The sequence below is a fragment of the Ovis aries genome, chromosome 9 (assembly GCF_016772045.2).
Source record: "Ovis aries strain OAR_USU_Benz2616 breed Rambouillet chromosome 9, ARS-UI_Ramb_v3.0, whole genome shotgun sequence".
Classification (NCBI taxonomy): Eukaryota; Metazoa; Chordata; class Mammalia; order Artiodactyla; family Bovidae; genus Ovis; species Ovis aries.
This window is the reverse complement of record NC_056062.1, coordinates 36,119,905-36,264,083: the sequence shown is the minus strand read 5'-3', so window position 1 is coordinate 36,264,083 and position 144,179 is coordinate 36,119,905. Positions and strand designations below refer to the sequence as shown.

General features: G+C 44.8%; 1 protein-coding gene across 13 annotated transcripts; it reads right to left on the bottom strand.

Moving 5' to 3' along the window:
* Positions 1-27,641: 27,641 nt before the first annotated feature.
* LYN (LYN proto-oncogene, Src family tyrosine kinase) lies at positions 27,642-136,922 on the bottom strand. Of its 13 annotated transcripts, none has more exons than XM_060419898.1 (15): positions 136,673-136,922; positions 135,172-135,338; positions 131,071-131,212; positions 76,666-76,802; positions 73,037-73,082; positions 71,792-71,897; positions 69,544-69,642; positions 69,318-69,421; positions 68,811-68,960; positions 67,258-67,410; positions 57,599-57,781; positions 55,248-55,324; positions 36,484-36,637; positions 34,507-34,638; positions 27,642-31,308 (listed from the first exon to the last, which is right to left on the bottom strand). In XM_060419898.1, the coding sequence occupies exons 4-15, from the start codon at positions 76,795-76,797 to the stop codon at positions 31,106-31,108; spliced, it is 1,539 nt and encodes a 512-aa protein (XP_060275881.1). In that variant the 5' UTR covers positions 76,798-76,802; positions 131,071-131,212; positions 135,172-135,338; positions 136,673-136,922; the 3' UTR covers positions 27,642-31,105.
* Positions 136,923-144,179: the final 7,257 nt, after the last annotated feature.

Genomic DNA, 144,179 nt, shown 5'->3' with positions numbered 1-144,179 from the left:
ACTCCAGGACTATTGCCTGGAAAATCCCATGGACAGAGGAGCCTGGTAGGCTGCAGTCCATGGGGTCACAAAGAGTCAGACACAACTGAGCGACTTCACTTCACTTCGCACATCTGTATAGGACTACTGGAAAAACCATAGCTTTGACTATACGGACCTTTGTTGGCAAAGTGATGTCTCTACATTTTAATACACTCTTAAACATTCAAAAATGGCTACTTAAAAGTAAAATCCCTACTGGGCCTTCAAATATTAGTAACAAAATAATAGTAGTTTACATAGTGGTATCGATATCAATGAGTCTGGGTTGTAGGCCAGCTTGTATGGATTAGGGAGGCAGAGTGTTAGTCCCTCAGTCATGTCCAGCTCTTTGGGATATGGACTGCAGCCTGCCAGGCTCCTCTGTTCATGGAATTCTCCAGGCAAGAATACTAGGGTAGCCATTCCCTTTCTCCAGGGGATCTTTCCCGCCCAAGGATCAAACTTGAGTCTCCCACATTGTAAGCAGATTATTTACCATTTGAGCCACAAATTTAGCCCAAGGCAGAGGAAGGTTGAAAATGGGAGGCTCTCCAGTCCTTACCACATTCCCATTAGATTCACAGCTACTTTGTTTTAAACATGCAGCTAAACCAGAGACAACAGCTATGCATTGCTAGGTCAGATTTTTCTACTTGATGCTCCTAAAGTATGTATTAAATAGGTTCAGGATCTGGGATGTAAGGTAAACAGGCAAGAGAGGAGAAATTCTCGGCTGTGCTGTCAAATCTGTTTCAAACTTAATCACCTGGATATGCAGGCTTAATAAAATACTTCTTGGAGCCTCAATTTTCATGTGCAAAATGAAGGTACTTGTGTCTATCTCAAGGTCACACTGGGGGTTCCTTTGTCTCTCTGGGAGACATTTTCTAACAAAATCAAGATTGGTCTGCTAAGTGCATAGATTTCTCCCTCGGCGACCTCGATTCCCACAGGGTGTGGTGCACTGCTGACCAATGGTGTTAGGTGAGATTACTTACAGGGGCATTTGAGCCCAGCACCTGGCTTTCCTAACCGCTTCCTCCTTCACCAAACTAGTGAGTACACAGGTCCAACTCTAAAGCAGAACGTGGCAAAGCCAAAGTTTAACCTTTAGAGACTAAGAAGAACTAATTCTCATTCTAGGTATACTACTTTCACTTTCATAAGTTCTAGACTTCTAGAACAAGGGAACTTGATCTTTTTGTATGTTTTGTCCTATAAAGTGCTTTTTTTTTTTAACCTAAAACCCACCCACACCAAAAGGTATTGTTAATATTGAAATCTTCAGAACTTCTCTTATAAATATAAGTATATGTGATTTTAAGCTAGTCAATATTTTTTCTTTAGCCATGTAAAATTTATCTCTTTAAAAAATATGTGTGTGAGAATACTAAACATTGCTGTCTGTATATTCTGATATTAACTGATTATCTGATATGTGATTGGCAAATTCTCCCATTCTGTAGGTTGCCTCTTCATGTCAATTCATTTTGAGTAAATTTTTGTATATGGTATAAGGTGATTTTTGTAGATGGCTTCATTCTTTTGCCCCATGGAAAAGAAATGCAAAAAAGCCAAATGGCTGTCTGGGGAGGCCTTACAAATAGCTGTGAAAAGAAAAGTGAAAAGCAAAGGAGAAAAGGAAAGATATATAAGCATCTGAATGCAGAGTTCCAAAGAATAGCAAGAAGAGATAAGAAAGCCTTCCTCAGCGATCAATGCAAGAAATAGAGGAAAACAACAGAATGGGGAAGACTAGAGATCTCTTCAAGAAAATTAGAGATACCAAGGGAACATTTCATGCAAAGATGGGCTTGATAAAGGACAGAAATGGTATGGATCTAACAGAAGCAGAAGATATTAAGAAGAGGTGGCAAGAATACACAGAAGAACTGTACAGAAAAGATCTTCATGACCAAGATGATCACGATGGTATAATGACTCACCTAGAGCCAGACATCCTGAAATGTGAAGTCAAGTGGGCCTTAGAAAGCATCACTATGAACAAAGCTAGTGGAGGTGATGGAATTCCAGTTGAGCTATTTCAAATCCTGAAGATGATGCTGTGAAAGTGCTGCACTCAATACGCCAGCAAATTTGGAAAACTCAGCAGTGGCCACAGGACTGGAAAAGGTCAGTTTTCATTTCAATCCCAAAGAAAGACAATGCCAAAGAATGCTCAAACTACCGCACAATTGCACTCATCTCACATGCTAGTAAAGTAATGCTCAAAATTCTCCAAGCCAGGCTTCAGCAATACGTGAACCGTGAACTTCCAGATGTTTAAGCTCCGTGAAATTCCAGATGTTCAAGCTGGTTTTAGAAAAGGCAGAGGAACCAGAGATCAAATTGCCAACATCCTCTGGATCGTGGAAAAAGCAAAGAGAGTTCCAGAAAAACATCTATTTCTGCTTTATTGACTATGCCAAAGCCTTTGACTGTGTGGATCTCAATAAAGTGTGGAAAATTCTTCAAGAGATGGGAATACAGACCACCTGACCTGCCTCTTGAGAAACCTATATGCAGGTCAGGAAGCAACAGTTAGAACTGGACATGGAACAACAGACTGGTTCCAAATAGGAAAAGGAGTACGTCAAGGCTGTATATTGTCACCCTGCTTATTTAATTTATATGCAGATTACATCATGAGAAATGCTGGGCTGGAAGAAGCACAAGCTGGAATCAAGATTGCCGAGAGAAATATCAATAACCTCAGATATGCAGATGACACCACCCTTATGGCAGAAAGTGAAGAGGAACTAAAAAGCCTCTTGATGAAAGTGAAAGAGGAGAGTGAAAAAGTTGGCTTAAAGCTCAACATTCAGAAAACGAAGATGATGGCATCTCGTCCCATCACTTCATGAGAAATAGATGGGAAAACAGTGGAAACAGTGTCAGACTTTATTTTTGGGGGCTCCAAAATCACTGCAGATGGTGATTGCAGCCATGAAATTAAAAGACACGTACTCCTTGGAAGAAAAGTTATGACCAACCTAGATAGCATATTGAAAAGCAGAGACATTACTTTGCCAACAAAGGTCCATTTAGTCAAGGGTATGGTTTTTCCGGTAGTCATGTATGGATGTGAGAGTTGGACTGTGAAGAAAGCTGAGCGCTGAAGAATTGATGCTTCTGAACTGTGGTGTTGGAGAAGACTCCTGAGAGTCCACTGGACTGCAAGGAGATCCAACCCGTCCATTCTAAAGGAGATCAGCCCTGAGTGTTCATTGGAAGGAATGATGCTAAAGCTGAAACTCCAATACTTTGGCCACCTCATGCGGAGAGTTGACTCATTGGAAAAGACTCTGATGCTGGGAGGGATTGGGGGCAGGAGAAGAAGGGGATGACAGAGGATGAGATGGCTGGATGGCATCACCGACTCGATGGACATGAGTTTGGGTGAACGGGAGTTCAGGACAGGGAGGCCTGGCATGCTGCCATTCATGAGGTCACAAAGAGTTGGACATGACTGAGTGACTGAACTGAACTCATTCTTTTGCAGTATATCTCTGTATTTCTCACAACACCATTGGCTGGAAGAGACTTCTTTTCCCCAGTTGCTTGGTCTTGGCATCTTTGTTGTTCAGTCTAAGTCATCCAAATCTTTTCGACCGTATGGACTACAGCACTTCTTGTCCATAGGGTTTCCCTGTCCTTCACTATCTCCCAGAGTTTGCTCAAACTCTTTTCTATTGAGTTGGTGATGCCATCCAATTGTCTCATCCCCTTCTCCTGCCCTCAATATTTCCCAGCTTCAGGTTTTTTTCCAATGAGTTGGCTTTTTGCATCAGGTGGCCAAACTATTGGAGCTTCAGTTTCAGCATCAGCCTTTCCAATGAATATTCAGGATTGCTTTCCTTTAGGATTGACTGGCTTGATCTCCTTGCAGTTCAAGGGACTCTCAGGAGTCTTCTTCAGCACCGCAATTCAAAAGCATCAGTTGGCATCCTTACTGAAGACCACTTGACCTTCAGTCAAGGCTGAAGCATCCTTGTGTTGCAGGAATAAATCCCACTTGGTCATGGTATATAATCCTTTTATCATGCTGTTGAATTTGACTTGCTAGTATTTTGTTGAGGATTGCCTCAGTGTATTCATCAGAGATAATGGTGTGAGTTTTTTTAACTGAGGGCTTCCTTGGTGGCTCAGGAGGAAAGAATCCACCTGCAATGCAGGAGGCTGCCTGAAATGTAGGAGACGTGGGTTCTGGCTGGGAAAGATTCCCTGGAGGAGAGCATGGGAACCCACTCCAGTATTCTTGTCTGGGAAATCCCATGGACACAGGAGCCTGGCGGGCTACAGTCCACAGGGTCCCCAGAGTTGGACACGATTTAGTGACTAAACCAAACCACCATGATTGACATATAGCATTATATTAGTTTCAGGTGTACCATGTAATGATTTGATATTTGTATATAATCAGTAGTTTTCTTGTAGAGTTTGGTTTTAGTATTGGAATAATGCTGCCCTCACAGAATGAATTTTGAATTATTCCCACCTCTTCAGTTTTTTGTAAGAGTCTGAAGAAGATTGTTGTTAGTTTTTCTTCAAATGTTTGGTAGAATTCCCCAGTGAAGCTGTCTGATCATGGACTTTTCTTTGTTGTTCTTTGTTAAAGATACTTCAGTGTCCTTACTAGTTCAAATTTTTTATTTGTTCACGATTCAGTGTTAAGAGGTTCTGTATTGCTAGGAATTTATCTATTTCTTCTCGGTTATCACATTTGTTAACATATAAGCATTTATAGTATTCTCTTATAATCCTTATTTCTGTGGCATTAGTTGTAAGGTCTTACATTTCAATTCTGATTTTAGTTAGTTTTTTCCTAGTTAATCTAGCTAAGAATTTGTCATTTTTATCTTTTCAAAAATTCAGCTCTTAGTTTTATGAATTTCTCTGTTATTTCCCTATTCTCTGTTTTATCTCTGCTCTAATCTTTATTATTTTCTTCCTTCTGCTAACTCTGAGTTTAGTTTGCTCTTTTTTTAGTTCTTTGAGATATAAAATTAGATTATTTATTTTTCAAGAGTGTATTGTTTAATTTCCACATATTTGTGAATATTCCAATTTTTCCTTTGCTATTGAGCCCTAGTTTCATTCCATTGCAGTCATTTGGTATGTTCATTTCTTTCCTCAAATTTAGAAAAAAAATTTTTTTTTTTGCTATTATTTCTTCAAGTAAGCTCTCTGCATACCCCACCCCTTCTCCTTCTGGAGTGTCTATAATTATTACATTGATCTGCCTGATGGTGTCCCAGAACCCCCAAACTGTTTCACTTTTCCATTCTTTATCCTTTCTGCTCCTCTGACTTAATAATTTCAAATGATCATCTTCAGGTCATTTGCTGATTCTTCCTTCTGCTTGATTAAGTCTGCCACTAAATCCTCCTATTGAATTTGTTGATTCAGTTATTGTATTCTTCAGCTCTAGAATTTTTTTAAATATAATTTCTATCTCTTTGTTGATATTCTCATTTTGTTCATCCACTATTTTCCTGATTTTCTTTAGTTGTCTATCTGTGCTCTCTTTTAGCACATTGAGCACCTTTAAAGTGGTTATTTGGATTCTGTGTCTGTAATTCATAGATCTCTTGTTTCTTTAGGGTTGGTTTCTGGAAATTTATTTTGATCAGTTGATTGAGCTGTGTTTGTTCCCCCCGCCTCCCCCCCCCCCCCCCCCCCCCACCCCCCACCCCCGTTTTCTTTTTTTCCTTGTAAGCCATGTGATCCTTTGTTAAAATTTGGGCATGTGAAAAATGGCCATCCCTTCCAGTCTGTTGTTTATTCACCAATTTGTGCCTGACTCTTGCGACCCCATGGGCTGGACTGTAGCTTCAGGCTCCTCTGTCCATGGAATTCTTCAGGCAAGAATACCAGAGTGGGTAGCCATTTCCTTCTCCAGGGGATCTTCCTGACTCGGGTTGAACTCGCGTCTCCCAAGTCGGTAGGCAGATTCTTTACCAATGAGCCACTAGGGAAGCCCAGTCTGTAGGGGAAGTCTAGTCTGTAGGGGAAGTCATCTTGGTTGGAGATTTGGGAACCTCTCATACCTTTTCTGGGGGGTACGTCTCTCTGGGCTTGTGTGTATGATTTACTAGAGACAGAGACTTGCCTGTTTCCTTGTCAGGAGCCTGTAATCTCTTACTCCCTCTGGTGTCTGTCTGTGGTACTGCATTCTCTGTGGTTTCAGTTCAGTTCAGTTCAGTCGCTCATTCGTGTCTGACTCTTTGCGACCCTATGAACTGCAGCACGCCAGGCTTCCCTGTCCATCACCAACTCTGGCAGCTTACTCAAACTCATGTCCATTGAATCGGTGATGCCATCCAGCCATCTCATCCTCTGTCGTCCCTTTCTCCTCCCACCTTCAATCTTTCCCAGCATCAGGGTCTTTTCAAATGAGTCAGTTCTTCGCATCAGGTGGCCAAAGTATAACTCCAACTGAACATGCCTTTGTTCTCAATGGCCTCGAGTCCGGCAACCACACACAATATACTGCTTTCCCATCAGTGCCCTGAGTTCCAGAGACTGAAATTAGTCCCTTAGGCAGACCCCCCAAAAGCCAGGACTTTGGACTCATGTTCCACTCTATTTTCCCTTCCAAGAGAGAAGCTGGGAGCTTTCTTCTGGTCTCTGTCCTGGACGGGGGTGTGGGTGGGACCAGGGCAGGCAAAGCGCAAGGAGCTTCCTTACCTACTGTGACCCTTCTTGGCTTTGTGCTCTCCTCATGCTGCAGCCTGTTGCCTGGTTCCTGGAGGTGTCACAAAGATGCTGTGGTCTGTGTATCACTGTTAGGTTGGTGTCTGTGTTAGGAGAAGGTCTGGGGCTTCCTATTCCTCTATCTCGCTGACATCACTCTAATGAATCTTTTTGAAATATAATCAAATATAAATAAAAATAACCTCTTAATATCCTTAAATATCCAGTAGTATTCAAGTTTCTTTAAGTATTTTTATTGTTTATTTATTTGAATAAGGATCTGATTGATGTCTCTCAAATTTCTTTTAATCTAGTGGTTCCTCTTCCATCTAAGAAATTGTTTAGGTACAGACAAGCCTCGTTTTGAGCAGTAGCATGGGATCAGACAAAGTAAACATGCAAGCTGAAAACTTGCAAAATGGTCTTAATAATCAACAGGAAAAATTATGGTTGTTCTGTTACCTATAAAGTTTTACAAAAAATTAAGTCTTTGCTTTCAGTTACAAATGTAAAGGAAAATATAAAATGGTAGAACTGATATTCAGTTTGTGTGTGCTGTGCTAAGTCGCTTCAGTTGTGTCTGACTGTTTGCAACCCTGTGGACTGACGCCCACCAGGCTCCCCTGTCCATGGGATTTTCCAGGCAGGAATACTGGAGTGGGTTGCCATGCCCTCCTTCAGGGGATCGTCCTGACCCAATGATCAAACCCATGTCTCATATCTCCTGCATTGGCAGTCCAGTTCTTTACTACTACTAGTGCCACCTGGGAAGCCTGATATTTAGTGTACTATCACCTAAAACATTAGTAATATTAAGAAAAAATTCTATGCCTTTGTTAAAAAAAAAAAAGAACAAAAACCAAAAACCCAAGCTCATCAATAGTAGTATGAACAGTGCTTGCTTTCTCATTCCATAACTTAAGGCATTTTTTTTTTTTCCTATGCCTTGGTGAGCTGTCATATTTCTGACTTTGGTCATGAAGTATTTCTAGTTTCTTTTTAACGTATAGCTTTTTAATGGTATTCCCCCTCTAGGACATCATCACCCTTTTCATCACAGCCACGCTCGTCCTTCACCTCAGTAAGTCTGTCTTCACTGAATCCCTTTGGCTGTGCTTCTGAGTCTCTCAACATTGCCCTGTCAACAGGCCCAGGGTCCACTGTTCGCTCCACAACCCTGTTTACGTTTGATTCAGACTTCATATCCATCATTCTCATATTGCTTCTTCGCTGTTCTTCTGTCTTTATGCGCCAATTTCCTGTTCTTAAGTCTCCATTTTTGTAAAACAGCACGTGGGTTTATGGCTCCATGCTTTGTTGTCTCTGCTGCCTCTGTGAGGACTGAATAACATGAGCCATCACCAGACTTGGAGAGAAGTGATGTTGTTATGTGTGTGTTGATGATTTGTAGACTGAAGTGCTTGCCACAGAGTTTATCTTCTCTGCAGCTTCTCTCACAGTTGATGTACTGTGGTAACTGATACAGGAGCTACATCAGTGGGGGCCTAGTGGTGCAGGCCTCTACTGTGATAACCGTGGTAAAGCTCATGCTTATCAGAACCTGGCAAAGCAAAGACCACCCACATTTGTCTTGGAATTATCTCTGATTTCTCAGGGGCAATTGTCTATTTTGATTTTTTCCTTTGAAGCTATGGGGAATCTTTGGTTTCTTTTATTTGTAGTTAAGAATCGTAATTAAACTTTTCTTTCTGGTACTGGCGGGGGGAGACCTGTTTCTCTAATAGGCTCTTCTTTACCATTTGAAGGATTTTCAAGGCCTGGAAGTCCCTGTAAGGTACACGTATAGGCAGCCAGCTGCTAGACTGGGGACCCTCACAACAGACACCACTTAAATGAAGAGCAACACTTGGTCACGTTTGGTGCTTTTATCTCTTCCCAGGGGTTAGTCAGGTTATAGACAGGTACAATCTCCCTCTTGTCCTTAGTGAGGCAGAAGCTTGTGGGGCAGGCTGACAGGTATAGGTGTTTCAACAACACACTTTCAGTTAGAAATTAAGCCCCCTGTTGGTAGCCTTCTTCAAATCCTGCATCCAGGGGTGCATCAGCTCCTCCCTAGCCAGAGCCCCAGGAAGGGCAGTTCCCACCACCAGCCCTACCAGAAACATATTCTAGGGCATGCCTCCTCCATTCTGTCTCTTCTCATACATTCTGAATCCTAGAAAGCTGTTGAACTCAAAAGTCTGTCCCATTCTCTTTCTTGTTAGCGATTTAATCCTTTGTTTTCCTCTACGATAGTTTCAGTGAGGTCTCTAAACAGAGGTGAGGCAACTTCCTTGGCTCAGTCTGCACTCCTGAGCTGATGTCTAGCTGATTCTTACCCGTCCGGGACACATCTCCTTAGGAAGAACAGTGGAGTAGTGTAGTAAGGAGAGTAGGTGCTCCTAGCCAGGCTGTCTGTGCTCACAATTCAACTCTGCTCTTTTCTAGCTGAAACTTTGAGTTATTTATCCTCTTGTATCTTGCTTTTCTCATCCAGGGTTTCCCTGGTGGCTCAGATGGTAAAACTAAATCTGCCTGCAATGCAGGAGACCCAGGTTCGATCTTTGGATTAGGAAGATCCCCTGGAGAAGGGGATGGCACCCCACTCCAGTATTCTTGCCTGGAGAATCCCCTGTGGACAGAGAAGCCTGGCAGGCTCCATTCCATGGGGTCACAAAGAGACAGACATGACTGAACAACTAACACTTTCACTTTCTCATCAATAAAATAAGAAAATCCCTCATGGAATTGTTTGAAAATGAAGTGAGTTAATATTTTTAATGTACTTAGGACAGTGGTTAGCACAGAATAAGAACTATTTAAGTATTTGAAAATGAATAGCTTTGAATTACAAGAGATGAAAAATGAATCTGAAAATGTGGCCCCTTTAATTTCTTGTCTCCACATTTAGAACAGAGTTCCCTGAATACAAGGAGGCTTAAGAAAAATTTTTTTTCCTGCTTAAAAATCACTTAGGTTCAGTGGTGACTGCTTTTGCAGTTAAGTAGGGACCGGGGAGCCTGGTGGGCTGCTGTCTATGGGGTCACACAAAGTCGGACACAACTGAAGTGACTTAGCAGTAGCAGCAGCAGTAGGCAGTTCATAAGAAGTAAATGTGTAAGTCTGAAGGACTAAGTGTATCCCTGACAGGACACACAGGCATCAGAGTAGCAACTGAAATGAATTCACCATACAAACAACTAACAGGGAGGAGACACAGCCTGACAAAGGAAGCTCAAAGACAGGATTCCAAACATCTGTTTGCTTCTATTTTTGGTAATCATTGCATCCTCACAATACTTCAGCCAAAGCTCGAGGAAAGCAAAAACACTACCTATTGAAAGCCCAACAAAAAGACCACAATGAAATATTCAGCAAAAGATCAAGTTCTAACAAAACTGCAATTAAAAAAAAAAAAGAACTGTGGACATTGTTTTCCTATGAGCATTCAACAGGTGTTTTCAATCATTTATCATTTGTTCACTTATGATTGAGCACATTTGTACATTATCAAGTCTCAGATGTTTTCATTTCTAAAAGCGTCAACACTGAGCTGGAATCTTTTCCAAATACGAATCCCATTAAACTTTGGTTTAAAGAAAATGATGGAAAACCCACGAGAACAAGAAGTAAATTGTCTCAAAAAAAAAAAAAGTAAATTGTCTCTTTAAAATAGGAAGGAGAAATAAACAAGTTATACTACGAACAGGAAGCCTCATTGATCCCAATTCTTGTTGGGATCCCAAAACTTGTTGATCCCAAAACTTGTTGCTGCCATGTCAGAAAATAATGTTGACAAACATATGTTCCTTAAAGATTCTTTCTTTTATTTTTCCTTTGTAACTGCAAACTTACATAAAAGCTGTAAGAACAGTACAAAGAATATGTTGTCACCCATTTGGATAAAGATGATAACATGACACCATCATTCAAATATTTCCCTATGTGTATTTCAGCCCTGCCCCCTGACAACCACAGTGCGGCCACCAAAATTAGACCAAGGATGCTCACCTTGGTCTAATCCTCATGACTCATTCAAGTTCTGTCAGCAGTCCTAACTCAGTATCAGGCTGAGTCAGGCATCGCACTGCATTAAAGTTCTGTTTTGCCTGATTTAGCCCACCCATTCCTCAGTCTTCCTTTGACCTTCATGACCTTGGCACTTTGGAGGGTTACAGGCATTGTAATTTGGATACCTGCCTTACCTGCTCAGGCTGCAGCCCCACTCTGGGCTCGCTCCTGCAATCTTGCCCTTCTCCGCTGAGCCCTTCCCTCTCGGGCGATGTCCTGGGCTGGGCTGAGCGGCTGGTCCTACCACCTCCCCCCGCTGGGTGCTGACACCCTGCAATGAGGCCACTGCCCTCCCACTCCCTCTGGGGGTGATCACACCCATGCTGAGATGCTCAGGGAGAGAGGGATAAAGGATAAAGGGGAAATAAAAGAAAAGGAAGAGGCCTCTAACAGTCTAGAGAAATACGTTTTCGTGTTGGTCTAACCGTGAACTGTAGCAGGTAAAACTTTGATCCAGTCGATGATCTGAAGTCATCTTAAGCAGAATCACAGATTTTAAACAAAATGTCTTTCCATTTATGTCATGAATCTCAGAGGAATATTTTGAGGGGTTAGGAAGTGGTCATACTTAACTATGATTATTTAAAAAATGCATACAGAGAATTCATGTGGTCTTAAACATTTATGTATGTACCCCAGAATGATATTCAATCTCTTTTGCCCACACTGAAAAATGAAATCAGTAAATTATTATCTAAAACATTTAAAGTAGTTAGAGGTTATTATGAAATGTGGGTTTATGTTCTGCAGTGATATGTTAGAGTTCTCCAGAGAAATAGAATCAATAATATATATGTATATATGTTGTATGAAATTTATTGAAATGTATGAAATTTATTATAAGTCATCTCACGTGATTATGAAAGTGAAGTGTTAGTCGCACAATCATGTCTGACTTTTTGCAACCCCAAACGACTCTTTGACGTCTGTGATGATTAATTTTATATGTCAGCTTGACTAGGGCATGAGATACCCAGGTATTTGACCAAACATTTTTCTGGGGGTTTCTGTGAAGTGTTTTTGGATGAGATTAATATTTAAATCTGCAGACAGTAAAGCAAGTTGCCCTCCCTAACATGAGCAGGCTTCAGCCAATCAGCTGAAGGCCTGAGCCTGAACATGGCTTTATTCTGCCTTCAGCCTTGAGCTGAAACACTGGCTCTTCCTGGTCTCTAGCCTGTTGGCCTTCAGACTAAAGTTATTCCATAAATTTCCCTGGCTCCTAGGCCTTTGCACTCAGTCTAGACCTAAACCGTCAGTGCTCCTGATCTCTTGCTTGTTGCCTTGTCCTGTAGGTCTGCCCACATCCATAGGGGCTTTCCTGGTGGCTCAGGTGGTAAAGAATGTGGCCGCAATGCAGGAGACCTGGGTTCAATCCCTGGGTTGGGAAGATCCCCTGGGGAAATGTATGGCTACCCACTCCACTATTCTTATCTGGAGAATCCCATGGACAGAGGCGCCTGGTGGGCTACAGTCCATGGGGTTGCAAAGAGTCAGACACGACTTAGTGAATAAACAAAAACAGAAATTTAATCCTCTAGTTTCCAAAGCTTTTTTATTATTCACTCTCAGGGGAATTCTTCTAATATGCGCTATGCTGTTCCCTGCGGTATTAAATAGGGTGTACCGATTATCTAGGCTTTATCTGCTAGAGGGCCATCTGAACCTCAGGTGCTAGAAAACTGTCTGTCCTCAAGGGCCGTGGCACCATGAGGGGCTCTTGAGTTCACTTAAGGAGCTGCTGCTCTAGTTGTTCTCCTTCTCTTCCAGGAAAGCTTCTCAAGGCTCTCTTTCCCAGTGGCATCATGCTTACTAGAAAAGTTATCTTTTGGAAAGAGTGAGCAAGGTGCCAGAAGGCTGAGTGGAAATGGACTGGAACGCAGCTAGGTCCCTGCTTGGTCCTGTAGCCACGCGATTGCATCACTTGCCCTTCTGAGGCTCCAGGAGCCTGTGCGAGGTGCTTGTTGTTTGTTGTTCAGTCGTGTCTGACTCTTTGTGACCCCATGGACTGTGGCTTGCCAGGCTCCTCTGTCCATGGTATTTGCCAGGCAAGAGTACTGGAGTGGGTTGCCATTTCCTATTCCAGGGGATCTTCCTGACCCAGGAATCGAACTTGAGTCTCCTGCATTGGCAGGCTGATTCTTTACTGCTGAGCCACCTAGGAAGCCCAGTATAAGGTGATACACACCCAATGAACTCCAGAGAGAGTGCCCCTAGCCCCCATCCAGGTCTGGCTATAATGCCTTTCTCAAATTCTGTGTTATCCTATGGTGAGCTCTTCTTTAACAAAGAGCTTTTTTCCTTTCTTAGGAGCTTCAGATTGCTGGACATCTGTGGATGGACTTCAGTGAATTAACTTTGAAATTACAGACAGAATTTTGCTTGGGCTTATGCCTGACCCTTCTGGAAAGAAGATCCAACAGTGTCATCAGATTCTCAGAAGGAATGAGATGGGCTGAGATATTACTCCTAAGATGGGCTGGGATCTTACTCCTAAGAAGAGGAAGTGATGAAGCGAGGTCGTTAGTCTTCTGAACAGGTTTGGTCTGAGCTGAGCAGGTATAAGCAAACTGATGAGTAAATTGCCAGAGTAACGTTTGTGGATTGAGGCCCCAAGGCACCCAGGTGTGCACATGGAACTCAAATTACAGAGCTGTCTATACAAGGTCCTGGTTTCCTTCACTTACATATCATAGACATCATTTTATTTTTGTTTATAGATCTGTTCTAATATTTTAAAAATAATTACATAGGATTCCACTGTATGGCTATACTGCAATTTATCTAGCACCTCATGGATAGATATTTATGATTATTTTTCTTGTTATTTTTGGTCATAAACAGTGCTACCCTGCAGATCTTTGTACATATGATTTTGCACAACATATAACAGTATCTTTTTGCTCATTCCCTTCCAGCACAGGATATTGTGATTATCTTTTGGACATTTTCCTGAATGAAAGGTGAAACCTATGTCTTTTACTTGGTATTTATTCTCTGGAAGGTGTTCATTTATTTATGGATTATCTGTGTTTCTTCTTCCATGAAAGGTATGTTCACATGTTCACATTTGCCCCCTAAATACAATCTTTCTAGAGCATGAAGTGTTACAAGTGAGAAGCCAGAGTGCTAGAGGCACAGCTTCCATTTCACCAATGGATGTGTGATTTGACCCTGCTCCAGGACAAATTGTCCATGTCTCTGTTCTCTCTTTGCAATGATTTTTTGCTGGATCTGTTAAGGTCAGCTGGAAATCTGATAGAAAAGTTAACTGCCAGAAGACTAACATTGCCCTGATGCACTGACTAAAGATTTATTAATACCCGAAGTGATATTCCAGGAAATAATATGAACAGAGCAGATTAAGAGGTCAAAACTTCTATAACATGACCCCAACTTAAGTTGACTATGAACCTACTTAAGGAAGTGCTCATAGCAATCATCATAGTTTTTTTTTTTTAAGTAAAGAATGCTTTGTTGTAACCATAGATCTCATTATTATCTATAGAAAAATAATTTAATGTCCTGTAGTGAAAACTATTATAAAACTTCAAACGGGTTGTGATTTTTAAATGCAAACTTTGAGTTTTATTCCTTGAATAATCTCCCTGCAGGTTTTTGGAAGTTAGTCTATTTCTTTTAATGTGTGCTTGATCCTTTATGAGCTTATTAGGAATTTGGCTCCATAAGAGGTGAAGGGCTGAGCTCTGTGTTGAAGGCAAGCCTTGGTAAATCATATGTTTGTCTGTAAATTTCAACATGGTTATGATAAAATCACGGTTTCAACTCAATACATATTTGTTTTATTATCTGCAAAGCTAGATGTTTCACCTAACTCAGATTTTGGGAATAAAGGTCAGAATAAACTAGATTGTGGATGGGTGCCAGAGGTAGAGGGGGTCAGGGAAGTACTAAAGAGGATGAGAACAGGTGAAGGGACATTCCAGGAACAAGGACCAGCTCGCAGCTGAGAAAGAGCATGGCATGGTAAAGGGGCTGAGAGAAGTCAGGTGTGGATGAAATACCTAGGCTGGGTTCATGTGAGGAGAGACACAGGACTGGTGATGTAAGAAGGGTTGGGTCATACTTTACCCTATGCTAAGGAATGTAGCATTTATTTTCCAGCAAAGGGGAGAACATCGGAGTGTTTGGTCAGACGCGTAAGATGAGGGGACCTGCTATTAAGAGTGCACTGCAGGGAGGGGGAAGCCTGGAGGCTGACGGGTGATTGAAAGGGTCCAGTAGAGGCACGAATGCAGCTTGAACTAAAATAGAGGGACTGAGGATAGAGGAAGCTCTATCACTATGAGAGGTTCAGAGGAAAATGCTACTGCAGTTGTGAGTAGGCCGAATAGGAGGAAGGGTAAAGAAAGAGCGAGGCAGGATCTCGAGTGGTGAACGGCTGACAGAGCGTTACAGAGAATTCTGAAGAAGGGTTTGTAGGGCTGGATCTGACATGTTTGAAGTGGCCGTGTGCCTTCCATGTGTAGAAACTGATAAATAGCTGGACAATGTGGATCTAAAGATTAGGAGAGGAATCTTGGGTGGGGAGGTGGACCTGGGAACCTCTGCATAAAGATGATAATCACAACCATAGTCATAGGTGAGATGGCCCAGGGAGTGTGAGACCGATGAGCTGAGCTGGACGGAGCCCTGAGCAGACAGATCCTGAAAGGGAGGGAACCCGTAAGTGGGATCAAGAAAACCAGCAGACCAGACTGAGGGGGACGCGAAAACAATATTTCAAGAATGAGGGAGGTGTTGATTGGTTCTGATTAGACACAAGTCAAGTGAGTCCATTAGATTTAGCAAAAATTGATAAAGGACAGTTTCACAAAGGCGATGGGAATGTGAGGTAGATTACAGAGGAGAGAGAGAATGGAGACCCTCGAGCACAGACAAATCTGAAAAGTTAGGCTCTAAAGGAGATAAAATAGACAAACAGCAAGAGTGCAGCAGCGTGTAGTCGAGAGTGGACCTTTGTGTTTCTCAGATGAACTTACAGGATGTTTAAAGGTTTCTGGGAAGGAAGCAGTAGAGAGGTGAGAGCTGAACACACAGGACGAGGCAATGATGGTGACATCATCACGGCGGGGGCGGGGGAGATGGTGGAAACTAATACAAAGTTCTATGTTAATTATATCTCAATAAAAATACTTTTGGAATAAGATCAGCAATTTCAATTAAGCTTTGCATTTCATCAACAGAAAGACTTTAAAATCCTGCCTTCAGGGCTTCCCTAGTGGTCCAATGATTAAGAATCTACCAACATCAGTTCAGTTCAGTCGCTCAGTAGTGTCCAACTCTTTTCAGCCCCATGAATCGCAGCACGCCAGGCCTCCCTGTTCATCACCATCTCCTGGAGTTCACTAAGACTCACGTCCATCGAGTCCGTGATGCCATCCAGCCATCTCATCATCGGATGTCCCCTTCTCCTCCTGCCCCCAATCCCTCCTAGCATCAGAGTCTCTTCCAATGAGTCAACTCTTCTCATGAGGTGGCCAAAGTACTGGAGTTTCAGCTTTAGCATCATTCCTTCCAAAGAAATCCCAGGGTTGATCTCCTTCAGAATGGACTGGTTGGATCTCCTTGCAGTCCAAGGGACTCTCAAGAGTCTTCTCCAACACCACAGTTCAAACGCATCAATTCTTTGGCGCTCAGCCTTCTTCAACAGTCAATGGACTGTTTGGATCTCCTTGTAGTCCAAGGGACTCTCAAGAGTCTTCTCCAACACCACAGTTCAAACGCATCAATTCTTCAGTGCTCAACCTTCTTCACAGTCCAACTCTCACATCCATACACGATCACAGGAAAAACCATAGCCTTGACTAGACGGACCTTAGTCGGCAAAGTAATGTCTCTGCTTTTGAATATACTATCTAGGTTGGTCATAACTTTTCTTCCAAGGAGTAAGTGTCTTTTAATTTCATGGCTGCAATCACCATCTGCAGTGATTTTGGAGCCAAAAAAATTAAAGTCTGACACTGTTTCCACTGTTTCCCCAACTATTTCCCATGAAGTGATGGGACCAGATGCCATGATCTTCGTTTTCTGAATGTTGAGCTTTAAGCCAACTTTTTCACTCTCCTCTTTCACTTTCATCAAGAGGCTTTTGAGTTCCTCTTCACTTTCTGCCATAAGGGTGGTATCATCTGCATATCTGAGGTTATTGATATTTCTCCCAGCAATCTTGATTCCAGCTTGTGTTTCTTCCAGCCCAGCGTTTCTCATGATGTACTCTGCATAGAAGTTAAATAAGCAAGGTGACAATATACAGCCTTGACGTACTCCTTTTCCTATTTGGAACCAGTCTGTTGTTCCATGTCTAGTTCTAACTGTTGCTTCCTGACCTGCATACAGATTTCTCAAGAGGCAGGTTAGGTGGTCTGGTATTCCCATCTCCAACATATCCTGGTTCAATCCCTAATCCAGGAAGATTCCACGTGCCTCGAGGCAGCTAAGTCCCACAACTGCTGAGCCTGTGCTCTAGAGCCCGGGAGCCACCACAGTGAGAAACCTGTGCAGTGCAACTAGAGAGTACCCCCTGCTTGCCTTGCCAACTAGAGATCACTTGCTCAGCAATGGAGAACATAAATAAATAAATAAATAAAAATAGAATCCTGCCTTCATACACCATATGCCTTGTCTTTATACAGAAAAAGATATATATCCAGCCACAAACATCCGTGTGAGGAAGAAGAAATAGTTATTGACAAATTCTGTTAGAAGAATAAATGGGCTTTTATATTTATAGCGGTGGCAAAGGAAATAACACCTAAAGATACCACAGTTTAAAATGGAAAGCTAACCTCTCTGCTGAGCAAGGAAAATAGCTCTCTGGCTGTTTTTTTTTTTTTTAATTGAAGTATAGTTGATTTACATCCATAATTTCTGCTCTACAGCAAAGTGATTCATTTATATACGTTCTTTTTCACCTATAGATAATAATACTGCAGTGGACACTTTAAAACCTGTTAAGAGGGTAGATCTCATGTAGGGTCTTTTTTTACTATAATTAATATTACCATGTGATAGACCAAGAAATCTACAAACGAAAGGGAAGATGTGCAACAGAAAAAGATTCTGATTGTTACATCCAGTCAGCGTGAAAGGAAGCCAGAGCGCATGATGAGCCTCTCACAGCAGCAGGTGAGTCATGACCGTGCCTACATGCAAGCCTGCACAAATGGCAGAGCTGAAAGAGCACAGGGCTTAGTACTGGGAGGGATGGGCCTCACTTCTGTTCTTCCTTCTTGCTGGTCCTTGAGCAAGTAGTTTGACCTCTCTGGGACTCGGATGCCAATTATATAAAAGTTGAGGCTAAGTGAGATCTCAGCTTTGAACTCTACAATTCTATGATTATATTAAAGAGAAATCATTTTTTCCTGATCGTAAACAAATGTGATGCGAACTTCCTCCCATGGCTAATTACAAGAGGACTTTCTATTGCTGTAATTCTGACTAAAGATCTGAGAATACTGGCATTGATGTGCTTGGAGAAGTGCCAGGATTTTTGTTTTAAAGTGGCTACAGCAAAGAATCTAGTATCATTCAATAAAACAAGTTTTTGTTGTGGTTGTTGTTGTTAGAACGGAGTTTTAGTAAATAAGAGACGCTAACTTATTTTTCATGTTTAAATAAATGCACATAATTGGGTGCTAAGTTGCTTCAATTGTGCCCAACTCTGTGAGATCCCATGGACTGTAGCCCACCAGGCTCCTCTGTCCATGGAATTCTTCAGGCAAGAATACTGGGGTGGGTTTCATCTCTTACTCCAGGGGATCTTCCAACTCAGGGACCGAACCCATGTCTCCTGTCTCCTGCATTGGCGGGCAGATTCTTTACCATGTTGCCATGTGGGAAGCCCTAAATAAATGTATGCAGTACTGAAAATCCCAGGAGATGCACAAACTTTCCCCATGTAATTAATGAAACCTCTCCCTTTTACCCCCTCAAAATATCCCAGTTTGGATGCTAAGACGGAAGGGCACCCTACTATTAGTAGGTTCTTTTCTACTTTGCTTAATTCCAAACCCCTTCAAAGATATCCTTCATCTGGTTCTCAAGCGGCTTCAGATGGGCGTTATGAGAATCAATGGCAGCCAGAAGAGTGGGTTCCCCTTTCTTTTTCATTTCCTAGCTGCGGGGTTATTAAGAGCATATTTCCAGCGATCCAACACGCTGATGCGGTTTCTGCTCTGACAGGTAAAGAGCTCAGACGTTGTCATTCCCTCCTGTGATGAGAAAAGCTGACCAACGGAGAATCAGAGGATTTCCCTGTACTCATCTTAGAACTACAGCCACAGGGCACCCTCCCCCTGAACCCCACACTGAATCTGGAGGGTCTATCACAACCAGAAAAGTCCCTGGAGCAGAAACTGGGGATCCCAAACTGGCAGAAAGATTTAAACCAGCCCTCAGGACCCTCTCTGCCCTCCCTCCCAACCCTGCTTCCTGGAGAACGTCCCTTCCATTCTCCACAATGTTCCAGAACTCACAGCCCAATATATCTTTATGTGTTTTTATTAATTCCAGGGACTCAAGATTGGCATGAAATTTATTACAGCAAATTTAAAGCATTGCACAATTTCATTGCAACTTTGAAGACATTCCCTAGGGATTTTTTTTTTTTTACTTGAAAATTTAATCAAACAACCCCTTGGTCATGAATCTGCCTGGCCAGTTGATGGGGAGTTGTGTTCACACCTGCAGTGACGTGTACTCCAGACTCGATTCAATTACAAATCTCGGTGATCTCAACTCACCTACAAATGGCACTGAATGGGCAGCTCTGCTTGCTCTCTATAATTACAGTGACGTATCCAGTTCTGCAAATCAGTGAACAGCTCCTGAAATTGCTATATAGCAAAATGGTGCAGAATTACATGAAAACTGAAATCCTACTTCGTTCAGTCAACAGGGAAAGGCTTGTATCATCTCTGATTTTCATTTGTTTTTTAATCAACTTATAATGGCTGTAAATGGATGTTTCTCAGAGAAAATTTGACTAAGCTCACTGTCAACTACAAATGTGCACTCACCATAGGCACTTGCCTCTACAAGGCTGAAATCATGAACTACTGCAGCTGCTGACTTTCAACACCTCCTGATAGGAGCTCAGGGTGGAGCAGAAATGAGGAACGCTGTGCTAGGGTAGAGGGGAGAAGGGAAATACTGGCAGAACAGGTCTTCAGGTAGTTTGGTATTTTCAGGAGCCGATTTTATGAGCCCAATTCTTATATCTCCTCGGGTCTAGAAAAGCACTAAAACCCTCCATGGAGACCACTGCTCCTTGTGACTAGCAGAAAGTTTCTGGGAAAATTTGTGCTTGATTGCATGTACTCTCCCATCACCAAAATCACACACATACTGACCTTCCCCCACTGTCTCTTTGGAGCGGTCTCTTACAGCTATCTGAGGTGCTGTCTCCCGGGCTGCAGTCCTCATTTTGCCCCCAATAAAACTTAACTCACAGTTCTCACATTGTGCATTTTTTAAAGTTGACGTCACGGCCCCATTTACTATTGGGAGTTGCGGGGCGGGGGATGTTTCTGTTGAAACCTCACTCTCTCTGGAGAACACAGACCACTGCAATCTCTCTTCCTCCCTGAGGACCCAGCATCCTTCAAGAGACCATCTTATCACAGCCAAAGACTACTCTTTCCAAGCACCCCGGAGACACCAGCCTGCTCCTCTTTGAGCTCCAGCTAGTCCTTCTGTATCTGTTGGAGATGATGGTGGCAGCTGTGCCTCTTGGTGCTTCGTCCTAGAAAAGCTGCCTCTCCTCGGCCTCCCTGGGGCTTTCCCATCCTTTCGAAGTCCCAAGACTGATGCTAAGAGATCCTTGTATGTGCTTAGTTACTCAGTTGTGTCTGACTCTTTGCAACCCCATGGACTGCAGCCCACCAGGCTCCTCTGTCCATGGGATTCTCCAGGCGAGAATACTGGAGTGGGTTGCCGTGCCCTCCGATCTTCCAGACCCTGGGATCAAACCCCGGTCTCCTGCATTGCAGGCAGTTTCCTTAGCTTCTGAGCCATCAGGGAAGCCTTTATATCTGTACATATATGTGTATATATATATATATATTCTTTCTCAGGTTCTTTTCCGTTATGGAAGATGACTTCCTAACCAACGGATACACATCTTACAGACATAATCTCTCCAGGGGTCTATCTTAACATGCTTTGGTGGTTAGAAGACTACGAAGGGTGTCAATCAGATTAACAACTGAAGTGATTTTTTCCATCTATTCCATATGCCAAGTATATAGGAAAATATGGGGGAGGGGAATAAATTTTTGCCATTTATATTCTAGGCAATCTGCTACTTTGATTATTTGCAATTGAAATGTGCCAGTTATTTCAGCTGTGTTTCTTTTTTAATGACATATTTTGAAAAAACATTCAGGTTTATAACCAATATATGTTAATTAATAATTTCAATTTTTTCCCTTGAGATGTTTTAGACCATAATTGACCTCATTTTTCCTCTTTCAGTCTTTATTCTTAATAAAAGTATAACTTTATGAATAATAATCTGATATTAATAAAAGCATGGACTTATTAAACAAGGGAATTTTATGTAAGTGTTAGGGTAAAGTTAAATAACACAATATTAATATATAGCTTTATGGTTTCTAGAACAGACACTTGGAATTGAGAGATCTCAATTCTGCTATCTTAGAAGGCTTAAGTTATTTCGTAACTTTTTAAAGTGGCTCTTACTGACTTTTTCATCACTTTGTATTTCTGATAAGATCCTTTCATACACATTATTATTGGACTGAATATTTTAAATATTTAAAATATTTTATAAACAAAGATTCTAGGCCGAGCTTGTAAGTGAAACCAAGTCATTGCAATTAATGGTTCAAGTCATTTGGTATTAAAAGCACTTTTGGGGAAGGTGGGAGAAAGTGCTTCCATTTCATTTTCTTTCAGTTTTGTATTCGGATGTAAGGTAAGGTATAGCTGATGAAGCAACCAGACCACCTCCGGTTCACTTATGTGACAGAACACTAGATGGCACTGTCTTCCTCAGGATTGATCAGAATTCTTTTTCAGTCCATTTGTCAGGGATATGTTTCTTTTGTGTTTTCCAGAAATCGGATAAAAATATTCCCTTCACTTTGTTCTTAATGAAGTGTTAACTTTGTGAATAAGCATCTACACTTGAGACAAAGCGGACTGTTTGAATAATGTAACTGAGTAAATGCCGGGTTGGTAGCTCTTTATGGCTTCTGGGAACCAAGACTCCTGGAACTGGTTTACTTTTCCATTGCTGTTGACTCTAATGAACTTTAGAACAGTTTCAGGTTTACATAAGCATCTCAGAGCTAGTACAGGGGGCTGTCATGCACTTTGCCTCCAGGTCCCCATTATTGCTCCCTTACTTTAGTGAGGCACACTTGTTACAGCCGATGAAGTGATGTTAACTTACTATTAGCTGAGGTCCAGACCTCATCCAGTTTCCTTAGTTGTTACCTCATGTCCTTTTCCCATCCCAGGATCCCCTCCAGATGACTGCTGGACATGTTGTCACCCTGTCCCCTCGAGCTCCTCGTGATGGTTGCCAGGTTACTGACTTGGTGAGCATCTGGTGCTCCTTTGGTTATGGATTTAGGGGAGGAAGACCACAGAGGTGCCAGGCCGCCTCCTCACCTAGTGTCAGGGTGCACAGTGTGCTCAGGCATGTCCGACTCTGAGACCCCATGGACTATGGCCCACCAGACCCACGGGATTTCCCAGGCAAGAATATTGGAGTGGGTTGCCATTTCCTTTTCCAGGGTGCACACTATTTAAAACATTAATTTATTTTTAACTGGAGGATAATCGCTTTACAATATTGTATTGATTCCTGCCATACATCAACATAAGTCAGCCACAGGTACACGTATAACCCTCCCCCTTGAACCTCTTTCCCACCTCCCAACCCATCCCACCCCTCTAGGTTGTCACAGAACACTGCTCCCCATGTCATTCAGCAAATTCCCACCTGCTATCTATTGGACATATGGTGATGTATATTCTTCTGTGCTGCTTTCCCAATTCATAAGTGTCCACAAGTCACACTATCGATGTGATCAATCACTGTGTCCATTGACCTTCCTCTCCCAGCTGAGGGGTGCTTGTCAGGCTTCCTGTCTCCCCACTGTCAACGTGCCTTTCCCCTCCTTTTCTACACTTTTCTCCTTGGAAGGAAGTCACTTTGCACAGTGAGAACTTGAGGAGGTGGGTGTGATGATTCACCTCTTGGAAAGTGAAGTATCTATTATATTAATCATCTGGAATTCTTCTGTAATGGAAAAATTTCTCTTCTCCACCATTTATTCACTAGTTTATTTATTTATAACAGTGTAGACTCATGAATATTTATTTTACCCTCTGGGTTATAACTCAATACTACTTTATTTATTTTGTTACTCACATTTTTCCAGCTTTGGCCCTTGGGGGATCTTTCAGTTGGCTTATGTGTACCTTTGACATACCTCCATCAATGTATTTTTTTTTCTTTTTAAGCAGTTCAGTCTACAAATGGGATTTCACACCATTATTCTGTGAGCATGACTTTTCCATTACTAGAGTAATATGTTAATAATGAAAACTGAAAGATAGATGAAAATAGAAAGAAAAAGAAACAGTCCACTTTGTTTAAAAAGTCTTCGTTACTTTGTCAATCTTTGTTACTATTCATGTATTCTCTGAAAGTGTTTCTTTTTTCATTATTATTCTGCATACTTTTTTCTTACATTTCCTCTTTAAAAAATAGGTTTACTCATTCTTTGTAAATAATTTCATATCCTGATCATTTCTATTTAACAATACATCTTGGATGCTTTTCCCATGTTATTACATATATTTTACTTGAAATGTCCTCCATCGAATTAACCTTTCCTTTAGAGTTGAATTGGCTCATAAGTCTCTTCAGTGTGCAATTCTGGATGCAGAACCGACCTTTAACACATAGGGACTGAATAAACTATCTCTCAAAATTATCTGTTTCAACGTTTTAGAATTATAGTGATGAAATGCGTACATTTGAGCCTACAAGTTCTTTAAGCACTTTCTCCTTATTTCACGTATTTAAGATTGCTAGGAGTTGAGCTAGGTCCAAGGAGAGCAGCCATGTTTTTGAAGCCCTTGATTCATGTTTGGATTTTACAAAATTGGGCAAGCTGTATGAGGGCAGCCTAGGAAAAGGAAGGGGAAGATGTTGTCCAGACTACGCAGGTAAGCCAGGGATCAACAGCCAAGAAGCTAAGCAAAATGAGCTGCTTAGTAAGAAACAGGCTTTTCATAGAAATGATGTCTAATTCAGAGCCTGGGTGCTGACCTTCTCAGCACAAATTCTTACTCCTTTACTGAGAAATTATGCAACTGACTCAATTCCACATAGTTCAAGAAAATACAGGAAGAGATGACTCCACATCCTGGGTGGTACTAGTCACCTTATCCCCTCAGGAGCTCTCCTAAGTGGGCAGAACAGTGAGAACTTGGATTTTTCCCTAAGATCTCTGCTTAATCACACCACCATGCTATCCGAAATATTCATTAAACAGTTAACACAAGTGACTGAAAACAGAAAACACCAGAGGCTAGACTCTCAGACATTTAACCAGAGGTTGTGCATTAGAGGAATGAAATTCAATTTCTGTCATTTTTTGTTTTAAAATGATTTTTCTCTCCCAGGAGCGAGTTCAGCCCTCATTTTGTATTATGTGGCATAGTAACACAGAATTTCTTTCTCAGGTTTCACATTCAGAGGTTAAACCTCACGCACATCGTCTGTGTGTCTGGCGGGGAATCCTCACTGCCCCACTCAGCCTCAATTCTCCCGTGAGGAGCTCACAGAGTTTTCACTTCATCTTGTCTCAGCTTTGTCCTTGGGAAGCTGGGGGTTCCTATTTTCTCATCCACAGCTCTTGTTCCAGAAATTTGTGTATGTGTGAATTCTCTTCTCAGAGGACTTCCTTGTTATACTATTGATTGATAAGAAGAAAAATATTTATTTTTTATTTGATTCTCTGGAGTTGAGGGTTTTCATCTGATTTTTAAGTTTTTCACACTCTCCTTTTCTTTATTTCCTATTGCAGACTGAGCAGCTCTCTGGAATATGATTGGGATATTTTTAAAGCTGTTGACAGATGGGGAGCTGTTGTTCAGAGAGCTAAGTGACAAATAACTGTGGATGTGCGTGTGTGGCGGGGGGCATTCATGTCGGGGTGTCCTTAGAACGAAGTGCATTCCAACCAGCCAGCACCCGGCACGCTCCCTGGCACAAGCAAGTGATCCACACCTACCTGTTGACTGAGTAAATGGACGAATAGCTGGTATTGTATTGTGATAGGATTCCCGAGCTTGAGATCTTGTGGTTGTTGTTCAGTCACTCAGTCGTGTCCAGCTCTTTGTGACCCCATGGACTGCAGCACGCCAGGCTTCCCTGTCCTTCACTACCTCCTGGAGTTTGCTCATGTCCATTGAGTCGATGATGCCATCCAACCATCTTGTCTTCTGTCACCTCCTTCTCCTCTCTTGGAGCCAAGGGTGGTCCCAGAGGGGGATCCCAAGAAGGGAAGATGATGCTCTGTCCCAGAACCAGAAACTCAGGGGTGGGCCAGGAACCTGTGATGAAGAGGCAATTCCGAGGCCTCTGAGACTGAGAGTCATGCCCTAACTCTACAGTCTGGGGGCTCCGTCCTTTGATGTCCACCCCCCACTTTGCTGCCCTCCTCCCCCCTCGCTTCAGCCTCTCTCTGGAACCCCCTGCAGCCTTCTCTTCTGCTGCCAGCATCCTGTCCCTCCTCTAAGCCAATCCTGAAGGTCACTTCTTCACAAAGCCTTTTTGCTGTTTGTCCAGATCTGTCTTTGTCACCAGACCCACCACCTCTCCACAGAAAGACCCTCTTCACCTTTCCCCCCCTTATAATCGTTTTCCTACACTTGCTTGATCATCACTGCCCTTGTCGCCTTAAAGCCGGCCACCTGAAACTGAATTCAGTGACGCACTGTAATGAATGACCACTAGTAACTACGGAATAAGGTTCTTTCAAACTAAATACCTTGACAAGAAATTAGGAGTGATGATCCACTTTGGGGAAGAAGTGCCTTACAAAGAAGGATTTAAATCCTCTGACAGGGCAAGTGTCTTAACATCTGTCACCTGCATCCCCTTGCTCACATCAGAGTGAATTCCAGAGCAGTTAGATTTGGGAGTCCACCATCAGTGATCAGAATTGAACGGAACGCCCCCTTGTGGTCTTTTGTGAAAGAGCATCTCCTTTTGTTTGTGGTCTTTGCCTGCTACTGCACCCATTATCTATTTCAGCAACCACAGTTCACTGGCATCTTTGTGGTCACTAAAACCACCAGACATTTCTTCCCATTTGAACTTCGAAGTCCCAGGCCTCCCTGAAGTGCATTTGATCAGAGAGTGTTTTAATGACTATGTTGCTTCAGAGCTTCCCTGGTGGCTCAGACAGTAAAGAATCCACCTGCCAAAATAGGAGACCGGGGTTTGATCCCTGGGTTGGGAAGACCCCTCGGAGGAGGAAACAGCAACCCACTCCAGTATTCTTGCCTGAGAATTCCATGGACAGAGGAGCCTGGTGGGCTATAGTTCATGTGGCCACAAAAGGTTGGACATGACTGAGCAATTAATACACACACGCGTTGTTTCAAAGAGATGCATAAATATTGTGCATCTTGCAACATAGCTGCATTAAATAAGTTTTGAGTAACCACAACCCCCATGTTGGTCAATTTGAACTGGACATTTCTCTAACACTAAGGCTATCGCCTTAGTCACGGACGTCCAAAATACCCTAAACCACGCATATTTAAAGAACTCATTTGGTGGTAAAACTTGATCTGAAGCTATGTATAGGCTATATTCACTCCACTTCCTATGAACTCAGGCATTTTTCCTACAGAAATGTTTTATTTGTTTAGTGGTTTCTTCCCCAGTGTTCACTGAGAGAAATCCACCAAATATTAAGTATATTTATTGTATTAAGGGAAGTCGCTCAGTCGTGTCCGATTCTTTGCGACCCCATGGACAGTAGCCAACCAGGCTCCTCCATCCATGGGATTTTCCAGGCAAGAAAACTGGAGTGCGTTGCCATTTCTTCTTCCAATTTATTGTATAAGCCTTTCAAGTAAAGACAAAAAAGCAAACCTTAAATCAGAAACACATCTGACCCTGAGGTTAGCAGATGAGGGCTTAAGAACTTGTCTGAGCCCCAGCATAAAGTGTAATTTAAAAATGCACGGATTTTTTTGTTTTGTGACATGGTATTGACTTTCAGTGCTGTAAATAAAGCCACCTTTGATTCTAGAAGTTCTATATTAACAGGGCACAATGACCAATCCAGATTATATCTGAAAAATCTTATCAGTGGCCTAGAGATGGAGGCCCAAGCCTGCCCCTATCATTTCCAGATTTAAGGGAAACATTCGCGTTCACTTGGTGACCATCTTGAGGACCCTGTGACATTTTTGGCACTTGCTCCTACTCCAAGTATTTATATTCATAAGAATACAGGAAATTAAACTGGAAGGCTTCCCTCTTACACATCTCTCAGATTAGGACTTTCTGGGATAAATTTTCATCAGTTTAATACAACCTCAATGTCATGAAATGGAGTACAAATGTTATCAAAGCAACTCATTCAAAAGCATAGTTTCCATAAGTTGTCTTTTTAAAAAGAGTGAATGGTGAGCTAAATACTTGCATGACTTTTCTCCCCAAATTAAAATTTTTAGAAGAAATTTTTCTCACATCTGTCTGGACTTCAAGTGGGGCATCTTATACCTGCTTAGAACATCTAGCCGAGTCACGAAGACGCCACTGTAAAGAAATTTCACTTGTTTTATTTTGCAAGAAAATACGAAGAGAAACCACTCTATTCCTTTTGTGGCCCTGAATGCAACTGATTCCTCAGCCGTGAATAAGCGATCCCAATGTCCAGGTATTCCAGAGTGACTGTGTGAGCTCACGGCGATCTTTTTTTTAAAGTGTCAAAGCACTGAATGGAGAGAACGGTGGGTGTATGGGTATCTTTGTGTACCTATAGTCATTATTGCCATCAGGAAGAAAGGCAAGGCACCCCCAGTTCATCAGAAAACCTCATGTAGTCACAGCACAGAGATAGAGAACTGATGTCTCATTCAACCAGCAGAAGTAGAAATGCAGGTACAGAATCGGGGAAAAGGTGGGTGATGTGAGAGGATCTCTGATGGGAATTAAGCGTGGGCATGGAGAGAGGCTTTAAAATCAGAAGGGTGGGGGGCTGACCCATAGGATGAGCAACTGTTTTAATTCAGTTGAATTTATTAGATGCTGGTGCTTCGCGTCCTTTTCGCTGCAGCTTCCTCGGCTATAGTTGGTTTGAGCAAAAGGAAAGCCTTCAGCACAGGCAAGATGAGAAACGAGCTCACAGTTAACTTCAGTGCCCTCGACCTGCCACATTGTGTAAACAAATATGGCCCCTCCTCTAATGAACCCTCTTCTGCGCTCCTGGGTGTGGTGTGTCCCCTAAAGGCAGACCCAGACATGCTTCACTGGCGGGATTCTGACAGCACCCCGAGAAGGCTTCTGGCGGGCCTATGGAAGCACCGAGTGTCCCCTCCTCCCAGGGACACATGTCAGGGCTACGAGCTCTGCTTTAGGTTCAGTGAGCTTCCCGTTTGTAAGAAAGGAAAAAGCCACACTTCCTCCTCCGTCTTCCTCCTCTACTGCAGCCACCTTTGGGAAGGCAAGCCATCTAGGGAAAGAGAAGGTCTTCTTTTGAGCAGATCACTTTGCAGTACAGGTCAAAGCTGGGGCTGGCTCTTGAACCTGGGCATGCACTATGCTCACCTTAGATTCCTGGGAAGCTTTTAAGTTCACTGACACCCCTGTATCTCCCCCACCCAGTGGAGAACAACAGAGTCGGGCTCTCGGGGGTGGAAGTGGGGTGGCCATTCTGTTTTTCAAATTCTCAATAATGACCTGGGACATGAAGATGTAACCAGCCTGCACGTCTCTGTGGACCCCGAGATTAAACAAGTACCTGCCCAGGCCCTGGTTCTGCCAGTCAGGAGCCCTAAGAGTGCGTGTTGTCTGCCGAGCACCACCTAGTTGGATGTCGAGAACAAGCGAGGAAGCCCAGGCGACAGCAGAGACGCTGAAGGCAAAGGAATTCAGACTTGACCTGGAGGTGGGGTGAAGGGTGGGGGGACAGTTGAATGTAAAACTGCCAGAGGAAGCAGAGTGGAGAAAAACGAGGTAAAGGTGAATTTGATCATTTCCTAGAGATGTTGTTTTGCTTTGGGGATTCCTTATGCTCTTTCTTGATGCTGGATCACGTGTGAGCTTCTGAAATGGAGTGTGAACAGGTGTGTGTATGTAAAAAAATGCAGCGTGGTGAGTCACGTCACCAGCTCTGCAGACATTAGATGGTGATAACAGTTCACCTTTGTGAAGGTGGCTCTTGTGAGTTGAGAATTTTAGAATACTTACAATGGACCTTTAAAAAACATTATATGGGAAAGGAAGTTCAAGGTTAGGGGAAAGCAGAATATTTCATCCTTTTCTCCAAGCACCCAACACCTAGGCAACACATATAAAGTGAAATTGTAATGGTGCTTGGTAGATAAGCCCGGTTTCCCTGCTGGCTCAGTGGTAAAGAATCCGCCTGCCAGTGCAGGAGACACAGGAGATGTGGGTTTGATCTCTGGGTTGGGACAATCCCCTGCAGGAGGAAACGGCAACCCAGTCCAGTATTCCTGCCTGGAGAATCCCATGGACAGAGGAGGCTGGTGGGCTGTAGTCCATGAGGTTGCACAGAGTCAGATAGGACTGAGCTACTGAGCACACACACATATACTTTACTAAGCCTATTTGAAAACAAATCCTGTTGGGCCCCCCGACAGGGATGATGGGTGTCCAGGCCACCAACTCCTCAGTTCTCCAATCTGAAAACACTCAAAAGATGGAGGCAGAACTTGTACACATTTTTCAAACGATGTAATCAATGGAATCACCTCCCAACCCCCACTCCCCCACCAACTGGTACCCATTTTTATATTGACAGTTGGAAATGTTAAACATCAGTGAGAAACTTGAGATGTTACTGACCCAGGTGTATTAAAATAAGATCAAAAATAGAAATATTAGGTATATACACAAACAGCATAGGTGAAATGTGATATGACATAGCCTTTTCCATTCAAGCTACAGTAGAAAAATTTAATAAACAAAACCTCTATCTAATTGCTCCAGTGATTCAGAAAAGCCTCCTCACTCATTTAGTTTCCAGCATAGCCTCATATAAATAGACTCACACAGACCACACAAAATTTAGAAAAGATTGCTGAATCACAAAAATAGCCCCTGAACACGGCATTTTTACTTCCTAGAGTACAACTAAAATGAATACTTGATCAATAAAATAATGTTCAGAATCATTTGAAGCAGTAAAGAAAGCTCTGATGTTTTGTAAGGCCCTAGAAGTTCCGCAGAGATTAGAATCATCTTGTTCATCCAAACTACAAGGTCCAAAGAAGTCTGGATAGAGGAAATTGTGGAATTGAAAAGCTGGACTGTTAAAAAACATTCCTTCTATTGGGAGAGCAGTTCCTGAAGCTCCCTTCCAGGGGAGCTGGGCAAACCTGGGTGGCTGGGGAATCCGCGTGGCTTAACACAGTGGCCCTGCCTGCTTGCTGACGACCCTTTCAAGGAAAGAGATTCCTCTGCCCAGCTGGGGTTCTGAGTGATCTCCACGGAAGGAAGTGCTGACCCGTCCAGATTTCAGGGGGTGGGAGGTCACAGAAATCTGGGAAGGACATGGAAGCATCTGACTTCACCTGAAAAATCTAACAGGTTGGATTAGTAGATTTTTTTTTTTTTTTTTTTAACAAATTAGCTCAAGCACAGAGAACATACAAGGAAGTGCAATGAAGACAGCTGGTTATTTCAGTTGTGCTCCTGTCTGTGATCTACTGAGATGGCCTCCAAACCTCTGAGTCACATGCCCCCTTGTAAACAAGAGGCCGATGTGGGTGCACTTTGGTGGGATAGGTGTTTTCTTCTCAGAAACCTATGTCCGGGTGTTGGACTCGCAGAGCCAGTGTGCCTGCTGGGTGCAGGCTGGTGGACATATCGCCCTTGAGAGGAGACTCCTTTCCCATGGAAGAAGTCCTTCCTGAGTTTTAGCCCTGTGTGAAGGAAGCAAGGACAGCCGGGGAAGCCAGCCCAGGAAATAACTAGTGACCGGGGATTGTTGTTTTTCCCTTTGGAGGGAGGCGGCGGTCCCGTGCACGGCTTGAGTCCTCGGCACTAAGGCTGCTGCTGGTACTGGCCCTCGGTGGCCGTGTAGAAGTCGTCCAGCACGCTCTGTAGGTAGTCGAACGTCGGCCTCTCCTCTGCCTTTTCCTTCCAGCACATCTTCATGATGTCATAGAGCTCATCCGGGCAGTTCTCCATGCGGGGCATCCTGTAGCCCTGCGACAGGGCGGTCATCACGTCTGCGTTAGTTCTCCCTGGAGGTGAAAAACCCACAGGTACTGTTTAGAAGCCTGACCGAGGGTCACGTGATGCAGTGGTACCCACCTCCTTCATCCCTGGTTGGAGCGAGTGTCGGAGGATGCTGTGGGCTGAACTGTGTTCCCACAGTCCCCGCTCTCCTGGAAATTCCTATACTGAAGACCTAGCCCCCAGGACCTCAGAATGGAACTGCGTTTAGACATAAGGCCTGTAAAGAGGTGACCAAGCCTTTAGGGTGGGCCTAAGCCCCATTTGACTGGTATCTTTATAAGAAGAGGTGATTAGAACACGGGGATGCCAGAGAGAAGACAGATGGAGATGTTGTCTCAAGGGCCGAGGATGAGCCTTGGAGAAAGCAATCCCGTCAACACCTTGATCTTGGACCCCTACCCTGAAGAACTGCGAGAAAACACATTTCTGTTGTATAAGCGATTCAGTTTGTGGTATTTTGTTACAGCAGCTCTCAAAACTAGTAGAGGGGCTAAGGACATTTCTGTAAGCAACGTAATCCTATAAAGGAGGGCAGTACGAAGAGGCTCTAGGCAGCATTCAGCTGCCAAAGTAAAAACCAGTGAACGTGATAAGCAGAGACAGAGCGAGTTCTCTTTAACGACAAAAGGATGTTGGACCTGACAGATCTTGTGAATAAACAAGCCCAATTCTAACATTTCATCTCACTGTCTTTTGCACTATTTTTTTCCCCCAGCTTCTAATGGTAATTAATTAAAAAAAAAAAAAACCATCATTTTCTCACCTATTATCTCCCAATACTTTTTCAAAATCAGCTTTTCATTGCAAGTTTACTTAAAGAAGTCAGGATCCTTAAGTGAGCTAGACCAACTGTTTCATTTCCACTCCTCAAATTGTCCTCAGGACAAGAAGAGGCAGAGCTCGGCAGGCTCTGGGGAGGGAACCAGCGTGCCTGCGTGCTACGTCACTTCAGTTGTGTCCGACTCTTTGAGACTCCATGGACTGTAGCCCACCAGGCTCCTCTGTCCATGGGATTCTCCAGAATACTGGAGTGGGTTGCCATTTCCTTCTCCATGGGATCTTTCTGACTTAGGGATCCATCCTGTGTCTCTTAAACATCTCCTGCACTGGCAGATGAATTCTTTATAACTAGCTCCACCTGGAAGCCCAGGGCACCCACTATTCCTGCCGGGCTCTGCAGGATTGCTGACTGTGGAGGATGGCTTTTACTCTAATCACTTGTCTCAGGTTAGCTCAGACACTGAACTGTCCGTCTTTGACACTGAGAAGAGCTTTAAGGGGAAAAAAAAGGTCATTTTAATAGTATTTTTCTCCATCATTAAAATGGGATAATAAAACATGCTAATTCAGCCATTTTAGCAGCCTTCCCTGGTGGCTCAGTGGTAAAGAATCCGCCTGCAGTACAGGAGACCTGGGTTTGATGCCTTGGTTGGGAAGATCCCCTGGAGAAGGGGATGGCAACCCACTCCGGTATTTTTGCCTGGAGTACCCACGGACAGAGGAGCCTGGCGGGCTACCGTCCATGGGGTCGCAAAGAGTTGGACACGACTGAATGAATAAGCAACAACAACAACAGCAGGGGCTGGAGGTGGGTAGGTGGGTCGGGGAGTTAGGGTCTAATGGGTACAGTATCAATTTGGGAAGATGAAGACGTTCTGGAAATGAATGATGGTGATAAGTCCAGTGGGTGAGGGCAAGGTGGCCAGGATTCCATAGGAGGCAGTGATGCGGCTCTGGGCCAAAATCTCCTTCTCTGAGCCCCAGAGCCTTGTCCACAGATCACTGTGGAGCATGCAATACCTACCACACAACACTTGTAAGGTTGTATGTTTATTGATCAGGTGTCATATATAGGCAAAGTATATAATCTTTCTCTATAGGTTGCAGATTATAGATAGATATCTGGGCTGATTCAGAAATACCGTCCCCATTTTGCGGTGGTTTTATTCATTAACTTCGGTGTCTAGAGCAGAGCAGCCACCAGAATATGAAATCTGGCACCGGAGGGTTTCACGGGACCGTCAGCCCACTGTGTAGGCCCCACCCAAAGGCTTCCCCCTCCCGCCAGCCCTCTAGGCCCAACAGCAGCAAAGGTGACTAGGAGCCTAGAGGCCACATCACTGCTCCGCCCCAAAGTCTCCCATCTCTTGCAAAGTCAGAGGTGAAGCCCCTGGGCAGCCTCTGAGGCTCACATCCGCTCCACGTCATCCCCACACCTCCTGCCCCTGCTCGGGACCGGTGCTCTGGCTGTTTCCCCCATGGGACACCCAGCCCCGGACAGCCCCTGGGGCTCTCTGCCAAGGCACTGAGTCCCTGCTGCTACTGGATCGCTTTTAGAACCTGCACCCCACCCCCTCACCCCAATCCCTAAACCATCACACCCTCCCCCAACAGCATACTTCCCATCCTACATACGGTCCTTATTATCAGTGATTATTACAAATGATTGTAATTAATACTCAACCATTAGCTCTCAAGGGAGGAGCTGGGACTGCTCCATCCAGCACCTTGGGAATGCTTAGCACCCTCAGATTTTTGAATGAGGGAATGATTTAAACATTAAAGGTTTACTTTTAAACTGGCCATATCCATTGATTTTGTGAAAAGCCCAACATTAACAAGAAAGAGAAGGCTTTGGGGAAAAGTCCCTCTGCTTCCATGTTCTGGAAAAGGGACGGCTGGCAGAATCTGGCTGGGAAGATGCTAGGCATCTGGAAATACTGAATGACGTCCCCACAGCCAGTAAGTTGAGGATGTGAAGAATCATTTGTTTGCAGACAGAGGTGGTTGTCTCTTGAAGTGGCAGAGACTCCAAAGTACATTATACAAATCTCTGTTTCAGAACTGACCAAGCAAGAATCATACAGCATCATTTCTATGTCCGTTTCCTCCACCATCCGGCGCGAGGCTTGGGAGGAGCCCCGTGTCTAGTCCTCCAACCATGTTGCTTCAGCAATATCTGTGACCGCGCCAGGCACATTCAAGGCTGTTGGTGGTGGAATTCATTAGTGGATCGAAAGACATGCACTCAGACACGAAGGCGGAGAAGTGTCTAAGCATATTTTACAATACCTTCCACTAAAGACAAAGTTCTCACACCCTTGTCTTTCCTCTGGATATTTGTTCATCTTTTTTATGTCTCATACCACCTGGCTTTTTTCTCATATATATCCCGCAAATGGAAATAGGTAAGTAAGCAGTACCTGGGTAGGGAATTTTCCCATAGGTGACAATTTCGTACAGGAGAATCCCAAAGGACCACACATCAGACTTGATGGTGAAACATCCGAAGTTGATTGCCTCTGGAGCTGTCCACTTAATGGGGAACTTAGCACCTAGGGGAGAAGACACAGGGGCTTTACTTGGGTCTCTGAGCTGAAACGAAAAAGTCACAGGCGTGTGACTCTCACACTTTCCTTCTTTGAGGGGGAAAGTTTTGATGATTTATTTTGAATGGGTAACACATGCATATCCCAGGTGGCTCAGTGATAAAGAACCTGCATGTCAATGCAGGAGACCCAGGTTCAATCCCTGGGTCGAAAAGATCCCCTGGAGAAGGAACCGGCAACCCACTCCAATATTCTTGCCTGGGAAATTCCATGGATAAGAGGAGCCTAGCAGGCTACAGTCCATGGGATCACAAAGAGTCAGACATGACTGAAGCTGGTGAGCACACAAACACACAGAGGCCTGTCAAATTCTACAAAACCAATATAATAAATTGATCTCCTGGGTCTGAATCCTGGCTCTCCCACTTACTATATGGCTTCAGAAGCTTCTGAGCCTCTCCTTTCTCCTCATATAGAAGGAGGAAACAATACCCTACTTATCATATAGGGTTACTGTAGAGATAAATGAGGTAACGTATGAAAGGCACTTAGAACAGCAGCTGCCTCACTGCACAGCTCACTACCTGCTGCTGTCGACTGCTGGTGCTGTTGTTCAGCTGCTCACTTGTGTCTGGCTATCTGCGACCCCACAGACCGCAGCACACCAGGTTTCCCTGTCCTTCACTACCTCCCAGAGTTTGCTCAAACTCATGTCCATTGAATAGGTGATGCTATCTCACCATCTCCTCCTTTGTCACTCCCTTCTCCTCCTGCCCTCAATCTTTCTCAGCATTAAGGTCTTTTCCTTTTACCTACTTCTTCTCAAACTGTTTTCCCTGACCTGCCATTTTGCTGAAGGTGATTAAGGCCAAAGATACATTATAGTCCACTAAAGAGTTACCAAAACTTGAGGCAGGAGAACCACCTTAAGCGTGACAAATGCAAGAGATGTTTCGCAAATCAAAACAATGTTTTCAGTCTGTTTGTCACAGCTATGAATTCTGTGGGCACCTTCCAGAAATAACACACATGTCGTTAATTAATCCTTAACAAGTCTTAGGCATGTCAAGGAAGTGCTTGGCTCTTTCAGTAGAGAAAGCACTGCAAAAAACCCCCAAACACTACCCACTGAACTTTCAGGAATGAGACTGTCGGAGTCCTCAGATCACAAACAACAGAGAACAGTCTCCAGCAGGAGAGGCCAGTGCAGCGCCAGGCGGGCCGGCCTCGGAGCGGCAGGCCAGGGACTTGGGGTTTCCACGTATAATATGGAACGTGGGGAAACAAAGGAGCGTGTTTTTGCAGTGTTACGTTTACTTCTGTGTGTGTGTGATAATTCTCATGTTTTAATTTGTATTGGGTTGGCTAGAAGGTTCATTCGGGTTTTTCCACAAGATCCAATGGAGAAAACTGAACGAAATGTTTGGGCAACCTGACAGTTAGAAGGCCAGAATACAGCCTTGAATAGTATAGCATAGAATTATCGTTACAAATATTTTTTCTACAGTGAAGCAAAGTGTACCTCATTGGGTGAAAAGCTCTGACATGTAATATGAACAAAGAATTACGATTCTGCCAAGCCTCTTCTTGTTTTGCCTTGCTTAATTGAAATACAAATGACAGCATTTTTAAATTTTATAAAAGTATCGTACAGAGACAATCAAAAGAGTAATTTTTTAGAAAGAAAACAATTAGGATATACCACAAACTGCAACTATGGTACATTTTGAATATTGTACCAAATGAATTCTTTTTTTTTTTTTTGATGCCTATTGTAATTGCTTTGTTAAAAATAGGCAAAAACAAAACAAAACAATAACCAAACACCTAAAGATGGCTCTGGGAACATACCTTCTCTGGCTGTGTACTCGTTATCTTCAATCACTCGAGCAAGACCAAAGTCTGCGATTTTGCACATGAGAGACTCGGAGACTAACACATTAGCGGCTCGTAGGTCCCGGTGGATGTAGTTTTTCCTCTCGATGTATGCCATTCCCTCGGCGATCTGGAAACAGAACAAGGCTTTCCTTTAGACGTTCTACTTAGGCCCAGAGAGGAAAATCAGAAAGCTTCTGAGTTCTTGTATGATATCTGAAGGTTCAAGTTTTTCAAACAGAGGGTAAATTAAAACTGCCCCCTTGAGTCCTCTCTAAAATAACTGCTCCTCCAAATCTCCAATGATGACAATCAGTCTCAACATGATTTTTTAAGTTGTCTCAATCTTTCTGAATGTGTGGAGGCCCTTTTGAAGACTCTGTAGATACGAGGACGTCATTGTCCCAGCTTTTCAGAATCGAAAACAGAGCTGGGGGATTGATGCGCTAACAGACGCAAAAGCAGGCTGGACCTGTCACCACACATTCATGCAAGAAAAGTTGATTCTAGATTCCATTAGCCAGAGTAGTCTGATTTCTTCCTGCTGTTGCAAAATAGAGAAACAGAGCTGGATTTACTGGTGTCCCTGTCACCACATCCCTGCTGTCCAGGTAGCTGACTGCCCACAGGACCCAGGCTTCAAGCTCTCTCCGCACAATCCCTCCAGGATGAGCAAAAGAGTCACCCAGACACAAAGCTGATGGATGGCAGGAGAGAAGCAATGAGCCAAAGATAAAACAGGGGAGGTGAAACTGCTATGTAGCATTTACTGGAAAATTGGGTTAAGGAATTAAAATAGGGTTATTTAGGAAAACATTACCAAATTATTAAGATAAGAATCAAAAAGTAAGAAAGGAAGGGAGGAAGGGAGGGAAAGGAAGGAAAGAGAGAGGGATGAGTGAAGGAAGGGAGGGCGGGAGGAAGGGAAGGACCAAGGAGCTGTGTCTGGTGAGCAGTTAGAGGGAAAACTAATTAGGATTACTTCACACAGGAATGAGTGCATTCTGCAGATTCTACCTTGAATTCCAGGCAGCTCAGGGTGGCGGACTTGACTCTTTCCTAACTCCATCCTCAACAGCATCCTTCTTATCACTCATCAAAGGCCAGTTCAGCCAGGCGCTGCAGCTCAGCAAAGGCTTAGCTCCTTACTACATGTGATGCTTCTCCCAACTCCAATGACTACAGACTGGGACTATAAACTCCAAAGACTGGACTGGGAACCAGGAAGAGCCGAGGTTTGCTGTGATTCCAACGCAAGCTGGACACTGCATCAGGGACCCTCGCCAGACACATCTCCAGGACGTGACCCACCACTCCGAGGAGCCCAGGGACACAGGCTGAATCTCTAACCAGGGGCACCAAGGACTCACATCTCTCTCATTCTCGGTGACGGATCTGAATGCTCAGCTCATGAAAAGCATCCTGGGAACTTGTTGGTAAGGCTCTTCTTACACACTCACTGAGTTCTGCATTTACACAAACCTGAATGCATTTTTAAAAAACATGATTCTCTGAAATAACAACAGACTTGCAGCAAGTCTAGCTTATTCTGGCTTTCTTTTTCATCTCAGGGTTTGTTAAGAAGCTCATATTGCAAATAATAATAATGGCGCTCACTGAGACAAAGATTCGAAACAATAGCATTCGCCAAGTGGAATAAACAATAGATATGAGAGCGTAACAAAAGCTTTTGGATAGGACTTGTTCTGAGGTCACAAAAGACTACAATTCTCTTTTTATATAAAATGTACTATTTCCCTGGTCTGTATGCATTGGTCTTTCTGGGTTTCTTTCTTTTTTTAAACCTTAATCTTTTTTTTTTTTTTTTTTTTTGGTTGTTGTATTTACTTTGACTAAAGTAAAACCAGCTCTATTTCTCTATTTCGCAACACCAGGAAGAAATCAGAGACCACTCTGGCTAATGGAATCCAGGATCAACTTTCCTTGCGTGAATATGTTCTACCTCCTCTGGGCCACTTAGTCTAGCAGCTGTCAGCACGGAAGAAAAAGCTGTTGCATAAATACATCACCCCCAGGCTCAGCCATTCACCAGGACCCAAGGAGGGAGGGGCAGTGCTCACCTCCCACTTTCTTTTTAATTAAATTATAGTTTATTTACAATGTTCCAGTCACAATGTACTGCAAAGTGACTCAGTTATACCTGTATATTGGATTGGCCAAAAAGTTCATTCCAGTTTTCATAAGATCTTACCGAAAAATTGAATGAACTTTTTGGCCAACCCAATACATGTGTATTCTTTTTCAGATTCTTACCATTATAGGTTATTACAAGATATTGAATATAGTTTCCTGCACTCTACAGCAAGTCATTGGTGTTTATCTATTTTATATACAGTAGCATGGATCTGGGGCTTCCCAGGTGGCTCAGTGGGTACAAAATCTGCCGGCAATGCAGGAAATGGGGAGATGCAGGTTTGATCCCTGGGTCGGGAAGATTCCCTGGAGGAGGGCATGGCAACCCACTCCAGTATTCTTGCCTGGAGAATCCCATGGACATGGTGGGCTATAGTCCCTAGGGTCGTGAAGAGCCAGACACGACTGAAGTGACTTAATATGCATGCATGCATGCAAACAGCATGTATCTGTTAATCCCACCAGCTTGGGAAGGGTGAATTGTGAAGGAGTTAGGTGGAGTCGCTCAGGTCTGATGAGGACAGAATCTGATTCAGGAAGATTCCTTTGCACCCAGAGGTATTTTACATAGATGATGATAATAATAATAAGGTGGCTGATTGACAGGTAGATAGATATATAGAGAGATGGTAATAACCATCACTTCTCCCAGCACTAAAGGAGTGCTTTTCATGCACCAGACTCGGTTTTACCTTCATTAAACCTACTTCACATTTCATCTGAAAAACAAATCTATCAGGAAAGTTTTATTTCCATTATACACATGTGAATGAGACTTAAAGAGGCATAGGAACCTCCTGAAAGTCACAGAGGGAGGGAGAGAGCCAGGACTGATACCCAGGAGGGCCGACCTCCAGGTCACATCCCAGAATGTCCCATCAGCAAGAAAGCTCACAATTAGATGCTTCTGGAACTCAAATTTTTCATCAAGAGGAAACTATTTCGCTGAGAAGAGGAAAGAATGCTTTTGATGTTTCCTCTTAGAATTCATTGTTGATAAGCCCAACTTTCACAGCTCCGAAATGCTATCACAAACCCTCCCCATGTAGAGCTCAGGAAGGACATACAAGCTTGGACACGCATGGGCTGTCTTTGTCTGGAGCAGTGCTTCTCAACCTTTTCTCATTATCACCCTCTAAGGAGAAAAATTGGAGGGCAAGAGGAGAATGGAATGACAGAGGATAAGATGGTCGATGGCATCACTGACTCAATGGACATAAGTCTGAGCAAACTCTGGGAGATAGTGGAGGACAGAAGAGCCTGGCATGCTGCAGTCCATGGGATCGCAAAGAGTTGAACATGATTTAGTGACTGAACAACAACAACAAGAAAAATAAATACTAAGAAATAGGATTTCGTCCAGTAGGTCTGAGCTGTGGAGGGCCACAGAAACATCTAAACTTTCCTCATCCCCCATGAATGAATTCTGACTCCCGTGGGGGCAATCTTGCCCCATTTTGAATTCTTGGTCTAGAAGCTAAATTAAGCAAAGAAGGTATAAAGCTCATTTTTCCCTATGACTCAAAAGTGGCAAATAAGATGGATGATGATATATTCTTGGCTTGGATGAGGTTAACACTCTGTCAGAATGAAAATAACCAGGCTAAAATTAAGCAGGAAAATATTCTTTCATTCAAGTAGCCCTATATATTGTGAAAAAAGCAATAACTATCTTTACTTTCAGAAAATTCGACAAGGCTGAAAGGAAATTATTTTCCTAGAGTCATGCCACAGGTTAGCGCAATGGTTTGGAAGTGACTTTAATTTCCCTTCTGCTCATTTAGTGGTTAAATTCAGTTTTAACCCTTATGACCATATTTCTTAACTCTGGCTGGCTGTGTCCCTGGGCATCTTACGGTAACCCAGGTCTCACCCTAAACCCCCTAAACCTGCACCCCTAAGAGTGAGGCCTCCCTGGCTGGCTGTGATGTGCAGTCCAGGCGAAGAACTGCCTTGGCCCTTGTCACTTTCCGGGAGCTTGACTCCGATCCTGATTTATTCAGTAAGAACCTGGGTTTTAATAAGCTCTTTGTCTGCACACTGAACTTGCAGAAGCACTGCATTAGATCCAGTGCTTTTCAACTTCAGCTGTCTTAGGATCTGAAGTTCTACACAGACTGGCATGAAATCCCAGTCTCAGCCTCATGAATGGACGGACGATTGTCCTCCTAAGGCTGGGGAAAGGAGGTCCCCCCACAACTCAACTGAGGAGAAATAAGGAGCAAGATGAGCATAGCCGGCAGGAAAGAGCCCAGGCGGGGAGGCTAGGGTGCCAAGCGGGGGCTGATGGCCCAGGTGGTGGGCAGTGCAGAACATGTGTCCTGAGCTTCTGTTTCTTTTGTAACTTAGGGAGAACACCAGGCTCACAGCTCAGAGGCAGGGAAACTGGAACCCTTCCTGCACATCAAGGTTCTGGGGTCAGGCCGTTATTGACAGGGCTTAGAAAATTGATTTAACCTCTCAGCTTTAAATAGTCGGAGGGGATTCTCTACCTCTTGAGCCATGTCGGCATCATACCAGCATCAGGCTCAGTGATGCACAAACATGAGAAAATCTTGCCTTTCTGAACCACCTGCCAACACTAAAGAAGAACTAAAAATGTCTCTTTCTCCATGCACTAATTTCCAACTCGGTACTAGAGTGTCTGTGTGTGAAGCAAGTGGAAATTTGAAGTAAAAACCTCCCCTATGACCTAAAATGAGAATATTCATACAAGGAGACAAGGTTGGTGATGTGTCTGGACTCTTGGTTTAAAGCTACCTTGATTGACGGTCACATGGGCTGGCCATTTCCTGAGGTCAAACAGCGTGGCAGGCGTACATGTCTAGTTCCTCTTTTTCTACTGTCAGTGGAAATATATGGTGACATTTTCTCTCTTTAATGTTTCTGTGTGCAAGTGTGTGTGTGTGTGTGTGTGTGCGCGCGCGCACGTGCGTGTACAGTATCCCAAGAAGACAGGGAAGAATCACTTGGAAGTGAACCGCTGGGACCCCCACCTGAGCAGTAACCCAGCAGCTTCTGGCAACATTTCCCAGGCATCTGGTATCCAGTAAAAGTTCTAGGCACTGAGAAGACATTAAAAATGGTGCTTCCTGAATTAGAGGTCAATCTCATCTTGCATGCATGCATGCTCAGTCACTTCAGTCATGTCCAACTCTTTGAGAACCCATAGACTGTAGCCCATCAGGTTCCTCTGTCCATGGGATTCTCCAGGCAAGACTACTGCAGCGGGTAGCCATTTCCCTCTTGAGGGGATCTTCCCGATCTGGCGCTCGAACCTGGGTCTCCTGCATTGCAGGCGGAGACCTGCAATGGCTCTGTACCACTGAGCCATTAGGAAAGCCCCAATCTCACCTTGGTGCTAAATAAGCAGACCCCAGCCTCTGGCTGTTCTCCAGGGAGGCCTTTCAACATGCTGTGAGAAGGAAAAGTGTGACCATTGGGCGACTGCCAATCAGCTTCCCAGACAGGACCAGAGAGGACGCTCTGACCCCAAATACTGGGAAGCCGCTGTTCTGAGAAACGGGCGAGTAACAGGTTATCTTCTCAATAAGTGATTTGTAAAATTTTAATGAGCAGAGCCCACACGAAACAGAGCGGATGGAATAAAGGAACCTAAATGACGGACTTGATGTGATTTCTCGAGCAAAGCTAAAATCTGCCCCAGGAAATTCCAGCCCGAAAGAAAACTGGAACTGAAAACCCAGCCTGTCTTCGAATCGGCCAGTTGGAAAACATTTGTCACTTAGATGAGCAGTGAGAGAGAAAGAGCAAGAAGTCTGCCAGCAAGCAGGAGAGACTGAACTTTGGTTTTCTTGTGGCATGTCGTGGCACCTGTCCCATGAGGCATTACTCTCTAGATACATATTTTCTTCCTACACTTGGGAAAAATGGAATTCAAATAATTAATCGCTTGCAAAAACCCTAGGGAGATTACAAAATAATAATAGTGTTAATATTAATAAGCTGGAACTGAGCCAAAGGGTAAAAGCCTCTCAAGCCTCTCTGAAGGGTTCTCTCCATCACCCTGGGGTTAATCCTAAATGGATCTGAAAAGACCATTTCGTGACAAAAGAAAAATAAAATGCAGAGAAAACCGTCTTCAAAAAGAAAGTTTAAGTAGGAACGCATTTCCTTGGTCCTCCAAACGGCCCAGCATTTGCTTTGTGTCAGGTGATACTTCCCACAGACGTACTTTTCTATCATTATTCACTGAGCCTCCATACTGGATCCCTGCACTCTTTAGTCCATAATTTGGATGAAGGAAGCGATGGCTTAGAGAGCTCATTCCTTGCTATGCTGGAGCATCACATTTCTTAGAAATTATGTTTTAGCTTTATTGGGTTATTAAAATATTCTTCTTTATTCCTCTTTTTCCAGCAAAACTTCTTAGAAATACTGGAAACTATGGCTTTGATGCTGATGGTGATGACGATGGAGGCAATGAGGAGGATGGTGGGGACAGTGACGGCGATGATAATAGTGACGGTGATGATGACAGCTACCAGTATTGGCTGCTTACTCCGCCCAGGCACCTTGCCAGGCATTTATAATCCCTAAAATAAGCCTGTAAAGCCGCCAAGATTCCTAGTAAAGATGAGAAAGCGGAGTCTTGGAGAAGTTAAGATTTTTTTCCTACACAGACTTGGATTTGAATCCAAAGCTGGCTGGTCCTACCCCCTCTGCCCTTAATTATGTATCTGTACTAGCTTTTTCCTTTTAAAAGGGCTACAAACAGTAGAATGCTTGCAAGTTGACATCAGGGGAAAGGGGAGAAAGGAGAAATAATAACTAGATCATTTAACAAGTGGCCACATTAAAGTGTGCAGTCTGTAATATCTTCATAGCTGAAAGATGAGGGCAGAGTTTGACACATACAAACTCAGGGCTGGTGAGGTTCTCTGATAGATCAAAATTTAATCGGTTCAGGGACTTCCCTGGTGATCCAGTGGTTAAGAATGTGTTTCCCAATGCAGGAGATAGGGTTTGATCCCTGGTTGGGGAACTAATATCACACATGCTATGGGGCAACTAGACAGCCCGTGCATTGTAACTAGAGAATTCTTCATGCCTCAGTGAAGACCCAGTTAAGCCAAATTTAAAAAAAAAATCAATCCAAAAGCATGAAAGGACCCACAAAGCCTCAGGAAGACACAATTTCCACACAGACAACATCACAAAATAATCATACTTAAAGCAGTAAGTTTCCATCAAAGAGATTTACCTTCATTAGCAGAAAAGAAAGAAGCATTTGTCAACTAATTCTCATAGACCTTCTCCTGCAAATACTTATTGGACCAGCTCACATCCATTAGGATGGTTGTTATAAACACAGTCAAACAACAACAACAAAAAGAAAATAAACAGTGTTGAGGAAGTGGAGAAATTAGCTATTGCTGATGGGAATGTAGAATAGCACAGCCACTGTGGAAACCAGAATGAATGTTCCTCAAAAAATTCAACATAGGATTACTACACAATCCATCAATTCCACTACTGGGTATAAAGCACAAAGAACCAAAAGTAAATAGTTAATATTTGCACAATCTTGGACAGATGCACCCCCGATCATAGGAGCATTATTCACAATAGCCAAAAGGTAGAAACAACTCAAGTGTGATCAGTGGACGAAATTAAAAAAAAAAAAATTTGCAGTCTATACAAACAATGGAGTATGATTCAGCCATAAGAAGGAATAGAATTCTAACACAGACTACAACATGGATAAACCCTGAGGACAGTAAGCTAAGAGAAGTAAATAAGCCATAAATCATTAAGAAGGGCAAATACTGAACGATTCCACTCACGCACGGTACTTAGAGGATCAAATGCACAGAAAGGCGAATAATGGCTGCCGAGGGCCGGTGGGAGGGAGGAGCGGAATTAACGTTTCATGGGTGCACAGTGTCAGTTCTGCAAGATGAAAAGGGTTCTGGAGATAGATGGCAGTGATGTCCACACAGCAGTGGGAATGCCACTGCCAACCGGATGCCACTGAACTGTGCGTTTAAAAATGGATGAAATGGTAGACTTTAGGTTATGTGTATTTTATCACAGTTGAAACATAAAACAGGGAGCTTCCAGCTGCAGGAAAGCAGGAACAGAAGGTGGAGAGCCTGCTGCATGCAGCAGAGAGGCTGTGCAGTGCATTCTGCGGCTTGTGGTGGCACCCTCGCCAGGGACGCCCATGCACACCTGCGGGGACCAAGTCAAACTGGGCAGTGGTCAGGGCTCCTCCCATACCACTTCCTCCCCAGGCCACTCCTCAATCTAACCTCAAATAGACCCGGCCGTGATGTGAATACACAAGCAGGATCAGCAGGAAGTAGACCAGTGACGCCTCCGAAGATAGTCAGCCGGCTGTGACTATGGGTCAGAGACTCACAAGGAAACACAGGGGCAAGTTTCTTCTCAAAATCTCAACTTTTCCACTCTATGAAATGCAATAAGAATAGCATCACCTGAGAGCGTCCAGATGAGACTGAAAAGGAGAATGCAAGACCACTCAATGCAAGATGGAGATGAATGATTCCTAACATTAATACATCCTACTCTATAGCACATGGATCTCTGCTCAGTGCTACGTGGCAGCCTGGATGGGAGGGGAGTTTGGGGGAGAGTGGATACACATATATGTATGGCTGAGTCCCTCTGCTGTCCACCTGAAACTATCACAATATTGTTAATTGGCTATACTCCAGTATAAAATAAAAAGTTTAAATGGTTAAAAAAAAAAAGATGAAATGGGATCATAGCAAATAGTAGTGATTTCCTTTTTTTTTAATCAATTTTTTTTTACTTTGGGAAAATGGGCACCCACAGGTGCCCAAGTACAGCCTCTCGCACACTGCCTTCCCTGCTGAGTGGCTGCCACAGCCCTTGGGAGGATCTGGAGCTGGACACCATGTCCACTGATGGGCTCCCTGGTATCAGCTGCCTGAGGCTGAAAAGGGATGACCTGTTGAGGATCACCTCCTCCCAGTCAGGTCAGGGACTCCCCACTCTGTACCCCCAGGAGAGGGCAGTGAATAACCGACACTAAGATCAGAAATCTCCTTCGCTTACTGTCCTCTCTTCTGCATCAGTTTCACTGCTGCTACTGTTATCAAGACGACATACTCTGACCTGCGGCTAATGAACCATGCTTATCACCTTGGAAGGAGAAGAAGGAAGCAAAACATTCTCAACTTATCCCAAGGATGGAGGAATGAGAGAAACGCCACTGGTTCTGCCCAAGCTTTTGCAGGAGAGAAGAGGTGTGATGGCTGGATCAGTGTTGCCTCGTAGGAGGAATGTGGCCTGACAGGGTTTGCCCCACACACCTCCAGCAGAGGGACAAGTCTCGGGATGCAAACGTGCAAATCTGCTCAATGAAAACTAAAACTGTCAATGACTCGAAAACATTCCTACTCTGATCTTATTATGTGGCAACTGGGGCATAATGAAACAGGTGCAGTAAGTAAAGAAAGGTTTTGTTACTTGTATTAATGGAAAAGTAGAGATTCCCCAAACATAAACCAAAGAATGGTAAGGAAATCACGATACAGTTACAGGAATAGAATATTATACTTTAATAGGTACATACATGTTGATGGAGAATTAAAACTAAAAAAAGGCTTAGTTTATATTTATTTATTTGGCTGTGTTGGGTCTTCGCTGCATCATGTGGGATCTAGTTTCCTGATCAAAGATCAAACCCGGACCCTCTGCATTGGGAGCATGGGGCCTAGCCACTGAACCACGAGGGAAATCCCTGGAGAGTTTTTAATTAAATGAAAAACTGTAATATTCCGTTCAATACATATAACACAGCACATATGGTACAAAGCTGATATGCAATGAAAAGAATAGTTAGAAAGGATGGATAATGATGAACTAATAACAACAACAACAAAAATGGTTAAAAGCTTAAAGAAAGAATTCCCAGAAAAATAAACTGCAAACAAAGAATAAATATAGGAAAAGATGCATGATTTCATCTATACTAAATAAACACAACTGGCAATAAAGAAACAGTGCATGCCTGCTAAGTTGCTCCAGTCATGTCTGACTCTCTTGCAACCCCCTGGACTGTGGCCTGACAGGGTCCTCTGTCCACAGAATTCTCTAGGCAAGAATAATGGAGTGGGTAGCCATAGCCTCCTCCAGGGGATCTTCCCAATCCAGGGATCAAACCCAGGTGTCCTATATTGGTAGGCAGATTCTTTACCGTCTGAGCCATCAGGGAAGCATCCTGCATTTAGGGTGGGCCCTAAATCAAAACTGAGGCCAGGAGAAGGGGGAGTTAGATGGTGAGATGGTTGGATGGCATCACTGACTCAATGGACATGAATCTGAGCAAACTCCAGGAGACAGCGAAGGATAGGGAGGCCTGGAATGCTGCAGTCTATGGGGTTGCAAACAGCCGGACATGCCTTAGCAACTGAACAACAACTAAACCGATGAGCAGTGTTGTTTTAAGAGAAGATACATGGAGAGACACACAGAGAGGAGAAGGCCTGTGAAAAAAAAGTGATGCTGCCGCAAGCCAGGGAATTCTAGGAACCACCAGGAGGCAGAAGAGGCAGGAGAATCCTCCACTAGAACCTCTGGAGTGAGCGCAGCCCTGCTGATACACTGAGGTAGGACGTCTGGCTTCCGGAATTGTGAGAGGATAAAAATTCCTGATGGTTTAGCTATCCAGTTGGTGGTAACTGGTTATGTCAGTCCTAGGGAAGTACACAGTGCTCTCAATGAGATCACTCAGGAGGTGAATCTGGAGAAAGAGGAGGTCCAAGAACTGACTTCAGGGACCTTCCAGTGTTTAAATGCTGGGAGCCGAGGAGGAAACGGCCATTGAAGTGGGAGGAAACCCAGAGAGCAGTGTCCCAGAAGTCAAGTGAAGAGGAATGTCTGGGAAGAGAGAGAGATCAAGCACACCGCTCTGAGTCTGAGGAGTGCCCTTGGACTTGCGTTGTGGGGTCACCAAGGAAGACTTGTCTAGAGCTGCTTGCTCGAGAGCTGGCGGGCTCGAGCGAGAGCCGGAGGGGAAGAATTGTGAAGAGAGAATATGGTCCCTCAAGGACCTCTGCCATGACGGGGTGGAGTGAATTGGAGGTAGAGGCAGCCGGAGAGGGGTGTGGAGGAGAAGGGGCGCTGTATCATAGTTCCTATGGGAACGGCACAGAAATAAAGGGAAAACGGCAGGGCAGAATTTCTAGGGCAATACCTTGAAAGGAGGGCTTCCCAGGTGGCTTGGTGGTAAAGAATCAGCCTGCAATGCCAGAGATGTGGGTTCGATTCCTGGGTTGGAAAAACCCTTTGGAGAAGGAAATGGCTACCCACTCCAGTATTCTTGCCTGGAGAATTCCAGGGACAGAGGAACCTGGCAGACTACAGTCCATGGGGTCACAGAGTCAGACATGACTGAAGCGACTAAACGGGCACGTACATCTTGAAAGGAAGAGGGGTCAGGACTTGGTGCCCAGTGCAGGCGGCCTCAGTCAGGAAGTAGTGAGTGTGCCGGCTTCTCCTCAGGGGGTGACAGCAAGTGACCCGAGAGAGCGGGAGGGGAGGGGTTTAGGCCCGGGGACATGTGTGTGTGAGTGGGGTCCCTATGGCAGCTCGACTCTCGTCTAGAAGCAGAAGAGCCAGCGCCTGCCGTCAGCACTGGTCACGGCTGGTGTGCGCACATGGGACAGGCGAAGGGCTGGGCTGGACGCAAGCGTCGGTGATAAAGAAGGGGGCAGGTGGTGCACAGAAGCCAGGTCAGGAGAGAAAAGAAACATGGGGGGCGGGCAGAGGAGGAAACATGGAGGCCTGGAGCAGGAGCCAGGCAGATGGGGGCTGGGGGACGAAGGGCAGGAATGGGGGCCTGCAGGCAGAGCCTCTGGTCGTAACCATGGTGGGGCTCTGGCAGCTGAGAACAGAGTCCTGGAGGAGAGGACGTCAAGAAACAGAAGGACTGAGCGTGAGGGTCTACATGCCTGGGTGGCCACCACCAATGGCTGGGGCTTCGGGGGATGGAGGGGGTGCCTGGGTGAGTGTTGCGCTGAGAGGCAGTGCCCAGGGATCCTGGGATGGACGGTGGGCTGGCAAATCTCAAAGCGGGGGGTCCAGAGAGGGGCAGATGGAAGGTGTGGAAACGATGAAGATCAGCTAAAACATAGGGCTGTCAACCTGAGTATAATATGATGGTTACCAACCAATGTGCAGGTGGTTCTCCAGCTCAGAGCAGCTCAGATAGTGATGTCATAGACACGACTCTGTGTGTGTGTGTGTGTGTGTGTGTGTGTGTGTGTGTGTGTGTGTCTGTGTATAACAGGTAACAAGGGCTGGAAACCCCGGTTGCTAAGAAAAGCCTGCCAGCCCCTTCACCCCTTGAATTCCAGCCTCAAAGGAATCTGAATGGCACTAGAGAGGAAAAACTCGTCCATTTAAAAGTGCTTTTCGGATTAAAAGCATCTGCCACTGGCTGCTATGTGCAACATTTCACTTATAGTTTCTCATCCCCCTGGCGTTCTTTACTCCACAGAGTAGAAACACGGCAGCTCTTTGTCTTTTCAGAAAGGCCCGGCTACTTCTGTTCTACTTCCTTTTTATTTTCTCTCACTGTGATTTTGACCAATAATGTAAGCTTGGTACAGGGAAGTCAGCACGGTCGGAGGGAGGGGAGAAAGAAATGTACCAGGAACATGTTTCATGGGTAAATCCACATGAAGAGTGGCCCAGAAAACACCAGAAACACAGGCTCTTCTAATTACTCATTCAGAGCCATGCAAAGCAGGCTCTGTTGTTTTAAACTGAACATGGGCAGCCCCCGCGTGGGTCAGTGCAGTCATTCGACAAATATTTATTAAGTACCTACTGCATGCAAGGCACTGTGCTAAGTGTCTGGGACACAGAGATAATCCAAAACTGCTCAAATATTCACACGGCAGTAGGTGCACTGAAAGAAACAGAAAAGAGAGAGTGGGTGGTCTCCAAGAGTGGGCTTGGGAGAGACACTGAGATAGGAGGCTGGTGGGCTCCAAACCTGAAGAAGGCTGGGGCCGTGTGCCCTCAGGCCATCAGGAACTTTTTGGCTTCCCTGGTGGCTCAGATGGTAAAGAATCTGCCTGCAGTGCAGGAGACCTGGGTTTGATCCTTGGGTCGGGAAGATCCCCAGAAGGAAATAGCAACCCACTCCAGTATTCTTGCTCAAGGATAAGCCCACTGCCACTAGGGCAGGGGGCCGGGCAGGACCCATGGGCCCACCATCTGGGGCTACATCCTTGGGCAGGGCTCTGTGGGGGCCGGAGGCTGGGGAACGGGTCTTGGTGCATGGAGGGGGCAAGGCTGCAGGGTGGCACCCGTGGCGGGGCACCATGTGGCCTTGGGCATCACCTCTCTGCTCTGGTGGCCCTGTGGTCACAGAGTTGTCCTTCTGGCCCTTAAGCAGGACCCCAGGCTGAAAGTGAAGCTGGAGAAAGTGCCTCCAGCTCCACCTTGACCTCAGAATGAACGCCAAGGACAACAAATTCCTCTTAAACTGGGGATGGAGTGACTTTTGGCGACTCAGTTTTAAGCCTTCTATTGGATTATATGAAGCCAGGGAGTGAGGTAACACAAGTGTCTTAAAGCAGGTATTCCAGGGGTGGGGAAGGAAGGACTCATCTGTGAAAGGCTACAAAAGCATCTAAAGGTTTTGGGTAAAGGTCATTCATGTAAAGGTCACTTGAAGTCATTTTCTTCCATTATTTTTTCCTGCATAGAAAAAGTCAATATGAACCTGCTTTTAAAAATAACAACCAAACGATTCCATTCAAGAAATACCAGGTATCAGTTGTTTGGAGAGCATGACTGAGAGAGGCCAGGAGGGGAGTTGGGTGGGCACAGGAAGGAGGAGCAGTCAGGTCCAGGGAGGAGGCTCCGGAGGCAAAGGAAGGGATTCCAGGAATCAGGGACAGAGGAGGAGACCCCGAAACAGGGAAGGGGACAAGGCCCCAGCTTAGCTTCCACTGGAATCATCACTGGAAACCATCCAGCTGTTACCGGGGGACTTCCTTGTTGCTGGTGGCATCCGTCCAGATGATTTTGTGGAACTGACTATCTCTGCAGACTGGTGGTTCCAACTCAGAGTTATTACAAGGGATGCCCTGTCTATACCCCATTTTATTGATCAGTAGATACTTCAGTGAGGACAGACTCAGACACTCTTAAGTCAAAGACTTTTGTATTAAACAGGCTGAGAATTACATGATAGTAGACTGAGGTATCTGACCTGCCTTGTTCCTCAATTTCCAACTTAAATGTGTCCTACCCTTTAACACGAGAAGGCAAAATGTATCTTGAGCATAATCACTATGTGGCACAAAGACCTGCATCTTGGCAATAGAGATTCTTTGGGGGAAAGAAAAAAACACTAAAGATATTATTAATTCTGAAAATCAGAATCTATAAAAGGGGAAAATACACATCAGCAAAATGCCAGGTGCAGGTGACCACAGGGCAACTCTGATCATGAAACTACAGTGGGGTGCAGAGGAAAGGACCAGTTATCGAGAGTCAGAGGAGCCACGGTGGAGCCCAGCAATTCTACCACTAGCTGTGACCTTGGAGTCCAAGGTCACCCCTCCATGTGTAACATGTATCAAAGCGAAAGTGAAGTCGCTCAGTCGGGTCCAACTCTTTGTGACCCCATGGACGGTAACCTACCAGGCTCTGCAGGCAAGAATTTCCAGGCAAGAATACTGGAGTGGGCTGCCATTTCCTTCTCTGGGGGATCTTCCCAACCCAGGGATTGAACCCGGGTCTCCTGCATTGCAGACAGACGCTCTACCGTCTGAGCCACTAAACAACAATATAAATGCTTTCAAGGTTGTTGGGCTTAAGTTAATGATGGAGGTAGAAAAGTTTATCATCCAGAAAGAGTTAAAGGAATGTTACTTGCTGCCATGATTATAACGGCAACTTTGATTTTCCCATTCTTACTGCAGTTTTGTTGTTGTTCAGTCGCTAAGCACTGTCTGACTTTTTGTGACCCCATGGACTGCAGCATGCCACAACTTTGTTATGGTGAAGGGGCTTGTGTAACTCAACGAAGCTATGAGCCATGCTATTCAGGGCCACCCAAGATGGATGGTTCATAGTGAAGAGTTCTGACAAAAGAAGGTCCACTGGAGGAGGAAATGGCAACCCACTCCAATACTCCTGCCTGGAAAATGCCATGGACAGTATTGCAGCTTTACTCACACATAACTGTGTGTTCTTTGACTTTGGGTACTTTTTATACCCCCCAAAGCTCAAGAAATGCCTTGATTCCCCTGAATTACAAGATGATTTATCTGACCTCCATATTGCAACTGTGAAGTCCCCACTTCCTTTCCTTCTCTGTTTGAGGAGTCTACAAACCCATTTCCATCTCTGCTGAAGGAAATTCCCACAGATTTCACCCACTCCTCTTTCCAAGTTCATTTTTTTCTCTTAAATGAGGCAAGGGCTGGAAAGCAGTTGGACAAAGTCTCTCTGGTTTGAAAGTATCAAACTTCCTTTGCAAAGGGGTCATTTTTCTACTTCAGCACAAGATGGTTTTAATACAAGAAAAGCACTGGATATGGCTAAGTTGGGATTTCTTAATCTCCACTAAGTGGAGAGGAAGACAGGTGGCTGGAGAGGTGGGTTGGTCGATGACACTGGGGTTCCGAGGAACCTTTCAGAACTCATCCTGAGACAGGAAGTGATGAAATCAGCTCTTACAACTCACTTCCTATCTTGATGTGCCCTGAGGGAGCTTGCGGAGGGGACAGGAGCATGGGGAAGTAGCTGGTGGGGAGAGGGAAGAATTGCTGAGAGGAGAGTCTGGGAAAAGTCCCAGCACTGCCCCTCACATGCCCCACCCCCACCCCCGTTTCCTTATTCTTCTGGGGCTGGGAATCAGTCAACTGGTTGATTTCTGCTCTCAGTCTCCCATTGCAAAAACTACTGAATTTAACCATAGCCTCTTGTGAACACTCAGTTTCCCAGATCTCTGATGCTACTGACAATGCAAACGGAAGAAAGAAAGTGTAAAAGCATTTTATAGGTTACTGATTGTTGAGTTCAAATACCACTCAGATTCACAATTCTTCCGCTTTGCCCATTTGCCACTTTCAACAGTCTAGTGGAGGTAAGGGTTGAGAAGACTGGATTACTAGGACACTGGCTGTCCCGAGTCACCCTACTGATTATTGGTATTTAGTCACTGAGTCGTGCCCAACTTTTTGCCACCCTGTCAGGCTCCTCTGTCCATGGGATTTCCCAGGCAAGAATACTGGAATGGGTTGCCATTTCCTTCTCCACGTGTCACCTTGGGGCAGCTTTATGAATATTTACTCTTCTCAAGTTATTCACTATGGGAAAGTGACAATGTTCATTACTGGCACACGATGGAGGGGAAAAGTAGAAACAATTCAGAGATGACTTTATTTGTACAGAGATGGTTTCAGAAAAGCCCGTGAAGACGGAGGAGTGTGGGGAACGCCAGTCACAAATAAAGGGAACTGACTATCACAGAGGGATGGGGTGGCCAGCACGGTCGACAGCGATCGGATGCGTGCGGTGTAGGATTTCAAACCGAAACTGAGGCATACATGCCCTACCCTCACTGCCAAGGTGCAGGTCCCTCCAGTGTTACAATAAGAAAAGCCACGAGCAGACGAAATGGATGACAACTAACAACAGACAACAGGAGATCTCAGTAGCTCTCCCTAGAGGGGAGGGCTGGGGGAGAGTTGAGGCGAGCTTTACCCATGAACAAAGATGGTCTCAAGGAGAACTGAGTGTCTGTGGAGGGTCCTTACAAGGACCTTGAGCTTTGTGCTGACCTCGCCTGCTAGGGGCTCCCTGGTGCTGCCGACCCTCCACAGACACTCAAATCTCCTGCTCTTAAGCTAGACGTGGTTCCCAGCAGTCACTGCTGGGAGAGCCAGCCTGAGACGGATGAAGAAGAGCATCATCCTGTGAGCTGGATGCAGGACGCTGGCTTGGACGGTGACCACGGTGGGCACCTCGATTGCTCCCTGGCCCCTCCTGGAACCCACAGTCTGAAAGTTAAAGATTAGAAAAGGAGGCCTTGACTTGAACCTTAAGAACTATGTCAAGATAAGGTTTTATAAGACAAAACCAGATACAAAGATAAGTGTGACAAGATAAGTCCTACCCAGACATAGCACACACCCCACTGTGCTAATTTCCACCCTACAGAATGGCAGGCAAGAATGCCGCTGAGAACCTGGACAGGGATGACCATCCAGGCCTCCAGGCCATGTGCCCTTCTCCTCCACAGCCCCCTTCCCCTTCTGAGAAGCAGGTGCACAAGCTCTTACGACGCCCCTCAACGTCCCCATACAACGGGGACTCCCATGTCACCAGCCTTGGCAGGGCTCCCCAGCCTCGTATAATGGTGCTGAGAGTGACACAGGCTCCTGAGCCTCTGCCTTCTCAGTCTCCTGACTCCTGTCCATGCGGGGTGCAGAGCTGAGCCCAAGTCATCTCTCCTCTCACTGCCCAGCAGTGGTTTTCAAAGCGTAGGTCTGGGGACTCCCCTGGAGGTCCAGTGGTTAAGACTGTGCCTTTCAATGCAGGGGGTGCAGGTTCAATCCCTGGTAGGGGAGCTAAGACCCCACATGCCTCTCGGCCAAAAGACCAAAACAAGCAATGTTGTAATGAAGTCAATCAAGACAAAAAATGATCCACATCAAAAAATCTTAAAAACAAACAAACGAACAAAAACTGTTGGCCCAGAGCCTGGGGTCCCACAGAGCCACACAGGGGCAGCTTAGAGAGTTTGAGAAGAGGGTTCAAAAGTCAGGTGGCCTCCCCAGACCCCACAACAATTTTGCTTCTTTCCACATTAGATATTGGAGTTGCAGATGCCGTTTGAATTGCCTACTGCGATAAGGAACCTGTAAAGAGCCCCAGCTGTGCAGACAAGGTGACGACTAAGCAGGACGACTTCCTCACTCACCTTTACTGCAGGAAGGGGGACAGTCGCCCCCAGGGTCTCTTCAGTGTGCCCCCTCTGGCTCTGAAGCACCCAGTTCACGCCAGCTCATTTGACTCTACCCTCAACACCTCTCCTTGCCACCTAGGCAGCCCGAGGCTAGTACTAGAAGTGTTACAAATGAACATTTCTCAGAATCCTAAAGACACATCCAACAAGGAGTGAAAGTGGGTTAGAGAGGGAAGTAAAACAGTTCTTCTGTTTCCCAGAACACTGAGGCATCAGAACTTAGTAACTTAAACACTACATATACATCACTGAGAAGGTGCCATGCTTATATTGCATGGAGTTCATCTCCAGAACGCATGAAAGTGATAGCTCAGTGGTGCTGTTTCTATCTTTCATGCAGAAATGAACACAAGTATAAAGAGGTGAACTGGGTCAGACACAAGAGGATCCATGTCACCACTCAACACGTGCACACACATTCCAAGAGAAACACCCATCTCCACCTCCAAGGACCTGTCCTTCGAAGGTCTACTAGGAAACACAACCCTAATGCCTTCCCCTTGAAAGTGCAGTTCCATCCCGAGTATGAAGCAGGGGGACATTTACAGTACTTTACAGCTGCTTTTTCATACGTCACCTGAGCAGAGAAGTCAATCAACTTCGGAAGCAGCACCTTGCCCCCCTCATCGCTCTTCAGGAAATCCAGCAAACTGCCTGTTGATGAAGAAGAGCAAATCAGTGCAGTTCAAACATGCACACACACAAAGAAATCCAAACAAAATTCAAATGATCATTCCTACTGGCAGCGCAGGGAGGAGGGATCAGGTGAAATGACTGCTTCACCATTCTGTGTGATCACAGTGCCTTTTCCTGGCGTTGGTCAAACCCAGTCCCCTCCTACCTGTCCCCTCAGACTTGTTGTGAGATGTACACGAGCTCCAGGTAAGAAAGGAGCATTTGCATCTGCCACCGTGGCCCGCGTCCTACAGGGCCTCTCTGGGACAAAAACCAGCCTGTTCTCCTGGCTGCGCGCTCCATGCCCACAGCAGGCACTCATCCGTGCCCAGCACGGATCTCAGGCACCACCCAGGTGCCCAGTGAGGATGTGATGAACCAACTGTGCTTTGGAGGAAAGTAAGATCTCACTTAAAAGGGAGCAAGTGTGCCCACCGGCATCGTCTCCAGCATCCCCGGACTTCATCTCGAAAACACGCCCTGCTCCTTCTTCTAGAACTTGTAGCACCAACTTGAGGGTGACTTTGGGCAAGTTCTGTACCTCGTCTGAGCCCCTGTCAAGTGGGCAGTTCCCAGGAACTCTACCACAGTCCACAGGAGGAGGGGTTTAAAGCATGTGCCAGGGTGATGGCAGGTAGTAAGCGCTCAATGGATCCGTAACACAGAACAGCAGTGCTCAGCCTAGACTGCAAGGAAGATGAGCGCGTTTCTCAGGGAAGACACCAAGTGCCATCTGGCATATAGTAACTGCTCAATACCAGGTGGGCACTGCTACCATTTACATTTATGGTTAAGAAACTGTTAATCAACCCCACAAGTATCTGTGAACTCCTGCTTAAGCGTCTGATCCTGAGCCTGGCTCCTGAACGGCAGCAACCTAATAGGTAGTAGGGCTTTTCCAAACTGTATTTATCTTTTTATCTTCGTTCTCTTGGCTGTGCTGTGCGGGCTGCTCTCTAGCTGCGGTACAGGCTTCTCACTGCAGTGGCTTCTCGTGAAGCATGGGCTCTGGGCGCATGGGCTTCAGCAGCTGTGGCTCCTGGGCTCCAGAGCACAGGCTCAGTGTCTGTGGCGCATGGGCGGAGTTGCTCCGTGGAATGTGGGCTCTTTCAGGATCAGGGATCGAACCCGTGTCTCCTGCACTGGCAGGAGAATTCTTAACCACTGAGCCACCAGGGAAGCCCTGATAGGGCTTAAAAAATATTCTTTTTTAGAAGGACTCTGGAGGATATTAATATTCTGAAATATTAACATATATTAAATAAGAAAATGCAATATTCATCTTTCTAACCTATTCAGTTATGGCATCACACTATAATCTCCATTCTCAGGAGGTCACTGTTAATTCTGGATAATGGCTTAGGTATCATCTTCGTTCCTTCTGAAGATTCTTTAGAAATCACGGGCAGTTTAATTAGCATTTCTCCTGAGCTGGAGGAAGAAGGATGATGACTTAAGATCCTTGATCTGAAGGGGACAGCAGTGGGAGAAAAGATGGCTGCTTGAAATCACTTCTTCAGGGATTCTGTGACAATGCAGGAACTTGACCTGGCCAAGTTTTTCAAATATTTATGTTTTAAAGTGTCATTCCGAACGTTTAGATAATGCTAAAGAGGACAAGGAACTGGTTTTCAGTTTTGAGAACTCACAATTGGAACCCCAAACAATAATACTCTTATTTGAAATCGGTATTTACTTATTTGACAAGTATGTCCAGGGGGCCGTCTAGGCTTAGGGTCTCATTCTTGAGGCCAGCAGGTACATTGAGATAAGTGCCCAGAAACTGGGAAGACAACATATTCCTTTTACAGCAGATGACTTCCAGGGAGGTGGCTTATGAAAGGGCTTCACTGTCCTGTGTTTTCTGATGTTTTTGTAATAAGCCTGTGTGCCAAGTTGCTTCAGTTGTGCCCGACTCTTTGTGATCCCATGGATTCTAGCCCACCAGGCTCCTCCGTCCATGGGATTCTCCAGGCAAGAATAGTGGAGTGGGCTGCCATTTCCTCCTCCAGGGGATCTTCCAGCCCAGGGATCAAACTAACATCTCTTATGTCTCCTGCATTGGCAGGCGGGTTCTTTACCACTTGTGCCAGCTGGGAAGCCCTTGGAGTGAGCCTGCTGCTGATAATCTGAATTATCTGAGGGGTCTCTGAATGTTTAAGTGTTCTCCTTCTGAGGGCTGGGCCATCACATGCCTGGGTGTCCTTTCCGAGGGCTGGGCCGCCACAAGCCCTAGTGGGGGCGGGTACTCACCCTTGGCCATGTACTCAGTGATGATGTAGATGGGCTCCTCCCTGGTGACCACGGCATACAGCCGCACCAGCTTGTCGTGCTGCAGCGTCTTCATGAGGTTGGCCTCCTCCAGGAACGCTTGCACAGACATTGTGCCTGGCTTCAGTGTTTTTACAGCCACTTTGGTGCTGTTGTTATAGTAACCTAGGGAGGGAAAAGAAGGGAGGTTATGATTCATCAAAAACTTCATGCAGACTTAGAAGAATATTTAGCTATAGACAGAAAAAACTTCTATAAACCCTATCGTGTTAACATTATCTAAAACCTTTAGGGACTTCCCTGGTGGTCCAGTGGCTAAGATGCTGAGCTCCCAATGCAGGGGACCCAGGTTTGATCCCTGGTCAGGGAACTAGATCCCACATGACACAACTAAGAGTTTGAGCCTTTGACTGTGTGGATCACAATAAACTGTGGAAAATTCTTCAAGAGATGGGCATGCCAGACCACTTGACCTGCCTCTTGATAAACCTGTATGCAGGTCAGGAAGCAACAGTTAGACCTGGACATGGAACAACAGACTGGTTCCAAATAGGAAAAGGAGTACGTCAAGGCTGTGTATTGTCACCCTGCTTATTTAACTTATATGCAGAGTACATCATGTGAAATGCTGGGCTGAAGGAAGCACAAGCTGGAATCAAGATTCCCAGGAGAAATATCAACAACCTCAGATATGCAGATGACACCACCCTTATAGCAGAAAGTGAAGAAGAACTAAACAGCCTCTTGATGAAAGTGAAAGAGGAGAGTGAAAAAGTTGGCTTAAAGCTCAACATTCAGAAAACGAAGATCATGGCATCTGGTCCCATCACTTCATGGCAGATAGATGGGGAAACAGTGGAAACAGTGGCTGACTTTATTTTTCTGGGCTCCAAAATCACTGCAGATGGTGACTGCAGCCATGAAATTAAAAGAAGCTTACTCCTTGGAAGGAAAGTTATGACCAACCTAGACAGCATATTAAAAAGCAGAGACATTACTTTGTTAACAAAGGTCAGTCTAGTCAAGGCTGTGGTTTTTCCAGTGTTCGTGTATGGATGTGAGAGTTGGAGTATAAAGAAAGCTGAGCACAGAAGAATTGATGCTTTTGAACTGTGGTGTTGGAGGAGACTCTTGAGAGTCCCTTGGACTGCAAGGAGATCCAACCTGTCCATCCTAAAGGAGATCAGTCCTGGCTGTTCATTGGAAGGACTGATGTTGAAGGTGAAACTCTGGTACTTTGTCCACCTGATGTGAAGAGCTGACCCATTGGAAAAGACCCTGATGCTGGGAAAGATTGAGGGTAGGAGGAGAAGGGGATGACAGAGGATGAGATGGTTGGATGGCATCATTGACTCGATGGACATGGGTTTGGGTGGACTCTGGGAGTTGGTGATGGACAGGGAGGCCTGGTGTGCTGCAGTTCATGGGGTCGCAAAGAGTTGGACACGACTGAGCGACTGAACTGAACTGAACTGAAGATCTCACATGCTGCAACTAAAAAGATCACGCGTGCTGCAACGAAGACCTGGTGCAGACAAATAAATAAGTGCTTAAAAATAATAATAAAAAGAAAAACAAAACCTATATATGTAACATTAGGGGGCTTCCCTGGTAGCAGCTCAGCTGGTAAAGAGTTCGCCTACAATGCAGGAGACACCGGTTTGACTCCTGTGTCAGGAAGTTCCCCTGGAGAAGGGATAGGCTATCCACTTGAGTATTCTTGGGCTTCCCTGGTGGCTCAGACGGCAAAGAATCAGCCTGCAATGCCGGAGATGTGGGTTCAATCCCTGGGTTGGGAAGATCCCCTGGAGAAGGAAATGGCAACCCACTCCAATATTCTTGCCTGGAGAATCCCACGGACAGAGGAGCCTAGTGGGCTACATACAGTCCATGGGGTCACAAAGAGTCGGCCATGAAATTGGTCGCAAAATGACTGAGCGACTAAGCACAGAACAGCACCTAACATTAGGGGCAACTGAGTAAAGGGTATATGAGAATTCTTTGTATTATCTTTATCAAAGAACTTAAAATTATTCTAAAATCAAAAGGTTTTTTTAATAAAACAATGGTAAACAAAGCTCCATATGCACTGTACCATTCTCTCTAATTAATTTGATTTTCTTAATTTCATTAGATTTTTTCTAATTGATAAAATGTTTTTATCCCAAGACAAAAAAGCCCACACACCATAAACCTATTAGATACTCTTACATACACACACACACACACACACACACACACACACACACACACACACAGACAACTGTCTGGAAGAAAATACACCAGAATACACTGAGTACTGGCTTAATTATGAGTGATTTAAATTTTGCTCACCATACCTTTAACTCTTTACCAACTTTACTACAATGAATATGCATTATTTTTATAATCAGAAAGAAAAGCTTTGCACCCACTCCAGTACCCTTGCCTGGAAAATCCCATGGATGGAGGAGCCCGGTAGGCTGCAGTCCATGGGGTCGCTAAGAGTCGGACACGACTGAGTGACTTCACTTTCACTTTTCACTTTCATGCATTGGAGAAGGAAATGGCAACACACTCCAGTGTTCTTGCCTAGAGAATCCCAGGGACGGGGGAGCCTGGTGGGCTGCCATCTATGGGGTCACACAGAGTCGGACATGACTGAAGCGACTTAGCAGCGGCAGCTGCTTTATTAACTGTAAAGTACAAAGAATACACAGGAGTCAAATAACTATTTCTCAAAGTTTTCAAAGAGAACTGGACACAGTGATTCTATGCAAAGGAAGGGCTCTGGGTTGAGCCACCTGGGAACCCCTGCCTACCCCACGCCATCTCACCCAGGAGATACAGCAGGAGTGCAGACAGCCCAGCACGGAAGATGCCCGTCTGGCTGGGTTAACCACAGCATTTCCCACGCTATCTCAACCTCAGAACACATCTTCATGTACCTTTTATCTCCCAGAACACACTTCGGGAAACACTGCCTCCTTAATATAGTTCCCCCAAGGCACTGATTTTCTGGGACCTGCCTCCATGATATGGTTACTTTTCCTTGCTTTAAGATTACTTTTGATGTGGACCCATTTTCAAAGCCTTTATTGAATTTGTTACAATACTGTTTCTGTCTTCTGTTTTGGTTTTTCGTCCGTGAGGCAGGTGGCATCTTAGCTCTCGAACCAGGGATCAAACCCGTCCCCCCTCCATTGGAAGGTGAAGTCTTGACCGTTGAACTGCCTGGGAAGTTCCCAATGATGTGCTTACTTTGGAGCTTGATTTTCTCCTGGAAAAGCCTTTTCTCGGTGGTTTGGAAAGCAGGAATAGAGGCAACCACATGCAGCTTTTCTTTCTGTTTCCCTAGTTCTCTTGGAAGGACAGGAAAAGGTGAGGATGGACTGGCAGATGGTCACCGCGAATCACCCTCTAGGTCACCTCTACCTGGTGTGTGGCAGCCTGACAGCCCCAGGCCCAAGAGAGACAAACATCTCAGAAACGGTGATGTGAAAACGTCCAGTCCCTTTTCAGGTCGCACGATTATCAGTACACACACAGCTCACACTCAGTGAAAACCAACAATGGCGGTCTCCAGAGGACCTCCCTGGTGTGGTTAAGAATCCACCTGCCAATTCAGGGGACATGGGTTCAATCTCCAGTCTTGGAAGATTCCACGTGTCGTGCAGCAACTAAGCTGTGTGCCAAACTACTGAGCCTGTGCTCTAGAGCCCTCGTGCTTCAACAAGAGTAGCCCCCTCACTGCAACGAGAGAAAGCCCATGTGCAGCAACGAAGACCTAGAGAAGCCAAAAAAACCCCACAAAATCTCCAGGAGAAAGAAACCACCACCCAGCAAGACAAAAATGACAAAGTCTGACAATCTTGAGCGCTGGCAGTGCTAGCCCCTTAGCAGGACAGCTGGGGCAATTCCTGCAGGTCCCTTCTGGGTTCTCATCTGAGCATCACTGAAACTGAGTTGTAAAGCTTCTATCTTCAACAGTATCCTCAATGGCCCTGGAAGGATGCTGACAGAGCAGGCTCCTTTCTAGAGCAGTTATACTGAGTGACCGCCCGCCTGACTGTGAACCTGTGTACACTGGTGGGGAGGGTGTAACCCAGAACAGCATCTATTGGAACTGAGGGCTTCCCACGTGGCTCAAGTGATCAAGGATTCAATCCCTGGGTCAGGAAGATCCACTGAAGAGGAAATGGCAACCTACTCCAGTAATTTTGCCTGGAAAATCCCATGGACAGAGGAGCCTGGCGGGCTATGGTCTGTGGGGTCTCAAAGAGTCAGACATGACTGAGGGGCCGAGCACTGGAACTGAAGATTCACATACCTGTGATCCAGTAAATCCACCCCGCTCATCTAGAGAAACTCATGTACCCTGGCACCAACCAGTGCAAAAACATTCACAGTAGCCTTGTTCCTAATAGCCAGAACATGGGAGTAACTCCAATGCCATTGATAAATGATAGGGTTTCTTTTATATAAAGTTTAAAACCGGGCAAAAATAAACTACTCTGGGTGCACACAGCCCCATACACAAAAGCAGCAGAACTACAAAGAAAAGTCAGGAAATGATCACAAAAGCCAGAACGGCAGCTGCCTTCGGGGGACAGGTGGGGTTGTGGTCGGGAAGGGGAGAACGGGGGCTTCGGGTGTGATTCAGTGGTCACCACACAGGTTTTCATGCTGTCAGTAGCTGTGAAAGCGAACGCTCGTGTGGTAGGCACTTTTCCGACTGCTTCTTATACTGCATGTTACAGCGACAGGAGAGAGAGAAGCAGGGCTGGCTGGTCTCCTTTTGTCATCACAAAAGCCATGGGACTCACCGAGACTTTTCACAGAACATGAAGTTATGGGTCAAGGATGAGGAAAAAAAAAAAATGCTCTCCAAGCATAGGGGAAAAAAATCACCAGGAAATACTGCAGCTGCTAAAGATATTAAAAATGCTGATAAGGAGTTTGAAAAGAGCAGCAATTAAAACAGCTGTGTCAAACCCAGCTGAGTGCAGGACAGCAGCTTCCACACATGGCTGCTTAGGGCTGTGACGTTTGCACGACAGGGCAGCTTTCCATCTACACCAAAGGCGTGAGTTTTACTCAGCGCTAAGCATCAAATCGTACTTGACCAATACACTGCCCGGTATGGGCAGGTTCACAGGGGTCACAGAGAGTGGCATGATAGATGGAAATATACACATGCTACCATGTATAAAACAGATGAATAGCAAGGACCTACAAGGAACTCTACTCAATATTTTGTAAAGACCTGTATGGGAAAAGAATCTGAGAAAAAGATTCTTATACATAGCTGAATCGCTTTGCTAAACTACCACAACACTGTAGATCAACTGTACTTGAATAAAAAATAAATTTGTAATAATAAATAAATAAAAGGAAGCTGCAAAAAATTTTTTTTAATCTTTTGAAGGAAGTAAATAATTTTTTGTGGGTGCTGCTTTGCCATAGGTAAAGCAGAGAGCGCTCCAATGCAGGTGTGGCTGCCTCGTTACACCACAGGACGAAGGTGGCTTCGTTAATACAAAAAGATGAATGCAGTCGCTTTTAGAAGCTGGCTGGTGAGTCATTCAGTGCAGTTGGGTCCCATGAAGATGGATCAAGCGAACTTCAACGCAAAATCAGTTTCCTTTCTTTCGCAAAGTCTCTTCAGAGACTGAGCGGGAACAGGAAATGTCACGCTTTGTGTCACTCATGGGTCAGTTCCCTCAGTGTCCAGCGGCCCGAAGAGGAAAACGGGTCCCCGAACCAGACGGCCGAGGATCACACGGACCAGAGGAAACAGCTGGAGGGACAAACCCCTCTCTCTTTTCTCCCCACCCCTGCTCCCCCCAGATCAGGGCATTTCCTAGTATTTGTCCACTGTGCTTCGGACGAGAAAATCCAGACCATAAAGTGTGCCTGGGAGCCTCTGAGTCATTTCTCACGCTTCACGATAATGTTCACTTACTTGATTAACAGGGATGCAATTTTTAATCTGCTGTCCTTTTTCTATCCATCAGCAAAGGCAGCCAGCTTATTTATCCCTCAAGGAGTTAAAGCTAATTGCCAGCAGCTCTAAGCTGCACAGACAGACCTTGCTTTTACACAGAGCCTTGATCAGAATGAGACGTGCAGACACACAAGGGAGGGGCACATCCTTTGACCTGATTTGTAGCACATCACTCCCCTCTGTTCCTTTGGTTTTATTTCCAGCATTCCCCTGCTAAATGCATTCAACAAACTGACGTAATTTCAGCAGCGAAGGAAGAGCTCCCTGGCTGGCAGCCAGGTTCACAGAACCACACTTGCACAAGACCCCAGAGCAAAACTATTTTTCTCCTCTTCTTTCTTTTCCTTCCTTCTCTCCCTCCCTCTCTTTCTTTTCTTTCTTTAATACAAAACTAGGAGGAAAGCACCATTTAAAAACAAACAACTTTCAGCATCAACATTCCAGCGGTGATATTATACTATAGTGTTGCAATATGTTACTTTTGGGAGAAACTGAGTAAAGGCTACATGGGACCTCTCTGTATTATTTCTTTTACATCTATAATAGCTTTATTGAAATATAATTTATATGCCACATTACCTTCCCATTTAAAACATACCATTCATTGGTTTTGGTATATTCAGATTTGTGGTACCATCACCACAATCAATTATAAGGACATTTTCATGTCCCCACCCCCCAAAAATGGTCCCTATTAACAATTACACTGCCATCCCCCACACCTGAACCAACCACTCATTTCCTTTGTCTCCACAGAACTGCCTTTTACAGACATTTCACATAAATGGGAGTCATCTAACACATGGTCCTCTGTGTCTGGTTTCATTTCTTTATTATTGTGTTTTCAAGAGTCATCCATGTAGCATGTGTCAGGGCTTTCTTTTTATTGCCAAATAATATTCCATCACAAGGAAACACCACATTTTGTTTATCCATTCATCAACTGATGGACATTTCCGTTGTTTACACTCTTTGGTTACTATGAATAATGCTCTTACTTATGAACAGTTGTATAAAAATGTTTGTGTGAACAGATATTTTCATTTCTGTATTATTGCAGACAACTGCGTGTGAATCGATAGTTATCTCAAAATAAAAAGTTTAATTGAAACTACCCAAGAAACAGCTCATGTTGAGGGGGGACATTCTGGGCAATTTCTCCCCTCTATGTCATAGTCTTTGCTCTAATTTATCAGACTATCTTCATAATATAATTATTTAAAATAATAACAACAGTTCTTAAATGCTGTCAACTATATTAAATGATTACTTGCATCACCTCATCTTGTTTTTACACCATCCCTATTTTATTGTTGCTGAGCCACTTGAGAGTAAGATGCTGTTGTTCTGTTTGATTTTAAGGAGGTCTACCAGATTTCTCTATTTTAAATGTAACATTTTAATTCCCTGTTGTAACTGATGTATTCATTACCTTAGGGGAGATTCTTTAAAATTGTTTAAATATCCAAAAGTGCTATCCTCAGATGGTTTCAGCATCACGTGCTCATCTGATTCTCATCCCTTTTAGAAGCCATCACCTCTCTAAAAGCAGCAGCGTCTGTCCTCTGACCCGCCTCCACCCTCCCCAGCGCCCCCACCCAACCCCAAACATGGTTATTCCAACCTCCGCTCAGTCTGGGAACTAGGGACTCTGCCCTCCCTCCTTGGCCTGTAGGCAATAATGGAACCAACCATCATTCTGTGCCTCTGAGGGATGCAGGAAGACACAGCATCGCTTAGTACTTAGATGCTATTCGTGACCCAGGGCATAATCTGGACAAAGTCATGGTAAACACTGGGAAATTCAAATGAGAGACGTTCTACAAAAGGAAAAACCTGCCATGAAAGATGGAGACAGGCCAAGGGACTCTTCCAGATTCAAGGAGACTACAGACAGATCAGTTAAAAGCAAACTCTAGATTCCAACAGCCCCGGGGACATCACTGGGACAATGAGGGGAATTAGGATGTCGACTCTACATTAGACTCTGCAGATCAGTGCAGAACTTCCTGAATGTGACCACCGTGCGGCCTGGTACCACAGTCCTCTGAGGAGACGCCTGCGTGAGCGTTCAGGGTTGAAGGGCGTCGCATCTGCACCTTACTCTCAAGTGGCTCCGCAAAAATAAAACATGTCTGTGTGTGTATGTATAGAAATGATACAGGAAATATAGCAAAATATTAACTGGTGAATCTAGGTGAAGAAGATACAATGTATATTATACCTGCTCCTACTCTGTGGACTTGGAAAAACTATATTAAAAAATAAATGCAAATATCTCAGGGGAGAAAGAGGTGACAATTTTTTAAAAAATGAGTAGATCCCAGTTAAGACAGTTCCTTAAAAAGTTAAGCACAGAATGATGTGACTCAGCAATTTCACTGCTAGGAGAATGTATATCCCTAAGAAAATGAAAACACCTGTCCACACAATAATTTGCACATGAATGTTCAAAGAAGTATTATTCATAATAGCCCAAAGATGGAAACAAGCCAAAGGTCCAGCAACAGATAAGTAGATAAGCTGTGGCATACCCATACATGGAATAGTGTTCGCTCATAGAAGAAAGAAATTCTGACAAATGCGGGTGAACCTTGAGGACATCATGCTGAGGGAGATAAGCCAGACACAAAAGGACAAATGTGTGTAGGATCCCACTGATGCGAGAGCCCTAGAGTATCACAGTCATAGAGACAGGAAGTAGAGTGGTGTCCAGGGGCTGGGGAAGAGGGCGTGGGGGTAAGTGTCTGCATTATGGGTACAGGGCTTCCTTCTGGACTGATGGAAATATTCTGGAACTAAATAGAAGTGGTGACTGTACAATATGAATGTGAGTTGTTCACTGTAAACTGACTGACCTTATGTTACATGAATTTTACTTCAATAAGAAAGGAAAGGTGAACAGAGCAAGGAGGAGGAGGTGATGATTTAGGCAGCAGAGGGGGGACAGAGGCACACCTAGAGCAAGATCACGCCCCCGGTCTGTGGACCTGATTGGAAAGAGTGCCACGTACTCACACAGATCCCAGTGAGCAAGGTGAGGCTGTGTACTCATGATTTAGCCTGATTCCATTATCATGTTCCCAGAGAATTACAGCACAGTAAGAATTAATTATGGACTTTCCAGGTGGTGCTAGTGGTAAAGAACCTGTCTGCCATTAGAGGAGATGCAAGAGATGCAGGTTCGAGCCCTGGGTTGGGAAGATCCTCTGGAGGGGGGCATGGCAACCCACTCCAGTGTTCTTGCCTGAAGAATCCCATGGACAGAGGAGCCTGGTGGCCTACGGTCCATAGGGTCGCAAAGAGTCAGCCTTGACTGAGTGACTGAGCACAGGCGCCCAACTGTTCCTTTCCCCGAGATGCCTGCACTTAACCGTATGTCCAAAGAATCTGCTGATGAGAGAGTCAGAAAGAGTAGACAGATAAGCCAGGATAAGCGCCCACTGCCCCTTCCTTGTAAACACTCATCCAACAAGAGAAAGCCTAAGTCTCAGAGAAGATGAAGAGTCTAATCATGAGGACTGTGTGGGCTTGTTCTTGGCACCCGGTGGACAGAGGGAAATGAAAGCATCAATGGTTCTGAGAAAACTGATAGAAATCAGCTGGAGCCCTTACTTCTCCAGAAGGGACTCAGGCTCCAAAGCCACACACTCACCCATCCAGACTTCCCCGAACTGCCCGGCGCCTAGCCTCTTCACCAGCTTGATGGACTCTCGGGGGATCTCCCAGGCATCCTTGTCCCATGGCTTCTGTGGTTTGGGGCTAATGCACGCCTTCTCCAATCTCCGGCACAAGCCATCTGACTGCTCTAATTTCAAAGAGAAAGTAAATGTGGAAAAGTCATCCTTTGTATTTTACCAGTATCTACAGAGAAATCTGAACTATGAGTTTTATCATTTCCAACTCGCCAAGGTCTACAAACTTAAAATGTTTATGGGTGTATCTTCTGTGAAACCATGACTTGAAATTCTTAAATGAAAGACAATGTAAGATGCACTTGATTTGATTCATCAGTAATACTAATCTATGAAAATAAAAACAATAAAATAAATAGACAAACATAGGCTGGCAGGTTGTCACACTTAATAGACTATAGTTTTAATTACTGAGTCTGTGTAAACTCTTCAGGGCACAATGGTGGGAACTTGGTCAGGTCACCAGGGGACACCCCCCCCCCCCCAGCCTCAGAACAGAGCCAGGGCTCCACAAGTAATCAACACATGTGCCAGACGAATAACTTGATGGGGGTAGAGAGAGGGAAGGACTTACTACTCTAGAGTACTTGCTCTCTCCATACTTGGGGACATAAGCAAAGTTTATGTGTATTACCTTAGAGCAGCTTGAAGAAATAAGCAGTAACAGCTTCCCACTACAACTGATCTCAAACACAAAGGGAATATACCTAAAGGCTATTCAGGGGATCAGCCTAGCAAGGCTGTAGGGCAAACTGGGGACGAAGGACCACTGACTGGCCACTTCTAATTGTTTTGGTGTTATTGTTGTAATTTCTGTTTTCTTTTACCAAGGGTACGTATTACTTTTATACACACACATACATATGTCTACACTAGAACACAGATCTACAGATCTGCATTCCTAGCCTGGATATTAAAAAGATGTGTTGTAAAATCATGCACTATATGAAAATAATAGTCATTTCTATCTTTGTAATTTTTGAACATTAACTGTTAAACAGCACAGGCTAGGTGGGAAGGACTAGGATAATTATACACAAAGATCAAATCTGACTTTGAATGCTTGTGTGTGCTTAGCTGCTCAGTCGTGTCCGACTCTTTGTGGCCCCATGGACTGTATAGCCCACCAGGCTCCTCAGGCCATGAGCTTTTCAAGGCAAGAATACTGGAGTGGGTTGCCATTTCCTCCTCCAGGGGATCTTCCCAACCCAGGGACTGAATGGGTGTCTCTTGTGTCTCCTGCATTGGCAGGTGGATTCTTTACCACTAGTACCACTGTTGAATGTATAGTTATAGGTTACTTTAGGACCAGTTACAGAATATGATCCTGCAACTTTATCCAAAAGAAATATGATTCTTCTTTCTAAAGAGGCTACCAGGAAAACTACTAGAGTTCGTCAATGAATTCTGTAAAGTTTCAGGATACAAAAATTTTTTATATAAGTTTGACATAATATATGTATCATAACAGATGTATCTTTCTTTTCTTGTCTGACCTTGTGTTTTCACTTACTTTGATAATGCTTAATCATGTCACTGATACAAGGAAAAGTGATTCGTGGGGAGATGTAATAACCCCCATTGTCCAGACTTCTGATTTTGTAGTGCTTAATCACATCACCGTGCACAGGGTCACAGTCTCTGACAGACAGAGAATAACTTCCTGCAGAGAAAGAATTACAAGCAAAGATTACACTTATATTTTGTAAACAAGATTGGCATTATGGGGAGGGAAGTTTTGGGAGTTTGGGATTAACAGATGCAAACTATGACACATAGGACAGATAAACAACACAGTCCTACTGTGATATACCAGAACAGAACAGAGTATGAAAAAGACGGCATATATGTATAACAGAATCACTTGGCTATACAGCAGAAATTAACCCAACACTGTAAATCAACTATACTTCAATAAAACAAGATCTGCCCACAATTCTTTTTCAACAGAATTCTAGAATCATTTCTAAGAATGATTTCCTAAACAGCATTTGATAAGAGGCCTTATGTCACTTCCTACCTTTTAATGTCTCGCTTTCTCTGATCAGGAAAGCTCCAGCGCTGTTCCCTGGGGCCAGAAGCTGCCTTTCTGCATCTTTCCTGGTTATATCCTTGAAAAACCACCTGTGAAGACATATTAACATCCCATGGCTGTTGTAATCCCGGGGAGAAAAAAGATGAAGAAAACGCAAGAGATCCAGCATGTCACACAGAACCACTCCAGACCACTCCACGAGGGGACTCACTCTTCCGTTTCCAAGGTGTTGACTTTGGCCACATAGTTGCTGGGAATGAAACCTTCTTTCTTTGTCGAAATGGACTTGGCTTTCCACCACTCTCCGTGCCTGGAATAGAAACCTGCATCAGAAAGGGTTTGTCGGACTTCCCTGATGGTAAAGTGACTAAGAACTACCTTGTAATGCAAGGGATATGAATTCAATCCCCCGCCAGGCAACTAAGATCCTGCACGCCATGGGGCAGCCTAGCAAGTGCTTGTGCCTCCAAGAAACGGGCCACACGCCACAGCTAAGACTCGACGTGGCCAAATAAACACGCATTATAAAAAGAAAAAAAGGGTTTGTATTCAATGACTCAAGAACTACAAGAGCAATTGTCTTAAGGTGTTTGTCTTGAGGGGTGTGGGACAGTAGGGAAGACCCTGGGACCCCAGAATGCAGGGGGAAAGTTAATGTGTCCTGATGAAATACAAATATGTTTAGTGAAGGATGCAAAGGAAAACAGCCTCAGGACTGAGGTGTGGGTCTCTGTGCTCAGAGCTGCTGCATAAGAGTTGGTGAAAATGGTTTCCATCTTGCAGAAACAGAGTTCTTAACTTCCCCGGGGATATCTACAAAATGGGCTTCCCTGGTGGCTCAGAGGGTAAAGAATCTGCCTGTAATGCAGCAGACCTGGGTTTGATATGTGGGCTGGGAAGATCCCCTGGAGGAGGGCATGGCAAACCACTCCAGTATTCTTGCCTGGAGAATTCCCAGGAGAGAGGAGTCCATGGGGTCACAAAGAATTGGATACCACTGAATGACTAACACTTTCACTTTTCACACTTACAGAAATGGGAGTCAAGGGAATAAAAGGTCATAGTTCTTAAGTTATAAACGCCTTTGTTGAAATAGCTAGTGTCCATAGGCTGATGCCATGGGACAAAAAAGAAAACCATAGATCAGTCCCAAGCAGATGAGCCTCATTACCACCTCACATCTCCTGCGAGAGGCATGGAGCCAGGGAAGGAGCTGGGGAAGGAGGAACGGATGGTCGCCAACGGATGAGCCTCAGCTGTGTTCCCATCAGGTTCCCACACCCAGATGGGACCCTCATCTGGCAAGACATGAAGGACAATTTCAACTGGCACTCGGCTGTGGTACACTACACGCCTGTGCCATATTTATAAAAGGCACACACACACATAAGCCATTTCTGGTTTCCAAGCGAGACACTAAGATACAGAGTTAAAATGACTTGTCACGGTCACACAGCGATCAAGTGGCAAGGACAGAATGAGGCTCAAGTTCACATTCAGCCAGTAATGGACAACCCCTCTCAGCTACTCAACACCTTATACTTAATAAGGGCCTCTCTCCTCCAGCCAACCAAGGGTCTCCTGTTGGCAGGCCAAGGTGATGCTATATGAGGAGTAGTAGAATTACTGAAGTTCCTTATTCTCAGCTCAGTCCTGAGCCCTGTGAGTCAACCTGGAGGGGTCAAGAAAACGATGTCCAAACATCTTCACAGAAGCACTAAGTGCTGAGCAGGGGCTTTCCCGGAGATGACCGCTGCCTCGGTGCCCCACCCTGATGACTCACACCCAGTTGGACCCATACACTCAGTGTGAATTTGAGGAAAATAACAAAGTAAAAACGACATTAAAAGAACATGCAGGGACTCCCCTGGTGGTTCAACGGTTAGGAATCCACCCACCAATGCAGGGGACACGGTGCGGATCCCTGATCTAAGAACTTAGATCCATGTGCCTCGAGGCAATGAAGCCCACCCACCACAACTAGAGAGCCCGTACCCTGCGACTACTGAAGCCTGTTACACTCTAGAGCCCATGCTCTGCAACAAGAGAAGTCGCTGCAGTGAGAAGCCTGTACATTGCAACTAGAGAGTCGCCCCTGCTCACAGCAACTAGAGAAAGCCAGAGAGCAGCAACAGAGACCCAGCACAGTCAAGAATAAATTTTAAAAACATTAAAAAAAAGAAATGCAAATTCTACATAGATCTAAGCCTCTTAAGGCAGCACAGATGGATAAGGAAAGACAATGGTGTTTGGTTTCAAACGAAAAACTCTTGGGAACTGCTCACAGTAAAGCCGAGGAGGAAAATCCCTCTGGCCCTGCTCCTTTTGGCAGCAACAAGGCTGGAGTTCCATGCCCACCCCCAGAGGGGTGTCTGCCGTGCCACTGGCGGCCAAGCCCGAGGAGGGGGATAGGCTTCGGGACTTGGTGCCATAGAAGAGGGACATCCAGTTGCACTTACTGCTCCAGGACTTTCATCTTTTCCCCTTTCTTGAAGGACAAGTCGTCTGGGTGGATGCCATCGTACGGATACAATGCAATCACGATGTCCCCTTGCTCCTCTGGATCTGAAAATGAACAAGGCGAGCAAAGACCTTTAAGAATCCACAGCAGAATGTTTAAAATGGATAACCAACAAGGACTGATTGTATGGCACAGGGAACTCTGCTCAATGTCATGTGGCAGCCTGGAGGGGAGGAGAGTTTGGGGGAGGATGGATACATGTATACCTATGGCTGAGTCCCTTCACTGTTCACCTTCCCTGTTCGCAATGTGGTTAATCGGCTATACCCCAATACAAAATATAAAGTTTTTTTTAAAAAAAGAATCCACAGCAGAAATGTTGTAACACCTTGTCATGGGGCACAGAGTGCAGGGATATACTGAGGAAACAGGCAGCTGGAAAGAGGACCTGTTTTCCTCCCAGATGGCTCGGGGTCCACATGGTCCATGGTTGGCCACACACTGTGCACACTGGTACAATGTCTGTCATCTCAAATCATAGAGACCTAGGACCTCAATGACTTCCAGCTCTAGGTTTAAAATGTGATACACCTGTGCTCATAGCAGCATTGTTTACAAACGTTAGAAGGGGAAAACCATCCGAAGACACTGTGTATACATACCACAGAATAAAGGAATCAAAATTCAGACACCTGCTACCACATGGATGAACCTTAAAGACATTATGCTAAGTGACAGAAGTCAGCCGCAAAGGACAAATACCATTTGATTCCACTTAGGCGAGATCCCCAGAGCCGTCAAACTCATAGAGACAGAAAGTAGAATAGGGGTACCAGGGGCCGGGAGGATGGGGGATGGGAGTTTGCGTTTGATGGGCACAGAGTTTCTGTTTGAGATGATGGAAAGTTCATCATCCCAGATGGAGAGATGGATGGATGGAGGAGATGGCTGCACAAAAATGAGAAAGTAGTTAATGTTACTGACCTGAACACTTTCATGGCTAAAATGATAAATTCTATGTTATGTCTATTTTTCCACAATTAAAAAAAAATTCGGAGACACATAGTTTTTCAAGGCAGAAGCCTAGTGTGTCTCCCTTTGCCTGGCAAAGCAATAAAAGTATCATTTTCTACCTCACCCTGCCGCCTGCCCCCACAAAATCAACAAAAACACCCAGGACAACTACTTTACAGAGACTTGAACAGTAAAGAAAAGAAACTGCCATGGCGTTATGAAAACATACCTTTAGTCTGAAACCTCTGTCCTGGTAAAAGCTGAGAGTCTGGAACCTAAGAGAGAATATTCATCAGAAAAATATTTTCTATGTTTAGCATTTTATGCTCACATTCATACTGTATGTTATGTCATTTTTGAACAGAAGCAAATAGGGTTTAGATTTGTTAATTTATTAAGCCAGAAAGAAGAGGAGTGCAGAGGAACAGTCCTGCGGAGCTCTATTCCGATCCTTGCCCCCCGCCCCAACCATTGAAGGGCTTTTCCTTCTTCAGCAGCCACTGGCCTGGGGGTGACAGGACATTCTGAGCCGCTGCTGAGCCAATAGGCTCCCTCCCCTTGATTCAGTACCAGAGCCCAAGTAACCTTAGGAGTGGCGGTTTGCCCAGCTCCATGGTGATGCTTCCCAATTCTCCAGCCTTCTATGCAGATGGCAAGGAGTTGACCTGCAGGCAGGTGATGGGGCTTTGGGATCGGCTTTCTTATTCCCTGGGCTGCTTCTTTCTGCCCAGAAGCAAGTGATGAGCTGGGCTTTCAGCAGCCATGGATACCAGTGACCAGAGACAGCAGAGCAGAAGATGGAGAGCGGTCCTAGGGGCCACCTGGGTCCTTGGTGACCCTGTGGAAGTGCCACCCAGGCCAGGACTGCTGATCTTCACTTTTCCCAGACTTGTTTTAAAAGCTGCTGTAAGGGCTTGGTCACTGGCAGCTGAGAACAAGTCCTAACAGATCCAGGCTTCCTGTGGCTGACCCCGATTCTGCTATGGGGACAGATGGCATCCCTGTTATTTTAGCTTGGAGCTGAATGATCAGGAAGGGCCTGATGGTACAAAAGGCCACCCCAATCACCTTGGAAATCAAATTCCTTTTTCATTCGTTGACATGGGGAGGATGTGCGAGACTTCCCGGGTTTTATCGTGTTTCTTTTTGATTAACGTGATTGAATGGAATATGAACCAAAACAGCTTGTACTGAAATTTAAATTTCTGATGGAAGTCAGCCCATCAAATCTCCAGGGGCGGGGAGCAGGGGATTACGTTTTTCTGGTTCAGAAACTCTTGGCTCCGGATGATCTTTCAATACTTATTTCAAGGAGTTCTATACTGATTTTTAAACTCATTCAGATTTGCATAATTAGAATGTATGATCAATTTTAAAGGAGTTAGAGGAAACAATTAGAAGATGAGAGACTGATTAAATCATTTTGAGAGCAGCAAGCTGATTTTCAAATGTCAAAGAGTCCTTAATTGACAAATGATTGAACACATTCTTCAGAAGGCCAAAACACATGTATAGACCTCATCTGTCACCACTTTCCTTCTCTAAAATGTCTTTTCCTTAGAGTGTTATTGAATTTGTGTCAGTTCAGCCTTGCTGTCACACAATACAGCCTGTAATCAATCCAGGGGTGTGTTTCGGGCACATCTGGCTGGAACTGAATGTTATCCATGGAATAAGGCCCAACTGCCCAGTTACAAACCAGGGCACCTGTGACCAGAGAAGGTGGAGTGTGCTGCGCTCCGGGGGTGCATGAGGGAACTGAGAGATTTCAAACATGCTTCCTACTTCTGCTTTCGAACTTATCTTTTAACCTCCTTTACTCTTGGCAAGAGGAAAAATGGTGTGTAAGTTTGTACTGGTCTCCTTTGCTTTTCTGAATGAAGGACATCTTCTTTCATTACATTAACAAAAAATGGGGGATTGTAAACCATGTAAAATCTACAGCACATGACACTAGAAAAAGTCAGGTCCTTTTTATGACACCTTTGAAGTCTATAACGAGAAAATTATCTGTGACTCCAAGTCCTTGTATCATTTCATTTTCTGTTAGTCATATTTCCATAGCATAGCTCCACATCTATACCTATTTATGTGATGTCTTTTTGAATATTATGTTTATAGGTATTTATAACTAAATTATAAAACTTATTAATAATCTTGTACATTTTGAGTTTCTGTTATAAAATTACAACATTTAAAAAATCTTTTTCTTTATTTTTGGCTGTGCTGGGTCTTCATTGCTGTGCATGGGCTTTCTCTAGTTACGGGGTTACTCTCTAGCTGCAGTATACAGGCTTCTCAGTGCAGCGGCTTCTCTTGAGCACGGGTTCTAGGCCCACAGGCTTAACTGCCCTTTGGCATGGGGGTCCTTCTGGACAGGGTATCAAATCCATGTTCCCTGCATTGGCAGGAGGACTCTTAACCAGTGACCACCAGGGAAGTCCACAATGTTTTTCTTAAATTTCTTTTTTGGTTGTGCACCACAGCCTATGGGATCTTAGTTCCCCAGCCAGGGATCAAACCCTTGCCCCCTGCATTGGAAGCACAGAGTCTTAAAAACTGGACTGCCAGGGAAGTTCCTAAATTAATGTTAATTTATCTGTCTAGAAATATGTAGGGAATTAACAGCATAATGTCCTCACTTTTCATCTCTACTTTTTTGCAAGAATGCCAACACCGACTTACCAATCTCAACAATGACATGTGACCTTGACACACACCATACCTGCAGGATAAGGGCGAACGTGGGGGAGGGGGCTGGTACAGGGAGTGACAACAATGGTATACTTCGAGAATGCCAAGGCATTTAAAAACATGTCAGATTAGAGAAACAATGAAAACTCTTAATGAAGGCATTTGGACTCATGTGGAATAAGCTGCTTTCAGCTTAAACGCTGAAACACTGGTTTCCATAAAAACCAGGCAATGGGGGATGTACATATATACAGTGAGCAAACAGAAAGGACCTAAGATCTGAAGTAAAGTGCATTTAAGGTTGTAATTATCCAAAGCTCTGTTCCTTTCTTCCATGAAATGTGGTATTAGTTCTTTGCCAAGCATTTCTCAAACACATCAGAGAGCACATCCATCATGTAAAAATGCTGGTACAGATATTTGTCCTACGTTAGAAGGCTTAAATCTTTTAATTCTCTATAATAAGTCATGACAACTTCAGTGTTCATACTAGTTTGAATTAATTGAAGAACAACATGATGGGATAAAGTATGATGGCTACCCTGGTGGCTTAGCGGTAAAAAATATGCCTGCCAACGTGGGAGACACAGGTTTGATCCCTGGGTCAGGAAGATCCTCTGAAGAAGGAAATGGCAACCCACTCCGGTATTTTTGCCTGGGAAATCTCATGGACAGAGGAGCCTGGTGGGCTATGGTCCATGGGGTCTAGAAGAGCTGGACGTGACTGGGTGACTAAACGACACCAACATCTACCAAAGGGCATATTAGCACCTATTTTGGCTTCCGACTAGAATTCAGCATTTCCTTCTGCTTCCAGACCACTAATCTTATTGCCCATCCTAAGTCACACAAGCTCGTATACGTGTCTTTACATATAAAGAGAGGGTATTTGTACCAGTGACAGGAAAGGTGATAATCGCCACACATAAGAAGGTGACCAAAGGCCCCTTTATTGTACATTAAGTGACCTGGTTGTCTCGAATATATTTATAAACTCTTTAAAGGATTAAGTTACAAAGTATATCAAAAATTATTTGAGGCCCAAGTAATTAACATGATTTTTTTTTTTTTTTTGGCATGCACATGGTACAGATTTGGAGTTTAAATTACGCAGCCATGTTTTGATCCTGCCGTGGGAACGCTCCCCTGAGACTATCTACTTACTGGCCTTTGGTGTTTATTGGACGTTGGATCTCTCACATAAATAGTTCGGTCAGTATTACGTACTGGTTGCGTCTTCAAATCTACTCCATCGTCATTCAGATTGTCTTTCCTTTTTGACTTTATACATCCCATAGTTCCTGTTGGAATACAAAAGCAACGGCATCGTTTTACCATTCCAGAACTGGCTTCCAGCCACCGAAGCTTCTCCATTAATAGAGAGAAGGTAACAGCGACTCAACAACAGCAAGCACACTTCTAGTCTTCATCGCTGATGATTTAACCAAGTCAAAGAGGTGAAGACCGTTCACAAGCCAGGTGCTTGTTCATAATCTGTTCACTCATTCATTCAACAACCATTTATTGAGCATCGATTTTACGTCAGCATGAATTCCTGCCCTACAGACGCTCCTGTTCTTGTGGTGAAGATGTGTGAATTAAAACAACAATGTGACGTGGCAGGTCAACGACAGAGGATGCACAGGACACAGGAAAGGACACTGACCTCAGGCAAGAGGAAAAGGATGTGGGCAGGGGAAGTGTCCTGATGGAAACGCTTCGAGTCAGAATGGGAGTGATGTCAGCTACGTGGCAGAGTCAGTAAAGGGATTCCAGGAAGAGACAACTTCACATGCAAAGTATGGGCCCCGGGAACACGGCCCCTTCAGGGAACTAGTTCAAGTCAAACCCTTCAGGGAACAAGTAGGGAAGTCCAAGAGTTGGGCTGGAGGGGGAGGCATGGCTGAAGACAAGTGTCACTGTGCAAGGTGAAGTGAGGGGACCTGGGGCTTCAAAGGCAAACATGAGGAAGAGCCAGGAAGCATAAAGGGTGGCTCCAACCTTATGTGGTTTGGGGCCTGGGACAATGGTGGTGGCCTTCACGGAGACTGGAAATCAAAGAGGAGACACAGGTACGGAGAATAGATGCTTGTAGGAACACCCACACGATCACATCTGTAGACGTCCCAGTGAGACGTGTGAGTGTGGAAAACAGGAGAGATGTCAGAGCCAGAGGCACAGAGGGTGCCGCCAGCCAGCTTAAGGCTTCAGGAGAGACACCTCGACAGAAGGGGGCTTGAGCACAACCAGTGAGACAGACGGAACCACCCTTCTAAAGGCTAAACTCTTTTCTGTCTATTCAGTTATACTAGGATGTGCAGAGTGCCACCCAAAGCAAACTGGGAACTTAGATCTAAAGGCGACTTTAAAACTGAAATTGGATATGACTATTCCTCACAGCACAGCCTCATGGTCAAATTTATACATTAAATACAAAACAAAATCTGTATGCACTCCACTACAAGGTTCGGGAGGGTGGTGTTCCCGAACCTAAAGGCACACAAGAATCGCCTAGGTTCACAGAGCAGATTCCCTGGACACAGTCCAGGAAGTTCTCCAGGGGCACAGTGGGGTGGGCACTCCAATGTGACTGTCATTCTCAGGCACTGCCAAAGGGGACCCCTGCCCAGAACATCACAGAACAAGGACGGTTTCACGTGGGGAAGGCAGGTGATGGGAGTTAGGAACTCCTCCTAGAGGAGGAATGGGTCAAAAAAGCCTCAGAAGCTCATCCCCATTGCCCCGGCTCGGCCTGCCTCTGGTCCCACAGGCATCAGCGACCACCGCCTTGTTTATCTTCTCATTGGCTGACATAGGAAGCCTCTGAAGACGGTCACGCCTCTTGCTGAAACTAGCGAGCTGTAGTTCCCAAAATAAAGGGGAAGCAAGTACTTCTTTGACTCAAAACAGCACAGTATTTTTTTTCTTTCATGTGCTAAAGTTTCTGAAATGGGATGGGTTTTCTAGTTGATCTGTAAATAAACAGGGGAGCTCTTTTTTGACCCATCCCACCTCCACCCCTACTCCTACCCTTCAAAAAAAAATGTGTTTTTAACTTATTCGCATCAAAATGGGGCTGCATGAAGGAGGGAAGTTGGTATTGGAAAAGGCCAACCCTAGTGGACACCAGTGGCTCCCTGAACTGTGAAAGGAGCAGCCCAGCGGGTCCCCAGGACACACACATCCCTCGTCTGTGCACCTCTCCCCAGGATGTTTCCCGGAGGCCCACTTGTCTCCCTAGACCCTCCCAGACTCTAACACACTCCAGTTCTGTCTTTTTTCCAGATCTGGACCCAAATGTTGCCTCCTCAGATCTTCTGAAGCAGACAGGCTGGGCTCCCAGCCTGTTTCTCCTCTGTAATGCCACTCCGAGCAGGTGCTCAAGGGTTCATGGAAAGAAGGGATGCACCAAGTGCTCAGGGTGCTGCACTCTGGGCTTCCAGCGTGCTCATCCCAGCCCCTCCCGCTCAAGACAGGCAAGGAAAGGGAAAGGGGACATCCCTGCCCCAGCCGTTGCTGTTGTATTGGAGATAGAGGCATAGAGACCTGTAGAACTAAGTACTAGTTCATAGGAAACAGAGGATAAAGGGTCAGAATAATCAGACAGGTCCATGATGTGTCAAAAGGTGAATGAGGTTTGAATGAACAGGTGAGTGGGGGAGGACACGTGGTGGGGATCATTGGAGATATCTGAATACATGTGAACTCGATCCCAGGGGATTACACATTTCATTGATGTGATGTGGTACTGTGGTCATGCAGGGGAAGGTCCACATCTGAGAGGATGCTCATGAGGCGGGTAGGGATGTGGGCTCGGGGTATCTGCCAGCTGTCAACATTTTCACCAAAACGAAAAAGAAAAAAGGGGGACAAGGGAGCAAGAGGAGGGGACAAATGTGGCAAAATAGCTTTAAAAAAAATTAGTGACTCTAGGTGAGGATTTTTTTTTTTCTGTAGATTTGACATTTTCAAAATAAAAAGTCGGAAAAGGGAGAACACAGAAGGACATAAACGACTTTATGCCAAAAAATTCCCAGGAAAATATTAGCTACCCCTGTAGTGTGTGCGTGTGCACACACATTTGTGTGTGAAGGCAGATGTGATTAGAAAGTCACTTTGTAGGTGTTAGTGATATGGCACAGATTGGGGAATTGGTGGTTTGGTCCTCTGAAGGGGTGATGGCAATCGTCTGAAGGCCGTGGCCATGGGAAGGAAAACAGAATGAAAATAAAAAGTGGGAGGATGTGTGAGGGGTCGTCTAATCTGCAGTATTATTTATTTATGCATATTTCATGATTTCCCTCTCCCCATCACATGGGCTTCCCTGGTGGCTCAGATGATAAAGAATCCGCCTGCAGTGCAGGAGACCTGGGTTCAATCCCTGGGTCGGGAAGCCCCCCTAGAGAAGGGAATGGCAACCCACTCCAGTATTCTTGCCTGGAAAATTCCAAGGAAAGAGGAGCTTGGCGAGCTACAGTTCATGGGGTCACAAAGAGTCAGATACCACTGAGTAACTTTCATTTTTCATCACACAGATAACTGAGACACCCATGTGCACACTGGAGACGAAAACCCTAACCCACTACCACTGAGCTTTGAGTTTGGGTCCCTGCAGCTCAAACATTCCAGCAAAAGAGCTCAGAGAGCATCCTGTTGCATCAGAGGATAAACGCTGCCAGGTCTTCAATTCTTTTCACTGAGCCACGGTACCAGAAAAACACAAAACCCAGTGCACTCCTAACAAAAACTAAGAGCCCAGTTACACGTTTGCAAGTGACAGGAGCTACGCTTTATAAGCATTTACACCTTAGTATTTATTTTTCAATTAAATATCTGTAATTTTCTGAGCATCTCATCTAATCCTTGAAGAAACCCCATGACCCAGGTATTATTAATCCCATTTTACAGAGGAGTAAATGGAGGCATGGAGAGATTACATGACTGGCCTCAAACCATCGCACAAGGGAACGGTGGACTCACATAGCTTTCACCGGAAGTCCGTGCTTTTTTTTCCTTACCCTTTTGCCAAACAATGGCTATTTTGAAACGTGTTTTATCTCATTATTAATGATGCTAAAGACACTGTTCTTTATAGCCTGCTTCTTTCTCAAAAAGGATTTGAAATGCTTTTACCAAAAAGTGAGTTTAACAAATTGGAAACAGAAAACTCTAGGCGAGGAAAAGAAGACAAGGCCAATGTGGATCCAGATTTGCAGTAGGAGCTTTCCGGCAGGAAGAGCCAGAGCCGGCATCACAGGGCGCTCTCCTGGGAGAAAGGAAGCCGACCTGGGTCCACAGTGGACGGGCACGCCCCGGCATAAATTTCTAGTTTCATAGGATGGGCTTCACTTAAAGTGCTGTTGGCAATGTCTTTGATATTTCTTTTTTAACAGTAAATGAAAGCACATTTTACATGTGGACTCTGTCGTTCAGTTGCTCAGTCATGTCTGATTCTTTGTGACCCCATGGACTGCAGAACATCAGGCTGCGCTGTCCTTCACCATCTCCCGGAGTTTGCTCAAACTTATATCCATTGAGTCAGTGATACCATCCAACCATCTCAGCCTCTGTTGACCCCTTTCCCTCCTGCTCTCAATCTTTCCCAGCAGATATGAATTAATCATGATAATACCTGAGGGCCTCACATGCAAATACACCCCTAGGATGTTGTTCATCATAGAAGCTCAAGTAGATGATCTAACCAGACGCAGACAGCAGGTGACCCTCTGTCACAAAGGGACCTCCACCAACATATCCAGAAATCAGGATTGGGCGACTTTTCTGTACAGACGTTCACTGGGGCAGATATCCATTAGTGGTGCCTCATCCTCACTGAAGGGCCTTCGAATACCAAAATCTTTGTTTAAAAAAGAAAAACCGGAAGAAACTCTGGGATAAAAGGCTAATTATGACTCCTCGTTTATCATCAGGCTGCTCATGGTCAGACCAAATAATGTCCCACAGTTATCGACATGCTCAGCAAGGAAGCAGCTGTCCACCTGGAATTGCACTTCTGAAAGGCTGTTCTTTTTCCTCTCTCTCCAGCTTTTTTTTTTTTTTTTTACAATCTTATTGATTTACTGGCTTTGCTGGGTCTTCGTTGCGGCATGTAGGCCTCTCTAGCTGCAGTGCTTGGGCTTAGTGGCCCTGTGGCAAGTGGGATCCTAGCTTCCCGACCAGGGCTCAAACCCCCGTTCTCTGCATTGGAGGGTAGGTTCTTTACCAGTGGATCACCAGGAGAGTCTCTCTCTCCAGCTTTATTGAGATATAATTGACATATACCACTGTATAAGTTTAAGGTGTACAATGTGATGCTTTGATATGCTTTCATATTGTGAAACGGTTACCTCAAAACAGTTAACACATTCATCACTTCACATTTTTAGGGGTTTTTGTTGTTGTTTGTTTGTTTTTTATGGTGAAAACTTGTAGAGAATTTGTTCTTTAGATATGCTTACACAGAGCAAAAGGATGTTCATACTGGTGTTATTTATATGACAGACACACAGACAATCTAGACGTCCATCAATAGGGGTTGTGTTGTTGTGTGTTAGTTGTTTAGTTATGTCTGACTCTTTGTGACCCCATGCGCTGTAGCCTGCCAGGCTCCTCTGTCTATTTCATTCTCCACGCAAGAATACTGGAGTGGGTTGCCATTCCCTGCTCTAGGGGATCTTCCCAATCCAGGAATTGAACCCAGGTTTCCTACATTGCAGGCAGATTCTTTACCATCTGATCCACCAGGGAAGCCTGATAGGGGAGAGTTCATTAAATTAAGCCAAACTAACATATTACATCACATGGATCACAGTCTTGTCTAACTCAGTGAAACTAAGCCATGCCATGTAGGGCCACCCAAGATGGACGGGTTATGGTGGAGAGTTCTGACAAAATGTGGTCCACTGGAGAAGGGAATGGCAAACCACTTCAGTATTCTTGCCTTGAGAACCCTATGAAAGCAGAAGAAGAGGGGGATGACAGAGGATGAGATGGTTGGATGGGATCACCAACTCAATGGACATGAGTTTGGGTAAACTCTGGGAGTTGGTGATGGACAGGGAGGCCTGGTGTACTGCGGTACATGGGGACGCATAGAGTCAGACACAACTGAGCAATTAAACTGAACTGAACTGAGCATATTATAAGAGTGAGGCGGGTTAAAAAGAGAAATTTGCATAACTTTGATGCTCTTGACCACCAATCATTATGAATTGAAAAAAATTCATATATCCATCAATTTATGTAATCAATCAGCACACACACACACATGCGCATGCACACATCCATATATAATTAATGTGCACAGAAAATAGTCTGAAAGGATCCCACCATCATGTTGCTTAGGTTCTGAAGTCCACTTATAAGATGCAACAGCCCATAAAGAAATTTTCTCTTAAAAATGTCTAAGGAAGGGAGTTTCCTGGTGGCCTAGTGGTTAGGATTTGGTGCTGTCACTGTGGTTACTCGGGTTCCATCCCTGGCCCAGGAACTGAGATCCCACAAGCCCCACGGTACAGCCAAAGTGTATATAGTTTTAAAAGTTCCTAAGGAAGACAACACAATTTGCAAAATATTTTGGAGAAAAGAACTGTGAAGTCGGATTGCTAAACTCAATCCTGCACCCCTCAATTATTAACTGTGTGATCTTGGCAAGCAACCTAACCTCTGGGCTTCAGTTTCCTTCTGAAAAAAATGGAGATCACTTCATCTAGCTCATCAGTTTGTTATGAGGGTGACGTGCCTTAAATCAGTAATATTTGTAAAGTGCTTAGAAGTGTACTTAAGCAGCGCATAGTAAGAGGTATATACATCTCTGCTAAATAATACATAAATAAATGTAGCCCAAAGGCTAGGTTTCCCTCCATTACTGGGAGAGAGAGAATTCGTGATGAGAAGCATAAGGAAACCCCATTTCACCCCAAAGAGGGACCCGCAGCAGCACACTTCCCAAATCAACTTCTGGCTGGCACATGCCCCACTTCAGTTCAGTTCAGTTCAGTCGCTCAGTCATGTCCAACTCTTTTCGACCCCATGAATCGCAGCACGCCAGGCCTCCCTGTCCATCACCAACTCCCGGAGTTCACTCAGACTCACATCCATCGAGTCAGTGCTGCCATCCAGCCATCTCATCCTCTGTCGTCCCCTTCTCCTCCTGCCCCCAATCCCTCCCAGCATCAGAGTCTTTTCCAGTGATCAACTCTTCGCATGAGGTGGCCAAAGTGCTGGAGTTTCACTTACACCTTCTAAATGGAGCTTTTCTCCCCTTTCCCTCCTCCCCTCTGTTAGGCAAGGTAACCTAGACGTCAGGTCACTCTGTTGCCTACTTTTTTTTAAAAAAAAAAAAATACATTTATTTAGTTTTGGCTGTGCTGAGTCTTTGTGGCTGCATGGGCTTTTCTCTAGTTGCTGGGAGCTGGGGCCAGTCTCCAGTTGCCATGCTTGGGCTTCTCACTGTGGTGGCTTCTCACTGTGGTGGCTTCTCTTGTTGTGGGCGCTCAGACTTCAGTAGTTGCAGCTTGAGGGCTCGGTAGTTGTGGCTCCTGGGCCCTAGAGCACAGGCTCAATAGTTGTGGTGCACGGGCTGAGTAGCTACGCAGCATGTGGGATCTGCCTTGATCAGCGATCAAATCCATGTCTCCTGCGTTGGCAGGTGAATCCTTTACCACTGAGCCACCAGGGAAGCCCTGCTGTCCACTTTAATAACATGATGATGTGAACATAAGTGTGCGTATTCAGTTCAGCTCAGTCGCTCAGTCATGTCTGACTCTCTGCGACCCCATGAACTGCAGCACGCCAGGCTTCCCTGTCCATCACCAACTCCCAGAGCTTACTCAAACTCATGTCCATCGAGTCGGTGATGCCATCCAACCATCTCATCCTCTGTTGTCCCCTTCTGCTCCTGCCCCCAATCCCTCCCAACATCAGGGTCTTTTCCACCGAGTCAACTCTTTGCATGAGGTAGCCACAGTATTGGAGTTTCAGCTTCAGCATCAGTCCTTCCAAAGAAATCTCAGGGTTGATCTCCTTCAGAATGGACTGGTTGGATCTCCTTGCAGTCCAAGGGACTCTCAAGAGTCTTCTCCAACACCATAGTTCAAAAGCATCAATTCTTCAGTGCTCAGCTTTCTTTATAGTCCAACTCTCATATCCATATAAGACTACTGGAAAAACCATAGCTTTGACTAGATGGACCTTTGAGGGGAAGGAATTCTGCAATGAAAGAGGTTCCTGAGCTTGGATTTATATAATATACCATTCAGGTAATATTTTGTTTTTCACCACAAGTTCCACAAATTTAAAAGATATTCCATCATGTCCATTTCAGCCTGAAGTTCATATAAATTCACCTTGGCTATAGAAAGATTTTTAAATCACCAATTTCTCCTATTCTGAGAGCTAAAAGAAATAAAAACAGGAAATTGGATTGCTACTTCCCCTATAAAATCTGAACCCACATTTTAACAGCTATTTCACACATTTATGTTCAGAATCCTAGATCTTAAAATCAAAAACAACGCTACTAGAATTTAACCCCTGAGAACACAAATTTCTTGCCTTTATAAAGTGCTACCAAAGAAACTGTTTTTTTTTGCTTTGTTTTGTTTTTATTATGACAGCATTTTCTTTTTATGATGACTGATGTATTTGTTTTCTTTAAAGACTGATGCCTTTATCCCAGCAGCCACACAGAAACTCAACAAAAACTTTTTTTTTTTTTTTTCACTTCACTGCAACTTCCCAGACTGAATGTGTACATTTGCACTGCGCTTTCCCAGGAGCTAGTGAATAACTCATCCAGAGGTTCTGCAGTCCCCCTCCTGGCCCACTTTGGCCTGACATTGCGAAATGTAAGTGGTCATTCTGGAGTGACCAGAAGCATCTCTAGGGCAGGAGATAGACAGCATGGGAAATGAGAGGAAGATGAGGACTTGCTCGCTCTGTGACTGGCACAGTGCAGACCAGGAAGACACTACCAGAGATGGACCCATGCCTGGTGATCAAAGGTCCCTGAGCCCAATGGCCTTGGAGTTGCACTTTCAACCACCTAAGGCCTCTTGCCTGACCGTACAAGGAGCTCACCTGCAGAAGAGCTGAGTGAGGGAGGCTCAGAAGAGAAAGGAAGCCCCAGGAACATAGGGATGGGTGCCTACGATCCCAGACAAAAGTGGTCTTGAGCTTGCAAAGCAGGTTGAGCTTGGTACCAGGATCATTCACAGGGACTCATCCCCAGGACAATTCTTATCTGGGCCACCTGGTACTGGTTATCTAGCCTGAGAGATGTACCTTGCCTGCCCAAATAGAAACCTTTCAGATGCCCTTTGACTGTTTTCCTTTTTCCTTTACTTTCAAGAATGAGACTTTGGAGGCTTTTTTAGAGATGCAAAGCCTAGGGAGGCGTTAGGATCTTTTCTCCAAACTGCTTATAAGAGAGAAAGGGGTCAGAAAAGCCTCCTGGGTGTCCTGGGGAAGGAGGGGGACAGAAGAGGAGGGAGCATCAGAACTCAACTGCATGACCAGCATCATCAATTCCAACTTAAGTAGCTGTCTTTCTCTACTATAAAGCCCCCGCTAAGGTCTAAATCACTTTAGACCGACATTACTTTTTGAACAAAGGTCCATTTAGTCACAGCTATGGTTTTTCCAGTAGTCATGTACAGATGTGAAAACTGGACCATAAAGAAGGCTGAGTGCCCAAGAATTGATGCTTTTGAACTGTGGTGCTGGAGAAGGCTCTTGAGAGTCCCTTGGACAGCAAGGAGATCAAACCAGTCAAAACAAAAGGAAATCAACCTTGAATACTCATTGAAAAGACTGACGCTGAAGTTCCAATACTTTGGCCACCTGATGTGAAGAGACATCTCATAGGAAAAGACCCTGATGCTGGGAAAGATTTAGGACAGGAGGAGAAGGGGATAACAGAGGTTGAGATGGTTGGATGGCATCACCGACTCAATGGACATGAGTGTGCAAATTCTGGGAGAAAGAGAAGGACAGAGGAGCCTGGTGTGCTGCAGTCCACGAGTCGGACATGACTTAGTGACTAAACAACAATAGGCATTTCCACGTGTTCTAATATCAACCATTTGCTTGAGGTGGGGGATGGCTTCTTTCTCCCCAAATAACACAAGAGAAACCTGCATCTATCTACATCTTGGAAGAGAGCAGAAGAAACAAGGACAACTCTTATCTTGAAGGTGCAGTCACAATGGAAAATAGACTGTTTAAAATGGAAATAATTTGACCCCTGTTGGTCAACTTAAGGTTTTTTCCCCACCTGCTGCTACTCAGAGCGCTGGAGAGAGGAGTTAGACAATGTGAAGATTTCTTTTCCCTCCTTTTTCCTTTCTTTCCTTTTTTTTTTTTTTTTGGCATAGTTGAACTGCAGTGTGTAAAATCTGCAAGCCTGTTTCACAGAAGATGCATCAGTTTCCGGAATTAGAGAGTGGTGATGGTTTTACAACTCATGAGTATACTAAAAGTGTATCAATAAAAAATCAATTTGAAAAAGCACCTCCCCACCCCCGCCATACTGAAATGAGAGACTCCAGCGCATTACGGCTGATTCCCTCTTCATTAACTCTTCTTCAAGCCTTTGAAATAAAAATCTGAACCATTTTAATTTACTCATGTTTGCTGATGTCTTTATCCAGTTTGAAACCATTTCTTTATTTTGTGCTCTAAGACCCAGGTGCGGCTTCAGGAAGACCCGGGGATCGGGCAATGAACTATAACATCAATGTGTGGCATAAAACTGTGAACCTAACCTGACACAGAGATCTTTCAAAATAACAGTCAAATACGAAAGACAGCAAATTGACTGTGTTTTTGGAACTTTAATAACCTGGTACAATTTTTATCACTACATTAATTAGAGTGAGTCCAGAAAAGAAATGCAAGACAGTTTCAGAGGTAGATGAAATTCAAACACCTGGAGGTTTGGTGTCCAGCACAGAGAAAGTGGAAGAGAAATCTAGCTCTTGCCTGGAAGACAGTGGAGAAGTGACAAAGGTGTGGGGAAGTTAGGAATCTGGGTGTCTAGCTGCAGGTCTGGCCCGGACAGTCCTGTATATGGACAAGACTAAGCCGGTCTCAGGATTCTAATCTTCTCACCATGAAATGAAATCGGTGGGTGTGATGGGAGAGAGTGTGTGATACTCTTCACCTTGACAGCAGGTAACAAGGGTCTTTAAAACATATCCACTTCTCAACAGAACGCCCACACCTCTCCCAATAAGAGATTTCTAAGAAAATAACTGGGTAGTTACACAAAGCTCTAAGAAAGGGATTTTTATTGTGAGACTGTTTGTATTATAATACCATCCAATCAGAAATAGGCTTGTTTGATGTGTAAGAAACCTAATGTCCATCAACCGACGAATGGATAAAGAATAGGTGGTACACATGTGCATATATATGTATACACACACCATATATGTGCAAGTGGAATATTATACGTATAGAATAGAATCTTACTCAACCATAGAAAGTATGAGACAATGTCATTTACGGCAACACAAATGTACCTAGAGATGATCATACTCAGTGAAGTATGCTAGGCAGAAACAGACAAATATCACACATCACTTATATGTGTAATCTAAAAAAAGGACACAAATGAACTTATTTACAAAACAGGAAAAGAGACATAGAAAACACACTTTATGGTTAACAAAGAAGAAAGGTGATGGACAAATTAGGAGTTTGGGAGTAACATATACACACTACTGTATATAAAATAGATAATCAACTGGATCTACTGTATAGCCTAGGGAACTATACTCAGTATTTTGAAATAACTTATAATGAAAGAGAATGTAAATGTAGACTATATGTCATTGTCATTTAGCTGCTAAGTCGTGTCTGACTCTTTGTGACCTCATGGACTGCAGCCCACCAGGCTCCTCAGTCCATGGGATTTCCCAGGCAAGAATACTGGAGTGGGTTGCAGTTTCCATCTCCAGCGGATCTTCCTGACCCAGGGATAGAACCTGTGTCTTCTGCGTTGGCAGGTGGATTCTTTGCCACTAAGCCACCAGGGAAGCCCATATATATGTGTGTGTGTGTGTACGTGTATGTAAAACTATATATAACTGAATCGCTTTGGTGTACACCTGAAACTAACACAACATAGTAAATTAACTATACTTCAATTAAAAAAAAAAGAAAAACAGATTTGTTTGCCAGATAATAGGTCAATGGTTAAATAAATGGAGACTAGCTCTTGAAATTCATTTCACACAAAACCAATTCTCTGAAGATTTTTACCTTACAAGATGACAAATTTACCAAGTTTTGTATCTTTTAACTCTGTGTAGTGTATATAATTTCATATTTGATGTGATGTTTTAACAGCTAAAGTTTACTGCTGGTTTGTGTTAGTATTCGATAGCTTAAGGGTATAATAATTATTATCCAATGTAATTGTTTTAAAAGCTTTTGAAGATTTCTATGATGCTTTTTTAAAGGAATGTTCTATTTTTAGAAACTAAGACTTGTTGAGTCTTCTTGGAACTATATTAGTCTTGTGCTTGCGTGCTCAACCATTCAATCATCTCCGACTCTGCAACCCCATGGACTGTAGCCTATCAGGCTCCTCTGTTCATGTGATTTTCCAGCCAAGAATACTGGAGTGGGCTACCATATTAGCCTTGATTAATAGTAATTGGTAGACAAATTATTAAGAATAATTATGAGATAACTGGAAAAATTTGATCATTTATTGAATATTTGATGATAAGGAATTATAACTTTTATGTTTAATAATGGTATTAAACTTATGTTGAAAATGTGATTCTTTATCTTTTAGAGATTAAAATTGAAATATTTATGGATGTAATTTTGGAAACAGTAATTAGCTTCAGTGTAATAGGAGATATACTGGAGAAGGGAATGGCAACCCACTCCAGTATTCTTGCCTGGAGAATCCCGTGGACAGAGGGGTCTTGCGGGCTACAGCCCATGGGGTCGCAAAGAGTCGGACACGACTGAGCAACTAACACACAATGGGAGATACGAATTTTCCTATAGTTTCCTACTTCATTTCTTAACTTTTAGGACAAGCTAACTTTTAAAAAATTCTTTCAGATATGACTGAGCAACTAACACACAATAGGGGATGTGATTTTTCTGTAGTTTCCTACTTCATTTCTTAACTTTTATAAGTGTAAGTGTTAATCACTCAGTTGTGCCCAACTCTTTGCAACCCCATGGACTGCAGGTCACCAGGCTCCTCTGTCCATGAGATTTCCCAGGCAAGGATACTGGAGTGGGTTGTCATTTCCTTCTCCAGGGGCTCTTCCCAACCCAGGGATCAAACCCGGGTCTCCTGCACTGCAGGCAGATTCTTTACCGACTGAGCTACAAGGGAAGCCCTTGAAAGTGAAAGTGAAAGTGAAGTCGCTCAGTCCAATGGACTGTACCCTACCAGGCTTCTCTGTCCATGGGATTCTCCAGGCAAGAATACTGGAGTGGGTCATAGTGGCATGTTTTTTACTGTATGAGGCTCAAGTCTTCTGCTTCTTTCTACAAATTCCTCTATACATCCTTTCCATATCTCAAGATTCTTCTATCCTTTCATGTCAACTGATTTTACAAACAGCAGACAGATCAACACAGCCTTACTTATCCTTAGAATCCAGAGATTTATCATGCCATATGTGTTGGGAATGTTTTTTTAAAAATATTCATTCATTTATTTGGCTGCACCAGGTCTTAGTTCTGGGATGCAGGATCTTCAGTTGTGACATGTGGCATCTAGTTCCCAGCCAGGGATCGAACCTGGGCCCCCTGCATTGGGAATGAGGAGTCTTAGCCACTGGACCACCAGGGCAGTCCCTGTGTTGAGAATGTTTGATCACTTCCAATTACTTTCTGATCCTTCTAAATTTAAACTTAAACTTAAAATTCTAAGTTTTCAATTTCACAACTCTCAGAGTTGATATGCCATTTAAAGAACTAGCAGGAGAACATTAAAATGCTTAAAGTTTCTTTAAAAATAGAAAGAATATTCAAATAGTTCAAAGAAGCATGTCTTCTGGTAAATTAGAACATTTGATAACTTCATCAAACTGGCCTTCAGGCAACTGAGTTTTGTAAAACTGGTCTAGAACATGATACCTCAACAAAAAAGAATACTAGTAGTTATTAAAACATTGTACATTATATCTGTTGACATAAAAGATATTCATAATATATTTAAGTTAAAAAGCAACACATATAGCCAGATGCTATTTTTTTTGTGAGGAGAAATGATATAAACAGGTAGGAAAAGTGTCTAGGAAGAAATAGCCTAAAATATCACAATGCTCATCTACAGGTGATGAGTTTTGCAGGTATTTTGGGGTTTGCCTTTTTCTTATCATATATGTATATATATTTACATGTATGTGTACATATGTGCTAAGTTGCTTCAACTGTGTCTGACTCTTTGTGACCCCATGGACTATAGCCCACCAGGTTCCTCTGTCCATGGGGATTCTCTAGGCAATAATACTGGAGTGGATTGCCATGCCCTCCTCCAGGGGATTTTCAAGACCCAGGGATGGAACCTCTGTCTCTTATGCCTCCTACACTGGCAGGTGGGTTCTTTACCACTAGCACCACCTGGGAAGTCCTACGTGTGTGTGTGTGTGTGTGTGTGTGTGTGTGTGTATATATATATATATATATATGGCATATATATAATTTCCTATTCATATATATATATGCATACACACATATCAGAGATTGAAGAACCTTAGGTCATGTGTTTAATTACCCTTAATCTAAAATTTTAAAAGATGTTTTTATTTTGTGTAAATTATACATACATATGCAATGTGTCTATTATATATAAGTATATATATATAACATATAATATGCACACATATACATAAACTTGTACAAAAATGGATGGAAATTTTAAAACAAGAGAATCTGAACCCATAACCTAAGGTCCTTTAAACCCAGAGAATCTGTAGGAGGAAAGAACCTGGGGAGACTCCAGCTGGAGCCATCGTCCATCTACATTTGCTAAGAGCAGTTGGAAATGAAATGTCAATCATGTAGATGGTTACGGACATCAGGAAAATGGCTCCATGTCCAGGAGGCGCATACCACCATGCCCTGGACGGACAGAAGGCGCCTGCTGGCTATCTCAGGAGGCGACAAGCACTCAGTTCCTCATGTGGACACAAGAGGTAGGTTCCGTGGATACCTACAAGCCTTCTTCTCTTTGATTCCAAGGCAGTTTAAAGGTCATGCCAAGATCCATGCCGGGGATGAGGAAAGAGACGGGGAAGGAGTAGGTGCAGCTGGAAGAAGGCTGGGGCTGAGCTTTACGAGAGGAGGCCAGGGTCCTGGCTCTCTCGTGACAACAAGCCCACCAAACATGCCAGTGACAGTCCCCGGGATTGCGTACACAAAGTTGATCCTATTTGCATAACTCTTAGTTGAGCAAGTTCACCCAGAGGAAGACACGGGGGATTGCTGAAACAAGTGGGGGTTTTGGGTTTCATTTCTCTTCACAGTAAAAGGGAACACTATGAAAACAAGATGAGCTAATGGAAAGTTAGGTATCACAGGGAAAACGTGTCATTTCAAGGACCAGAAGAGGAAATTCAAAGCAGAGTCTGAATTCTGTTTGCACAACCCACCAAGAAGCAGATGGAACATCAACCTTATTTCCAGCCTCGGAATTTTAGAATCAGTGGTCCAGCCACTTCTCTTTAGAAATATACAAAACGATATGTTTAAATTCTACTTGAAGAGTTAGTCAGGTTTTACTGTACAGCACAGGAAAGTCTACTCAGTGTTATGTGGCAGCCTGGGTGGAGGGGAGTTCGGGGGAGAATGGACATATGCATGGGTATGGCTGAGTCCCTTCCCTGTTCACCTGAAACTACCACAACATTGTTTGTTAATTGGCTGTACTCTAATACCAAAAACAGTTTAAGTCGGGATTGCATAAATAGATGCAGCAAAATAGAAATTATTATGAAATTGAGAAAAAGTGAAACAGCCCAAGATAGCTCAAAGCTAAAGGTCATATCTTAAGTGGTCTGCACAATTGTTAGAGCAGACCAAAAATCTCCAGAAGTTTAGGTTTTCTTGAGGCTAAAGCAAGAGGAAAACATGCCCACAGATAAAAATAAGTCTGCATCTCTGCAACAGGCTTTCTCAGCCTCAGTACTACTGACATTCTGAACCGACAAATTATACGTTGTAGGGGCTGTCCAGAGCATTGTAAGGTCATTAGCAGCATCTTTGGCTTCTACCCACGAGATACCAGTAACACCCCCGCCCGCTCCACATGGCCAGATAGAACAACAAAAATGTCTCCAGACATTTCCAAATGTCCCCCCATGGCAGGAAATCTGGTGTTTCAATTACTGGTAATGAGCTTATGTATTGATATGTTCTGTTAAAGACTGGGACAGAAAAATATGCTTTGTCACTCATCAGAGAAAGGCAGGCCTACTATTCCTTTATAAAAGGTAAAGGACATTCATAGCCAAAAATTGTGTCCAATAGATGTCTGCCACTCTGCTTACACACACAGATACAGACTCACAAACACACACACAGACCTGGTATTTGTTGGACTAAACCCAGAAACGTTCTACGAGAAAATCACCACCCTGGCTCCATACTTAAATACAATACAAACTAGTCTCATGAGATAAAACTAGAACAGTTGTTGTTCAGTCACGTCCAACTCTTTGCGACCCCATGGACTGCAGCAGGCCAGCCTTCCTTGTCCTTCACCATCTCCCAGAGTTTGCTCAAACTCATCTCCATCAAGTCAGTGATGCCATCCAACCATCTCATCCTCTGTCAAGAACGATCTATTCTACCCACTTCCTCTTATGAAGAAACTAAGGCTCAAAGAAGTCAAGCCAAGAGTAGCTACCAATAGATTCTATTTCCACTGAAGGCAACAACAACAGCAAAAAACCCAAACACCTATACTGTAAAAGTATAGTAAACACTTCAACAAACAGCCTAAAAACTGTAGTACTATATGGATAAACTGTATAGATTATAGTGGAAATACCATTTTGAATAGCATAAAAAATTTAAAAAATAAAGTAGAGTAAACAGAATAGACAGTCCAGAAATAGTCAATTTGTCTTTTACAAAGGAGCAAAGGCAACTCCGTGGAGAAATGACAGTCTTTTCAATAAGTAGTGCTGGAAAAACTGGACACCCAAATGCAAAAGGAAAAATTATTCTAGATCGATATCTTATACAAAAATTAACTCAAAATGCATAACAGAACCAAGTATAAAATGTAAAACTATAAACGCCCTGGAAGATGGCATAGAAGAAAATCCAGGTGACCTTGAGTTTGGCAATGACTTTTTAAATAAAAAACCAAAAGCGTGAGCCATAAAGTTGGACTTTATTAAAGTTAAAAGCTTCTGCTCTGCAAAAGAAAATTAAAAGACAAGCACGAGCTAGGAGATTGTTTCAAAACACAAATTAAGAATTGGTGTCTAAAATAATACACAAGAATTCTGAAAAATCAATAATATGAAAACAAATATCCCAACCAAAAAATGAGTATGAGATTTGAACAGACACCTCACCAAAGAGGGCAGAAAGATGGCCACTAAGCCTGTGAAAGATGGTCCACATCACATGTCATGAGGGAGATGCGGATTAAAACAGTGAGATACCACCACGCACCTACGAGAGTGGCAAGCATCCAAAACACTGACACCACCCACGTCTGGACAAAAGGCAGAAGGAGAGGAACTTCCATTCAATCACGGAGAATAAAAAATGGTGTAGCTGCTTCAGAAAACAGCTGGGCGATTTCTTACAAAACTAAATATACTCTTAGTACCTGATTCAGTAATTCTACTATTTACCCAAATGAACTGAAAACTTAAGTTCACACCACAAACATGCATATGGATGTTTATAACAGCTTTACTTATAACTGCCAAAACTTGGACACTACTAATATATCCTTCAGTGCGTGACTGGAGGAACACACTGTGGTCCAACCAGACAACAAAATATTAATTATCAACAAAAGGAAATGAGCTATCAAGTCATAAAAAGGCATGGAGGATACTTAGATGCATACTGCTAAGTGAAAAATAGCCAGCATGAAAAAACCACATAATGTATAATTCCAATGACATTCTGGAAGAGGCAAAACTGTGGACGAGGAAACAGTTAAAAGGTCACTGGTTGCCAGTGGTTCAGAGAGAGGAAGGAATGAATGGGTGGAACACAGGGGATTTTGTGGGTACTGAGCTATTCTGTACGACACCGTAATAGTAGACACATGTCATTATACATTTGTCAGACCCACAAAAGGTACAGCCCCAAGAGTGAGCCCAGTGAAAACAGCGGATCTGCAGTCATCACAATGTATTAATATTAATACTGGCTCATCCATTGTGATAAATGCACCACACTATGCAAGATGTTAATAATTAGGGGAAACCGAGAAGGTGGTGAGTACTACATGGAAAACCCTCTGTACTTTCCACTCAATGTTTCTGGAAACCTGAAGCTACCCTGAAAATTAAAGCATTAATTTTTAAAAAATTTAGTAGATTAAAATTTGTGACAGAATGGGCATGGAGCCACATACTTCTGAGTTGATATTTCAGAAAAATGTATCCTCAATTTTGAAACGACTGTATTACCTTAAAATATTTCTGCTGAGAAAAGTTGTCCACAGCTACTAGCGTGTCCCTTCCTAGCACCCAACAGTCTTTGCGAAGATCGCAATGATCAAGGGCAGGCTGCTCTGCCTTAATCATCGTTATGTAAAATACAACAGAATTTTGCTAAATCCTCTTAACTGAATCCCCAAACTTCTACAATGTTAGCTTGGAAAAATTACTGATAAAAGGTAGAAGTTTACTAATGTTTATTAAAGTCATATTCCTAATGATACGCCTGTAGCTATCTACAATCGACGAAAGATACAACTAAATTAGACATAAAAACAGAAAGACAGAGACCATCAGATGAGGCAGCCCTGAGTAAACATACATATCTGCATAATGAACAGGATTTTATCAGAAATTAGCAATCCTGAAGAACCACTGCTGTCAACCAATAGTTCAGTAAGTTGATTAAATAAAAATAGGACGGTTCAGTTCAGTTCAGTTGCTCAGTCGTATCCGACTCTTTGCAACCCCATGAACCGCAGCATGCCAGGCCTCCCTGTCCATCACCAACTCCCAGAGTTCACCCAAACCCATGTCCATTGAGCCGGTGATGCCATCCAACCATCTCATCCTCTGTCGTCCCCTTCTCCTCCTGACCTCAATCTTTCCCAGCATCAGGGTCTTTTCAAATGAGTCAGCTCTTTGCATCAGGTGACCAAAGTATTGGAGTTTCAGCTTCAACATCAGTCCTTCCAATGAGCACCCAGGACTGATCTCCCTTAGGATGGACTGGTTGGATCTCCTTGCAGTCCTAGGGACTCTCAAGTCTTCTCCAGCACCACAGTTCAAAAGCATCAGTTCTTCGGTGCTCAGCTTTCTTTATAGTTCAACTCTCACATCCATACATGACCACTGGAAAAACCATAGCCTTGACTAGATGAACCTTTGTTGACAAAGTGATGTCTCTGCTTTTGAATATGCTGTCTCGGTTGGTAGCAGATACCTAAACTATATGGTAACATTCAAGATACTCCAGCCTGGTGTAAAGCAATTGGATGGTATATGCTAGGATGGACAGGTGAGCATCTGAAGTTTCAAAGTGTTTCAGTTGTTTTGGTTTTTAAATTATGCACAAGTATCTCCTTGAATGATGTGAGTTGGACCATAAAGAAGCCTAAGCGCCAAAGAATTACTCTGTGACAAGTGACACTGCTTTACTTTCATAGAAGTATGATCTTTTTATTTAAAATTGATAACCAACCAGGACCAGTACAGTACAGGAACTCTGCTCGATGTTATGCGGCAGCCTGGATGGGGAGGGGAGTTGGGGAGACTGGATACATGTATATGTATGGCTGAGTCCCTTTGCTGCTCACCTGAAACCATCATGACATTGTTAATTGGCTAAGTCCTAGTCACTCAGTACTGACTCTTTGTGACCCCATGGACTGTAGCCTGCCAGGTTTCTCTGCCCATGGGATTCTCTAGGCAAGAATACTGGAGTGGGTTGCCGTGCCTTCCTCCAGGGGATCTTTTCTGACCCAGGGATCAAACCTGCATCTCTTATGTCTCCTGCATTGGCAGGCAGGTTCTTTACCACTGGCACCATTATTATTTTTTTAAATGGTACTGAATTGTGATAACGAATGCATATGAAGTGGTTTGACTCCCTAGGGAATGGGACTCTGGTGCTCCTGCTCTAGGATTGCTGTGAAAGACTTACTGAGACCCTCAGGGGGTTGTGAGCCAAGGGGGTTGGGGACATATGAATCTGTAACTTTACACAGTGAGCAGCAGCAGGAGGGGGAAGATGCAGCAGGTGGGTGCTGTCAGCTGAAGCAGCCAGGCTGAAAGAGGGTGGAGGGTGGGGCCCTGGCAGGTGCACGTGGGGGGAGGGGGCTGGGGTGCTGCCGCTGGAAACCCACCCTGTCACCTTCCAGGCTGCCCACTGAGCTCTAAGCAGAAATCACTGATTCTCAGGGAGTACTCATGCTGGGCTGGGTGCCTCCTGGTCACTTCCAGAAAATTCTAAATCAGTTAAACAGCGTGATGGCTATTCTGTTGAATTTCCATTATTCGTAGGGCAAATTTCTCATTTTCCCCACCATCCTCGTCACCCAGGATCAAAACCTCTGTCATCTTTGCAGTCCCATTTTATTCTCCATTGGGCCCTTGTCACTTTCTGTGTAACCTCGCTGGGTTTCTAGGCTTAGGGAAAGGCACGGACAAGGCCAATAGCATCATTCTGATGGTTTTCCCCTACATTAGTCTTCTTTCTCTACTAAACCCTGTGTGCATGCTCAGTTGCTCAGTTGTGGCCCACTCTTTACGACCCCACTCTTGGTGCCTGCCACATTGCCTCTGTCCATGGGATTCTCCAGGCAAGAATACTGGAGTGGGTTGCCATTTCCTTCTCCAGGGAATTTTCCCAACCCAGAGATTGAACCGCCTCTCCTCTGGGTCTTATTGCAGGCAGATTCTTTATCCACTGAGTCACTGGGGATGTCCCCTACTAAACCTTACATGATATTAATGACTAAAAGGTCCACTTTAGATGTGACTGTTCTGAGTAGTGTGGTTGCCTCCTGGCCAGGCTCTGTGGCATCAGGCTTTTCCCGACTCTGGGCTCAAATTTGTGAATTATCATCTCATCTTTTCATTTACATTCAGGATCCATCAGACCCACCCTCTGCTCTTCACCTGATTAAATGAATGAATTCTACCTTTACTCAGAGGCAAGCTTCAAAACTGAGGTGTGCTTTCATTCACCCACTTCCTGCCCACCACTCTGTATTCACATTTCTCCATGGCATGACCATACGAATTTAGCTTACAGGATCTATTTCAGCATTTGCCTTGCCCCTCCTTGATGAACGGCAAGCCCTGTGAGAGCAGGGATTTTTGTCAGGTCTGTACCCCGTTGGACTGCCAGTCTGGAGAACAGAGCTTGGCACTTGGAAATGCTCATTCATATTCATCATGGCACGGAGGCCACAGTAGAATAAATGCTCAGAAAGTGTTAAGACACCATTATTACTACTATACCATCATCTCAAATTCTGCTTGCAACATCTCTGGTACTGTCAACAGGAGAAAACTGCAAGTTTTCTGCCCCACACAGCTCCTCACAGCCTGGCTCCAGTCTGTCTTGCCGCTCAGTGTGACAAGGACAGAAACTTGCATTTATTGACATGGTAGCGCCATTCTGCCTCCCCATGTAGGCCATCCCACTGATTCTCCAAAGCCTGATTCAGACTGAGTCTTGCCTACATCCTTCTCTCCCTGACCACTTCTCTCCATCATCAATTTGGGATGTAGCCACAAGCCCCAGGACACCACCAACCGTCCTATTTTATGTGGGTCTGTAACTCCTGCATCAGCTGCTGTTAATGTGTGTGTCTCTCTCCTCCGTGGAGACGGTAAATTCCTCGACGTACTATCTGATCAGCCTCCTTGTACACCACCCTGCTTCCACCACTGAGACACACACAGTCCCCTGACCTCATCACCACGACACGGCAAAACACCTCGGTTGAATTGAAGTTGAACTTAGAAATCCCACGGACTATGCTGGGAAAGATTGAAGGTGGGAGGAGAAGGGGACGACAGAGGATGAGATGGTTGGATGGCATCACCGACTCAATAGACGTGTGAGTCAACTCCGGGAGTTTGTGATAGACAGGGAGGCCTGGCGTGCTGCAGTCCATAGGGTCGCAAAGAGTTGGACACAACTGAGCGACTGAACTGAACTGATACAGTAGTTTGCAGTCAGAAGCAATTCTGTAGGTAGATCCCATTATTTTTATTAGCCACAATCTATCTGGTTTATAATAGATCAACAAACGTTAGTTCCCCAAATCATTTTCGTTTCAGACAAATCCGGACCATGGCAGCCGCCTATTCACTCAGTCTGTGACCATTCAAACAATCTGGGCTGAAATCTCAACTCAGTCATTTCTCCCAGATGAAGGTGCCAAGAGCTTTAGGATGACGAAATTTGGGTCCAACCTGACTCCTGTATTTCTTGAGAGCCAAACAAACACTTAATTGAACTTCATCCTACTCATCTGTAACACGCAGATAACACTACTCCTTCAAGGGTTATTGGGAGGATTAAACACAAGAGCATATGTTAATCCCTCTGCCTCAAAACAGTGAACAATGCATTACTTCCCATTTTCTCTCCCCATCCCCCCAAACAGGGAGAGCCAGATTATAGAGAAGAAAGGCTCATGGGACCTTTGGCACAAACAAAACTGCTAAATAAAAATCACTAGGGAGTCTTTACAAGTGTAGGTTTCACCAACTAAAGTGTTACAGTTTGCACAGCACCGCAGACAGGCCTCTAAGGCACCCCACACTCAGCCCCATCCCAGACTTTTGTTCTCTTCCCTGAGATGGAAGCGGGCCAGATTACAGAACCCTCCCCACTCACACAGGGCTCCCCTCACTGAGCTGCTCAAGCCTCTCACTGTCTTACAGCCCCCACTCACCCATCTGACAGACAAACGAGCTCTGTACTTACAGGTCTTTCTTTTTCAACTGGCTTTGGGTCTCTCCTCTGATTTGTCACCAAAAGAGTAAAAGCCTGAAGAATTCTATTCTTGGCTTCCGGGTGTGGTTGGCTGAAGGACCCAGAGGACTAAGGGGCAAACAGCGGGGACACAGTTCAGTCCCCCGGTCCTTCACTCCCCAGGTTTACATCGAATGAAAAGGCAGCTTTGGTGCTTCAGACTCCAACGCCCAAGCCTGCAGCCTCAGCTACCATGTCCAGAGTTCCTCCTACAAGCAGCCGTTCTCTGCCTATCACCCATCCACCTCCGGGAAGCCCTCCAGCCAGCCTCACGCTGAGCTGGAGACTCAGACGGGCACAGCAGGCCTTTCAAGCAGCCCCAGGAGGAGGAAGTTTCTTGTTCCCACGGGCCTGGGTTTTTCTCTTTTGGGTCTGTTTTCTCTTTCTGAAACCAGGAAGCTCAATTTGCCTAATGGTTAAACCCAAAAGGATTACAGATTTTTTTTCTGTAAGAACCCGCAGTCCCATGGTCCATCCCTCCTGGTAATAAGCAATCCGTTTCCAAACCATCCCGACACAGGGGGGCTTTCTGTTCTCCCCAGGGAAGACTCTTTCATGCCACTATTTGGATGAAAAGTACAACATTTACAGAGCATTCATATTTTTGTTTTCCCCTCTCACCAAAATGCTAAAAGTGCAACCACTGAATTACATCTCAATTCCCTAAAGAGACAAAACCTAACTCTTTCTTTTCTCCCTGTCTCTGTTTCTTTCTCTGCTTTTAACCAAACTGCTTTTAGGTTCAGACTCTCACACTTAGATCCCTCACATTTCCGTTCATTAGCCCTGAACGCCCAGCGACTTCTGCTTTTCTTGCTGTAATTGAGGTTCTCCTTCTCGCCTATGTTTTTTGCTAAAAATGTGCCCTCCCTTAGTAACACAGCCAAACCTTCAGCAATCCTTCCTTGTGCCATCAGCTCCCCTGGTTTTAACCTCTAGGCAAGGGAGTAGGGGGCCTCACCCATGGCCCCAAGTGGCCCCAAGAGGGAACCATGGAGAAGAGGGTGTCACTCAGGATCAGAGAGCTGTGGCTGAATGTATGACTGTTGAGCTGCTGGTCGATCTTGGGAAGTCATTTACTTCCCCCATCCTCAGTGGACTTACTGGGAAACGGGGCCACTGCCCACTACCCGCAGGGCACCTGCTTTGGGAGGGCTCTTGTCAACATCACTTAAGTGTGCTTACTCACAACTGCCTGATTCTTCCCAAAGAATCCTTTCTACATGAATCACTCAATTCTTTTGTTTAAAAGAAACGTTTTATTTCGTATTGGAGTATAGCTGATTAACAATACTGTCATAGACTCAAGTGGACAGCAAAGGGACTCAGCCATACATATAATGTATCCACTCTCCCCCAAACTCCCCTTGCATCCACGCTGTCACATAACACTGAGCAGAGCTCCTTGCGCTGTACGGTAGGTCCTTGTTGGTTATCCATTTTAAATACACTAGTCTGTACATGTCCATCCCAAACTCCCTAGCTACTGCTTCCCCTCATCACCCGTAAGTGTTGCTCAATTCTTTTAAACATATTGTCAGCTGTGCTGGTGGCAGGAGTACATCCTGTGTTTGCTCTATCACTGTGTTTATTCAGGCCACAATTCCTTTATTATTATTATTATTGGAGTTTAGTTAAACTTGACAACGTTGCCTTAGTTTCTGTTGTACAGCAGTGACTCAGCCATACGTATGCACATATCCTCCCTCTGTCAGCACAGCGCGCTCAGTGGAGTTCCCTGCGCTGTACAGCAGGTTCTTGTTATTTATTTTCTGTGATTATCTGTAAGGCCCACTTAGGCCTTGATTCTTCTTCTAGGTCCTTGTTAAACCTTTCTTGCATCTTCTCAGTCCTTGTCTCTAGGCTATTTATCTGTGATTCCATTTTGACTTCAAGATTTTGGATCATTTTCACTATCAATATTCGGAATTCCTTCTCAGGTAGATTCCCTACTTCTTCCTCTTTTGTTTGGTTTGGTGGGCAACTCTCCTGTTCCTTTACCTGCTGAGTATTCCTCTGTCTCTTCATCTTGGTTATATTGCTGCGTTTGGGGTGGCCTTTTTATATTCTGGTAATTTGTGGAGATCTCTTTATTGTGGAGCTTCCTCACTGTGGGTGGGGTTCTATCAGTGGCTTGTCAAGGTTTCCTGGCTAGGGAGGCTTGTGTTGGAGTTCTGGTGGGTGGAGCTGGGTTTCTTCTCTCTGTTTTTGAAGACAATGGTCTGCTTTTCTGGTTGCCTGATGTCCTCTGCCAGCCTACAGAAGTTGTTTTGTGGAGTTTGCTCGGAGTTGAAATATTCTTTTGAGGAATTTGTGAGGGAGAAAGTAGTCTTCCCGTCCTATTCCTCCGCCATCTTTTCTGAATCCTAGGCCTTGATTCTTAACCTGAGCTAGGCATTCAATACCATGGGGCTTTAGGGAAAACACAAGCTCCGGTTCCATGCCAGACCAGGCTCTCTGAGAGTCAGGCCTGGGCATCAGTATTTTAAAATCTCCACAGGTGAACAAGTAACTCTAAAACTTTTTAAATCATTCCTTTTTAAAAAAGATTTTCTAGATGCATACCATTTTTGAAGTCTTTATTGAATTTGTTACAATATTGCTTCTGTTTCATGTTTTGTTTTTTTGGCCCCAAGGCATGTGGTATCTTACTTATCCCACCCTGGATGGAACCTCAACTCCTTGCATTGGATGGCGGAATCTTAACTACTGGACCGCCAGGGGGGTCTCCACCTCTAAGAGTTTTAGGTGGTGGTGAGTGTGATGCAGAAAAAGCAGGGTAACAGGAGGTGAGGGAGGGGACGGTTGGTGAGCAAAGTCTGGGTGAGAACATGTTCATGGCGAGGACCCCACGGAAGGGAACAGAACCACTGAGCCCCATATGTGGATCAGAGACGGAGTGGGCAGAGGGCTGGGCTGCCCAGCATCCGAAGTGGGAGGTCTCGAGATGTCCTTGTCCCTAGCACCGCAGACTTGCTTACTCAGCCCTTCCTTTGGCTCAGGGCAGTTTTGTGTAAGACCTCAGCTTCCTTGCAATATTTCCTCCTTTCTGCTTATGCTGTGGCCAGAGCAGGTTTCCATGGGAACCCAAAGACCTACTAATGCCACAGGTTATCTAGTTTAGACTCATCTTATTTGTGGAGCCATAGCTGACAAATTCCAATCAGGGAATCTGGGGGGAACCGAGTACAGCGACCACCACTGAGGATCCCGGACGCACTATTCCTTTACCTGGTCTAGACAGCCACTGTCTCCTCATTCACAGTACTCGTGGGTCAAACAAAATGTCCCCATTTCCAGCTCAAATTCCATGCACCTGGGGTCACTGTCACTTGCTGAATCTACCGTAAGAGACACAGGAGCTGCAGACACCTTCCAGACATGGGCCTCCCCTCAAGGAGCACTCTTTTCTTCCCTTCTTTCTTCAGTTCATGTCACCAGCTCCTCCTCCTCCACTTTCTCAACAAGTTTGACACAATATCATTAGCGTATCCAGTGGTAAAAATGTTTGAAGAGCAACTGCAAAAGAATGACTCTTGCTGATCGCAGCATGCTCAGTCACTTCAGCACAGCTGCCCCTTTGCGACCCCACAGACTGTAGCCTACCAGGCTCCTCTCTCTATGGAATTACCCGGTCAAGAATACTGGAGTGGGATGTCATTTCGTCCTCCAGGGGATCTTTCCCACCCAGGGATCAAACCTGTTTTCCTGCATTGACAGGCAGGTTCTTTACCACTGGGAAAGTCATCTGGGAAGCCTGTCATCATTCCAAATGAACAGAAACCTGGTCTTTTATTTTTCTGTCTGTGTACACACACACACACACACACACACACACACATACACACAGACTTCCCTTGGGGGCTCAGACAGTAAAGAATCTGTCTGCAATGCACGAAACCTAAGTTGGATCCCTGGGTTGGGGAGAATCCCCATGGACAGAGGATCCTGGGGGGCTACAGTCCATGGGGTCAGAGAGAGTCAGACATAACTGAGTGACTAAGCACGGCATGTCCACACACATACACACAGTGTTGCCATCCCCACATCTCTAGGTCAGTGTGTGCTTGTCCCTCAGGGGTGGGGCATCGTGACATGCAGGACATGATGAGGGGTTTACACCTTCCTTCACATCTGAAGGAGTCAGAAGTCAGCATCAAAGGTAGGACACCCACCTAGAACCCCTGTTCCAATGGAACCATCTCCACTGCTCTGGGATCTGTACCTTGCACACACACCCTCCCAGAGTGGCATCAGGTCTGGAAATAAGGCATAAACCTTTCAAAATCACCCCTAGTAATCTGACAAAGTCCAGGAGAAGCACAAAATTTACCCTGAAAAGTACTATTTTTATTTTTTAACTTTTTGTTTTATATTGGAGTATAGCCCTGAATATTCATTGGCAGGACTGATGCTGAAGCTAAAGCTCCAATACTTTGGCCATCTGATGTGAAGAGCTGACTCACTGGAAAAGACACAAATGCTGGGAAAGATTGAAGGCAGGAGGAGAAAGGGACTACAGGGGACAGGATGGTTGGATGGCATTACTGATTCAATGGACGTGAGTTTGAGCAAACTCTGGGAGGTAGTGAAGGAGAGGGAAGCCTGGTGTGCTACAGTCCATGGGGTCACAAAGAGTCGGACACGACTTAGTGACTAAAGAACAAAGAGCTGATTAATAGTGTTGTGACAGTTTCAGGTGAACAGTGAAGGGACGTAGTCATATATATACCTGTGTCCATTCTTCCCTGCGCTTCCCTGGTGGCCCACAATGTGGGAGACCTGGATTCGATTCCTGAGTTGGGAAGATCCCCTAGAGAAGGGAAAGGCTACCAACTCCAGTATTCTGGCCTGAGAATTCCATGGACTGCACAGTCCATGGGTTGCAAAGAGTCGGACATGACTGAGTGACTTTCACATTCTTCCCTGAACCATCTGAACTCACCTGAACCCCTGTCTCATCCAGGCTGCCACACAACCCTGAGTAGAGTGAAAAGCACTATATTTTTAAGTGAGAAAACAGCATATCATGGGAAACACAACCTCATCAGTTCCAATTTACTGGTTTCAAAGCTAATATCTATGGAACTCTTACTGTGTACTTGGTACTGTGTCAAGTTCTTTACATGGATTATTTCATTCGAACCTTAGAACAGTCTTTCAGATACTATAATATTATCTCCATTTAACAGATGAGAAATTTGAGGCTTTGGCAGGTAAAGTAACTCCTCCAAGGTGACAGAGATAGTAAGCCTCGGAGCCCTAGTTGACTTGCTTGCGCTCAGGTCAGCACCACTTGCCCCCAAAACCCCGAGAGTCCACACGTGGGAGCATGCTGTGCAACTGAGGACCACTGTGCCCCATCACCCACCCAGAACGGCTGCCCTCTGTGCATGGGTAAGACTGGCTGTTGGATGCTGACAGGTAGAGGGTTTCTTAGCAGGTGGGGTGAGCTGTTGGAAAAGGGAAACAGGACCACAAGGGGTGAGCTTGGCAGAGGGCAGGAGAAGGAAGGAATGATTACAGAATATACCTCTGAGGGCAGAAACTGGCAGATAGAAACATCTATTTAAGAAACGTAACAAATCCCCCGACCCCCTAACCCCCGACACTTTACAGACAACAGAGTCAACATTTCTGAGCTGGGGAGACTTAAGTCATCTAGACCAGCAACTTCAGCATCTCCTGGGAAATGGGTTACAAACACCGCTTCCCAGCTGGAATTGGGGCATCACTGTCTTGTCAGTAAAACAGGGAGGCTGCGCTAGTCAATCAGTGGTTCTGGACCTTACCACAGGTGTTAAGGATCGCTGGAGGTTCTCTCAGATCCAGACTGCTGGTTCCACCCCGAGAGGGGCTGTTTCTCTGGGGGTAGAGGGCAGGGGGTTGGCGTTTCTACCTAGCCCATGTCCAGAACTGCAAAACAAAATCGTGAAGATGGGGCAAAGGACAGTAAGGGCTACAGTGGAAAGCAGGCAGCAACCAGTTCTAAAATTCAGAGAATTTAGAGATCTTGGACCACTGCAATGCAGTGCAATGGAAACTGAAATGAGAAGACAACTTTCAAAAGGAAGAGCAGATAACAGATGAGGCTTCAAGACGAAGCACAGCCTCAGTCATCAACCCCGCGTTAATGTGTGTTATTATAGAATGGATCTTTTACATTTAATTAACAAACCCATCTGGCTTCCCAGGTGGCACAGTGGTAAAGAATCCACCTGCCAGTGCAGGAGACACAGGTTCAATCCTTGGTTTGGGAAAATCCTCTGGAGAAGGGAATGGAAACCCACTCCAGTATTCTTGCCTGGGAAATCCCACGGACAGAGGAGCCTGGCAGGGGGGCTATAGTCCATGGAGGTGCAAAGAGTAGGGCACAACTTACTGACTGAGCGCACACACACACCCATCTGAACTCCCCCTCTACGTGGATGTCATTCACTCCTCCTAATTCCAAGCAGGGGAAACCTCGGGCAACAGAGGGTTGAAGCCCCTCCCTAGGCTGGCAGCCCAGGACCCCCCGACACCAACCCACTGTCATTGCTCACCTCCTCCACCTTTCTTTCAAACTGGGTTCCCACGTTACAAACACAATGAACAAGGTCGGGGAGTGAAAAAAACACCCTAGCATTTTCCTTGGTCTTTCTCCCTTCACCAAGTAGGTGAATCTACTGGCTTTTGTTCTGAGATGGTGTTTTCTCACGTCTGGAAGGGAGAGTGGGGCGGGTGCAGCGGAGGGACGAGGAACACAGCTCACACGGAGACGCAGATGTGTGGGCTCCCTGCAGAATCTGGAAGACACCCCAGGGCTTGGGCTGGTGCCTGGACGCCTCAGCTGGTCCAAGCAGCGCCCAAATCAAGGCTGCTGGTTGTGCCAACCCACCTGCAGGGCCCCTACCGCCCTGAGACCCAAGGGACCAAAGCCTCTCACACGTGGAGACTGGAACATTCTGGCTTTTTCTTCTCTACTCTGACTTGAAGGGAATATTCGCTCCCTGAGGTATGGGATCATCCCAGCAGGTTTCATGTTAATACTTCAGATGCTTCTAGGGAGCAGAGGGCTGGCCTCCCGGGGGCTCACTGTGCTCTCTGTGCCTCACACTCCCACCAGAGCTGAGTTTGAAACTCTCCACCCTGGCTTTCAGCCCTCTCGTTTCCCCTCTACCCCAACCCACAGCCCATCCGCCATGCTGCACGGCGCTCTTCCAGGTCTCTTTCCAAAAACAACTGCAGCTCTCTGCCGTTTCCTCGTTCCTCACACGATAGAGCTTGGCAAGACTCTTCCTTCACAGCAGCCTACATTCCTGGTTCCACAAGCTGCTCACCTCACCCCACCCACCCTAAGGACCAGCTCCATGGGAACCCCACACCTGAGGGCCCCATTCTCCTCTAACCATCACACCTGCTCCTTCTTGGAATAACAACCCTCCCCCCATCCACCCCACCAGCCCATAAGCAACCTCCTCCTTCTGGTTTCAAATGAACCATTTCAAATGCCTCGTCCTGCGTGCAAAGCTGTCCGGAGCTACCAGGCAGAACTGACCGTCCCTCCTGGCTCATGTCTCGTCCACACAGCACCGTCAGTGCCCAGGATGCTTTCAAGCCCATCGGCAGACATTCAACAAACTCTGATGAACTGTGTAACTAATGAGACCACTTATGTGCCATTATTTCTCCTCCAATCTCTCAAAAGGCTCTTTCACTCACATCTTCAAGACAGTTGGAATTCAACGATTGTATTTTATTTTAAAAATTATTTATTTATTTATTAACTGTGCTGGGTCTCTGCTGCTGCGTGAGGGCTTTCTCTAGCTGCGGCGAGCAGGGGCGATTCTTTGTAAAGGTGCCTGGGCTTCTCATCGTGGTGGCTTTCCTTGTTGAGGAGCACAGGCTCTAGGTGTGGGCTCAGTAGTTAGCTGTGCTCGGGTTAGGTTAGCCAGAAGCATGTGGGATCTTCCCGGACCAAGGATGGAACTCTTGTCTCCTGCATTGACAGGTGGATTCTTTACCACTGAGTCACCAGGGAAGTCCTCAATGACTAATAATTATTTCACTCAAGCCAGTGTTTTCCAGATTTGCCAGCCCACGAAAATGGCTGGCGTATTTGTTAAAAATACAAATTCCTGGACCCTGCCCTAGGCAGACCACTGAATTCAAATCTATGTGAAGCAAGTGAGCATTCATAACAAACATTACAGGTGATTCTCCAGGTTTGACTTAGGGGACATTCTGTCCCCCAGTGGAAGCCGAGCAACTTTGGAAATGGAACAACAGCAATAAGCCTTATTGACTGGCCGTACGGAATTTCTGGTAAAATTGTTTTACTAAAAGATTTAAGTAGAAGGGGTGGAGAAAAAGACAGAGTCGTGGCATATGTCCAGTTTTCACTTTTCCAAAACATTCTCTGGGGCCATTTTACATCCAAACCCTCTGTAATCAAAATATTTATTTAATCAAGTGGCTTCACCCTATAGAAAAATAAAGTCAAGGAGAATGAACTTTTTACAAGGACCATTTTAAAATAAATCTTAATATTTGTAGTCCAATTTTTAAAAAAATGTATCTTTTTAATCAGGAAATGCAATGTCACAACAGTGCTTGTACACACTTGTTTTTTCTTCATAAAAATAGAAATGAGAAGGCTAAAATTCTTATTTGGGCTAAAATTTCAGAAAATACTTCAGTGTAGCCATGCAGTTAGTTGTAATGTTTGTTTGGTTGTCAAGTCGAGTCTGACTCTTGTGACCCCATGGACTGTAGCCCACCAGGCTCCACTGTCCCGGCAAGAATGCTGGAGTAGATTGACATTTCTTCCTCCAAGGGACCCTCCCAACCCAGGAATCAAACCCACGTCTCCTGCATTGACAGGTGGATTCTTTACCACTGAGCCACCTGGGAAGCCCAATTGTAATGTTAGACATTACAGTTGTAATGTTTGGTATAATTGTAATGTTGGATTTTATAAAAGCTGTGACTAAGACACTTCTGCACCCAGTTAATTTTGCCTGTCCTCGGTTGTCCACATAACCACTTCATTGCAAAAACTGTCCTATTTGTCCTGTTTCATTATGCCTATCGATGGATCCTTAAAGACATTGCAAAAGAGGCGCACAGAAATGTTACACAAGGAACTATTAATAGAAATAGTCTGTAGCCCAGTTCCCAGGAAGCACATTTCTGTTTTCCCACCATTTCCCTTAGTAGCAGCTTGAAAGTGTGCAAGTATTAGTTGCTCAGGCATGTCTGACTCTTTATGACCCCAAGGACTATAGCCCACCAGGCTCCTCCGTCCTTTGGATTCTCCAGGCAAGAATACTGGAGTGGGTTGCCATTCCCTTCTCTAGGGGATCTAAATGTTTATTTAGAAAATAGCTTGTCCCAGTCACCTGTGTCCTGGACTGCTTTTCTCTATTCCTTTGGAGCAGAGAACACAAGATGGGTCGGGGGAGGAGGAAGGGGAGACAGTTGGAGGGGTGGGCCTGTACAGAGAAGCGGGACAATTCATGAAATGTCCATGTTTTCCTGTTTACACGCCCTTAGACAAGGCTCGTCAGTATCACAACACACACACTTCCCGCCCCATCTTCTCCAGCCCAGGTTAGGGCCTCCCAGGTGCTGGGGTTGGAGACCCAGAAGTCATCTTGTACTCCTTTGTCTCACTCCCCAGATCCAGCTCATCAGTAAGGCCTCCCCATGGACATCCACTGCCCATTCTCAGTCTGACCTCCCGGCTCCAGCCCCATAGCCTCCCACTGCCAGAGAAAACGCAGGATATCCAGCAACACCGGCATTTCACGAAACAGCCAATCATTGTTTAGCATAAGTGTGTCCCGAACATTGCATGAGATATACTAAAAATTCATTACATGCCTGAAATCCAAGTGTAACCTGGGCATTCTCTATTTGTATTTGTTAAATCTGGCAACTCTCTCTAGGGCTTCCCAGATAGTACTAGTGGTAAAGAACCTGCCCGCCAATGCAAGAAACGAGAGAATTTGGTTCAATCCCTGGGTTCGGAAGATCCCCTGCAGTAGGAAATGGCAACCCACTCCAGTATTCTTGCCTGGGATATACCATGGGCAAAGGAGACTGGCGGGCTACAGTCCATGGAGTCACAAAGAGTCAGACACAACTCGGCAACTAAATTAGGCACTAAGACATATTGCTGATGAATGAATGAATGAGTTTCCTGTCTGTAAAACGAGATTTCCTTACATTGTAAGCAGTCTTCACTGCAGCATGTCCAACTTTCATAATAATATGTTGACATCCCCAGACAACCTTTTCTGCCCCAAACTCAGACTTTTCCTCTCAAACAGTGAATGCACATTCCTGCCTGTTGCATGGTGCTACTGCCTGCCCTCCAAGTTCAGAGTCACCAGGAGCTCCGTCCCAGCCCCAACAGGTGATAGATGGGACAGTGTGTTATTCGAGTGTTTCATTATATTTTAAAGTGATAATTTTAAAGATGTAGTAGGAAGCTAAAAGTCCAAGGTGTTGATATGAATGCTAGGAAAAGACACGATGAAAATTACAAGGTAGGTTGAAAGCAGGAACTCTTCAGTCTTAAGCAAAACACTCTTTTCAGTGTAAGCTGGTTGCATTTTCTGGTGAAGAAAATGCATGCAATTGAGACCATGGACGGAAATGCTGAACACATATTGAAAACTGCGTCTGAACAGGATTATGCCGTTTTGAAATGGTACAAACTGTTCAGCTGTCCGGGAATGGAAGCCCTTATCACACACTCTATTTCTGGCTTTGGGATTCCGGAGAGGAAGAAGGGCCTGCAGGGGACCATCTGTGACTCAGCTGAGAAGCAAGGCAGCCAGGTCCTCCCACTGCAGCATGCAAAGACCCCTCCCCTTATTTTACAATCCTTCTGATTCCTGGCAATTGTTGGAGTTTCTGAAGAAGAAAAACATGAGGTCTTAGTTTGGACTTTTCTGAGCTGCTGGAGGAATGGCTTATTTGCAGTTGTCCAGGCCCTTTGGGCTGGGTAGATAGGCAACCTGAAGGCGGGCCAGGAAACCACAGGACAAGGAGGAAGGGAAGTGCTGAAGGCCCATGTCGGGTGGGAGAGCCTGAGAGTTGACTTCAGCAAGAAGGAACAAGAGACATGAATGCACACGCTAACCAGAAGTAGTGGTTCCAGGAAACCGTGCAAAAGGCTCCCCAGTTCAAGACTCTAAATCACACGTGGTTTCTTGAGCCATTTAACAGATGTAGCACTGTTTTCTTTGAGAAAGCCTTGGAAAGGTACCAGGGTTCGTGCTGACACAAGGACCACTAGGCGTTCAGCACACGTTCAAGGGAGCCTTCCTCACGCGGATGACGGCGGAGGGCGATGAGCAGGACTATCTCGACCCTCGGGAGCTCTCGGTCAGTGGAGAAGCAAGCAAGTCTGTGCTGATGTGGAGGGCACAGGTGTCCAGCAGAGCAGTGTCCACCGCTCTTGGGAGCTGCAGCAGGAAGCAGATGGCCCTGTGTGTCCAGACATTTGAGGCCAACACCTCAGTTACAGCTGAACTGACCTCACCACATGACAGCGTTTTTAGTGTGCTTTTCTTACTGAGGCAAAATATAGAGTCTCCTGGAGACGAACGGTGGTGAGGGTTGCAGGACAGTGTGAATGTTTTTAATGTCACAGGATACTTAACAGTGGTTAAGAGGGACTTCTCTGGTGGTTCAGCAGTTAGGACTCTGCACTTTTACTGCCAAGGGAGCAGGTTCCATCCCTGGTCAGGGAACTAAGACCCTGCAAGCCAAGCTGTTGTGGCCAGAAATTTTTTAACAACAAAAAAAATTAAAATGGTTAAGACAGTAAATGTTGTGTTAGGTATACCACAATAAAAAAAAAGAAGAAAAATAAATTTTAATTATTCACGCCCCCCGCCCCCGCCAAAAGCTATAGAGTAAAATGCACAGATCTTAAATGCTCTGTGAGATCAATTTTTTGATAATGTCTCCACCCACAATCCCAGCTTCCAAAGCAAGATGTAGAACAGCCATGTTCTGTGTGGACACAACCTCAGCACCCTTTGGTCCACTTCTAAGTCACCTCTTCCCCATGACCACTGTTTGTGACCTTCTGAGAAACAAGATCAGACAGTATGTATTTCTTTCTGTCTGACTTATCAGTCCTTCCCTTAATATGATGTTTTGGAGATTCAACCAGTCATTGTTGGAGCAGTGTCTTTTTTTTTTTGGTTTGAGTAGTCTTATTTTATGAATACATCATCCAGCTTTATTGAATCACTTTCTGATAATGAATATTTGTTTTATGTACAGGGTTTTTTATTTTATGTACATATTATGAAAAGAATTGCTATATACATCACTGTACACATCTTTTTGTGGACGTGCGTCTTCATCCCTCTTGCATAAATACCCAGAAGTAGAAAGGCTTGCCTGTGAGGCATTTGTATGTGGAATTTTATAATAAACCACTGAATGGCTTCCTGCAGTGGCTGGATCATTTCCACTCCAGTCTCCCCACACCCTTGCCTTCGACAGCATACTGTGATTGTCAGTGATTTTTTTTTTTTTTTAATGGACCCTAATCGCTCATGGAACCAAAGTGAATGATGCCAGAAAAGGGTAACAGCTTTCAGCCAGGGCTACTAGTTTCCTAGAAGTTTGTTCCTTCCCTCAAGAAGAGAGGGCCAGCACCCCAAGCTAGAGTTTGAATGGGGTTCCTTTCTTTTCTTTCCTTTTCTTAACAAACCATTTTCACATACTCTTTCACAACCAATCCTGATAAGAAATTCTAACAGATGGTGAAAGAGCAGCTCGGAGATGCGGTAATTTGCCCAGAGCTCACAGGGTAAATCTCACCACCCTGGTCCTCTGCCTGAACAAGCACCACGTCTCTGAGACTTAGGTCAATCTGGATGTTAAAAAAAAAAAAGAAAGAAAAACTTGTGAACGAGCTACAACAGCACTATGCTACTTCCTGGCTCCTACATGGACTTCCTTTCTCACTCATGGGTCGCTTTGACAGAACCTTGCTCTATAGAGGTCACGAGCGACCCTCAAACCTTGGAGTCCTGGGGAGAGGGGAGTGGTCCCCTCGTGCAAGGGAGATGCTCAGAAGCGGGAGGAGCTCTGTGTACTCACACACCTCACAACACAACCAGGACTTGCTGTGTTGGAGGCTGAGGCTCTCCCAGCAGGTAGAGTATCCCACCCCACCCTCAAGCTTCTGGAGTATGTGGGGGGAGACTGAAGGCACAGGCTTTCTAAACCCAGGAGACACACCATCCTCCTAACTGGTGCCCAATGTGTTGGCCCCTTCTCTAGGGACAGGGAGCTATTCCACACATCTCAGCTCTCAAGACATTTGACATTCAGGTGGGAACTGACCAGATGTTAATAAGACATCTGAATTCACTGATCTGAACTTCAATCCATAATAGCCCCAACATCCTCAACGGCTGGATCTGGTGAAGTGGTTCAACCTTGGTACACAAGCAGGGTCTCGAGGAGAGTGCTAAAAAGCACCAGTGGGGACTTTTCTGGCGGTCCAGTAGTTAAGACTTCACCTTCCAGTGCAGTCTGCACGGGTTCAGTCCTTGGTCAGAGGGCTAAGAGCCCATATGCCTCTCAGCCAAAACACCAAAACATAAAACAGAAGCAATATTGTAGCAAATTCAATGAACTATTTTAAAAATGGTCCACATCCAAAAAATCTTTAAAAAAGAATAAAAAGCACCCATGCCTGGGTCCTCCACTATCCCCCTTTTATTAGCTGGGGTGTAGCTTGGGCCCAGGGAGAATTAAATTGCTCCCCCATTGACTCCAGTGAGCAGCCAGGGCTGAGAACCACTAGAAAAACCCTATATTTTTGACTTTCACCTGCTCTGAAAAAGACTTTACAGTCCAATGGTGTTGGGATCCTTTTATCAGATACTGAACTCCACTTCAGAACAGAAATCATAGTAATAGACAGGCCACGTGTGTGGTTGTGCTGTATTCAGTTGCTCAGTCATGTCTGACTCTTTGCAACCCTAGCAACGACAGGCTTCTCTGTCCACAGGATTCTCCATGCAAGTACACTAGAGTGGGTTGCCATGCCCTCCTCCAGGGATCTTTTCAACCCAGGGATCGAACCCGCATCTCCTGCATTACAGGCGGATTCTTTATTGCTGAGCCACTGGGGAAGCCCAGATGGGCTATGTGGAAGTGAAAGTCGCTCAGTTGTCTCCAACTCTTTGAGACCCCATGGCCTATACAATCCATGGAATTCTCCAGGGCAGAATACGGGACTGGGTAGCTGTTCCCTTCTCCAGGGGATCTTCCCAACCCAGCGATAGAACCCAGATCTCCCACATTGCAGGGGCATTCTTTACCAGTTGAACCACAAGGGAAGCCTGAGAATACTGGGGTGGGTAGCCTATCCCTTCTTCAGCAGATCTTCCCAACCCAGGAATTGAATCAGGGTCTCCTGCATTGCAGGCATATTCTTTACCAACTGAGCTATCAGGGAAGCACAAAGCAAAACTCGTTCAGTCGTGTCCAACTCTTCGCAACCCCTTGAACTATACAGTCCATGGAATTCTCCAGGCTAGAATACTGGAGTGGGTAGCCTTTCCTTTCTCCAGCGAATCTTTCTGACCCAGGAATCAAACCCAGGTCTCCTGCACTGCAGGTAGATTCTTCACCAACTGAGCTATCAGGGAAGCCAAGGCAGGCCACAGATGGTTTCATTTCAGATGTCCTGCTGGCTAGCTGCTACAAAAACCATCTCATATTGCATTACAATTTCATGCTCTTGTGCAAGAGTGGACATTGGAATTTATCTACCACCAACCTAACCCCATACCTGAACTCAAATAAGAAAAAAAAAAAAGCTCAGCATGGGGGCAAAAAAAAGCACTGATTAATAAATGGAGCCCACTATTAAAAATTTGCTGGTGCAGCAAAATTGACTTTCCTATCACAATTTGTCTTCTGTGAACTTAATTTTTATTCTAGAAACCTGTTAATTTTTAATTTTATTCTATGAACTTTATTTTGTTCTACCTGGCCCCAAATGGAAAGTTATTTAGTCCTGGATTTGGTTATACTCTAACCACAAGAAAATGGTAGTATTTGCAAAGTATTAACTTTGGGGCATATTTTATGAAAAATATTAATTCACTTATACTTATCTCAGATTTATTTACTATAAAACTATCACTATCATTTTCCTTTAATTCAAGAGTCCTTCTACCTTATAGGCTATAATCAATGCTCAGAGAATGAATGTTTATGAAAAGCAGAGCTACTTCAAGTTTCAAACCTCAAAATCTACATAAACAACAAAATAGCTTAAGTTCTATATAAATGAACAATAAACTAATCATGACTTATAAATGATGAAGTCTCAATAAACCCAGTGAATTCAGATTATACTATCAACACAGAAATAGAAAGAACTTACAGTAAAGAGCAGCTTCCTAGGAAATAACTTTTCTCCTGACCTTAAAGGTAAAACTTAGAACAGCAGAAAATTACCAACCAGTTCATTTCACGAAACATTGGCAGTCAAAAACATCAGAAGCATAGTTAACCCTTGAACAGGGTGGGGCTAAGGGTGCTGTCCCCTTGGAAAGGAAAATCCAAGGACACCTCTACAGTCAGCTCTGGTTTACCACATCCACAGATTCAACCAAGGCAGATCGTAGTACTGTAGTATTTACTAATGAAAGAAATCCAGGTATAAGTGGACACATGCAATTCAAACCCATGTTGTTCAAGGGTCAACTGTAATTCAATTCATTATTCTTCTATTATTGGGGTTTATTGCATATTTTTAAATTTTATCTCACAGGTCTGGCATACGGGAACCTCAGTCAATTTCACTGGGAAGCTTTCCTAGTGGCTCAATGGTAAAGAATCCACCTAACAGTGCAGGGGACAAGGGTTTGATCCCTGGCCCGGGAAGACCCCACATACTGCAGTGCAGCTAGGTTCGTGTACTGCAACTGAGCCTGCGTTCTGGAGCCTGAGAGCCGCAACAAGAGAAGCCACCAAAGTGAGACGCTCTCTCACTGCAACTAGAGACTAGTTGAAACTAGAGAGAAAAGCCTGTGCAGCAAGTAAAACCCAGCAGAGCCAAAAACAAATAATTTTCACTGTTCCCCATAAGCTCACAATTGTTCTCTTGAAAACTTGAAAGAAACAGTCAAACAAGGGCTGCATCTAACATCTGGTCTACCGTCTGCATAAACACAGTGAGACATTTTTTAAATGACAACACATCATCACTCACTCATTCAGCTTTTCTCACCCTAGACTCAATCCCATGTCTATCCAGGAATGAGCCCATTATGACCCTGGGGTAGTTTATTACCCAAGTCACAGTCCTAATGCCCTTTCTGGCTTAGGTTCTTCTCATCTGTTTACATTTGGTTGAACCAGGAACTGCAATTAGACAAAGAACTAGCACAAACTACTCAGCAAGGAGTTCTTTCCTCTGCATGCTGCCCAGCCTCCAAAAGATCTCAAGCAAGTGGCTAGTCCTGGACGGAGCAGAGGTTCTACAGCCCAGAGGTTCTTACACGACCAGCAGCGGGTCCAAACTGTCAGTCAATTTTGTTTATTTCAGTGTATGACTCATGTTGCTTCTGGATAGGCATCAAAAATATGGACACAAGACTCCTCCAGCTCTACCCTCCTGCCCACAGAAAGCACAGATGAGACACAACCTCTGCTAATGCCCAGCCTTCAGGTACCATATTTGGAGACTATTTGTCCTGGAAAATCCCCAGAAGTGGTTCCAGCCAGGCCACAAGGTAGACCAAAAGAGGATCCTGTAGGGGCCCAAGAATGAACACAAGGACTGATGTGGAGATTAAACAGCAATGTTTATGTTAACATCAAGGTCAAAACACTTCATCAAGACCACAGAAAATTAGGATTTTACTTCAAGAGTCACCTGGCACCCCAGGAATGGAAGGAAATCTAGGGATCCTAATACATTTTCCCTTTTAAAGAAAGTTTAAGTCTCATCCACTTTCCTTTTCATTTATTTTTGGAGAACAATCATTCAGAAATGGAAACAGCCCATCGAGGAACCTTAGAGAGACAGCAAGCAAAGGGTAACCAAGTGCTGAATGCAGACACTGTCCAGAGGGTTGACACACTTCCCAGGGAATAAATCGGTTTAGCCGAGGCTTAACCATAGATGATCTTGAATTCATCCTTGCAAATGCCACAAGAAACAGAGGAAGGTAGTGAGCCAAGGATGGATGTATGACTCACCAGATCCATATTCTTTGCCTTTTATCTAGCCCTTTGCCATTAGTAATCTATTAACTACAATCTTAATAACTTTTCAAAGTCCAAGGCTTTGTAGCTGCATTTTAAAGAGGTGTGGTAACATAAGATATTGCTTCATTAGGAAGAAAAACACAAGCTAGATGAGTACTTAGCAAAAGAAAAATATGAGGGAACTATGAAGAAAAGGCTAATCCAATCATGACTCAATCTTAGCTACAAAACAACTGATTTGCTTTGCGTGGCCAGCAGAGGAAAATCATTTCTTTCCCAACAAATGGTAACCAGGACACTAGAGAGAAATGGAGTCACCAGCTGAAGTTAATGCATATAAAATCAACTGGCTTTATCCTAATCACACTTAAGCTCTCGATTTAATGTTCATATTTTCAGCTCAATTTCAATATTTCAATTTTATTTGTCTTTGCAAGTTGTGATCATAGTAAGAATGACACCAAACTGTCAGAACTGAGGGCTCTCTCTTGCTTTGGCTGGTTGTGCGTGTCTGGGTTTTTTTCTCCCTCAAGTCAAGAGGTTGCATGTTGGAATCGCACAGCTATAGAGTTGGCCTTAGAAGTCAGATTTCCAGGATTCAAATTCGAGCTCTACCCCATAGAGATGTGACATTGAGCAAGTTAATTAACCTTCAATTATCCACCAAAAAAGGGGATGATAACTGTACCGATTTCATAAGGTTGTTGTGAGGATTAAGTGAATAAAAACTTAGCAATGTTTAGAATAATGGATGATGTACAGTCTGTGCCCAGTAAATGTCCCCGAGCTGTATTTATTATTGATCTCTCAGGAAGAGTTGCATTCCTGTGTTTGCTTTCAAGTTAATGTATAAAGTCAACTTGATAAACTATCCAGGATATTACCTTACACATATTATAACCATGATTTTTTTTAAAAAAAAATAACCTTTCAAAGTTAAATAAAACACATCAGCCTGGGAGTCGAGCTGTCTCATATTCCATTTACTTAGTAACCAAAGAAGAAAGTGGACTTCCCAGGTAGCTTAGTGGGTAAGGAACACACCTACCAATGCAGGAAACACAGAAGACCGAGCTGGATCCCTGGGTCGGGCAGAGTCCCTGCAGGAGGGCATGGCAACCCACTCCAGTACTCTTGCCTGGAGAATCCCAGGGACAGAGGAGCCTGGTGGGCTATAATCCATGGGGCCACAAAGAGCTGGACATGACTGAGTGACGGAGCACGCATACATGTCAAGGAGAAGGTATTTATTATCTCTAAGCCTTGGTCTCCTTAACAATACCAAGAATATCAATAACAAGCCTTGTAAGGATGGTCATCTAACAGAGGACACACACTTAATACATGACTGCTCTTTTTATTATATTTTCTGTAAAAGGTAATTATGGCCTGATACAAAAGTCTGGCAAGTAATAACAGTGCTGGCATCATTGTAAGATTCTTCTGGGAAATCCCTGGCGGTCCAGTGGTTAGGACTTGGCACTTTCACTGCCCCGGCCCAGGTTCCAGCCCTGATCAGGAAACCAAGATCCTGCAAAAGTGCGTGTTAGTTGCTCAGTCATGTCCACCTCTTTGCGACCCCATGGACTGTTACCCAACAGGCTACTCTGTCCATGGGATTCTCCAGGGAAGAATACTGAAGTGGGTTGCCATTTCCTTCTCCAGGAGATCTCTCCCACCCAGGGACTGAACCCAGGTCACCTGCATTGCAGGCAGATTCTTTACCATCTGAGCCACCAGAGAAACCCAAAAGCCTGTGGCCAAAAAGAAAGAAAGAAAAAAAGATTCTTCCAGTTAAGAAGGAAACTGGCTTTCATTTTGCCAATTTAACTACTGTGCCCGAACTAATCACTCTCAGCTCCTTTTCTCCTTGGGCCTTGGACATCAGTCTCCTCCACCGAATGAAAGTTCAGAGTGGATTCCCAAGCTCACCTTGACCTTGTCTTTAGTAAGACAGTCTGAATTTTGGGACCTGTGAGCTAGAGAGGCCCTTTAGGTCCCTATAGAGCCCAGGCAGCATGGAAAATGTAAATCATCTGGTGTGGTCTCTCCTCTGTCCATCACTCATCCAAACATTTTCTCCCTTTCAGCCACACATGGTGTTTCTGAGCTTGAACAAACACTTCCAAATGCACTTCGGGCTCAAGTCCTAGCGCGCACCTAAGTTCAGACGACCACAACCCTCTCAAAATCTCTGCAGCCACTTCCATATTGTTGCACAGAATCAGCTCCCCAAAACCTATTATGGCTAAAAAAAAATGATCACTTGAACGAAAAGAAAAGCAAATATGAAATATTTGTTAGGTCTCTATTATGTTTCAAGTACATCCATGCAAATAAACACAGCTGAACTTCAAAAGACCTTCTGTTATGAACTGTCACCTAACAGACGGCCACAGGGAGACGTGGAGAAGTCAGACGACTTGGTCGAGATGACACCTTTGACAGGGAGGACTCACACTTGTGAAGGTGCAGCCAGGCCATGTGACCTGTCCTCTGTCTGTCCCACCCACAGGACATTCCTCCTCTCACAAAGAAGAGGAAGCACTGACTCAAATGACCCCATCTTCCTTGATGTCAGTGACAGCCTGAGAGAGGCAATGGCCTTAACTGCTCTCCAGGTGAGGAGCCTGGGCTCATGGACGCTGCTGCCCAAAGGAAACTCGGGAGTTAAGAGCAGGGCCATCTCCCCTGAGGCAGCAGGGTTGGGGGAGCGGGCAGCAGAATTTCGTATTTGTTCAGTTGCTAAGGCATGTCCGATTCTTTGTGATTGAACGGACTGCAGCATGCCAGGCATCCCTGTCCTTCACCACCTCCTGGAGTTTGCTCACACTCATGTCCATTGAGTCAGTGATGCCATCCAACCATCTCATCCTCTGTCGCTCCCTTCTCCTCTTCAATCTCCTCCCTTTTCCTCCCTTCTTCTCTTCAATCTTCCATAGCATCAGGGTCTTTTCCAAATAATCAGCTCTTCACATCAGGTGGCCAAAGTAGCAGAACTTCAGCTTCAGTCCTTCCAGTGAATATTCAGGGTTGATCTCCTTTAGGATTGACGGGTTTGATCTCTTGCTGTCCAAGAGTCTTCTCCAGCAACACGATTTGAAAGCCTCAGGTCTTCGGCACTCAGCCTTCTTTATGGTTTAGCTCTCACATCTGTTCAGCAGCAGTGCAAATGCCCAGAGTTCACCCCTAGAATCTATAGCTCAGCTTCCCAAGGTCTGCTCCTTAGTAACTTTCATCCAGGTTGAATAACACCGCCCTGTACCATCTTGGAGGATTCTTCTGGAGAGGACTTTTACTCTTCTGGGGTAGGAGATTTAAAGAAAATAAGTACTACGAGTATCCTTCTGCTCCACAGACACCTCAAGGTCATCCTGGAGCAACGCGGTTCTCAGAAGCTGCTAGGTTGTTGCCAACACACACCATAGGTAAGGAAGCTGGCTAAACTGCTTTTCCATCTTTTCTTTTTTTTATTCTCAACTGAGGAATGCACTTCTTCCCTGGAAAACTGGCCAGTCCCCTTGCTAATCCTCCTCTCCCTCCATCCCCACCTTCCCTTCCGGTTCCAATTCTTGTGGATCATCCAGAGGTGAAAACACAGACGCCAAACATCAGCAACTGCAGCTGGAGGAAGATGAACCTGGGGCTGGAGCTGTGGGCAGTCTAACCCTGGGCTCAGCAACCGCCCCAGCGTGGGGTCATTCCCAGCCTTGACCTCTGGACCACAACCGTGACTTCTTCGCAGGAAGATGGGTAACTCTGTACTCTGCTACCTGACTGTATTCCTCATATTTCATGTGAAATAGACAGTTACATTCTTCAGCCCACTTTAAAAAACATTTTAACTTCCTCAGCATTTATGGAACAATTCTGCTATTGAAAGGTGATGGATGGGAGGGCAAGTTGTAGGCCTGCACATTCGTGACCAGGGAGCATCTGAGAAATGTTTCCGAATCATGAACAGATGAACATTACTTCATGCGTTAATGCATCCTGCAGGTCAAACGACAGGGCTCTCTCACTTCCAACCAAAATAAATGTCAAAACTACAAGAAGCGGAACAGTCAGTCAGTCACAGGGTGCTGTGTTCCTTCACATCAGAAAAACGAGTCCCCTTTTATGAGGACTCTCATAACTGAATTCACAAAGCCAGTTGGCACTTTCAAATGTCTGTGTGCACAGCAGGATGTTTGATTACTTGTGGGTCACTGGAAACCACCCTTATCACACCCACATTTCCACATTTGCATTTATACATTTACTGAGCGATGCAGAGATGGGTAGAAAAACAAGCTATATATGGTAAGTGCTATCTAATTTTACTAACTAATGGTTGGATAAACAGGTATTTAAATAAGACTCTGATCAAACCCACAGTGTGAGAATTTTGGCAGCTGAATATCCAGGGTATAAAACCTGACCAGGACCTGCCCTCTATCCTGCTGAACTGCAGTCATGCCTGTGCCAGCCAAACCCACAGCTTGAAAACTTGTTCATCTGCCAAGCCAAATGGCTTTGTGCTGCTCTTCAGTGTCTTACACTTTATTGTGAAAAAGCCAACATGGGAAACTAAACCAAAACTTGAAGCAGGAAGGCAGATGCCTTTGAGGAGAGAAAGCAGTATGCATCGGGGGAGGCACCCGGAGATGCTGGTTGTGTGCATCGTTCTGCTTCTTGATCTGGGGTGGGGGTTACAGGAGGATCTGCTTTGAGCTAGGTTTGCCATTTCCTTCTCCAGGGCAACTTCTAGACCCAGGGATCAAACCTGGGTCTCCTGCATCGCAGGCAGATTCTTTACTATCTGAGCCACCAGGGAAGCCCTAGGCTTGTCTGTGTTTTGGTATTTTGCTCCATATACATTATACTTACCTTAAAAGAAAAAAAAAAAAAAAAAAACAAAAAAAAACAAACAAAAAACAACTCTACGCTGGGAAAGTTTTTTTTAAAAAAAACCTCTTCACATGTATTAAGAAATCCACTGAAAATATTCTTTCCTGTTATGTAATTTGGAATTGAGGGTCTGTGGCTAGAAATAACATAACTATCAAATTAGAAATTGCCTTTTAGAGCCATCCATTTCACCTTTTCTAAAAGGCCCTGAAAGAAAGTCGCTTAGCTTGTCCTTGTGTGTGTTAGTCGCTGAGCTATGTCCAACTCTTGGGAAACAATGGACTGTAGCCTGCTAGGCTCCTCTGTCCACGGAATTCTCCAGGCTAGAATATTGGAATGGGTAGCCATCCCCTTTTCCAGGGATCGAACCCAGGTCTCCTGCGTTGCAGGCAGATTCTTTACCAGCTGAGTCACCAGAGAAGCCCATGCTTATAAGCTTCTAACTTGTTTCCAGACCACCCTCATCTATTAATATTTGTACACAGTTCTGCTTACCAGGGGCTTCCCTGGTGGTTCAGACAGTAAAGAATCTGCCTCCAACACAGGAGACATGGGTTCAGCCCCTGTGCTGGAAAGATCCCCTGGAGAAGGAAACAGCTACTCACTCCAGTATTCTTGCCTGGAGAATTCCATGGACATAGGAGCCTGGTGGGCTACAGTCTATGTGGTTGTAAAAAGTTGGGCACAACTGAGCAACTTTTACTTTTCTGATTACCAAGTTAACTTAAAAATTTTTTTTTATTTTTAAAAGTCTTTTTATTGAATACTGACTCTTTGTTTAGTCTTTTTATTGCTTTTTTTTTTTTAATGTTTTGGTTTTAGGGCCATGAGTCATGTGGGACCTCAGCTCCCTGACCAAGGTCAAACCCACACTCTGCATTGGAAGGCAGAGTCTTAACCATTGGATCCCCAGAGAAGTTCAACAACTTTTTAACAATGTATTAAAACACACATAACAAAATTAACATCTTAGCATCCTTAACTGTACAAATAAGTGCCTACGTAGTCTTGTGTGACCGTTATCATGCATCTCTAGAACTCTTTTCATCTTACAACGCTGAGATTCCAGGTCCATCAAACAACTTCTTTTCTACTTCCCCCGCCCCTGGCAAACACCATTCTATTTCCTGTCTCTATGAATTAGATTTCTAACCAAACCAGTCAATCCTAAAGGAAATCAGTTCAGTTCAGTCGCTCAGTCGTGTCCGACTCTTTGCGACCCCATGAACCGCAGCACGCCAGGCCTCCCTGTCCATTACCAACCCCCAGAGTTCACCCAAACCCATGTCCATTGAATCGGTGATGTCATCCAACCATCTCATCCTCTGTCATCCCTTTCTCCTCCTGCCCTCAATCTTTCCCAGCATCAGGTGCACAAAGTACTGGAGTTTCAGCTTCAACATCAGTCCTTCCAATGAACACCCAGAACTGATCTCCTTTAGGATGGACTGGTTGGGTCTCCTTGCAGTCCAAGGGACTCTCAAGAGTCTTCTCCAATACCACAGTTCAAAAGCATCAATTCTTCAGCACTCAGCTTTCTTTATAGTCCAACTCTCACAACCATACACGACCACTGGAAAAACCATAGCCTTGACTAGATGGACCTTTGTTGACAATGTCTCTGTTTTTTAATATGCTGTCTAGGTTGGTCATAACTTTCCTTCGAAGGAGTAAGCGTCTTTTAATTTCATGGCTGCAATCACCATCTGCAGTGATTTTGGAGCCCAGAAAAATAAGTCTGACACTGTTTCCACTGTTTCCCCATCTATTTCCCATGAAGTGATGGGACCAGATGCCATCATCTTTGTTTTCTGAATGTTGAGCTTCAAGCCAACTTTTTCACTCTCCTCTTTCACTTTCATCAAAAGGCTCTTTAGTTCTTCTTCACTTTCTGCCATAAGGGTGGTATCATCTGCATATCTGAGGTTATTGATATTTCTCCTGGGAATCTTGATCCCAGCTTGTGCTTCCTCCAGCCCAGCATTTCTCATGATGTACCATGCATATAAGTTAAATAAGTAGAGTGACAATATACAGCCTTGACGTACTCCTTTTCCTATTTGGAACCAGTCTGTTGTTCCATGTCCAGTTCTAACTGTTGATTCCTAACCTGCATACAGATTTCTCAAGAGGCAGGTCAGGTAGTCTGGTATGCCCATCTCTTGAAGAATTTTCCACAGTTTATTGTGATCCACACAGTCAGAGTCTTTGGCATAGTCAATAAAGCAGAAATAGATGTTTTTCTGGAACTCTCTTGCTTTTTCAATGATCCAGCAGATGCTGGCAATTTGATCTCTGGTTCTGCTTTTTCTAAAACCAGCTTGAACATCTGGAAGTTCATGGTTCACGTATTGCTGAAGTCTGGCTTGGAGAATTTTAGGCATTACTTTACTAGCGTGTGAGATGAGTGCAACTGTGCGGTAGTTTGCACATTCTTTGACATTGCCTTTCTTTGGGATTGGAATGAAAACTGACCTTTTCCAGTCCTGTGGCCACTGCTGAGTTTTCCAAATTTGCTGGCATATTGAATGTAGCACTTTCACAGCATTGTCCCTGAATATTCACTGAAAGGACTGATGCTGAAGCTCTAATTCTTTGGGCACCTGATACAAAGAGCCGAGTCATTGGAAAAGACACCGATGTTGGGAAAGATTGAGGGCAGGAGGAGAAGGGGGTGGCAAAGGATGAGATGGTTGGATGGGATCACCAACTCAACAGACATGAGTCTGAGCAAACTCCAGGAGATAGTGAAGGACACAGAAGCCCAGCAAGCTGCAACTCATGGGGTCGTAAAAAGTTAGACAGGACTTTAGCAAATGAACAACAGCAAAAGGACCTCATAGATGGAATCATACAATATTTGTCCTTTTATTCCTCTTAACATACTGTTCTCAAGATACATCCGTGTTGTAGCCTGCATCAGAGTCTCCTTCCTTTTCAAGGTTGTATGATATTCCCTTGTATGTATACACCATATTTTGTTTATCCATTCACTTGTTGATGGAGACTTGAGTTGCTTCTACCCCCTGGCTATTGTGAATAATGCTGCTAGAATGTGGGCATACAAATATCTCTTGGAGACCCACTTTCAATTTTGGGGGGTCTATACAGACAAGTGGAACTGCTGAATTGAAAGGTAATTCTGTGTTTAATTTTGGGAGTAACTGCCATACTGTTTTCCAAAGGGTCTGCACTACAGTCCCAACACCAGTGCAGAAAGATTCCAATTTCTCTATATCCTCACCAACATTTATTATTTTCTGGGGTTTCTTCCTATCAGTTTGATTTTTTTGGTAGTAACAATCCTAAGCAACTTTCTTTTGTTCATAACAATGACTACCATTGGCTATGTGCTTCAAACATAGTTTAGTTCTGAACCTATTACATCCTGGAATCCCCGCAACCAGCCTCTGAGGTTTAAATCTGAGGTCAGCAAAACCAGCATCTTATGCCTAGGAAGAGACAGACCTGGAATTTGAGCCCAAATGTGATTAATTTCATATACTGTGCTCTAACCACTTCACACACTGCCTTCCTTCTTTACCAGAACTCTTGGTTTCTGTGCACTGATTCAGATGCCTAGGGATTTCCTGAGCAAGGTGACTGTCCCACCCATGACCACAGCAAATTAATTTGTCAGCCTCTGGTGTGTGAACAGCCCAGACAGACTAGAACACAATAAACTCTTTAGGACAGGAAGTTCACACTTATTAAGGTTTATGTTTCCCCCAAGAACCCACCACAATGCCTGACACACAATACTCAATAAATGTGCTGCTGTTCAGTCGTGCAGTCGTGGCCGACTCTTTGCGACCCCATGAGCTGCAGCACGCCAGGCTTCTCTGTCCTTCACTATCTCCTGAAGTTTGCTCAAACTCATGTCCATTGAGTCGGTGATGCCATCCAACCATCTCATCTCTGTCACCCCCTTCTCCTCCTTCCCTCAATCTTTCTCAGCATCAGGGTCTTTTCCAATGAGTCGGTCCTTCGAATCAGGTGGCCAAAGTATTAGAGCTTCAGCATCAGTCCTTCCAATGAATTTCTGGGTTGATTTCCTTTAGGATTGACTGGTTTGATCTCCTTGTTGTCCAAGGGACTCTCAAGAGTCTTCTCTAGCACTACAATTCAAAAGTGTCAATTCTTGGGTGATCAATCTTCTTTATGGTCCAACTCACATTCATATGTGACTACTGGATAAACCATGGCTTTGACTATATGGACCTTTGTCAGCCAAGTGATGCCTCTGCTTCTTAATCACTATCTAGGTTTGTCATAACTTTTCTCCCAATAAATATACATTTAAAAAAATCCACTGTGATTACAGAAGCCCAGTTATCAGCATTAATTCCACACTGGTCTGTGCGACTAGGACAAACACAGAGCAGACAACCACACACAGTACAGATCACAAATTATTGATCAGAATAACTTACACTATCTCCCTTCCAATTTCCAGGTTCCTGACTTTCACATATTGTGTTGTATTTCTTTATCTTTTGTCCAGGTCTGACTTTTCTTCTCTCCTCTCTCTCCTACACCTTTTCTATTTGTAGCTTAGGACCATCTATGGAGCATCACTTTTTTCACCGATTACCATTCAACCCAAAGTACACCACTCATGAACCAATCACTGGTAAGAATAGTAGCATTTGACCAATCAGAGCCAGTTTATATAGATGGGGATATGGAAAACTTCTGCAGAAACTTCCATGGAAAAGCTGGATCTTGACATAATCTGGGCTCTGTTAGAAGAGAGGTGAAGTAATAGTGCTGGGTGGACAGTACAACAATTATGTCCCTACACATTCCATACTTACAGCCACAATGGTTGGATAGTCAGTCCAACAGCGGCTGGCTTCAACTGTGCAGAAACAGTGTAGAACTAGAACCAACAAGCAGAACAGTACAAGACAAAAAAAGCTGTTGAATATCCACAGCTGGACAAAAATGAAATGGGCCACGTTGGCCAACAGAAATATACCTGTCACAGTGCTTCTCACAATGTGACCTCCTTTACCACTGTTAGAATCACTGGGACAGACGCTAACTTTTGAGACCCAGTGCTCAAGAGAAAGTGACTGCTTGATAAGGCCTATGTTCGAGAAACACAGCCAAGATATCTTTCTCTTCTGAGAGTCTGATTTTCATGTTGGACACCAAGGTAGACAGGTGATGTCCAGAGTCCAGTGGCTGACACCAGAGGGGATGAGTCATTTGTTAAATGGGGCTGTGCAGCATACCCTTAGCTGAAGATAGAACTATAGCAATAAGGTAACATTCAAGTCATTTACCAAACTGCTCAGAAATTTTTTCTATTAAAAATTTGAAAGGTTATCCACAGATAAAGGAATTTATGGAAAATGACCATTAATTTCTCATTTAGTGGTTATCTTCACTTATTTAAAACTTTTAAAATAATTGAAAACCATAAAATAAAAGGTATGTAGACAGTTATGTAACTGAACTGTTGAATATTGTTTTTTATGTACACTTGCCATGCATTAAAGTTGAAACAGTTGGAAAAGTCAACATGGTCCAGAGAGACAAAAGCCAACTCTTGGGGTGCGTGTTTAATTATCCTGATGACCATAAACCGTGTATTAGCAACTTTTCTGAAGCAGGGAACACATCCACTATTGTATTGGTCCATCACTCCTCGGATGATAAAGTCTCTCATTATTTAAGGATGCCTTTCTCTAAGGTCTTCAAGTGGTAAATTCCTTCTCCCCCAACCCTACATGACCAAGCATCGTACCCTCACTGTTACCAAGAGTCCTGTCCTGTTTGCAGAGTGCTGTGTTCACCTGTCTAGGGCAAAAACAATCTCGCTCTGAGAGCCAGGCTATGGCCCCATGTCCCACTCCTGAGGGCATCTTTGAATGCCAAGAACACCAAGCTCACCCCGTAGCCTCTGGTGATTCCTGGTGCCCCAGGCAGATCAGAAGTTCACCTGTCTTCTGATTTGTGTCAGCTGGAAGACTATCTTCTTTCCACCACATTACACTATCTCTTCTCAAGGTTAAAACTAATAATCCCTCAGGGGCTGCAGTCCATAAGGTTGCAAAGAGTTGGACACGTTGGACATGACTGATGCAACTTAGCATGCAGCAGGCACTGAACACAGCATGTATTCAACAGGCCATGTCTGATTATGCAAAGGCATTCCTTGCAGAATTGCCCAATTATCCCGTTTTGTCCAACTGTTGCCATTCCTGGTTACGGTGATGTTTTTTTTTTTGTTTGTTTTGTTTTTTCATTTTTATTTTTTTTTATTTTTTAAATTTTAAAATCTTTAATTCTTACATGCACGGTGATGTTTTTAAACACACTAATTTGTATATGGTAAGAACAAGGCCAACACCAAGCCGATGCTGTACAGCAGTCTCCATTTGTTTATTTACTTATTTATTGGCACGCTTTGGGAATCTTAGCTCCTCACCAAGGAATTGAGCCCATGCCTCCTGCACTGAGAGCCCAGATCCTGACCACTGGACTGCAGGGAAATCCCAACTTAAATCTGCATTTAAGTCAAATGGAAAATACTGATAACCCTACAGAAACTTAGAACTCAACTCCTTTTTCCCCTCAGCAGTGTTGCCTCATCAGGAAGAGTCAGATAAATGTCTGGAGAAGGTCATCACCTCCCAGGGGAGTGACCAAGTATCTGCTCGCTGGTGACTACAAACGAGTCTTAGGTCATGTACAAAGGCAATAGATACTACTTTCTAGCCCCCAGTTAGTCTCCGCAGAAGTCCCTGTTCCTCCCCTTGTTAATCATCCACCTATTCAGAGGATGACACTCACCTATTCAGAGGACACAGCCATTACTGAGTATCTCTGTGTCTCTACATTTTTTGGTAACACACCAATACTTTGTTACAGAAGAGTCTAGCCAAGAAAGTGATTGTGATGGGGAAAAAACGGTTTCCCACAGAGACTTTCCACAAGATTCACCTTGGCCTACACAGTGAAATCCACCACTGAGGGTCCTGGGGGCACGGCTCCTTCGCGCCTGCGTGGACTGCCTCATCACTGCCTGGCCACCAGGGATGCTGTGCAAACTGGTCTGTTCTCCCCACCCATACCCCTTCTCCCCTTCAGGGCTTCCTCCCCGAAACTGGGGCTAATGGACGGTAGGTTCTCGAGAAACTCAGTACTAAATATGAGTAAATATCAGTAGACACTTCTTTAGGAAAATATTCTGTCTGCTTACACCGTCTGCAGTGCATGAGTTCCTCTAGGGTCAGTCTGCCCATTCCCTTAAAGTTTCCTGCTGTCTCACCATCTTATTACGCGTCATCGCCCATCACACCACTGTCCTAAAACCACATAAGTCATAATCTTTGTAACAAAAGAAAGATGTAAAAAAGTAAAATCAGCATTCACCTATTACCCAGAAAAAATCAGTATTGAAAACTTTAGTATAAAAAAATCATTGATATTCATAGTTTATCACTGTGTCAACATAACTATTATATTTCAGAAATGGTAATATATATTACTGTTCAGCTTGTGTTCAGCTTTTTAAAGAACATCTTTCACATTAGTAAGTATAATTTAATTCTATTTTAAAGATATTTACAAGGTATAGCATTCATTGTATGCCTGCTAAGTTGCTTCAGTACTATTCAATTCTTTGTGACTCCATGGACTACAGCCCGCCAGGCTCCTCTGTCCATGGGATTCTCCAGGCAAAAATACTGGAGTGGGTCACCATGCCCTCCTCCAGGGGATCTTCCGAACCCCGGGATCAAACCCTCATCTCTTATGTCTCCTGCATTGGCAGGAGGGTTTTTTTTACCACTAGCACCACATGGAAAGGCAGATGTATCTTAATTTGTGTTTGTGTAATAAACCTTATTGGACAGGAGCTTATAGAATAGCTGGGCTCACCTCTATGCATTTTACTTTACTTATGTAGTTATTTTGGGGCCAAGCTGCTTGCTGGATCATAGTTCCCAGACCAAGGACTGAACCCAGGCCACAGCAGTGAAAGCAGAAAGTCCTAACCACCAAGTCACCAGGGATTCCTCACTTCTGTGTATTTTACATCTCACCAAGCTGGCCTCAGAGGACTGCCTGGGGTCACACTCCCCACCCGCTACAAGCTGTGGGGAGGGGCTTTTCACCAAATTTTCTTTCTCTCTTCCTCTTTCTTTCTTTGCATATAGATGGATGTGCATTCTGGCACAAGATAAAACATGATGTTTCTTGATATGGATCAAGGTCAAAGAAGTTTGAAAGGTCACTGATCTACCCCAAGTATTTAAGGAGAGGCTGGTTGCTCAGATAGTAAAAAATCTGTCTGCAAATGCAGGAGACCCAGGTTTGATCCCTGGGTCAGGAAGATCCCCTAGAGAAGGAAATGGCAACCCTCTCCAGTATTTTTGCCTGGAAAATCCCCTGGACAGAGGAGCCTGGCAGGCTACACCCATGGGTGTCACAAAGAGCTAGCCATGACTGAGCGACTAACATGCACAGCTTAAAGAATTTTTAAAACAGCACTGTAGTTAAGATTAAGAAATAATTATACTGCCTGAACATTAAAAGATTTCAAAACCTCTACTCAAGAGTTTTGTAACGATTTCCATGATGCAGAATTTCAAAACGAACATCTTTCTGTGGCTGAACAATCCAGCATGGTCATGGGGGTCTCCCCACCCCAGGAGGCTCTGCACTGAGGACTGGCTTCATTCGCTCCTCCCTCCCCTCCCTTCCCTTCCGCCTTCTCAAGGACCAACTGCAGAGAAGATGGTAGAAAGAACCCCAACCCAGAGGAAAAACCAGGGCTGGGTGGTGAGGAAGGTGGGGCTGCAGGCAAATGACGGGCCTGGGCCTTCGAAGCAGAAGGAAGTATCACTTTCTTGCGGCCTCCTGCTACAGTTCTGCGCTCTGTGACCCAGCTTCCCTGTGGAAAGCAGAAGTGGGCCTCCCTCTCCAGACGGTCTCTCTGAGACAAGCTTCTCAGCTGCCCTCGCCCCTGTGTGGGTTAACATTTCCAGGAAGACTGGAGGCACCCAGAAGGCCCGGCACCTGGGAGACATCTCTACTCTGGCTGAAGGCAGGATGAACCCAGACCTGCCTTACCATCTCACTGGGGACCCACACCAGTGCCGAAAAGCCACCATAGCTCCCACCAAACACTGGACCAGTGGAGAGAGAACTGGGGAGAGCTGACAATGAGTTTCCAACCAGCATGACTTGGGATCAATACAGAGAGTGATGTTAGATGCTTACCGGAAGGGAGGAGTGTGCAGCCATTAAAAAGAATGAAAGAAGGCTATTTGCAGCAACGTGGTTGGACCTAGAAAGTCACACTGAGTGAAGTAAGCCAGGCAGAGAAGGAGAAATACCATATGACATCCTTTATATGTAGAATCTAAAAAAGAAATGGTACAAATGAACTTACAAAACAGAAAGGGACTCACAGACTTAGAAAACGAACTCATGGTTGCCGGGAAGAAGGGATAGTTAAGGACTTTGGGAAGGTCATGTACACACTGCTATATTTAAAAAGGATAACCAACAAAAACCTATTATATGGCACAAGGCACTCTGCTCAATGTTATGTGCCAGTCTGGAGGGGAGGGGTTTTGGGGGAGAATGGATACATGTATATGTAAGGCTGAGTCCCTTTGCTGTTCACCTGAAACTATCACCACATTTTTAATTGGCTATACCCCAATACAAAATGTTTTTGGTGTCAAAAAATTAAATTAAATTAAAAAAAGAAACGGGGGAGTGTGGGCAGTCCCAACAATATCTGACTGTATCTCAAGTGTGAATGGTAAAAAAGGAAATGAGACACTTAAAGACCCTCTGAACCTCTCGATGAAGACTTCTTCCCCAAGTCCTATAGCTCATCAAGAGCAGAGCCCACACCAAGAAACATCCATCCAATGGTCTCTGTTAACATATGCCCATTCATCCATCATTTTATGGAGCATCACTTACACGTCTAAGCACAATGAAGAAAGAACACAGTCACACTGAGGTTAACCAATAATGGTCAATTCCTATCAATGCATGGCTTGCAGGCTCTGTATGACAGTGAGAAAGGAGTTGAAGAGGGGAGTTAGAGAAGAGAGACTGGACATATGTTGATGGTGAATAAAGCAGAGATAAGTAACCAACACTTTGGAAGAGTTCTATAAAAGGAAAATTGTATTCTGATTATAAATACAACTGTCATTAAACAGCTTGGCAGCAAATCAGGAGTGTTGATGCTTAGTCAGTACTAAGATGCAGACAGTGACTGCAGCCATGAAATTAATACGCTTGCTCCTTGTAAGAAAATCTATGACCAACCTAGACAGCATACTAGAAAGCAGAGACATTATTTTGCCAAAGGTCTGTATAGTCAAAGCTTTGGTTTTTCCAGTAGTCTTATATGGATGGGAGAGCTAGAGATGGCTGAGTATCCAAGAATTGATGTTTTTGAACTGTTGTGTTGAAGACTCTTGAGAGTACTTTGGACTATAAGGAGCTCAAACCAGTCAATCCTAAAGGAAATCAGCCCTGAATACTCACTGGAAGGACTGATGCTGAAGTTCCAATACTTCGGCCACCTGATGCAAAGATCCGACTCACTGGAAAAGACCCTGAGGCTGGGAAAAATTGAAAGCAGGAGGAGAAAAGGGGCAACAGAGGATGAGAGGTTGGATGGCATCACCAACTCAATGGACATGAGTTTGAGCAAGTTCCGGAAGATGGTGAAGGACGAGGAAGCCTGCTGGCGTGCTATAGTCTGTGGGGTCGGGAAAAGTCTGACACAACTGAGCTACTGAAAAGAGCAACAAGGCAAAATGAAGGTCAGGACAAGACTGAAGAGAAAGCCCAAGAATGAAGAACCAGGCTGATAACAGCCCCTGCAACCTGCCAGCATGGATGAGCCTTTTCCACACATCATCCCAAGTAACTCCTGACACTTGTTGTTCCAAATGACAAGACAGCACTTCCAGCTAACGTAGTCAAGAGAATCTGAAAGAAGGTCCGAGTCTTTAAACCGGTGTGTTTCAAAAATTTGAATCCCTCCATAGGCAGACTTCCCTCGCAGCTGTCAGTAAATAATCTGTCTGCAATGCATGAGGCCTGGGTTTGATTCCTGGGTGGAGAAGATCCCTTGGAGAAGGGAATGGCATAGATACCCACTCCGGTATTCACACCTCAAAAATCCCATTGACAGAGGAGCCTACAGTCTGTGGGGTCACAAGAGTCAGACGGGACTTAGGAACTAAACCACCACTATGGGGAGATTTCCATACTATTTTCTATACACGGGCTTCTCCCCCAAATGGGAACTTACTCAAAATAAATGTCAGAAATGATGAGAGACTGAACTCAAGGTTTCACAATTTAAGTATCAGGAAACCAGGCAGCTGTAAGAAATCTTTCAGTACTTCTGATCAACTTCCTCTTCCTTGTCTTTCTTCTCATCAATCTTAAAAGCTGGGAGGGAATGTTTATTCATTATAGGAGTGTGGACTTAGGATGAGCCTGGTCCACAACAGGAGCCCAGGAAGGAGGCTGTGTGTTTCCACATGCATCCCATGGGCCCTGTCTCCTCACCTTGTATATTCCCCTCGAATGACACCTCTCACTGTTATAACAACCATACAAGGAGGCTTGTAGGGTTTATAAAGAAGCTAGAGGGAACTTTTTTAGAAAGTATTATTGAGTATTTCTGTACTGTCTCAGAGGCTTCCCAGGTGGCTCAGTGGTAAAGATTATGCCTTCCAATCTGCAGGAGACTCCAGTTGGATCCTTGGGTCAGGAAGATCCTCTGGAAAAGGAAATGGCAACCCGCTCCAGGATTCTTGCCTGGGAAATCCCAAGAATAGAAGAGCCTGGTGGGCTACCGTCCACGGGGTCGCAAAAGTGCTGGGCACGACTTAGCGACTAAACAACAACACACTGACCCATAAGCATGGAACAGTCCTGAAGGCAGTCACTAGTGCTGTTCTGACAGTGACCAGGACAGATGTCATCTGGGGAGTTATCAGGGCTCCCCCTTCCCTGAGCAGGTAGCAAAGTTGAAAGGCAGAAATTCAGCTCGACAGAACAGCCTCCGCACCCTGCTCACTGGTCCACCTGCTCATTTACTCTGACAGTCCCCTAGTGCAGACCATCTCCATATGATAGAAGAAGATGACCTTGTGATTCTGTCCTTAAAATGTTTCTTAAATGATGAGTTCGTTTCTTTACTTTTAAGTAATGGAGTACCTACTACAGATCCAAAGGCAGAAAAGTGGGAAAAGCTCTCAGAGCTGGAGTGGGAAAACATACCTACTAGGCCCAATGATGTCACTTAATCAGGCCTGTGACACTGGTCATGCCAACCCCCCCCCCCCTCTTTTTTAGGTCCCTGCCTACTGTGCAGGGTCCTGAGAGGTTTGGAGGTTATCAGCGTTCAGAAGGCTTCAGAGCCCTGGATTGACAAAAAAATCATCAGTACCACCATTGGCAGAAAGAGCCAAGGAAAGGTCTGAGACTGTCTCTGACATCAACATGTCACTGATAGCATCCCAACTAGTGATGCAATGATCTTTTCTTTTCAACTCTCCCCATGCCTGAGGACGTGGAGGTCACAGATCAATGGTGTAAGTGGGCCACAGCAATGTTCCATGCTGAGGGGCATGTGCTCTCATTTGTGCAGATTTTAAATGAATATGGGTTCGTTTATGGATAATATGATTTCACGTTGTAATTTACAAACCCATATATTCATTTGAACCAGTTTGCATCTCAAAAGTTTTGGTGATTTTTTTTTAAAATACAATAATAATGGAACTAAAAGGCTTTGGGAATCATTGAATCACTACCTCGCCGGACCATTTTCTGCTAAGAGAATGCCATGAGCAGCATTCAGGTATCACACAAGTACTCTACAAACCTTTCCAACATTGATGATTCTAGGATGTTATGTGTCTTTTTGATTGCATAACGGCTTGCCCAGATGTCAGCTTTGCAGGCTGCATCTTACCACTTCGAATCAAGACTTCTCTCTCAGTGTTCGAAGAGTGGAAACTAGCCCTGAGTGGAGAACTCTAGCGCTGGGATAACCTGACAGTCAACTTCCTCCAATTCCCATTTTAGAAGCCAGGACTAGAGGGCCAGTGGGCTACAGATAACTTAGGGGCCAGCCCTGTTCCTCAGACTTGCACGGAGTGAGGTTTGGAGGAGACCCTCCTTCCTTCTTCCAAGCAATCTTGACCATGTGACAGGCACCAGGGCTGGCGTTCTGGACAAACCAGACAAAGCTGTTTGCACAGACATTTCATTGTAGTGGTGAAAACGGACTATACACTTATGGGCAAATCATAATATAATTCTAATTACCATTGTGAAGGAGATGTTGATGGGATAAATGGTCCAAGTAATTTATCCCAAATCACAGTTCTGAAAAGTGATGGAAGACACCCAAACTCAGGCTTCCTGGCTCCTGGTTTCTCTCCCTTCACATCGGCTGCTCTCTATTCTTCTCTCAGGAAGAAGGCTACCCCATTCTGCATCCAAAGAGGACCAGTTACCAAGAGTCTCTTGTGATCAAATTAAACGACTTCAAGCCTCAAAAGACTGACTTCAAGAGAGAACTAGGAGCCACCTGAATCCTACCCTTTTCTATCAAAGCTTACCTTATCAGGACAGATTGGGAGGACTCAGTAAGTGCCTATTCCCCTCCAGCCTGCTTTAGAAGGTGCTGGAGAGAGAGACCCACCCCCTACCCCCATGCCGGCCCTTCTGAACCCTACAGCCAGCTGGAGGTAGCCAAGAAATCAAAAGTAAGTCAAACCTCCTCATTGGCTTGTTCTTAGCCTGAGTCAGACTCCGGGCCCTGCTTTGAGACAGTAAATCACTGGTGTATTTATTATGCAGTGTATCAGTAAGGTCAAGTGGCTAAATTGGATAAGCCGTCTTAGGTTTAAAATCTTCAAACTGCAAAGAACCAGGGAGCCTCGTTGTTATGGATAAATTATTTGCAATAATAACAGCACAGTTTATGGAATGCCTAGTATGTGCTTGGGGCTTTACATGCAATAAATAGCTCAGAAGGTAGACAAGGAAACCCTAACCTAGAATTTCAGTAACGGGCCCCAGTTCACACTTAGCTAGGAAACTGAGAAGCCTGGGTTCAACGAGTTTCTGAGATCACAATAAGTTGGGTGGATTTGGGGTAATTCAAACAGACAGACACACACATACATACACACACCTCACGATCACGCTTGCTATTAGATGGAACATAACAAATGCTCAGCATCTCGAAGACACCGCAGTGGCCGAGATAACGCAGGAAAGTGGGAACTGACGCTCACACCCTTCCCCCAAGGCGAAGGAAAGGCAACCCCTGAATTCTTAAAATAACTCTCGCTTCCTCTCGGCCGCAGGGGGCTCGGGGCTGCGGCTCCGCAGGCTGGGAGGCGCCGGGCTCGGCGGGAGGGTGCGCACCGCCTCCCCCGCAGAGCCCGGACCTCAAGCTCCGCCCGGGCCCCGAGGAGGGCAGATGCCCCCGGTTCGCGGACGGGCCCCGGGCCGGGAGGGGATACCGGACTGTGCAGGCCTGGGGTCCCCCGGGGATCCCCGCCGCGCGCGCGCTCCGCGTGGAGACAGGCTTCCCCGCCCGCGCGGGGAGAGCATCCGGCCCTAGGGGCAGCGCCGGAGGGCCCCGCGGTGCGCCCGCCCCGCCCCTGCGGCCGGGGCACTGAGACACCTGCGGAGCCGCCCGCCCCCGCCATCGCGCTCCCGGGGCCGTCACCGCAGGCGGAAGGCATCCGAGCGTACTCACCGCCCCGCCGCGCGCTCCCCACTCCACCCTGCCCGGGTCCCGCCCGAGACTCACCAGCTCCGTGTGTGAGTCGCGGGGCGGCGGCGGCGCTCCACGGTGGCCGGGGATCCGAGCTGGGGCCGCGACGGGGCGGCCCGGCGGGGTAGGACGGGGCGGGGGCGCGCGGAGTGCGGGGTGCGGGCGGGGGCCCGGGTGGCGCGGCCGCCCCGCCTGCCGCGGGCTCGAGGCTGCAGGGCGACCGGCCCGGAGGCGCCACGGCCCGGAGCGAGCGGCGGCGGCGGCCCGGAGCAGCGGAGGAGGAACTGGCCGTCGCCGAGCTGGGCCGGGAGGTCCCAGCTACTTCCTGGTGCTCGGATTTGCATACCGCGCCTGGAGGGCGGGGAAGTGACCGTTTGGCCCCTGCCCAAGGTTTGGGGCGCTGGCGTGGCTGTCGCGCAGCGCTTTGAAGGCACGGAGACCTGCGTCCCTGTGCGCAGAGCCGGGGAGTCTGGAGACGGACTGAAGGGTCTTCCAGGAGCTCGCCCGGCGCCTGGCGTCCTCACAGCGAAGGAGCCCCTCGCGTCTCCGTTCCTTCCCTTCCAGCCTACTCCCCAGTGTTAGCAAGAGGGGTGCTTCTGGCAGCAGAGGGGGCGCTCAGGTCCCCCAGCATTTGGAGTCCTCTGGAAAGAGGATGCTCCAGGTCTCCGTTAGTTCTTAACCTGTAGAGTCTCTCCTTCATGGTGTACTCGCGGGCGTACTGATGAGGGTGGAGGTGGCCGTGGCGTTAGATGGTCTGGCAGTTACCCGGTTCCTTAAGACTTCAATTTCCTCCTGGAAAAATGGAGACAGGGCTGCTGGGAGTTTATAAAGGGCACTGCGCCTTGCACAAGGTCATGGTCGCTGTAATCTTTCCCTCCTACCATCTCTGCATCCCTGCGCGCTGCACATACCTGACCAGTATTTGTTGAAACAAGACTTCATCTTCAAGCTCATGGTTCAACTGAATAAATACCACTTACAAACCCAGGATAGAGAATCAGTGTCTGACACTGTGGATACCCAAGTGTTCTAAGCAAGATTCCTGCTCCCTGGAATCCCAGCATTGCACTGCAGCTCAGAATTTACACAGAAATAATTAGTACCCTGTAGTAGATTTTGGAGTTTGTGTCAATAGCAGACACCTGCACAGGGCCTATTGGGAGCCAGACATTGGTTTGACAGGCCTAAGCTTGTCAGACGATAACCTTTTCTTAACAATGTTCTTAGGAGGCTGGCCCCACCTGAGTCTGCAACCACAGTCCTAGGGGCAAGTCTAACATCTTGTAACGTACCCATCGAGTAGTCACTTATTACTGGTACCAGAGGACAAAGGTCTGCAAACTACCACCTTATGCAACAACACTAAGTAGTGTCATTTCTACCGATGATGATCACTGGTATGTAGTCAGTTTCTTGCTGAAGAGGAGAGATTGGGTGACCTGCTGGAAGTGTTGACTATCTTGGATCCTACTGAGTAATTCACTATGTGAGAGCCCGTTTCCTGGACTTTTCTTCAGAATGACCTTTCAAATATCTTGGCTTTAATTTAAAATATCTGCTATTACCAGTGAGTCCTTGAGATCCTGGCTAAAGGCATCTGGCAGATAAGAACAGCACACAGAATATTTGGTATTGGTTAATCCATCTAGAAGGTTTTGCCAGTTTTTGTTTTTGTTTTTTTTTTTGATAAAAGGGCTCTTGAAGTAAGAAACAAAATATCATTAGGGAAGGTCCAGTGGTTAAGACTGTGCTCCAAATGCAGGGGGCACAGGGTTTGATCCTTGTTCTGGGGACTTAAAAAATGAAACCATCAGGCAGAGCTAGGCTTACATCAGGCTCTACCATTTCTTCTTCTTCCGCCTTTTTTTTTTTTTTGGTGGTAAAAGTAAGAGATCCCCAGAAGTGTTATTTATTTATTTTCAATTAAAAGCTGAGTGCTGAAGAATTGATGCTTTTGAACTGTGGTGTTGGAGAAGTCTCTTGAGATTCCCTTGGACCGCAAGGAGATCCAACCAGTCCATCCTAAAGGAAATCAGTCCTTGGGTTTTCATTGGAAGGACTGATGCTGAAACTCTAATATTTTGGCCACCTGATGTGAAGAACTGACTGATTTGAAAAGACCCTGGTGCTGGGAAACATTGAAGGCGGGAGGAGAAGGGGACGACAGAGGATGAGTTGGTTGGATGGCATCACCGACTCAATGGACATGAGCTTGGGTAAGCTCCTGCAGTTGGTGATGGACAGGGAGGCCTGGCATGCTGCAGTTCATGGGGTCACAGAGTCGGACATGACTGAGCGACTGAACTGAACTGAACTGACTGAATTTTATTTTTATTGAATGATTCTTTAAATTCTACAGTGCTTTACAGTTTTCAAAAGTTTCACACACACGATATAATATAATCTCTTAATAATCACTTTTTGTTAGTCCCCTGCCCGTAAAATGACCCTCCTCAAGCTCACCCACTTCTCGCTCCCCACACCCAAGTGTCCTGGCTAAATTCATCTCTATTCATCCAGAGAACGTACAGTGTGCGATACTCATCGCTGTCACAGCGTGGACTTTCCCCGGTGCCCCTGTTCCTCTCTGGAGCTGCCCTCAGGGGTTCGGGCTCCTCAGCGCAACTCTAGGACTATCTGCGGAGGGCCCCCAGGTTGGCTTTGCCTGGAGGGGCAGAGTGGAGGCTAAGACTCTCCATCTGACTCTTGCAGTCATAGCCATGGACCTGAGCAATAATGCAGGTCAGTTGTGCTCAACTGAGTGGCACCTGAAAATCACCAGTCCAGGCCTTCCCAGGTCTTCATCTGTTTTTTAAATTTTTATTATTTTATTTGCTTGTTTTTGGCTGCCATGCACAGCATGCAGGATTTTAATTCCCTGACCAGAAGTCAAACCCGAGCCCCCTGCAGTGGAATTGCTAAGCCCTAACCACTGGACTCAGAGGTGATGGCACCCCACTCCAGTACTCTTTCCTGGAAAATCCCATGGACGGAGGAGCCTGGTAGGCTACAGTCCATGGGGTCGTGAAGAGTTGGACACAACTGAGCGACTTCACTTTCACTTTTCACTTTCATGCATTGGAGAAGGAAATGGCAACCCACTCTAGTGTTCTTGCCTGGAGAATCCCAGGGACGGGGGAGCCTGGTGGGCTGCTGTCTATGGGGCCGCACAGACTTGAACACGACTAAAGTGACCTAGCAGCAGCAGCAGCAGCAACCACTGGACTGCCACGGAATTCCCTTCCCAGGTCTTTAAAGGGAAGTCTGGAGGGGACCCAATCATCAGATTGTTCCAGTGAGTAGCCATGTTGGGGAGCCACTGGGAAAGACCCTCAGCCAATTGTTCTGGGAGAATGTGGGGCAAACGTGCAAAACAGATGGGTTTCTGCTTCTCACCAGTGTTTCTAGCAAAACACACTGGGAGGCTTTTCATCTGATTCATTTAGCACTGATGAATCAAACAAGTTGTTTGAAGTGAGGAAATCATAAAAGTGATGTAAATGTGCCTTAAGTGTTTTACTTGAACTTCAGCTAAAGTGCATTCATCCAGGGAATTCCCTGGCAGTCCACGCTTCTATTTCAGGGGGCATGGGTTCACTCTTTGGTGAGGGAATGGGATCCTGTATGCTGTGCAGTGAGGCCAAAAAAAGAAAACAGAATTAATTAAATAGTATATTAATTAAATAGTACAAATTAAAAGTACATTCATTTACCTCAATGTCCCAGCAGGGCGTTTCCAAATTCACCTTGCTTAGGTTGCATGCGCTGGAATTGAACTCTGATATCAAAGGTCAGCTCAGACCCTTATATAACAAGACTGCCTATGAAGTTCAGGCTTCTCAGCCCGAGACACCTCAGACACAGCACAGCAGGCCTGGAAGCAAAGAGAGAAATCAAGGCTGAGTCCTCCTAAGTTCCTTTACATTTATAAAGGAAGATCTAAGCTACCTGAATAAGAAACTAATAAAACTGAGCCAAACAGTACAAAACTAGGATTGGAACCTTATCAAATTTACAACAAAGTTAATTTGTTGCTCAGTGATAGGCAAGATTGTTCTACATGGTAATGAAACCAGTAATAGTAACTATGTCTAAGAAATTATCTCCTTGGAATGCTATTCAGCCATAAAAAAGAACAAAACAATGCCATCTGCAGCAACATGGATAGACCTAGAGATGACCATATTAAGTGAAGTAAGTTGGACAAAGACAAATACCATGTGGTGTCCCTTATGTGTGGGATCTAAAATATGACACAAATGAACTGCTCTACGAAACAGAAACGGGCTCACAGATACAGAGAACAGATTTGCGGTTGCCAAGGAGGGCATGCGGGAGGGATGGATGGGGAATGTAGCATTAGCAGATGCAAAGTATTGTATATATCTATAACCGAATCACTTTGCTATACACCAGAAACTAGCACAATATTGTTAATCCACTAGGAGCTTGGCAGGCTACAGTCCAGGGGTCACAAAGAGTCAGACATGATCGAGCAACTAACACTTTCATTTTCATACTTTAATAAAATAATTTTTTAAAGAAAGAAATTATCTTTTATAGTCAGGCTGGGGGTTCTTGGAATCTACCAGGGAAAACCCAAAAGCTAATTGCTTCTGACTTCATTTTTCTGAGGAGGGGGTCACATTGCCACCTCCCCTTCCTTCCTACCTTCTGATCGTCAGCAAGGATGCCCAGACCCTCAAATTAAGTTGGTCCCAGGACCCCAGGATCTGCCCTGATCTCATGTTTAGAGGTGCCAAACCCATTTTCTGAGTGCTCCTCTGGTGTCTAGGAACTCAGGTATTTGGCTTTTCCTGATTTCAGACGTAGAGATAAGTTCCAAAGCGAGCACAAAGGCTTACCAGGTGTCTTCTGCCAGATTCTTTGTGTTTAGCCGTCTTTGTGCTCTGTGTCCACTGTAAGATTCCTATTCTTCATCAGACTTCTCCCCAGACAGCATCCCTTCATGATTCTTGCCTGAGTCGATGGTCACTGTGATGGTTGCCAAATGCTCTATCCCATGACTTTTGAACTAAAAGAACTTTCTGAAACTGGATGTGTCAGTTAAAGGAGGTGGGAAGAATTTGGAAAAAACAGATGGCAAGGATCAGACAGAAGGGCATAGAACCACTTAATTTTCATAGCAGTTTCACGATGTTGTCTAACCGGAGAGCTTTCTTAAGGCTGGTCAACATTAAATACTCTGGCAGTTTAGATGGAGGGACAAGGGGTCACATGGTGCCCAGGTCACCATGAAGGAAGGTGGGCTTTGAGGGGAGTAAGCCAGTGCAGTTCAGAAAGCAGGACTGGACCCTGAGGGAAGCGCTGGGGGGAAAAGGCTGCAGAAAGAGACCTCCCCCTGGAACAAACGTGGTCTGCTGTTCCGGGTGTCCAGGGGAGCATCGTGCAGACCTAAATCTTGAGACCTGGCTGTGCACCATAATTCCTGCTGGAAAACGCAACTCCACTGGTCACCTGTAATGGTAACAGCAACAAACAAGTTGTTTAACAAATAGGAACAGCGGATGGGGGGCAGCCAGTCAACTCCATGGTCAGAGCGGACCACAAGTCCCACTGCAGCAGCTGGGCTGGGGTGGTGCCCGGGGTTGGACCAGCCTGAGCTCTTCTGCAGCACTGCCAGGCTCTCCTGTTATGTTTTCTATTCCACCTTCTTGAAGGTCTCCTTCACCTGTTCTGTGGGGAAGCATTCCTGGTTACACTGGTTTAGGGATCTCAAGTTGCACCCAGTTTCAAGGCTCCATGTGGGAACTCCAGGAATGGGCTCTGGTGTGTGTCACACCTCATGGAACCAGGTGACGAGTGTGCAGAGAGATGCTCCTGTCAGGGGAGACCCTCCCCGCTGCTCGGTGATGGTGGGGGCTATGTCTGAGGCCCTGGCATCTCTCATAGACATGACGGAAAATTAGTTAAAATCGTGAGCATGAAAGGGCTACACAGGGATGTCTGCCCTGCATGAAACAAGCCCACCTCCTTCCTAGAGCTTCCTGTCACTCTGTGTCAACAGAATTGTCCATTGCGAGCTTTCATGATGAACTGTCAGGGGCCCTTCAGGGGTGGCTCAGGCTGGAACCCCTCATTCACCCAATGACCCCTTCAGTCAGCCTGTGTTTCTTTCCAGGAGTGAGAAATAAGACAGTGCTTTGAACTCGATTGAGAAAAACAGTGTCAGGTGAAGACACGGCCAGATGAGGATGTCTGCACAAAGCTGATGACTTCTCTCATCTTTTTAATTGGCACTGGCACTTTTTAAATTAATGTTTTTATTGGAGTATGGTTGATTTACAATGTTGTGTTAGTTTTTGCTATACAACAAAGTGAGTCAGTTATAGATGTACATATGGTGGTGGTGGTGGTTTAGTAGCTAAGTCATGTCTGACTATAGCCTGCCAGGCTCCTCTGTCCATGGGATTTTCCAGGCAAGAACACTGGAGTGGGTTTCCAGTTCCTTCTCCATAGGACCTTCTCGACCCAGGGATTGAACGCAGGTGTCCTGCATTGCAGGCAGATTCTTTGCTGACTGAGCCACCGGGGAATCCCATATATATATATATATATATATATACACACACACACACATATATGTATATATCCACTCTTTTTTAGACTCTATTTCCTTAGTGGTCATTATAAAGTATTGAACAGAATCCCCTGTGCTATGCAGTAAATTCTTAATATATCATTTTTATGCACAGATGTGTGTCTTCATTTTAAATGTTTCTACACTGCCTTTGAATGATCTCAGCCTCAAATGAATTTGGCTTCTGTTGTTTGCCCTGGTAGAAAGCAGCAACTGAATTCCCCCAGATCTCTTTAGAGTCAGCCTGATAACATGATTTGGCTATTACCATTTCTTTTACACACACAGCCACCTTTGCTGTAAGGAGAGAAGTGTTTCGTAAGACTCTCTAGATTCTAACTTTGTGTGATGTGTGTTGATATGAGTCCCACGGGCTGGTCTCAGCACCAATGTTAGGGGAGAGCCCTATGGCTCGTTCATTATTGTATTCCTTTCCTTACCTCCACTTTCAGAAAAAGTCCAGGGAAGGCAGAGTATTCCTCCAAGTCACTCAGTAAAATCTCAGCTGCCCTCTAAACAGTGGATTCACACCAGGCTGGGTTTCTGTTTTTCTTGAATTCTGGGTGTATCTTTTTGTGCATCTAAGTAGTTTATGTGTGTCTGTTCCTCGGAAGTCCTGTTTACTTTGATTAGTTATTGTTAAGCTTCGAGAACACCGCCATCCTAAAAATACAGCTGTCCTATGAGCTATCTGGCTCCCCTGGTGGCTCAGATGGTAAAGAATTTGTCTGCAGTGCAGGAGACACTGGTTTGATTCCTAGGTCGGGAAGATGCCCTGGAGAAGGGAATGGCAACCCAGCCAAGTATTCCTGCCTGGAGAATCCCATGAATAGAGGAGCCTGGTGGGCTACAGTCTATGGGGTCCCAAGAGTCACGACTTAGTTACTAAATCACCAACAGCACATGAGCTAACTGGTTCTTAGTGAGGGATTCTTCAGATCT

Bases quoted from the DNA above. Each gene is read 5' to 3' on its own strand.
- LYN (XM_060419898.1), bottom strand. From the start codon at position 76,797: ATGGGATGTATAAAGTCAAAAAGGAAAGACAATCTGAATGACGATGGA. The intron at 55,325-57,598 runs GTGAGTACCCGC...CTTCATCAACAG, and splicing joins CACTGAGTACATGGCCAAGG to GCAGTTTGCTGGATTTCCTG. The intron at 36,638-55,247 runs GTGACGTATGAA...TTCTGTTTCCAG, and splicing joins TGATTGACTTCTCTGCTCAG to ATCGCCGAGGGAATGGCATA.